General features: G+C 40.6%; 3 protein-coding genes across 4 annotated transcripts; all 3 read left to right on the forward strand.

Annotated features, from left to right (window-relative positions):
* Positions 1 to 4,253: 4,253 nt before the first annotated feature.
* kcnk3a (potassium channel, subfamily K, member 3a) lies at positions 4,254 to 64,636 on the forward strand. The gene is made up of 2 exons (XM_033647986.2): positions 4,254 to 4,622; positions 60,346 to 64,636. Exons 1-2 carry the CDS (start codon positions 4,340 to 4,342, stop codon positions 61,263 to 61,265), a joined length of 1,203 nt encoding a protein of 400 aa, XP_033503877.2. The 5' UTR covers positions 4,254 to 4,339; the 3' UTR covers positions 61,266 to 64,636.
* A 39,401-nt stretch (positions 64,637 to 104,037) lies between these two features.
* slc35f6 (solute carrier family 35 member F6) lies at positions 104,038 to 114,632 on the forward strand. The gene is made up of 6 exons (XM_033648034.2): positions 104,038 to 104,274; positions 107,726 to 107,798; positions 110,268 to 110,439; positions 110,756 to 110,971; positions 111,076 to 111,186; positions 113,144 to 114,632. The coding sequence occupies exons 1-6, from the start codon at positions 104,198 to 104,200 to the stop codon at positions 113,629 to 113,631; spliced, it is 1,137 nt and encodes a 378-aa protein (XP_033503925.1). The 5' UTR covers positions 104,038 to 104,197; the 3' UTR covers positions 113,632 to 114,632.
* A 14,412-nt stretch (positions 114,633 to 129,044) lies between these two features.
* Positions 129,045 to 132,920, forward strand: hlx1 (H2.0-like homeo box 1 (Drosophila)). 2 transcript variants are annotated; one of them, XM_033648164.2, is made up of 4 exons: positions 129,048 to 129,656; positions 130,019 to 130,204; positions 130,350 to 130,534; positions 132,006 to 132,920. In XM_033648164.2, exons 1-4 carry the CDS (start codon positions 129,200 to 129,202, stop codon positions 132,342 to 132,344), a joined length of 1,167 nt encoding a protein of 388 aa, XP_033504055.1. In that variant the 5' UTR covers positions 129,048 to 129,199; the 3' UTR covers positions 132,345 to 132,920. The 2 variants fall into 2 exon arrangements, with proteins under 2 accessions (XP_033504056.1, XP_033504055.1); XM_033648165.2 differs by lacking the exon at positions 130,019 to 130,204 and having other exon boundaries at positions 129,045 to 129,656.
* Positions 132,921 to 144,179: the final 11,259 nt, after the last annotated feature.

A 144,179-nucleotide genomic window follows, 5' to 3' on the forward strand; every position in this document is an offset into this window, starting at 1 on the left:
TGCTCATGGTAAAGAACGGCTGTTTTCATCGGTGTCTGATGTGGGAAGTCACTGCCCAAGCCACGGCGACTTTCGACGACTTCAGAGTGAGACCGGGTAGAGTAAACAGGTTAAAAAATGCACAAATGCTGGTGTGACCCTTTATATAGAATTTTGAATGCAGGACTCAATCAGTGGTGTAATAAACCATTAAGATGAGTACAATTAAAAAGTTATATTTTTTTCCATTTTGTGCAGCTTTAAACTTTTACTCCACTACATTACAGAGAGAAACATTTTTTTTAACTTCACATTTATCTGACCACTCTTGTTGATTAAGATTTTATACAAAAAATATGAAATATGATGCACCGATACATATTAAACTGCTAAATGTAAGATAAGGTACTTAAAATGATCTCCATCCTGATTCGCTTCACATTAAAACTCTTCTGAAAACAAGTATACATCAGTTATAATGATCCAGCTCAGCAATAAGTAATGATATAGTCCTAAGAGGTGGAGTTGTGCTGTATAATGAGTACAAGTGCATTTGCTTCTCTGTACTCCTCTTTGTTATGACAGTAGGATTGAAAGGTACTTTTACATAATAAAGTATTTTACTGTACTGCAAGCTTTACTTAAGTAGCAGCTCTGAATATTCCCTCTGCTGCTGCAGCTGTTGAATGTTTAGTAAAAAATTCAAATGTGACCGCTGCAGCTGCAGTATGACACATGATGACACCAAGAGGTGGAGAAAGATTTGTAGCAATACTACAGTGTAGAAATACTCTGTTAGGAGTAAAAGTGCTGCATTCAAACTCTTCACACTCTGACCTACATAAAGGTACATACGTATTGGCATCAAAATATACTTAAAGCACCAAAAGGGCTCCTTATGTATTTTTGCAGAGTGGCCCATTTCAGACTCACATATAATAATTGATTAATACATTCATGTGCAGCACATAGTTTTAATAATGCAGCTGGTAGAGGTGGGCAGCCCAGTCGCCAGAGGAAAATGCTGGCTTTGGACATTTCTGATGATTATGTCACATCTGCATGTTTCATACGCATCATATCAACGTCTCAAAAGTGATGTGTATGAGCTGATTTTGTCATGCAGAGGTGGAGGGGATGGTGGATGGCGTGTCACCTAAGCAAGACCCTTAATAAGCTGCAGACCACTGTTCGAGCCCGACGAGCAACAAAACCAGATGTGATTTAACGAGTCATTGCTGTTCTCCAGTGGCTTTTTTCGGTACAAGAAACGACTGGGGGCATGAGAAGCGATTGTATTTGAAACTTTTGCATTTTTCATAATATCATGTCAACTTATCTAAAGTGACGTACAGTCAGGTCCATAATTATTTGGACAATGATACAGCTGTCATCATTTTGGCTCTGTACACCACCACAATGGGTTTTAAATGAAACAATGAATACCTGCTTAAAGTGCAGACTCTCAGCTTTCATTTAAGGCTTTTTTCAAAAATGTAGTATGAACCGTGTAGGAATTACAACCATTTCTTCACACAGTCCCCCGACTTTAAGGGCTCATAAGTATTTGGACAAACTAACATAATCATCAATTAAACAGTCAGTTTTAATACTTGGTTGCAAATCCTTTACAGTCAATGACTGCCTGAAGTGTTGGACACATAGGCATCATCAGATGCTGGGTTTCTTCCCTGGTGATGCTCTGCCAGCCCTTTACTGCAGCCGTCTGCACTTCCTGCTTGTGTTTTGGGTGTTTTGCCCTCAGTTTTGGCTTCAGCAAGAGAAACGCATACTCAATTGGATTCAGGTCAGATGATATGACTTGGCCATGCAGAACATTCCACTTCTTTGCCTTAAAAATGTCTTTGGTTGCTTTTCCAGTATGCTTCAGGTCAATGTCCAACGGCACTGTGAAGCATCGTCCAATGTTTTGAAGCATTTGGTTGAATCTGAGCAGATAATGTAGCCCCAAACACTTCAGCTTTCATCCTGCTGCTCTTGTCAGCAGTCACATCATCAATAAATACAAGAGAACCAGTTCCACTGGCAGCCATACATGGCCATGACATAACAGTACCTCCACCATGCTTCACTGATGAGGTGGTGTGCTTTGGATCATGAGCAGTTCCTTCTCTTCTTCCTTCTCTTGTCTTCCCATCATTCTGGTAGTTGATCTTTGTTTTATCTGTCCATAGTATGCTGTTCCACAACTGTACAGGCTTTTTAGATGGTTTTTGACAAACTCTAATCTGGCCTTCCATTTTTAAGGCTAACCAATGGTTTGCATCTTGTGATAAACCCTCTGTATTTATTCTAGTGAAGTCTTGTCTTGCTTACAAGAGCAGCAGGATGAAAGCTGAAGTGTTTGGGGCACCATTATCTGCTCAGATTCAACCAAATGCTTCAAAACTCATTGGGCGATGCTTCACAGTGCCGTTGGACATTGACCTGAAGCATATTGCAAAAGCAACCAAAGACATTTTTAAGGCAAAGAAGTGGAATGTTCTGTGATGGCCAAGTCATATCATCTGACCTGAATCCAACTGAGCATGCGTTTCTCTTGCTGAAGCCAAAACTGAGGGCAAAACACCCAAAACACAAGCAGGAAGTGCAGACGGCTGCAGTAAAGGGCTGGCAGAGCATCACCAGGGAAGAAACCCAGCATCTGATGATACCTATGTGTCCAACACTTCAGGCAGTCATTGACTGCAAAGGATTTGCAACCAAGTATTAAAACTGACTGTTTAATTGATGATTATGTTAATTTGTCCAAATACTTAAGAGCCCTTAAAGTCGGGGGACTGTGTGAAGAAATGGTTGTCATTCCTACACGGTTCATACTACATTTTTGAAAAAAGCCTTAAATGAAAGCTGAGAGTCTGCACTTTAAGCAGGTATTCATTGTTTCATTTAAAACCCATTGTGGTGGTGTACAGAGCCAAAATGACAACAACTGTATCATTGTCCAAATAATTATGGACCTGACTGTATATGACCTGACTTTGTCATGTGGATGTGGAGGGGATGTTGGATGTCATGTCATCTAGGCAACAAGCTGTGGACCACTGTTCAAACCCAAAAAGCAACAAAAACGGTTGTGATTTTTCCTGCCTGGATAGTAACACAAAAGCAGTTGTTTTTTACTGAGACCTCGCTGCTTTTCCTGCAAAGATAATGGCATGAAAAGCAATTGCTTTTTTACAGATACATTGCTGCTTTTCCTTAAAAGATAGCAGCATGAAGACACACTGTTTCTTTTTTTGCCTGGATAGAAGCATGAAAAGAGATTGTTTTTAGTGAGACATTGCTGCTTTTTCTTTATTTGTGCCTAAACCTAACTATGTGTTAACCACAGTGTTAGTGAAACATAAAATTTCAGTGTATCTGCTGCATAACAAATAACATAACATGCTGCATTTCCTGCAAGGATAGTGGCATGAAAAGCAGTTGTATTAACAGCGACATCATTGCTTTTCTTGCAAAGACAGTGGTATGAAAAGTGACAGTTTTTTACCGAGACATCACAGCTCTTCCTGCATGAAACGGTTGTTTTCTACAGACCCATCGCTGCTATTCCTGCAAGAATAGACGCATGAAAAGCAGTTGTCTTTTACAGAGATGTCCCTGTTTTTCCTGCAGGGATCATGGCACAAAATGTGATTATTTTTATATGGAGACATTGCTGCTTTTCCTTTTTTGTGACTAAACCTAACTACATTTTAACCACAGCTTTACTGAAACAAAAAATTTCAATGTATCTGCTGCATAATAACATGCAAATGTATCATATGCATCATTTGCAGAAATGCACAATGCCCACAATTTTTCTGGCGACTGGGTTGAGGTGGGGCTAACTTTAATTACTGTTATATACAGTTTAATATTAATAATATAAATAATCTAAATCTGCATAGCAGCTTTAGTTTTTAAATAAATGTAGCTGGTGGAGTATTTGCCCCCAAAATCTAGAAGTAGCCTAGTCTTACAAAGTAGCATCAAATGTAAACAATACTTGAGTAAATGTACTTAGTTACATCATTATCATCATCATCGTCATCATCATCACTGATCCACACAGTGTGTCTTGTGATGAGGGTTTAACTGGGATTCACTCATATTGTGGAGAGGTGGGGGGAGACAGGGGTGGGTGGATGGATGGGTGTAGGGGGAGGATTCCTGCAGTGGGAGGGAGGTGAGGGATGGAGGCGTGGTGCTGAATGAACAGCTCCTCTGCTCATAAAGTAATCAGAGAGCTCCTCTGCTCCGTCAGAGCAGCGCACAGCCATGAGCCAGCCGAGCTCCCCGTCCTCCAGACCCGCGCTCGCACTCCGCCCGTCCCCCTGACGCGCACCACAGCACCATGAAGAGGCAAAACGTGAGGACCCTCGCCCTCATCATCTGCACCTTCACCTACCTGATCGTCGGCGCCGCGATCTTCGACGCGCTGGAGTCCCAGAAGGAGACGACCCAGAGGAAGGAGCTGGACCTGAGGAAAGCGGAGCTGCTCAGGAACTTCAACCTGTCCGCGGAGGACTTTGGCGAGCTGGAGAAGGTGGTGCTGGAGCTCAAGCCGCACAAAGCCGGGGTGCAGTGGAAATTCGCCGGCTCCTTTTACTTCGCCATCACTGTGATCACCACCATAGGTAAGAGACTGACCATGTCTGAACTTTGGCTTTTATTTTACTGCGACATAAAAGTTCATATATTGGTTATACTTCGGTTTCTGTTTAATTTGAGGCAAAATCCATGCCTTTAAACCTCAGTGGAATAATCTGTGGGCTGCATGAGCCAAGCATGTTGTTTTAAAGGACATGAACATCACAGCAAATCCTAAAGGGAATATTGTAGCAGATTCACAGACATTTAAATACTCACAGGAACACTGTGTAATAATTTGAGCAATACCACAGACTGAATATACTCATAACCTCAATATTAAGTACAACAGGTGGCCTACCAAAAATCCCCTACAGCTATAACAACAAATGACCAGATATTCACTAAGGTAAATATTAATACTGCAGTATAAAATACTCCATTACCAGTATAGGCCCTACACTGAGTGAGCATCAGTGGAAAAATATTGGAAAAGAAGTGTTAAAACAACGACTCAAAATGCAGAAAAATGGCAGCATTATATTACTCTGACCTGGGGAACCCACTGGTTGTTACTGGTTGTGAATGTTATACTGTGGTTACTGTACTTAGTGTTACTGTAATTTGAAGCATTCTCCGGCACAAGAATTCCCCTCTGGATAAATAGAGTTTAATTGAACTGAATATTGTTTCATGCTACTGCCCACTTGCAGTGTAATATACTGAGTGGTTTAATCTATACCAGTGCATCTTGTTTTATAAGATCATTATATGTTTTGTGTGTCAAATCTGAATCTGCAGAGAAACCAGCACCTGTAGCTGTCAGATGAGTAGAGCTAAAGCAGGATAAAATGGAAATACTCAAATTAAGTACTTAAAGGTCCAGTGTGTAGGTTTTAGGGAGATAATACAATGCATGTGTTTTCTTTAGTGTATAATCACCCAAGAATAAGAATCATTGTGTTTTAGTTACCTCAGAATGAGCTGTTGAGAGAGCAGGTCCTCATCTATTGAGTCTGCTATGTTGCATCACTGTGTTTCTATAGTAGCCCAGGATGGATAAACAAAGCACTGGCTCTAGATAGGGTGATTCACGTTTCTGGGTTGGCCACTGTACTTAGCAGCCCCTCTGTGACGAGAGAGTGTCGGAAAACACTGATTTTTTTCTAACATCAAACTAATTTATTTAGTGTTTTTACTGCTTAACATGACTGGGTCTGTTTGTTTTGGAGAGGAAGAGACCTCTGTGGATAATTTGGCTTCTGGTAAAAACCTCCTGAATGTCAGGATCTTACAGTAAGTTATCAGAAAAAAATGATGTGGTACTGGGCAAGTGTTCCATCTCCGACATGCCAAACAGCATAGGAAAAACACTGATTTCTAACATGAACTGCTTTATTCAGTGTTTTTACTGGTTGCAAAAGAGGAGGAGACTTCTGCGGATAATTCGGCTCCCAGTAATAGGGTTGCAGTGGCATACTGGTTTAAATGTGCATCATGATTTGAAAGCTGACAGTGTACATTTGCATATAAGATAAGATGAACTTAATTGTCCCAAGCGGGAAATTTGTTTTGGGCACATATAGTGCAACATAGCTGCATAGCAGATACAACCATTATATACAATCAATTATCAATTATCTAGAATACGAAAAAAGAAATGCAACTGGACGGTGAATCAACTTTCTTTTGATTTTTTTTGAAAAGGGAGACTTTTTTTACACAAACTTCCATTTTTAAAAAATGGTTTCAAGTAGGGTTTCAGTGGTCAACCTCAACTTAATTTTTCTTTTTTCACATACATCCATTAAGAAAATGGTTTCAAGTTTTCTTATAGTGATAAAACATTTGTTCAGCCAAAAAAAAAAAAAAATCTTTTTTTAATACCTTAACGGTCACTTTGACTTATAATACTGATAATTAAGTAATACCTTGATACCTTAAATCTCATACTGTTGCAACCCTACCCCGTAAAAACCTGCTGAACATCTGGATCAGAAATGAGGTGAGCACACATTTGCATGTGCTTGGTAAGCAGGCTGTAGGAAGTGTAGGAAAAACACAGATTTTTTTTAACGTGAAACTGCTTTATTCAGTGTTTTTACCATTTTCAATCACCTGGTCTGTTTGTTTTTGAGAGGATGAGACCTCTGTGAATAATTCAGCTCCTGGTTAAAACCTCCTGAGCAATGAACACTGAGGGAATCCTAAACAGGACAGGGTTCAGCTGGTTGCAATTTGCAGTTCTCACCACTAGATGCCACTAAATCCCCCTCAATTTTACCCACTGGACCTTTAAGTACAGCGGCTGAAGACACAGGAAACCTGCTCATGAATACATAACAGCATGATGATGATAATTATAACACAGCTGGAGGAAACATCATCAAATATCATTTATAAACTTAGTGGTAAGTGCAACAGGTGCACCACAAACCCCTGCAGCTGTGTTTTCATAATATAACCCTTATACCATGAAAGATTGCACCAATAATTCTTGAAACATATGTTTGTTATAGTGACAGCGATGAAGGTTAAATTACCATTTGTTAGATGATCTTACATGATGTGAATATAGATCATCACTGACACAAGTTTTTCACATCAGTATGAGGTGCTGGTGGCAGCTTGAAGCCCCATTACCGCAGTGTTAACACTGTGTGTATTGCTCCACACAGACTGAGCCCAGACAAACAGGTTGTCATCAGAGCCTTTTATACTCTAGCCTTTTACTGAAACGCAGCATTGAAAAGGGGGTCGCATCCGCAGCCGCCAAGTGAAGGACTATTAAGGACAAGCTTATCGTCAAATCTGAAATTGTGCTGCTCATAACTAAAGGTTGTTTTTTTCTCTAGAGAAGATGCTGCAGGAAACTTAAGTTATGAGACATTAATTTGCCTCTTCTCTTGTACTCATTATTCCTGCTCCAGAAAGCCCTGCAACAACACAAGGCTCCCAGCTCTTTACTCACTTTATCACACAGCCTTCAACATGAGCCGGTTTGTTTATTTCATTTTGACTTCACTCAGCTCTTTGCGTAACACTCTGCTTGTAGCTACAACCCCAAGCTTCACTTTGTCAGACATTTTAAATATTGGAAAATGAAACAAAAAAAGGATGCATGTTTACCTTTGTGCTATGATTTGTCACTTTGAGTGTAGTGTTTAGGGGATACATTGGCAGGAATGAAATATAGTATTATAAGCATGTTTTATTTAGTGTATAATCACCTGAATATAAGAACTGTTGGGTTTTCGTTACCTGAGAATGAGCTGTTTGTATTTAGATAGGAAGCAGGTCCTCGACCACAGTGATCGTATTGTGCCGCCATGTTCCTACTGTAGCTCAGAATGTATAAACCAAACACTGATTCTAGACAGGGCCATTTGTGTACTTTCATTTTGCATTGGCCACAGTAGTTCACAGCCCCACTGTGACGAGAGTGTGGTAAAAAAGTTTGCATGAAACTGCTTTATTCAGTGTTAAAATCACTGGGTTTGTTTGTTCTCCCAGTGCTCCCAGTAAAAACCTCCTCAGCAATAAACATTGAGGGAATTCTAACTGGGAGAATTACAGCTGGTGGCAATCTGCGATCCTAACCGACAGAAGCCACTATGTCTCCCTACATACCACAAACTGTTCCTTTAAAGCAGCTCTATGCAATTTCTGCCTAACACCAACCACCAAATTTATGGATTTTTCCACCTGGACCCTATTTTCCCATGTGTCTATGTCTACGTGACTAAGGGCAACAACAGTTTTTGAATTTAGTCCAATATTGAGAGAAGGTGCTGCAGAGTAATAGAACATCTTCCTTTACCTTTCATTTGATCCAGTCTGTTTGTTATTGACTCAACTCGCCAGACTTCAGAACAAGACTTCCCCATGAGTGAGATTTGGTTGGACACAAGTAGACCAGATGAAGCAACAGTTAATAAGGTGTTTTATTTCTCGGTAGGGGTCCTTTCCATAATGTTGTCAGACACTTAAAATAACAATCTGAGCTTGTCAGTGGCAAAAGAGGCACTTTAAGTGGATGCACATTGATGCTGAGCAATTGACCCAAACAACTATTTTGCATGTAGTGACCAGACTTCCTGGTTTGCCTGGGATTGTCCCCGATTTCAAGATGGGTGTGCCAGGTCCGTCAGATTCCAATACAAACTGATTTATTTGTTAGTTTCAATCAATTGATGGGTCGTTGCCAACTTAGTAGCTATGACGCTGGCAGCTCTTTCTCACAGAACTTGTCAGTACTCTAACAGTTAGCTGTCACACTGAAGAAAAAGGTTTTTTTTTTCTTAACAGCTCTTCATAAAGTACCTGGCAACAAAAAAATTGTACAGACTGCAAGACACATTTTTGGTCATGCTAGGTGGAAATGCTAGCATAAAAGATGATATCAATACAGGCAAACATAAGTGGTGGCTACGAGCAGGAAGTAGCACCGCTGTGACCGACTTCAGTGTGGCACACACAGGTGACAGCCATCTGAAACGGGCAGCTCAGGAGGGACCTTTGCCTACCATCGGGTGAAACATAAGCTGAACTTTCAATCCAGGGACTATATAGTTGGTCCTGTGCGTTATAGTGTTATTGATATTGACATTTGATATTTATTTCGAACACGTAAAAAAAAGACAGAAAGTAGTTTTTACAAATAATGAAAAGCAATCGTCAATGTATGGTTACTTTGATTTACACATTCGAAAAGGAGTGGGAGGAAGTATAAACTTAATAAATCCCACCCCTCCTCGTGGTTGTGCACCACCATACCGTCAGTGTCCCAATTTATGGTCACCCTAACATCGCAGCCCATTTCGCAGCTGCCGGCTGCAGCTCTCTCTCAATACTGGACCAATTTCAAAAATAGTTGTTCATATTAGACACAATAACATGTTAAAAAGGTTGAAAATATGTTAAGTTTCCCTGTAATGTCTCTTTAATCAGTTGCTTTGAAGACATCATGTTCATCTGTGATATTCTTAAACAGAGCTCAACAGGAATACAAGTACAAAATGGTCATAAAATGAGCATCTTTCTAAAGTTTGCTAGCGTTAGCTAACATTAGTTTCCATCTACTGGTCATACCAGACCAAGTAAAGCTGTAGTGGCAAACACTTGAGAGTTGAGAAATGGTTCATTTTATTGCTTATAAATTCAACTTTTTATTTGGGAGAGGGATATTGTGTTTTTATTCTTATAAATCAGACACACAATCTCACTTCATCATGTTCCTTTCATCTCTCAAGATCGCCGTGTCCTATCTCAGCCTGTGTTTAGTGACCGGGGCAGTTGTCAGTGGTGACCTGTGACTCTGTAACCCTATCAGATGCAGGCGACTAATTGCACACTAACCCAACCCCAGGTGTCTGTAACCGCATTCTGTAATTGCGAGCCCCGAGGCTGCTACAAACACAGTGATTGGCGTTGCAGCCTGCCATTAAGTATTAATGACAACACCAGACCCTCGATGTTCCGCTGGCCTCTTGGCACACAACATTAACACAGTAGATACTGTACTGTACACTGAATATCCTACAGCCATGACTTACAGTAAGGTCTGAATGCTGAGCCACAGGACGAAGGTGAAACATTGAATTCGTTAAGCCTTTATTTGAAGCTAAATCTGAGCTTAAGCTGTGATTTATTTCAAATTTCGATCAGAAAGGAGAGGCTACAGCTATTTACTGAAGAATAATAGACATGAACGTTTTATTTCCTGTCATATTCTTTGAAATTAGTCATCAAAGTCATTTTAGAAACGAGGCTCAGGACACTCTGATCCAACACAGGACACACCGAGGACCAGAGTGTGAAAACATGACATGATGCTCTCTGTATGAAAAATGAAGGAGAGGTCAGTCTGTTTTGAAATTAATATTGTATATAACTCATAGGTGGTTGATTCTATGAGAAAACATACATTTCCTGGATAAAAAAATCATATTTCTAAACTGCACATCGGCCAGTGGAAAAGATCTAGCACATGTCAAGATCTGGTCCCAGCATGCTCTACTAATAATTTAACATAAGTGAGGAAGGGAGGAGAAGCCGCAGTCAGTAATCAGTCAGCACTTTCCACAGAGGAAAGGGGAGGCGGAGGGCAGGGTGTCCATTTACTCACCAAGTGTGGGGGGAGAAGATTGAGGCGATGTGAGAAACACCACGAGGGGAAAATAAATGAGCTTTGAGTGAGAAAGCGCTCTCAAGATGGCGGGAGTGGATAAAAGTCTGGAGCTCAGGGGGATCTCTGCCACAGTCACCCTCCTCCAGGGGTACACATGTTGTCACGGCCACGTCAGCGAGCGTGTGACTGCTGCAGTTCAAGGTCATTTGGACCACGTAGAGGACAAACACACAACATGAAAACACTGTCGCACAAATAAGACATGGCTCATATCCTCTGTGTGTTATCTGATGTGCCGTGTGACATCTGATAACTGCAGGAACATGTCGTTCTTTTTGGGAAGCTGGCTTGTGTTTTTGTTTTTAATCATATGTTGACGTACATTAGTCTTTGTCTTTATGATATCACAGTGCATTTACATAAGCTGAATTAAATCAAATGACACACACACACACACAACATATTTTCTCACGTACTTCCAGTAGTATTGAGTCATGCAGAAAGTTTTGATTTTATTTGGCCAAGGTTCATCTATCCAACGCCAACATTCAGTGCTCATGCAGTAGTTTGGCCTTTTTGTAGCAAGGCTTTGGTCACATGGACGTGCACATGGTTCTATTCATAGTACAACTAAGGGGCCACATCAGCCCTCAGTAGTAAACTGGAGGCCTGCGAGGTGAGTTTATCATCCTCCTACTGCCAACATTGGGTGAAACAGAAACTCAGAAGTTGCTGCTGGGTCTGGAGTGATAATGTATAGGATGTTAAACTTAAAGTAATTTAACTGTGGTTTGCTTGACTGCAGTGTTTTGGACCGGCCTGAAGTGTGGAACCAGAGATTGGAGTATGCGCAGTTAACGTGCTTATGTGTGCAGTCTGCATGGTTACACAAAATGGACTGCACATGGACACCCACATAGTGGTTCATGCAGATTATTGCGGACACAGGTGGATTACGTCACATAGACCCTCGCACACAAGCAGACTTAAAGAAACTTATTCCCTAAAATAAACCTGCCATTAACTAGACCTTTTCATTAACCCTAACCATGATAATGGTGTATTTCCTGGAGCTTCCTGTTGTTGTGCTGTCGGTCATAGTAGGTGTTTCAGACCAGAGGTTTGAGGCCATGTTTTTCGCAGTGGAAAGAGTTCTTGTCATCTTTTCTCTTGACAAAATCAAATGACAAAAGTAATGGGAGTATTTCCAGCTCTTAAAGGTAAGCGTTTCCATCCCCCAAACTAGCTTACTGCTTTGTGATGTGCCTGCGCAGCACGACCATCACGAAAATGAATCCGCAATGTGATTGTTGCATTTCAAGTATTACTGAAATTGTATTAGTAATTAGTTACACTACTCATTACTGGAAAAAAAAAATTGATATTAATACTGTAATACCAGTAATGTGTTACTGCCCTACACTGCTTAATTGTACATTTTACTTACCAGGACACAATCTTTGCCTTAAGTATACTGTAGTTGTGCAGGTTTTGCCCAAAACAAATCTTCGGGTGTGTTTTTGTGGTGTGATTTTTTTAATTCATGTCGACAATAATCAAGTCTGATAATCACTTTAGTTGTTCTTTTATCTCAGACATGTATTAAGATGTTACATATGTTTTTTTGGCTTCTTGACATGTTTCGGTGGAAACTTCCACCTTCCTAAAAAGTGTGACTCAGTGGTGGTTGTGCCGTGTCTTTATCAGCTGATCTGTCAATCAGCTGATGTTAGGGAGGCGTGACCATCCTGTCAGTTTTGACAGATCAGCTGATAAAGACGCTAAAGAAACTGCAGACATAATGAACACCATTGAACTAATAATTGAGTCTATTACAGTACTCTACAACAGCAAATTGTAAGGGTTGGTTCACCCAATAAAAAAGCATTACCCAACCAGATAGTTTAATTGTCCATATTTAAAGATGTCTGTCTGTGGAATTTCTGCCTTTACCCCGTCTCAGTGGAAGTGAATGGAATTTTGTCTGTGGCACAGTTTTCATACTCTCTATTGAAAAAATAGTCCTTTACAAAATGTGAGTTCTGTGATTATTATGATTAATGAGGGCACTGTTTGTAGGAAGGCATGTTGATGTTGAAATAATACTTGTCATATTTCATGGAAACAGTATTAGGTTGAGGAGGAAATCTCAGAGTGACGTCACGAAAACTGGGCAAATAAAACCGAGACGATCAGATATCAGCAGGCGTGAGTTTTTTCTGTCATAATGTGGGTGAACTGGACCTTTATCTACTTACTGATCGAGTTCTTTGAAGTCGTGGAGAATTAACTTTGCAAAAGAATACATTTTGACTCTGACCTTTTGTCTAATATCTAATCTCTGAAGTCATTAACCGTCCTCTTAGGCTCATAAACAAATTTTTTTAAAGGATCGTTTAAAGTCACCATATGGTTGTAGTTAGAAAAACATTCCTTCCTGGATTTTTATTATTGTGAATCACTCTTGTTAAATAGTTTTTGTTCAAAGATCATTTGGCTGTTTGCCTGTTGCTGATTCAGTAGACATGAGCTCAGTGTTTCGATGGAGCGGCTCGTCATTTGTATTCTGCGACTCCATAACTGTAGAGAGAGGAAGAAAAGACAAATGCGTTCAAGGCATGCAATCTGTACCAGTCGCTATAATCCTAACAGATAGCATCCAGTCAGTGTCAAAGCACTTTAACTGTGTGAGGGAAAATCTGCCGGTTGGTTTGCAGTCAGACCCTCCATCACATTAAAAGTGTCTTGGATCAGAGAGCTGAAGCCCTTCCAGCTCTGGTTTAGTTGCTCCGTCACCAGCAGTGCATCAGTTGTTGATGAATTGGGAAGCTACCAACTGTGGAAGCACATTAGTGTGTGAATGTGAAGCAGGCTGTCGCTGAGAAAAAAAAAAAAAGAGCAGCAAATCCTCTCTGGGTCAGTGCATCTAATGTTTCTATATGTGGACTCACTATGAATAAAATATGTGATAATTTTTCTATTTTCATCACTGACATGTATTTCGATTCGGCACAAGGCGTGACTCCATTTTCAGGCCGTTGCATAATTAGAGGTCAGATCCTGAATTATTAATGGTAATTACTTACATTAGTATCATCATTATTATTCAGTCCGCTTAAAAGGTGAGCGCAGTAAGTGGTTGGGTGCACAAAGAATATAACTCTTACCAGCTGTTCCACATGGGCTCCTATCGTCGTCACACAGACAGAGGGAGATGGATCCTTCAGCGCTTCAGCTGGTGGAGCGACTGCAGGGCGACAATACAAATAAAGATACAGCTGTGTTGCACTCAGTGACCTGGTGATATTGGCAGTGAGGCGATAGAGGTGCCTTTCTGCTTTTGTTTCATCAGAATCTTTTAGTTTAAGACATACTGTAGGTACAAGTTTAATCACATCAAAAAGAATGAAGAGCTGTCTTAGACGTTTCTTATTTGTCTGTAACCTGGATGGAGTTTTGTTCAGATATTCATGGTTCCCAGATGATGAATCCTCATGACTCCTCTGACTTTCCCTCTAGCACCACCATGAGGTTCACATTTCTAGTTACTAACTGTAATGTCTCGACAACAACGGATTTACATGAGATTTGATTCAGTTTTTCTGAACAGCACGGTGCTACAGTGGTTAGCACTAGCTCTTTTTACATAGGAATTGTGCAAATTTGCAGGAAATCCCAATCAGTCTTCAAAAGTCAGCAAAATGCTGCCTGCCTACTTTTGTTTATACAGAATGTGCCTTTTTCGGGGGAATGGGGGGCGTGAGCAAGTAACAAAACATGTAGCTCAGCGTGTGACGTAAACAGTGACATGCTCCGAGGGAAGCCGCGGCTGGTCAGTCCTTCAGCGATTCTCTCATAAGTTGGTCCGTCCTTCACCTTCCCCGTCATTTGACGGTTAGTGGCCTCTTTATTTGCGAGGACAAGGAGGGCGTGCAATTTGTTGTCTCCCCAGTTGCTCATCTTTACAGTTCTGTCAGGTTTGCGTTTCCCTCTTACTACTAGCTGCTCATTCCTGCTATCAGCTGTTTCCTGTTAATCCACCGCCAGTGGCTCACACGTGCAGCGCCATCAACAGCTCCTCCCACAAGTCATCAACAGCCCCTCCCATGACGGAAGGGCGCCTCGTTCTTTTTAAACCAAAAAGGTCCCACCAATATGTCTACCCTACGAGACGGAAAATTGGGCACCTCAGATCGACTTGCCAATCCGGCTCTGTGTGTATAAACGCTCGCAGCTTGCCAGCAAAACGGCCCAACATTTGCTGAAAATCTGGCAGTGTAAAAGGGGCTATTGTCACCTTACGGCAAGAGGGTTCCTGGTTCGAACCTAGCTAGGATGGGGGGTTCGAACCCTGGGGTTGGGGAGCCCTTCTGTGTGGAGTTTGCATGTTCTCCCCATGTCAGTGTGGGTTTTCTCCAGGTGCTCCAGCTTCCTCCCACAGTCCAAAGACATGCAGGTTAATTGGTGACTCTAAATTGTCTGTAGGTGTGAATGTGAGTGTGAATGGTTGTCTGTCTCTGTGTGACAGTCCTGTGATAGTCTGGTGACCTGAATTCATGAATGAATGAATGTCTTTCTCAGTATAAATAGCAATAATTTTGGTGATCCTTGCATGTTTCTTCGAGCACCATCTGTCACGGCATGACCTGCTCTCTGGTGTAGAGGTCTTCACAGGTCTTCTTTCTGAGATTTGATTGGACCTTTCAAGAATATAGACAGACTGTAGCTTCATCCACCCACTTCTTTTTTTTTGCATAGCAAGAAGTCCTGTTTAAAGGTCATCGGTCTGTAGCCTGCAGTCATTACTCTTTGTTCTTTGTTTGAGCAGCTTCCCTAAACTTTGTCTCATCCAGAGAAAGTCCCAAACAGGATTCTGTGTCTTTAGGAAGGTCTGATGGGGATAGCAATTACATCATGCACAGCAGACTAAAGGGCAGGTAGATTTTTTGTTGACTTATTATAACTTTATATTCAATGAATTACAACTTTATTCTTCTTAGAATATCAATACTTTATTCCCGACTTCTCAGAGCACTAAGATATGTGGAAGATGCTTGAGCAGAAATCTTGCTGAAATAGATACGAGCTATTAAAGCCCAGGGGTTTGTGAATTAATTGACCCTTTGTTCAGCCCTGCCCCTTTGTGATGGTCCATCAAACATGGAGCCCACGCCACAACGAACTGTACTCCCTGAAGAAATATTATCACATTTTTGGAAAAATGTGTTTTGGAAGGATTTCAGAGAGAAGCCGACAGACGGGTCTACAATATGTGTTCAAAGATATATCCAGGACGTCAAACTGACTCAGCAGCAACAACATGTTAGACAGTAAAGACAGAAGCTAAAGCCTAACGCACAGATCACAGTGTAAAAGTGAACCACCACATCACCTAGTAATTGAGACAGAAGGCAATGAAAATAAAGGGAAACTTGCCGATATTCAACCAACTGTGTGGTATCACAGTGTGTGCAGATGAATAGTGTTTGGCTTCGCCCCCGTGCTGCAAGCAGGAAATCCAAAGTGTGGGATCATTTTGAGAAGGTGAAGGACGAACCCAAGGTGACATGTAAACTCATCTTCATTGGTCGACTACAAACATGACGTATCATCTGAAACATAGAAAGTAGCTACATGCCCATTAGCCACTTAGCCCAATCATTACTGCTTTGCCAACAGTGTCAATAACAGTAGCACAGTGTTAACAATGTTACTGATACTATTCTTTCTCACACCTTCAACTCAAACCATTGTGTTGCCCAAAATATAATCTAATAATCAAACTAATATTGTAAACATGCCTAGTCGACTAATGGCCCTAAATGACATCTACTGGTCACCTCAGAAAATTCTTAGTCAAGAGCAGCTCTAGTGGGTACTTGTTAGTCCCCTATGAAGGTGGAAAGAATCTGAAAAGAGCCCCAAGACAGGTTTCTGGGTGGAAGCATTACACTTTAGAAGGGTTCTGTGTAGAGCCTGTCACAGGGGGCTCTGGGTGGAACCTTTCACACGTGGTTCTGGGTGAAACCCTGCATGTTGGGTTTTAAGTAAAACCCTCTGAAAGGGTTCCAGGTGGAACGTTTATAGGAGGGTCTTCCAGGAACCAAATGGTAATGGTAAATGGACTATACTTGTATAGTGCTTTTCTAGTCTTGCAACCACTCAAAGCGCTTTTACACTACGTCACATTCACCCATTCACACACTGGTGGCCAAGGTTACCATACATGGTACCACCTGTTCCTCAGTAACCATTCACACGCCTTCATACACCGATGGATTGGGAGCAACTTGGGGTTGAGTATCTTGCCCAAGCACTTCGACATGTGGACTGGAGGAGCTGGGGATCGAACCACAGATCTCCCAGTGAGGGTTCTCTTAAGGGGACAAACTGAAGAACCCTATAGGGTTCTACTTAGCACCTTTATTTGTAAGAGATATGGCCACAGAACTGCTAATACAACTCTTTTCTTGTTTTTTTAAGTTCACTGTGCAGTTAGTTTGTCGTGGTGCTCTGTGATGAAGACCAGAGATCAGCCGCTCATTGACTTTGTTTTGTTCATTTAAACGAGCCAAGATATACTGTGGATTGTTTTGTCTCTCATGAAACTTCTCAGCCGCGCTCTCACAGTGACACCTCTCAAAACTCAGCATTTAAAATTGCTCCAAACACAGTAAAGAAAAAAAACCAGAATGCTTCTTGCAGCCTATATGTAATGGATCAATTGAGAATTAATGGTTTATAATCAACCAGGGCCGTTTCAGTTTACACTTTAATTGAATTGGGGAGAATTGATCCCAGCCCTGCTGCGGAGCTGCTGCTGTGTTTTAAGTGATTTGGGAGATAAGGTAACTGTAACTCTCCCTGGTGCTTGAATAAAGGGCCCTAAAAGTACCTTGTATAACCCTGTGTGTCTCGCTCCACAGTGAGCCGCTGCCCTCCTCGCTCATCATGCAGACACACTGAGATGTAATGTGACATGGAGCTGCTTGCAAAAAATAATGTTTCACAAAAGAAAAGAAAGACAGCTCTGTTGTAATCTGAAATTACACAACAGAGTCTGAACAGGTTTTAGGGTCCCAGAGGTCACAGGACAAACTCTGCATGGCATACATGTCCATGTTAGCTGTACATTAATTAAGACAGAGCACAGGACCGTCTTTGAGTCAGCGTTGCCTCAGGGCTGTCACTGAAAACCTAAAGAGATGAAAGGATGACTAATGTTTGATTGACTCTTTGTTTGATTTTCCCCCTTGGTGTCTGTGTCACTGAGGTTACAAGAAGATCACACACTTCAAAACAAAGACAGCTGTAAGTGTGCAGCAGAGTGAGACACACTGGTAGGAGGAGGTCAGGGAGGGAGGCATCCATCCTCTTCGGCTCTGAGCACGCTGACTGCTGGCAGGCCTGAATAATCCCAACTATGAAATGTACGGTAACGACAGTAAATGTCACTGCACACAACCTGCACATATGGAGGGGATCATAGAGGTAAGAGGTTCAGTTGGGACGATAAGTCAGCCTCTCTCATCCAGTGTTGTCCCCAACCTTTTTGGCCTCTGACCCTTTAAAATGATACAAAGTCAACTCATGACCCCTCCTTAAAGGTTACATGCTGTGTTTCTGTGAGATGTGACCACCTCAAGCAAAAAAAAGTGGATTCTTATGTTTAGTTTGAATAAGTTTCTATTTCAAACAGGCAGATAAGGTTGAGCTCCATCAGTCACCTTATTGGTTGGTCACTCAGTTGGTGGGTTGGTTGACCTCAACAAAATTACACACCCTTTTGCAGCGACAGTTTTTGCCCTAGGAGGCTAGAATTTGGCACAGAGGTTGTGTGTGTGTGTGTGTGTGTGTGTGTGTGTGTGTGTGTTTGTGTAAATGCCATCTGGCTAAAGAGGGGGAGGGGAGTGGGAGTGCTCTAGGAGAAAAAAGGCATGCAACTAAATGGATTCACGTACCATGCAACACAGTCACCAGCAAAAATGTTCACGTTGGACATTTTTGCCAACGTTACATTTGACCATGATTGCACCACATTGTTATCATTAGGAAGAGATCATGTTTTTGATTAAAACACCTGCATTTAGTGGCACAAAATCCACTAGGAAAGCAGACACAGGTCAGTGAAAATCATCCAGGTTCGATGGCTTAAATGGGATGTGCCGCTAAAAACACCCAGGTTTGGTGGCAAAACACAGCTGGAAAATGCCACTGGGAAACGCTGCAATATGCTGCTATTTCCCAAATCCAGTTTCGGTACCACAAACGATTTGATCCTGAGAGCTAGATTCAATGCCTGGCGTCTCGTCATATATTGGTCAAGGTTAGGGCTGGGCGGTATGACAAGATTTTCATATCACGTTTTTAAAAAAAATTATACCGATTTCACAGTATTTGACAGTATTTTACTCGGGTTCGGCCCACTTGACATGCTGGAATTTGTTTGTTATTTAGGCTACGTGACAACGCCTGAATGCAACACAGGCTCCGCTCCATTAGTGCCGCGTTCCGTTATAATTGTCTCAGACTTGGGTCGGCTTCGGTCAGGAAAATGCAGCACCTGCTGTGCTCTAGTGTGCTCACCTGTGCGTGTGTTTGTCTGTGTGTGTGCGCGTGCACATCGGGGCGAAACTCCACCGTGCACGATACAGAGCGGTGCGCCGCTGCTAGTTGCATATAGGGGAAACACTGCTCTTTTTGGTATGAGTTCTTCTAGGTCATCGTGTTCTTTAAACTTTTCTCTATACTCTCACTCTCGCCGGCTCTAGCACGCCTGTGGCGTGCAGCGGTGAAATGGGTCCCTGCTGAAACACTGAAACACTGAAACACTTTCCTGCTGCGCAAACGACTTTGTTTGGGCTATTCACCAGTATTGCGGTATATGAAAAATTAATATCATAATGCAAATAAATACTGTTTTTTGGTACGAAACGGTATACCGCCCAGCCCTAGTCAAGGTTACCAAGAACTGGCCAAAATCACAGAAACTGTGTGTAGTTCTTATTGTTTACACCCCAAACCAGACACATGTTGGACAAAAAACTTTTCAAATCCCCATCTGTATAGACTGATATTTGTATAACTCCTTACTGCTCTGGTTTGATGTTCCCTTTATTTGACTGGTCCTCGAAATTCTTGCTGCTCTTGTTTCATGACATTATAATTTTTGTGTACCTGTGAGGCACATCCTGACTCAGAAATTATGTACTTACACAAGGAGGCAAACAATGAGGTCTCAATTAGAGGATAAGCTCTTATCTGGTGTCACATTATGTTGTAGAGATTGTAATTTCAATGGGAAAATCTTGGCTAATACAGCTTTTAAAAAGCTAATTCTGTGAGGCTCCTCTGTTCATGTGATGGTAACTTTGTTGATTTGTTTGTTTTAAGTTCACTCAAGATTCCAAGTTTACTAAGTAGACCTGAATGAGCAACAAACTTTAATGAAGACGTCGGCAGCGCTCCAATAAAGTGGATTTAATGGGATCTTTGTTTCGTAATCCTAATTATTACAGTGAAGTTATTGAATGGGGTAAATATTACAGAGCCACAAGGGAAAGTAAAACACACTGACACCTCCATGCATCAACAGTTGTGTAAATAATTAGACACAAAGCAAACAAATCCCTGTGTGTCAAAGTGTTTAATGGATTTTGCATGCTATTTCCAGCACTTGCAGCATTTCAGTCTCTTTAATTAAAAGCACGTTAACAATAATGCTTACATTCTGAAGCATCAAAGGTCCTGATTTCACTGAACTGTGGGTACAAAGTGAGTGTACAGAGAGAAACATCCACAGCTATTATTGGCTGAGAGAGCTTGTTGCTGTTCTGGATCTGAAGGAGTAACGTCTGAGAAAGTTGACAGAAGTGACTCCCATTGCTGCTGCTGCTCCGTTCACATGACCAGCGAATGTTTACCTATTATTGTACGTCTGCTTTATGCTTCGCTGCCTCAATGGAAAGTTGAGTGCATGCCTGACTCACTAAACATAACATGACTTTGTATTTATTAGACTTCATAATCCAGTGGGGGCTGGCTGGAGTTAAACCAAATAAAATAGTAGACAGTAGTGAGATCTGAATCTCTCTCACTTAAAGTTTCCTACTGATTCTCTTCCAGTGTATAAATATACACTGCATGACGTGTTGAGTCTCTGCTGTACTGTAGCAAACTGACTCATGAGAGCTTTATTAGATAAAAACTATTTTCTCTGTTTTGTCTCTGAATAAAAGAATGCCTATAATCTCATGTCCTGGAATATTAGATTATGATGCTCTCTACAACCCAGAGCTTTTAGTGAGGGCATGGACACAGCTGTTCGCTTAATGTGCTAATTCTTCCAGTTAGAAATCTGAGATTAACTCAGATGTGTCTCGGCGCTCCAGACACTAAATATGTGTAAGGAAAATATATTGCTTCAGTTTCAGTGTTGGCATTACTATAATTACATTTTCACATAATCGAATTCATAATCACATGCTCCTGAATTCACTTATCACATTACAGTTCAGGCTGTTCTCATGCACTGTTCATACACATACCTACGAAAAGTAATGCACCATAATTTATATATAACCCACATAATCAGGGAAGGTGCGATCACGTGGCTGATGCGGTGATGGGAGTATAAAGAGCGAAAGTTTGTATAAGGAGGCAGGTTTGGGAGGTGGATGGTTTAAAGAAACAGGACTGTCCCCCAGGAGAATGGTGTTTGTGTCCTGTGTGAAAACAACCTAGCTGGACACTAACATTTTTATTTGGTTGAATTATGGTTGTGACATCAGGCAACCAAAGTGCCTAGGCTGACGATGAATAGTGATGTTGTGTTAAGTAACCAAAATCCAACGTCTTCCAAACATCTCTTATCAGTGTCATCTTGACGTAGATTTTTATTCCAACCAAAACTTAACATTTGTCTAACACGAGAGTCCAATGTCTAGGGAAGTCAACTTTGTTAAGTTGTTTTCCTAAACTAACCTATGTAACTTTACTTTCTTAAACTAACCTGTTTTGGTTTAACGACATTTGCAGGACACTAATTGATTAGATATCACATAAACCATTGCATGTTCTCCCCGTGTAAGCGTGGGTTTTCTCTGGGTACTCCGGCTTCCTCCCACAGTCCAAAGACATGCAGGTTAATTGGTGATGTGATAGTCTGGTGACCTGTCCAGGGTGTACCCTGCCTCTCGCCCAATGTCAGCTGGGATAGGCTCCAGCCCCCCCACGACACCCAACAGGATAAGCGGTTACAGAAAATGAATGAATTAATGAGGTTAGGGTGTACAGTTGCTTATCAATAGATTATGTCGTTACTTGCATTAAATAACTTCTTTAAATATCTGCATAATGAGTGGATAGAAAAAAATCATCAAACATGCCACCAACAGCGACACCATCTAGTGCGCCCGTCGAGACGCTCTTCAGCCATCTTGTCACCCTTCTTGTGCTGACTCAGAGGAGTAACAGGTTGTCTGACAAATAATTTGAGAGACCTCTCCTCATGAGATATAGCAGCTTTAGTGATTAAAACTACAAATAAGCTGGAATATTATGCTATGAAGCCATGGTTTGGTGAGCGGGCCTGTTCAGTGTCATTCATATACCATTTCAGTATGTTTTTTCCTTTTAAATCTGTCATCATCTCATTGTGTTAGGAAGGTCAGTCTCCTATTTTATATAGACCTATTAATATATTCTTTTGAGGCACTTAATATTTGTACTAGGCGGTGTTAGGAAGGCAAGCCTCTTATAGTGTTTTATACTGTATATTGACATAGTTTTATTTTAAAGCAGTTAGCCAACTGCAGTGCCGTCTTGACTCTTTTATTGAGCCTTGTTCTTGCCACAACATTTTTTTGTGAAGTGCTCTTTGGACTCGTTTTCACCAACTTTGCTTTTGGCTTTGTGGTATCAGTAATTAAAGAGAGCATATATAAAAAGATCTTGTGTATTATCTTGTAATCTTTTGTATTATTAGGATAGGGTTTCTTTTTTATTTGGGCATATGTAAGGTTTAACATTATATCATGAACTGGCAATGGTAATATTGTGGAGTAATGCAAAAAGATGTAGTGTAACAAATTACTTTTGACCCCAACAATGTTCAGTTCACATGTAGAATTAGACCTTTTAAATTGTTTTCTATATTTTTCTTGTCGTCAACAGACCCCCCTGAAAAGAGCAAAACCAACAAAGTGTTATTAAATGTTATAGTATATTTCTCAATTCTTTCTGTCTTCCTTATCTGTGGTATAACTACAAGCACATTTGGTCCCTCCTGAAGATGCAAATCTTTAAAAATAACTCGTAGGTTAGTTATTTAAAAATTGGATCAAATGTGTAACACAGCTTAGCACTGTAGTTTTAAGCAAACATTACGAAAACTCCAGTAAATAGCACTTTTGTTTGGGGACTATATTCAGCAGCAGATCAACACACATTTGATGCTTTAGTGCATATTTACAGCAGCAGGATTGAGTACAAGTGATTAACTCTAAATAAAGTACAACACCCTTGTTTGTAGGAATGTGCTTTTATTATCATTTAGACAACAAGGGTGCTCTATGGCACAAACACACAACACAGGAGGATCAAGTTATTGTTGGGTTTGGTCTTTGGTCACCAGGCTGTCACCAGACTGATCCTTTAATATTGAATGATACTGCATGATTGAATGTCGTTGAGTATTTCCATGGTCTACATTCTTGTGCGTGATATGTCATTTGAAAAACAGTGTGCTCAATCTTTTCTCTGATCAGTCATGAAGATCATCGGTGCACACTGACTGACTGAGACCCGAAGAAAAATGAGATATGTAATGCACACCTCAGCGCAGAGCAGACTGACTGGCTGTGAAAGTGTCGTGGGGCTGTCTCTTGAGTACGGCTCTGTCACTGTGTTTCTCCTCTCTTGACCTGAAAAGGAAAGGTATTGGAAATTTGTTCAGTGAGCGGACAGTTCAGTCGGGATGTGATTCCAGGAACAATGCTGCTAACAAGGCTGTGGCTATTGTGGCTCTCTGCTCTTACAGTGGAGTACACCGTAGAGAGACAGGCTTTCCAAGGACAGTTAAGGATTTATAAAAGCCTTCTCTACAGCCAGTGATGTCAGACTGAAAGGTTTCCCACCAAAATGGGATACTCTTTATTTCATATGGCAGCTTGTGATAATTTTAAAAGAAGCCACTTTTTCGGGCCTTATGGGCAGTTTTTGCCAATGAACGTTAGTTTAATGACAGTCTATTGACTGGCCTGTCTTCTCCTATGATCAAGCCCCTTTAAAACGCTCTGTCATACCTAAACAGCAGAATAGGTCGATATTCACTGACTTCAACAACAACTTATATGGCTGGTCAAAAAATGCCATAAATAACTGTCCTGCAGTTTTAAACACACTCTAAAGTGTGATTTATACTCGATGCAGACCTTACGCCGTAGCCTATGACAAGCCCTAAGCAGTTGTGAGCGTTTATACTTATGTGGTTATCGGTCTATGTCACTCTGCAGTTACACTTCCAAAACACTAGTTGGCAACAGAGTTTCTGTGAAGTGCTGTAAAGTCCGAAAACACACATTAACCACACATTAAACATGGCTTAATAGAGACAATTTCAAACACAAGTACACAAATCAGCTTCATTATAACTCGCAGCATTCACAGACAAAGCGTTTGTCTTTATCTGGACACATTTTCCCCACAAATACAACATGCTAACATTATTAGCACAAGCCTATGGCATTTTACATTGTATAAATTAGCCTAGCAGCTAGCAGACTTTTCCTTTACTCATATGAAGCCAGGGACAACAGCAACATTTAACAAAGATAACGGTACAAAATTCGGCTCCATTACAACTCACAGCACTCACCGACAAAACAACTGTATTATATTAAACACGTTTTCCAAACAAATACAACATGCTAACATTATTAGCACAAACCTATGGAATTTGACATTGTATACATTAGCCTAGCGATTAGTGGAAATTTCCTCTGCTCATATGAAGCCAGGATAAATCACACACAAGACTTAGAATGCTTGGAGGCTTTACTGTCTTAACAATTTATTGTTTATTCTCTGTAAAATTAAAGTAAATAAAAGCTTTGTTTCCACGGAGGGAAATGGTTTCAGCTTACAAAAATAGACAGGAGGTCAAGAAATGGTCGCAGTTCTGCCCCAAAATTACTTGGTTATGTTTCATGGTTTGGCATTAAAGAAGTACTTTTGTTACTAACATTGTATGACAAACATCATGTGACATATGTCAAATACAACATGTCACATAGGTCACTAGCATAGTATGCTACGCATTCTAGCATACTAGGCTATGCTGTTACTAAAATAAATCAACGCTGACTTCAGGAGGTAATCATCGATCTCCTGTGTAGAAGTCCTGTGTTTGTTTGACCCATCCATTACCACTCCCACCAACTCTATCAGGGCTTCTTCGATATTTGTACAACACTACACTGACTTTGTTCCTTTTATGCTACGTCAAGTTACTTCCTCCTCCACTCCCATAATGATTACTTGGGCAACTAAATTGTGCTGCCTTACAAAACATGTAAGTATGTGTCATAATAGGCTGCTTGCACAGTCCACCCATGTGGTTGTGTTTTTGGTGAGAGCAGGCTGCCGTCTTTGGACATCTGATGCCACATGTTGGCTTCTTGTCTAAATAAGCATCCTGCTTACTTTTATGTAACAGTCATGACAGCAATCTTACTGTGTTGGACCTACTGAAGACTTTTTTGCTTAATGAAACTTGGAGAAAATTTTGCATTATTGTAACCACGGTTTAGAGTGTTTCATAAATGCACACATATAGAACAAAAGACCATAGGCACATCTCAGGGCTGAACTCTTTCTTTTTTATTCTTACTTTATTTTATTTTTTTAAATTACATTCTGTGACAGAATTCAACAGGGAGACTCTGAGGGCCTGAATTCCCTTCCAGCACAATAATGGCCAAAACTGAAAAGTATTTCTCACGCATGTAACTGAGGTTGACATGCAGGCATATTTGTGTCCAAGCTGCATGTGTTATTTCAACAAAATATCATCATACCTGACTGCAGACTTGGAAATAAAAACCAAAATAGGCCACTGGTATGATAGTTTGGCAGTGCTGAGGCTCTGATTAGGCAATTTTGTGTCAGTCAAATCTGGCAACACTGCCTCCAGGTCACTAATCAAACTCACACTCACACTCACACTCACACTTACATTCAGCAACGTGTCTCCCCAGAGATTTAGTCATTCAGAAATTAAATGCATTTGTTGTCCACACTGCTGCGTAGCCTATGAAAGCATTCATCTCAAAAATCCATGCAAGCCATTTCACATGAAGTGACATGCATTATGCAGAAATGTGTGAGACGGCACAGACAAAAGCATCGAGACGTTTTTCCTCAATGATACTTAAGAGACACGGCGTTATAGCCACACTGAAAATTGTCTGCGTTTATTTCTTGGAGAAATGTCTGAATGCTGATGGGAAATCTGCGCAGAGAAGCTCATTATGTGCACATTGGTATGCATGTGGTGTGTGTATCTGTGTGTCCTTGTATGTTTCACTGCGTTTGAACTCTTTTTACCCCCTCCAATAAGAATTGTACAGAGTCACAGTGGGGAAGTAGAATATATAATCCACCAGCACAACACACAGTGCACCAAGGCCAAGCTTCTGAGAACCAATAACTGAAAAATGATCACCTGACAAATGAAGCACAAATTATAGTCAGCTGCTTCAAATGACAAATTAAATCACAACATCAGTTGAAGCTGCATCGCAGGGGAACAAAAAATAAAATCACAACTGCTATAAAAAGCCAGTGCACAGCCAGTCACACGACCACGCCAGAGAAACTCTCCCCGAGGAACTCACAATGCCATGAAACTCACACACATTTCTTACAAACAGGAGAGGGGGGTTTATACCAGCCGGCTGAGTGTTGATTATGTGCCCAAAGCACCGAGCTGTCTCCCCGCCGCCCAGAGATGTTGGAGGAGCCTCAGTAGCCTTTTCTGCCTCAATACATACATGTGCCAGAAAAAAAATCTTTCCACATCAAGCATTGTAGGCTCCACAGCAGTGTGGACAGCGTCTAAACACTGAGGTGAGAGGTGAGAAGCTAATCCTGTGTGTTTATGGTTCACGGACAAAACGGAGCGCTTTCATCGCCGTCCTTATCATAACAACCTGAAGTGATTTTCTCACAACTCACTGGCTCCTGACGGCTCCAACCTTCTCCCTGCGCTGAATGCTTTGGTAACCCGGGTGTTGTATTAGCTTCACGCTACTCCAACTGGCTCAGAGCAGTGGAATGATTCGGTCAGACAGCGCCAAGCGACTGTAGCTCGCCTGGCATATATACTGTCTCCCAGGGGAATTTGTCTCCCAATTTGTTTCCAGCATCTGCTTAATCTCTCAACAAGCCAACCTGGATGAAGTGGACTGTCACACACTGACGCCTAATGATAATAACAATAGTAGTGATAGGTGAGTTGTGTTTACCCCCGAGGGCTGCAATCGGAGCGCGAGCTTATGAGTACACATTTAATATCCATACACAAAAGCACACAAGCACCCTGTGACAACCTTAGGCTAAAACAACAGACTGCTAACCTATTTTCTGTGGAATAATCCCAATATCGCAGCTGTCAGCAGTGAAGTGTCTGCTCCTCGTTCACATACCGGCTGTGCGGTGGAAAATAGTGCTGGGGTATTTATTGTTCATGGCAATTTGCACCAGTGGGAACTGAAGCAATCTGATGGGTCAAAGATACGACTCAACCAACTGTGTTGACCAGGAATGAAACTGGTTGCCTTGTTGACTTCTGCAGTCACCACATAGTGAGCTGGTTGCTTTCTCCTGTTACTTCCTGTCATTTTGTTGATACTGGGCAATTATGAAATTACATTTATATATGAGTACTTTGAAACAGCAAATACATTTTGAGGGAGACGTAATGCCAAGCAAATTATGTTTTCTATTAACATAATCACAAAATGTTGCTAATTAACTTTTAAAGCATACACTGATTATAAAATAAATGCAACATTGCTTAGAAAATGATATTTAGTTGGGGCAAGGTGACAGGAAGTTGTCATTACAACTTATTTAAATAGTAATTTGTAGACCTACACAAAAGTATGATGGGTATAAATCACAAGTTTAATTAAATATATTGATTTTTTGGAACAGCAATTTGCCTACAATGCAAATATTGCCATCAAGGTTGCATCAGTAATTTATATGTATTCTAAGTATGTTTTAAACTAACACATTTCTACCCTATTCACATAACAGTAATAGACACTGGTGAATGTAGGAGGCTAAAAAAGAAAATTGTTAGGTCTTTGCAGCACCCACACTCCATGTAGAAAAAAGACCATCTCACTCCTGCGTGCAGTGTCGACTTCTCTAGAAATGAACAGCAGCGTCAGCCAGCATCCTGCCAAGACCCCTGAGGTGCGCAGAGGTGCGAGGGCCCGTTCATCACTGCCTAAAACTTAAATTTCATATTTGTATTCTAACAATGCAGTGTCCACTTGTAGTGAGTACATCATTCATTATTAATAACCTTTTTTTATTAGCGTCGAAATCACAACATTTCCTCACCTTGACTAAAGTGTTTTTGTTGCCTAAACTTAAGACTCTCTGATATTGGTCTGGACACGAACCTGATGTTCTGCATTTTGCACCCAACCACCTCCTTCCAAAGCCTAAGTAGCACATGACTGTTATATTTCGTTACCTGAAAGAAGCACTGTCTCTGAACACAATCCTTTCAGCGATTATGCTGCCACAACAATGTAATAAAGAAAGCAGTCTAGTAACATATGATTGGAATTTCTATGAGACATGGTTGCTCAGTTTATGTTAAATGCCAGCATTTGGTGCCAGTGAAAGAAGTAGTGTGCCTTTGCTATGTGACAATAATGAGTGCATGCAGCCTTGCATTAAAAAAAAATCACAAGGCTGCATTGGTGATTTGATCCAGGAAGTCCTGTTTGAGAAGCAGATCCAAGAGTTTAAAGGCATATCACAGAGGTTTATACTGTTATTAGAAGGAATTTTGCAACACATTAAATGGTGGCAGCTATTTTATCTTTTGTTCTGATGACTGACGAAGTAAACAGCAGAAATACAGTGTTTTTGTTACAGTAGTGAGAGTAAATCTACCAGGAATCAAAACAAGCCTTATCATCTAATGCAGGTCACATTTTGGCCTTTCTCATGGCTGAAAAACTGACATCTATGAAACTTTTGGTCTCATGGTGAACCAAAGCATCTGCAGATTACTCACTCAAGTTAGGCATGATACAAGATGAATAGGTCTCCATTTTCAGCTGTGTTTCAGTCATTGAAAAGGGGCACGTCGTGTATTAATGATACTCGTTACCTGGAGAGGTTGGAAAAAGATATACCTTTCTTCCCTGTTCCAAAACCAAAATCAAACCCTGGAAAGTGTAGGGTTAGCTAGCTAGCTACTGAAGATATAGCCTACTGAATGTATACACATGCTGCTTTTGCTTTTTAATGATTATAACAGTGAAAAAAAGACCGACCCTGCTGTACAGGAACCAGTGAAGGGAAGCAGGGAAACTTTGCTGATATTCAACCAGCTCTGTGTCATCACAGTGTGTGCAGATGAACGTTGTTTGACTTCCCCTGGAGATCCCTGCCCATTGAGCGGTGGAGGTCAGCAGCACGGGGGCAAAGCCAAACACCGTTCATCTGCACACACTGCGATGCCACACAGCTGGTTCAGTATCAGCAAAGTTTCCCTTTATATTCATTGGCGATCAGCAGTGATGTGGTGGTTCACTTTTACACTGTGATCTGTAGCCTATAGTTCGGCTTTAGCTTCTAACTGTCTTTGTCTTTTTAACCTGTTGTTGCTGCTGAGTCAGTTTGACATCCTGGATATATCCTTCAAACACAGACTGTAGACCCCTCTGTCTGCTTCTCTCTTGAATCACTGTTTTGTTCTTCCAAATATTTGATAATATGTCTTCAGGGATTGCAGTTAGTGACAGTGTGGGCTCCATGCTTACTCTGACAGCTTGACGAACTATCACAAAGGGGTGGGGCTAAGCGAGGGGTCACTTGTCAAATGGCTGCAATCAGCTCTGGCTTGGCCTGGCTGACATCTGCACTCTAATGACTGCACTTTTCTGGTTGTTGAATGTAATCTAGGATCTTACAGAATTCTTCAGTATCCATGGTCTTGTCTTGTGATTGAGTCACAATGAAACACCACTGATGGACCACTCTTATATTATGCGTAATCGTTGGTTTACTGATACATTTCCTTCCCATAACTATAGTGAAATGTTTTCCTGGGTACAGAAAGTCGTCTTATCTCTGCCCATGCGTTGGTTCACTGTGCCTGTTCCTGTAAACTGCAGATGACTTAATGGATGCATACCAAGAATAGGGCTTTTTACTGTGAAAAACTGTTATAGCGTCAGAGGATATTTTTTTCCTCTGTCCAATTTTGGTCAAATTCGATTGATAAAGCCTCTGAGTAATCCCACTATTTGTTTTTACTACATTACACTAATGAGGCAGCACCTCCCACTTTGGAATGATCCAAATACAAAGCAGGGAGCTTTTGAGCTCCTTCTTTGGTGCTCAAACAAAAAAGTCTTCTACACTGGCTTGCCAGTAAACCTAGCGGCTATCATTGCAGCATTAAAAAGTAATGGCTAATGACATTTATGGTCTTTGGTTACAGTGCTGTGTCACTCATCAGGGGGAAAAAACTATTCAGACTTACACTAGTAAGTCACTCACTTTAGAGTGAAATGATTCCAGTGCATGAAGTGTAATCCACCCTGCATGCACACAAGCTCTTGTTTTTGCCTCACAGAAACAGAAAACTGCAGATAATGACGTCTGTGTGCTACGAGACGAGTTCCAACACTGTCTTTTGTTGAATTCATATTAGACACGTTGTTACTGTGTCCTGATCTAATGAATCAGTGGGACGCTACGTGTCTTTGGGCTCCTAATGAAACATAAACTCGAGTGAAGTGACATTTCCGTGTCCTTATTATAGTAGTTTTATTCTCCAGACTGTCTGAGTTTGCCACATGAGAAATATCACCAAATAACACAGAGTTAAGACATTCCTTTGAAACAAAAGAAGCCAATTATTCATATTTTCCTGAGAACTACTGTATGTACAAGACTCATGTTCATAAATTGGACTTTTTGTATTAAATTACCTGCTTGGTATGTAAGTGAAATATATCAAAGTCACAAGAGCACTGATGTGATAAATGTCATCCATCCACTTCTCCAAGTAGGTTAAAACAAATGCTACGGATGGATTTGCAGATACCGTGTGACCCAGGTCTGGTGAGGTGAACGTGCAGATTGAGTGGAGGTGGAGCTGATGCTCGCTGTCTGTCTGCTCCTGCCATATGGGCGGCCTGAGGCAGTGCTTACCTCACCAAGGTGACAAGGAGACCCGACACACACTTAAAACTGGATGGTCATTCCGCAGTAGTTTGGACAAAGTTATAACACAAAGCGTGGTTTCATGAGGAAGTCGTCCACATGTATGATGCATGTTAGGATGTGATATTATGGGCTGAAGAGGCTGAAGAAACAGCAGACAGAGCTTCAAGGACACTTTAATGGGGATGAACACTGCCAGTGCCAGAACGTCCATATATTTTTGGTGAACTGAATGCATCAGTTTACGCCTTATGAAACTGAACATGAGTGTTGTTCACTCTTGTAACAGGTAACAACACTTGTTTTACAGCACCCAGCATGCTGACACCACAGTGGCAGAGGTGTGGACATGTGTCACATGACTTGGGCTTGAGTCAGGCTTGAGTCACAAATTTAATGACTTTAGACTTGACAAAGTCAAGAAAAACTTGCAATCGACTTGGACTTTGGTACCAGTGACTTGTGACTTCAATTGGACTTGAGCCTTTTGACTTGAAAATACTTGATGCATTCCACTAAGCCCAAAGATTTAAAAGTGTGTTATTTAAAAAGTGTTCATTTCCTGAATAAACTAATATTAACGCTGTTCATTCCCAGATAGCAGATTCACTTTGGTTGAATTCCCGGGAAAGCAAGTAGTTTCAGGAGAGAACCATGAAGAAGTTAAATTACACTACTGATCGCCAGCTCCAGCTAAGCTTTGCTTAGAAAAACAATGTGGTGGATGCAGTATGCAAAATGCGTGATTTGAAAATTACAGAGATACAACAACTTCCATCAAACTAGCTTTAACAAATAAGTAAAAAAAATTAAATTTTGTTAATTTATCAAATTTGTTAAAATAGAATTACATTTGGTGAGTGCATTATAGCTTTTTCAAGACTCAAAACTTAAATTTTAAGACTTGGGACTTGAGTGCAAAGACTTGACACTTACTTGTGACTTGCAAAACAATAACTTTGTCACAGCTCTAGCCGATGGCACTTCAGATAGTGCAGCTAGCAGTACTGCTGAAACCAGTTCATATGGATATTTAAAGGAAAGTTATGAACAAATCATTAAATTACAGATTCAAGCAAAAACAAATATCACATTTATACAACGCATTTGCTCGCCAGGTCTAAAAAAAATAATAATCTGAACATCAGCCAATCACAACCGTTTATTACTTTGGGGCGGGTTATTTGAAATCACTTCATCAGAATAGGAGGGACAAGAAGTGGAGTGAATGCATTTTGAAAACAACCAACATGGCTACTGATTTTGAAACTGCAATGGTAAATGTGTTGAACGAACTAGAATGTACATTTTCTTTAAAAGCAGAACAAACGGCTGCACTGAAAGCTTTTTGCCATTTGCCGTCCTTCCTACAGGGTTTGGTAAAAGTTTAATTTACCAACTGGCTCAGTTGATCGGGAAAAAGATGGGACTCAAGTGGCTATCAAACCCAGTAGCTATTGTTTCTCCACTAGTTGCTCTCATGGAGGAGCAGGTCAGGGGAGCGACCAAGCTGGGAATCACAGCCATGCAACTCGGAGTCCACAGTGAGGAGGAAATCCGCAAAGACGGCAACACTCTTTCCCAGACATCATCACAGCTCATCTCCGCTGGAGCTTGCTGGTCTGTTTACAGTGGCATTGTGCTATTCTACGTCACTCATTTCATTTACTCTGAATGGTTTTCCGTCTTTCCAATTACACTACATTGACACAGGCTGTTCTCATAAACTCTCTGAACGTGTTCCTGGGAAAGGTAATGTCCCCAAATTCATACATATCCCACGTACTTTGAAAGGCTGTGATGTCATGACCAATGTGCTGATGGGAGTAAACAAGGAAGCAGTCCTGAGCATTCGAGTAAGGTGGAAGGTTGGGGTGGTGGATGGGTCACCAAAATGTGGACTTTCCTCTGAGACTTTCTCTTTAGACACGTGTTCGGAACCGTATGAACTTTGAGTCATTTTGTTACGTGCCTCTGTCACATTATATAAGTCTAGGAACTGTATGTTAAGGATATAACCTTATTCGTGGGGGGCTAATTTGTAGGATATCAGTAAGTAAGTAAGTAAATTTTATTTATATAGCACTTCTCACTGAGAGGACTCACAAAGTGCTTCACAAGATAAAATACAAAAAATACAATAACAGAAACAATGCAAAATACACAAAAACAAATAAAAAGTAAAGTGCAGCGAAATACAGAGGTGATACAATGGACAATTAATGAAACGCAAGCCTAAACAGATGTGTTTTTAACTGCTTTTTAAAAATGTCCACGGAAGAGGCCGCTCTCAGTTCATGAGGTAGTGCATTCCACCATTTCGGTGCAACAGCCTTAAAGGCTCTATCACCTTTCGTCTTTAATCTTGTGTGAGGGACAGTAAGTAGGTGGCCTTCAGCGGACTGCAGTGACCTGACAGGACAGTGAAAGGACACCAGATCCGTCAAGTATGCAGGTGCTTGACCATGGAGGGCTCTGTAAGTGATGGTTAGAATCTTGTGCTGGATCCTGTAATTAACAGGGAGCCAGTGCAGGGATGCCAGGACTGGAGTGATGTGAGTGAACTTATGAGATCTGGACAGAAGCCTGGCGGCAGCGTTCTGGACCAGCTGGAGGCGGTCTAATGAAGTTTTATTTAGACAGGTGAAAAGAGAATTACAGTAATCCAGACGTGAGGAAATAAAAGCATGGATGATCATTTCTAGCTCGGAATAAGTTAACATGGATCTGAGTTTGGAAATGTTTTTGAGGTGGAAAAAGCAGGAGCGAGTGACAGTTTTGATGTGGTCATCGAAGAGCATGGCCTGATCAAATGTGACCTCAAGGTTTCTCAACTTGGGGCGCACATTTGCACTGAGGGACCCTAAGCAGCTGGCCACTTTAGATGCTGAGGCATCAGGTGCAATAATTAAAATCTCAGTTTTAGCTGCGTTCAACTGAAGGGAGTTAGAAGACATCCAGTCCTTAATTACATTCATACAATCGTACAGTGAGTCAATTCCATCGGTCCTATCAGGGTTAAAAGAAAAATATAACTGGAGGTCATCTGCATACATATGGTATGAGATACCTTCAAAATTGCTGATGACATCTCTGAGAGGGAGCATGTATAGCGTAAAGAGGATAGGCCCAAGCACTGAACCTTGGGGCACCCCACAAGAAAGGGGGGCAAACTCTGATTTATGAGGGCCAACAGCCACAGAAAAGGATCGATCAGACAGATAGGATTTAAACCAATGAAGAGCGGTCCCTGAGATTCCTACCCTGTCCCTCAGCCTGTCTAAAAGGATGTGGTGATCAACAGTGTCAAAGGCTGCACTGAGATCAAGCAGAACCAGGATAGTGGATTTACCGGCATTGGAGGCCATCATGAAATTTATCTAAGATATTGTAACTGTTCAACGCTGTCACTAACTGGTTTGCAACTGCTTTTTCTAGAATCTTAGATACAAAGGGCAGCTTGGAAATGGGCCGGTAGTTACTAAGAATATCGGGGTCCAGATTGGGCTTTTTGAGAAGCGGCTGAACAACCGCTTGCTTGAAATGGGACGGGACACGACCAGAAATCAGTGAGCTATTGATTATGGAGAGCAGAGATGGACCAATAGTGCTGAAAACATTTTTCAGCAAAGTTGTGGGCAGGATATCCAGCGGACTAGAAGAGATCTTCATAGTGCACACAAGATCTGCTAAGTCTTGTAAGGAGACAGGTGAGAAATTGTCAATAATTGACTGTTGTTTGGGAGGATCAGGAAGGGAGGAGGAGGAGGGTGTTATACTGGCCTTGACACTGGCAACCTTATTTACAAAATACATTAAAAAATTGCTACAGTCCTCATCAGAGGACACAGGTAGAGCAGGCGGTTGCGCACCAGTAATGCTACTTATAGTGTCAAAAATGACCCTGGGATTTCTCTTGTTGGAGATGATGAGATTTTTAAAATAAGATGCTGGCTACCCTAACAACAGAATTGAATTCAGCTAACAGTTGCTTGATTTCCACAAGCGCTCAGCTCTCCAACATTTATGACGAAGGCAGCGGATGTCGTCGTTCAGCCAGGGAGTGGGATTAGCTGCGGGGATGGTTCGAGGCTTTAAAGGAGCAATCTTATCAAAAATAGCAGAGCAGTGTGAGTTAAAAGTTAAAACTTGGGAGTCAACGTCAACATTAATACTAACAGGCTGCACCACACTGTTAAAAGCGAATGAGAATTTCTCAGTAGAGAGGTTATTTAACATATGGGTGAGTTTTGTATGCTTGCTGGTTGAACAATCAGAAATAACAGACAAATTAAACAGGATGCAGTTGTGATCAGTGACGGGCAGCTCCTCAGAGACGATACAATCAATGTCCAAACCAAATGTAAAAAAAAGGTCCAGCGTGTTTCCCTTAATGTGTGTCAGGCCATTGACATGTTGCACAAAATGAAAAGATTCGGTGAGATTTATAAAATTATTAGCAAAGGAGTTTGTGGTGTCATTTACAGGCACATTAAAATCCCCAAGCACTAAGATTCTTTGAAATTTAGTGATGGGAGCCAAAAAGTCACTGAATTCAGCCAGAAAGGCGCCATTAATACCAGGAGGGCGATAAATTAAAATACAATAAAACGGGTTAGAGCGGCCAACTTTAGAAATAAGCAGTTCAAATGAGGTAAAAGTTCCACAATTCACTCTCCTCGAGGAGAAACTGTCTTTGTACAACAAAGCAAGGCCACCACCGCGGCCAGTGGTCCTTGGGGCACATATGAATGCGCAATCAGGCAGGCATAGCTCCTTCATGGACACATAATCTTCATCCCTTTGCCAGGTCTCGGTGAAAAACATGAAATCTAAATCTCTAGCGATGAAAAAATCATTCAGCGTGAATGATTTGTTGTTGAATGCCAGCTTAAGAGACTTGGGACCAGCTTTGCAGACAGATTGTGATTGTGACATTGGTTGCAGATTCCGGAAATTGTGGGTTGTGTGGTTTTGACGTTTGTGATGTCTGTTGTTCATTACTACAGGTATGAAGGTGGGAGACTGTGGGACAGTAGAGACTAGCCCAGTAGTTGGGGCAATAGGAAAGCAGGAGGGATTGTCTGTAGAGGTTAGTGGCAGCTGGAGCCTGTAGGGGGAGCTACAGGAGGCAATGTCTATAGAATGCTCCGTAGAAGAAGAGGCAGGCACTAAGAAGGGGGTGTGGCACACAGGAACCATTCTATGAGGATACATTGATACGAATTTTAAAAGACACATTGAGTTGAAGCATCAAACCAGTCTTGGGAAATATCTGGAGTGAATGATGATCACAATATATATATATTTTTTTAAGAAACTGGAAGACTTAAACGTAAACTATTTTATTTTTAAGGACTTTTAACTTAGTTCAAAATTGAAATTGTAAACTATGAATGTAAACTAGCTCTTTATTATTTGTACGAAGTGTCAAAGTGACAGTGTGTGTACCTCTTACCTTTATATCACTTTACTCAAAGAGCGCGTGCAAGTTTAACGAAATGAAGCACAAGCGCAGAAAATCTAATAATGTTGCACCTCAGAAAAATCAAGTTATTGAGTCCATGCTGTTTCTTATGAAACTGCATTAAGTCAAACAGCTTTCATTGTTTTCTATTTGTCAGTTGTGCAGCAGAACAATTAAATAATCAGAGGATGGCCAGACAACATTTTGTTCAGTACAGAGGAGGATCAGGCGCGACAGGCACTGCAGTTAGAGGGTTCATATAACACCTTAATAAGATCCATTACTTGATTTAATTGCATTTAGTCATTAAGCCAGGTGCCAGCATTAGCCTCATGCATCACATGACATGACATATGATAGCTTTACAATGTGGCAACGCGCCCAGACGGACAGCTCAGCCAGGACGTTGATGGGCACTCATGTCTGCTGTAGAGAGCCATTGTCAAGGACCACACACACTCTTTGTGTGTGTGTGTGTCTGAGTGTTGACATACATGCTGTGTGCTTCTGTGTGTGTGTGTGTGTGTGTGTGTGTGTGTGTGTGTGTGTGTGTGTGTGTGTGTGTGTGTGTGTGTATCTTTGATTAGAGTTCAATATTTGCCTCTTTTTCTCTAACTAACAATTTATGTAAAAGCATTTGACTCGGCTAATTTCAACTTCAAGTTAAAACAAAAGCTAAACCAAGTCTTTCAGTTGACGCAGGACTCATACGTGTGGAGTGAAGGGTTGAAGCTTTTCCTACGAGTCCGTTACCCACATGAGGTTGGCGTCAATAAAAAATACTTTTCTTTTAAATATTTCATGGGTACAGTCTCTCAAATTCAGCAGATCAGCTGCTGATATTTTGGAACACAATGCATTTTGTGAAAATAAACCTATTCACACTATAATCTCAATTAATACTCAACAGTTTTCATTATAACATGAGACCTTTGTCAGGCCGGGACTCCAGGCAGGACTCAGATGACTTGATTTAAATTGACTTTATTTTCAAAACCAACGTTCTCTAAACCGAGTGACAAAATAAACAGTGACTATGAAATTTACCTAGGTTTTTTTTAAAAAGGAAGGTAACAAAAAAAAAAACGCTCCAAATGGAGGAAATACCAGCAGCTAAGAAAAATAACAAATTAAAAGTCACTCCCAGAGGAGGCAAACAAAAGGCTATGAAGATTTTAACAAAATAACGCTCTGACAGGAGGAAAACCAGACGAGACTCAATATAAGCTCACTCCTAAAAAACGGAGGATCTAAGGTAAACTATGGACATTAACAACAAAATCAATATCGCTCCAAAGGAGGAAAATCAGATTAAACTCAAAATAAACTTTCTCCTAAAAAGGAAGACCTAAGTTAAGCTATGAACAACAAAATCAAAGTCGCTCCAAAGGAGGAAAACAAACAACTATGAAAAATAATCCTGAGCTAAGGCAAGAAGCTAAGCTATAAAAGTTACAAACAAGAATCACTCGTTTAGAGGAACAACAGCTTACGTGAGGCAACACTGTGGCTGTGGAACAAGGCTTGGAGATGAGCTCGGGTGATCAGACGAAGACACTCTGGCACAAGACAAGGGAGACACAGACTATTTAAACACACGGAGGTAATGGGGAACAGGTGGAGACAATTGGTAATCAGGGTAAACACACAGATGACACATGAGGAAGGGCAAGTGCTCTGAAAAGAGAGGAGAGTAAGGCCTTCAAAATAAAACAGGAAATGACAAGACCAAAATCCCAAGACAAGACAAACCTCACCGCGGTGTGACAACCTTGCTCATAACTTAGCTCGTCTAACAGCACAATTAGAAAGCCGTGACAATAAAGGGTCTGAAATATAGCAGGACATATTCTGGCTAGGCATTTATCTCTTTTTCGCTGACAGTTAAATCACAATATTGATATGACTCTTATATAACTGTCTATTATCGGGCCCGAAAACCTTGAAAATAGCATTTTCCAGGCGTGGAAAAGTTTTTGAAGAATAAATAAACCCAGAAAGTTTCAAGGAGCATAGACTCTTCACCGTAAGGCTGCGTGATAACACTATGTTCTCGCTTCTGCTTAGAGTTGGTGAAATTACAGCTCACAGATACTTAATACCACACAGTCTTTGGCTTTTGTTTGAAATCTAGTGTCGGGAAGAAACGTTGTTGCATATTTCCGAATCATCATAATCATTGTTTAAAACTTTAAGAATCGTCAAACATTCATATTAAACAGCCAAATCTGATTCAACTGACATAATTCTGAGTCAGGGTACAGCCCTACCCTTTACCTTGTGTTCTCCTTATTTGGCTAGTCGATATACATGTTACCACCTACCAATGTATTGCTTTCCTTAGAGTGCTGACAATGACAGAAGTAAACATGACACCCGCTGCCAGCTGCAGTGCTTCTCTCTCGTTATCAAACAAGGGACCAATTTGGGTTCTGTGCAGCTGCAGAGGTACTATGGACACAAAAGTTTGCTGAAACGTTATTCCAAGTCACATCAAGACACAAGCCAGCTTTTTTGGATTGTGGTTTTCATCATGGCCGTATAGTACCCAGAACGAATGTACTCATACAGTAGGCCTACATCTACCTTTGGACTGACTCCTTATCTTAAAGACACTGCTGTACATTTTTAAATGGATTTTTATTCTTATTTATTTAATGTAACATTATATGAAGAAGTTTCAGAGATTGTATGGTCGGGAAAAATCTCAGAAGTCAAGGAAAAGTTATGGAAATATTGGCGTAAAAATGTGTATGGACCCTGTATTGTAGGCCTACATGAATCTGCCGCCAATAGAGTTTTTCTGTAGGACAAACATAACAAAATCCACCACTAGCACCTCGAACAAGATGTCAAATGTTGTTTTTTCATCCAGAAAAACTGAAGTGGTAAAATAACAAGTTGTGGTTTGCCTTGGGGTTTCCAGTTTCCTGTCTTTATACTAAGCTGAGTTAACTATCTCCCGGCTCCAGCTTCATATTTACCATACATAAGACATGAGAATGGTACAGATCTTTTCATCTCACTCTCAGCAAGAAATTCCCCAAAATGTCTCACTATTCCTTTGAAGCAGCTGCTCATACCAATACTGCATTTTTAAGACCAATACTGATATCAATATAGCTAAAATCTCAATATCTACTACAATTTTATTTCAAACACCTCAGAAAAATTAATATTTTCTTGATATGGATCCCCTAAATTGGGTAATTAAAGAATGGTGACCAAGATATGCACTAAGTGTGACATTATGTGGATAAATACTGATTCTAAATTTCCTCAAACATATTTGGCATAGAGTTTCTAGTTAAATAATCAAACATAAGGATTACGTGCATATTCAGTACCTTGCAGCATGTACAGGATGTAATTTCTGGTCATATTTTTCCAATTAAATTCTTTGTGTAACCAGGCACTGCTGATGTTTATCGTGGTGCCTACGTGTGTTCCTCTGTTCTCCCATTTAATCCGGGTTTTTTCCATATTGTCTTCCATTTTGCTGTGTAAACCGATCTGTGTGTGTGTGTTATGTGGTGCCTCCCCTTTCGCCAGCACATGTCAGTTTAGGACAGCATCTGCTCCCTGAGAGCAGCTGAACGAGCTGAACCGGGGCCAGAGCGTGTATGCATATATCAGAGGAATCAGGTGACGGGGGCAGGTGACTGTGCTGCGCAGGCTGCAGAGAAAGAGCAAATACATCTCTTTCAGTCAGATGGGACTGAGTATGAATATATATAGAGAGGATGGTGGGAAGTTAGAACTGGAAGGAAAATAAATGTGGGTGAGGGAAAAGAAATAGTCAGAGATAGCAAGACAAGCAGCTATTTTTAAAAAGAGCATCCAACTGAATAAAACATTACCCTGCTGCAGTCCAAATTACCAGAAATCAGAAGGCAGGCGCGAAATAGCCATGTCAAATTATAGCAGGCTTGTCACATATGTTTTGTTTTTTTAATGACACTGAGCTGAACTATTTTCACATGCAATTTCTCATGTGCTGGACTGCAGAGACCCCCTCCAGTGTGTCAGGATTAACAACCATGAAATGTTTATGCTGTACAGTATCAGCTGTCTCCCCCGCTGTCACGTGTGTGCCGAAACAAAATGCTTGTTTGGAGTGCAAATGGATCAAAGGCACTTAATAGTGTGTGAATTTTAGCAATCGTCTCCTGATTCACACTTGGCCCAGTTCCTAGCCTAGATGTAAGTGTGTCTCTGCTCTTTTTATATTCCATCGAAAATTATCCCCGTCATCCTCACCACCGTCATCAGCAGTGACATCTGTGACTAATTATGCACAGTGTAGTCTCGGCAAGTACTTCCCAACCATTTATGTCTGACGCACCCCCACAACCCTGACAAGAGAACTCCTTCGTTGAAACTCGTGTTCCCAATTTGTTGTTTTGGATTGATTTTAAGATGGATGATATTTAACCTCCCAACAATTAATTCATTTAAGTGGATTTTGTTACATTTTTTCAAACGATTAAAATCACAATATTTACTCCAGTTTGGTCAAGTTTGTATAGAGTGCCTCAGGAATGAGTCCTAAAACCCGGAAATGAGTTAACATTTTACAACTCACGATTCCTTGTCTCAAAGTCAGTGGTTTTTTTGAATAGGTTTTTGGATCGGATCGTGTTTTTCTACAACATAAAAAATGTCAGTGTTTTTCTTTTCTTTTATAAGACAAAATAAGGTTTGTTTTTACCTAAAAAATGTCAAATACCGCACTTGTGAACTTTGAAGTTTCAATGTGTCTTAAAAAAGGCGGTTGCTAACAAGTGGCTAAACAACACTACAGAACATTATCACGCCAAACATGGCTTTATGTTATGGTGGTGACGTTAGGTCATGTGACCTTAGTCTAATTCGTTAATAGCCTTACGTTAGCTTTCGGCCTACAGAAGAACGTCATTCCTGGAGCTATTTATTGGTATTATCACTTGGAGTGGCAACCTAATGTTCCATTACTTTTTAAAACTTCTGTTTATCCATCAGTCCATATTTTTTGTTTCACCTGTTTGTTCACTACTTTCAGTTATTTCCCCATTTATCCATTAGTTTTAGCTATTTTAAACTATTTATCCATTAGTTATGCAAGTTCTTTATTGATTACCGTTAGCTAACAGTTTCAACTGTTTTAAACTTCTTTAAGCTATTTAAACCATTTGCCTACTTTAAACTGGTAATTAAAACGGTTAGGCTAAATACTTTCAACTGCCACTTCCAAACATTTACTTTAAGTAAGTGTTTGTAAAAGGTATTAGCCATTTGGAACCAATAATCAATGAGTCAGCCTATCAGTTACTTTTAGCTAGCTGTTTTAAGTGGGGGGTTTTCAGAGCTCTCAGCTACCCCAGCCATTTATCTGTTGTTTTACTTTTAGCTTACTGTTTAAACAGTTTATCCATTTTCTTCTACTTTTAACCATTTAGCTATCCATTGTTTTTGGCTATATTTTATCATTTCCATTACATTTAGATAGCTTATTGAGGTGTCACTTAGCTGGCTATAGCCATTCAAACATAATTTATAGCTAACTTCACTATTCTAATGGTGCGTTCCAGGCAACCCGTAACTTGTGTTTTCACAACCTGTAACCCGTGAAAGTGCACTGGAACGGCAGTCAAACCCGTAACTTCCCACCCGTGAACTCGTACCAGATCGATGTACTCCCAGTTACGCTTTCTGACGTCACACAGCCCTCTAAACCAATTACCTTACTCCTCTAAATAACAATGGCAGCCCTATGGATGTGGTGTTGATGCAGGTGATACATGGTGAGAAATAGACATAAAATAACCCTAATGTTAATGCATTATTGGCAGCAGCTCTAACAGCTGGTTTCCAGTGCAAGAATAATCAATACAAAATATGTTTCCAAACACACAGATAACGTAAAATAAAAAGTATAATAGCATCTGTGACCTTGTGCGCTGTTTTCCTCCTCCGTTTCGCTCAAATGAGCAAGGAGCAGGCACCTTTGGCGATAGAAATATTGGGGAAGCACAAACATACGGTTCGCCATGTTCAACGTTAAACAGGAAGTAACTGGCAGTTTGCCGTAACTTTCCTGGAACGCTACAAAGTCATAACTCGTGACTTGAAGTCGTGACTTACGAGTTCAATTCCACTCGACTACCAACTGCAGTCATTTTTATTACTTTTATCTAGCTAACCATGTATACATTATATTGTATACCTAACCCTAACCCTAACTATTCCAATGGTTCGTCCATTACTTTTACTATGAGTTATGTATCCATTAGTTTTTGCTGTCTTCATCAACCTTTTATCGACTAGCCTACTTTTAGCGTACTTTAACTTAAGCTTATCTTAACAATTATATTATGTAAAGATGGGCAACACATCTCCACTTTCTTCCACTGTACAAAAATGAAGTTGAAATATCCCAGATATGGCTGCTGCCATCTTGCTTTGGTGACATAGCTGAAGCCAGAGTTTGCGCAGTAGAATTTTCTGCAGTATCAAGTTTCCGCCCAAACGCCCATCCAACATGGACCCTAGGAAGAGTAGCTGTTGCCTTGGTAACAACTAATGGTCATCCAAAAAAACAATTAACAGCCGACACTGATCGCAAGCACAGTGATTAATTATGATGTCAGACCTTCTTTTAATAGAATCAAATAACTCATAAAACCAAATTTATCTGAAAGAACACTTATTTGCCGTTTCCAATTTGGCCCATGTTCCATCCGTCAACATAAAGGGGGCGGGGTTTATGACTTATACCTTGGCTTCATTTTGGGGAGCTGCCATGTTGTCCACCTTTATACAAACTGCTCTCTTACTAGTCTTCACATTGTCTTATGCAACACATGGTTTCTGGGTGTTACAGCTCAATATGTGGATTTTTTTTTTTCATCATTGTATTTTTCTATCTTGTTTTCAAGTAGACTTGTTGAGCTACTCCACAATCTCTCCACGTACCCCCTGGGGTACTAGTATCTCTGGTTGGGAATCACCGGTCTGGGCTAATTATGGCAATAGCGTTCAGATAATAGGGCACATTGGCTCAGCAGTCATGTCATTATTATGTGTATTTCGGCTTGTTTTGACTTAATTTGTTATCATTCTTGGCAGTGAAAGGAAAGTATGTTTTGCCGTCCTGCCAGCTGTTTATCGTAGGGTTTTAACATGTATTCCCTGAAGAAACTATTTCAGATTCCACTATCATATTACACAACATTGCCTTCTCTTCACTCTCTCCCTCTCTTCGTGCCCACACAGGCATACTTTTAAAGCAGATAGCCCAAATGGAGCACTTGAAACAGATACGTCTGTTATTTGAGTTGACCTCCTAAGAGCCTGGAAAGAAATCCTGCATTAGCAATGACTACAAATTAAAGACTTCCTACCATCTAAATTAAGTTTTAAAGCTTCAACTGTGCCTTCTTGAATGGATCTGTTTATAAATTCACCACAGTGTACAGCATGATTTATGTATCCGAAATCTGTTTCCCTTCAGCTTTATTTCTTATCCTTTCATCTTGCTTTATTTCTCTAATATTTCATTCCCCATGTCCTCTTCTACCCTTTCCTTCTCCCCCCTCCTCACCCCCGCTGTGTACAGTATCTGTGTATGTGAACCCCATTTTAGTCCAGCTGTGTTGTGAGTTTTAAAACAAGTCCATATCAACTGTGTATCAGGTACATAAATCACGTGATTTATTTAATTAGCTAACCCTCCCAGAGATCTCACACTCTGCTTGGAATGCCTTGCTTACTGACCTCATGGAAAACTGCGGCCTGCCAAGGTTTCCTCTCATATCCCCTAAAAAGGAACCTAAGGAGTACTTTTGGAAATAGACCCTGATAGGGATTTTTTTTTTCACAGTGAAAGCAAACATAAGGCTAGGATGGTCGGACACACACAGACACAGATCGGTGCTTTTGATGGAAGTGCTTCTACAGATAACGTGTGAATGTCATATTGCATAATGATGAGAGGGTTGGGTACATTTGGGGGAGCAGAGTCACAGCTCTCTGATCTAACTGCTGGTCGCTTTGGTCTTCAGGCTTGTGATGCTTTAATGTTTGGGCCTCAGCTGTGAGCTGGATGAGAACACATGCTCCCAGGCCCGATTTGGAGCCCACACGGGGGTAACCGAGTTAAAGTGAACCCAGACAGACGCTTTGCCAATGCGCTGTCTCCTTTGGCGTTGCATCAGATTGCTTGTGATGAATACATCCCGTATCCCTCACTTTCTCCCTCTCTCTCTCTCGTGTTTCGCTGTCGGGGCTGATAATGAAAGTTTGATTAGAGAGATTATTCTTACTATTTTACAGTCTGCTGACAGCAGCAGCAGTGGAGTAATGTTGACACAGCTGACATCATTACAAGTATTGAATATAACAAAGTGCAAATATTCTGATACAAGTTGAAAAGCCAATATACATATTGAGCGCCAAAATGACTGATGTCTAACGTCATGGTGAAATTTAAGTACAGTAATGTGGACTAACCATCAGAGCTAACAGGTTTTGTGTCTACCTCAAGGACACTGTCATGTCAAATATCAGATATCCGTAATACTTGATTGATCCAGGGGGGGTAATTAGGATATGTTACAGTTGCTCTTATATACAAGGAATCATACGAAGTATTTAAAAACATGAAAATATGTGTGATATGCTATAATATAACAGCACAATATGTATAAACAGAAAAATGAGAATAAGAAATATGTACAGATATGCGCATGTGCATATGTGTTTATAGGGGGAGCCAGGGCTTGAAACCCCACCTCTGCAATAAGTGGACGACCTGTTCTGCTGAATAGGGCTTTATAAACTGTTTTTAATAACTGATATTATATATATTTTATGATACAATGTCAACTTTAATTGTGCCACATTGTGTGGTCTTTTTTTGGTGACATTAAACCTGCAAACCTGCATCCTTTAGAAGTTTGCCACTTGTTACATGTTATCATCCAACTAACAAGTCCTCAAAATTGAATGACAAAATATGTAACTGCCCTTCACAACAAGACATGTAATAAATTTGTTGTATATTTCACACAACAGTACAACAGTAAGAAAGTGTAAACTATGAAAGTGTTTTGGCACTACAAAGTTTAAGCTATGATTAGGTTTAATCTCAAAAATGTCCTAGTAAGGACTAGGCAACGGTAATAGCTTGGGACAAAATAATTGGTGAATGACTGATACTCTTGTCTGTCTTGGCAGGGCAGTGCTCCCGTGATAAAAATATAAAAATGCCTTGTTTAGAAATGATCTACAGTTGGTTAGAAAGCATCTGCCAAAAAAAAAAAAAAAAAAAAAAAAAACTGCAGTGTTTATTTGTTCAAATATGATCTCATCCCTACTCGTCATATTTTGACACTTGGGAAGCAGCCCAAGGTTAGGTTAAGGCAACGAAAGGCAACAAAACCACTTGGCTAGTATTAGGGTAAGATTGTGGTTGGCGTCAGGCGATAATTGACTAGCGACTGACATGACAAAATAACTCAACTTTAACTTTTAATTTCACATGAGACATGAATACTGTTCTTCTGGATCAAAGTCTTGTGCTTATTGACAGTCTAATGATGAGGACAGGTTGACATTGGAGTTAGCTGAAAGCCCAGTGCACCTGAGATGCTAAAGGGTGTCCATATCTAATGCCAAGGGCCATTGAGGAAGTTTTTGACACCATGTGGCTTAGACGTGGCTGGTTCAAACACATAATACTATATTCATGTTTTCGCCACAAACATGGTCATGTGAATAATGACTGATATCTATCAGTGGCAAACGCAGAAGTAACATGATGCTGTTTTAGTTCAGTTTGTCTTCACTGTTTCTAGTAAGCATGACAGCATCAGACTTTGACTCTCTTGGCTTGTGCTTTTGTTGTTTTGAAAACTTTTGCCTTGACTTTCGGACTGACCCCTGTGTACTAACCCCTGGTATCTTCAAGTCAAGACATGCTTTTGAGTCCCTCCATCGTTGATAACTAGTGCTTCCTGATAATAGGAAGTACAGTCACCAGTGCATCAGTGTTTTTCTTTTGAATATAGTAAAACTTATTCAGGTCCTTTTACCCTTCCCTTTTTTGTGAGTGTGCTGGTGGTCAGCCCCATATGTCACCTGCTATCCCACAGTGGTTTGAGAAGCAAATCGCCCATGTCACAAAGGAAGCTAGAGGATGTTCAGTGGGTCTTCAACAACTGGGTTTACATGCACAAAATAGTTCAGTTTTTGCCCTTATTCCAGAAAATACATTATTTCTACTGAACTGTTTACATGTCTAATGAAAACAAATATTCCACTAACACTCCTGTTTACAGGGCGCTATGCATACTCCAATTATTGTGCTCTAACATGTTGTTCATCAAGTCAAATATGTAAATGTGTGACAGCTGGAGCCGCTGCTTCTTTGCATCACCATAAGATTTCCTACTGGTGGCTGACTTGATCAACTGTGCGAACTGTTCTTCAGTCACATTCTTGAAAAGGTCTGCGTTGCAGTATTTATTCATATTGAAAAACCTGTTGATATTCACATCTGTCATAATATCTAGAAGTAGGTGTGGTTCTCCTTCTAACCAGAAATGTGGGCTTTTCTTTTGGGCATTTATCACCACGCCAGCCTTGAAAACTGTTGGAGATTTGGTTCATGTACAACATATCCATGACAACGCACAACTGACCTTAAATCAGAGGCATATTCCAAATGCGCTGTATACATGTCCAAAGAATGCTGTTAATATCGCCATATCCCATTTAATCAGAAAATGCGACATTTGGGAAAAAAAATCAGAAAACTGTCATATTCTGAATTTTAGTGGAATATTAGGGCGCATTCACACCAGGATAGTCCGCGGGACTGGGTTCAATTGGGTGGGGAATCCTGAAAATTTTACACCTTCATGGTTCGGTTCACTTTCACACTGCACTTTTTAAAGTGGACCAAACTGCCTGGACAACATCACGCAGTTACAACAGCTGCTTGTTTGGGGGCAGTATTGCCTGAAACGACCACCGACCAGGAAGAAAAAAGCATTAGGAAGAAGAAAACCCAGCTCATCGATTGGCCAGGACCGAAAACGGAAATCCATTGTGGGTAGCAACTGCGATATACGAATCAATAAGCACCTGTGCCTCCTCACTACTCCACGTCTGCCCACAAGACAACTTGTGGCTTTGTTTTTCTCTACCCCAAATGCACTGCACTCTACGTCACTTCCTCTCTTTGGTTCCCTTCCTCTCTTAGTCCGTTTGCGTTTCCCACTGTAAGCGAACTGCACCAGGGTTCACTTGCAAGTGAACCGAGACCCACAGTTTTCAAGCAGACCTCATTTGGTCTGCACGAGAGTCAAATGAGCGTTCACACCACTCCAAACGAACCGAACTATCTGTGGAAGCGGACCAGGGTTTGTTTAAAGTGGACCAAATAGCGCCAGTTGGGGTAGATTGTAAAATAATCAAGAGGTGGGGGACCACTGTATTCATTGGTTGCTTTTAACTATGACCACGATCTTTCCCTAACCTTAGCTAAAGTGTGTTTGAGTTGCATACACTTAACCATACCTTATCTACTTAATGGTTTTTGAAGGCACTGAAAAACAAACTGTTGTTAGATTTGACAGTCTGATGCATTAAGGCCAAATGGCAAAATTTAAATTTCCTTTATATGTTAAACAAAGGGTTGTTTTTGAGTTGTATTCATTAGACAAATTAACATATGGCACATACTGTACATGCACCATATGTTTCTATTCAGCTTTGCACCCCTGCTGCCCTGCTGAGTAACACTGCACTGAAATTATATCAGGTCACTGAAACAGTAGGAAAAGCTTTCTTTCTAATCCATACCTCGTTGAAAATAAATGAGGCAACTACAGTTTGCCTTTTTTTTCTAGATTCTTGATTGAACTCATTGACTTTAAATATTGATTTATTTTCTTTCCTGTGAAACATATTCCTAGAAATCCTTTGCTTTCACACACAGGGACATTACACAGCAGCTGTCAGCAGGGCCTTGTGGGTCAAAAGCCGGACGGAGTAATGGAAGGAGGCGGGAAGACCAGAGCTTGTGTTTGAGTGCCTGAATAAACAATCACGAGGTCGTCTGGAGTTTGAGGTGTCTGTGACTGAGAATTGATAGGGGTCTGCAGGTCCACGTCTCAGATACAGACCGGACATCATTTGTGGGAAATTCAGGATCGCAGTTGACTTTTTTGACGTAACATCTTTGGGTGTTATCTGTGGAAATGTGTGATGCTTACAAGTGGGCAAGAGTTACAGTTTGTCAGGTTGTGTAATGATAACATGCAGCTGGAGATGAAAGTGAGCTGTGGAGAAGGCATGCTGGGAAGCAGAGTGGGCCGCTGCTCACAGACAGCCTGTATCAAAGCAGACGGCATGGTCCATGTTTATTTAGACGTTTGTTCAGAATGTTCCCCAGATCTGCGCGGCATTTTAGGGATGGCGTAAGCACAGATAAGAGTGACGTCACGCCTGAATGGCTGCTGCGGCCACCTGTACGGAGAAAAGCTGGGTTAGCCATATATGGCCAAATATTGTGATTGTGCGCAACACCTCTGAGCACACTTCAGCATTGCAGAAGGAATTTGTTTACTGAACACTATAGTGATACACACCGACAGTAATGTCCTCTTAGTAGAGCTGTAAATTATCACAGTTACTCTGCTTCAGCAGAGTTTTTAACAGCCCAGTCGCTCTGGACCTACATCACGAGCGCTCAACAACATTATTTACAACACTGAGTCTGAATAGAAACTGATTTGGGGATCTCAGAAGACCAATTTATAATACATGGCATAGGAGTATGCAGTGTTGAACATTTTGATTTATGAGAGCTGCAAGGCTGATGTGTTCATTCATAAGATCAGCATTTTTTGTAAATAATGTTATGAGTAGACTGTAAAAGGAGCCTGAGGTTACGAGGTTTTTCCTGTGTTTTTCTTGCATCCTTGCTCTTTCGTTTGTGAGGTATGTGGCATATGGTGCACAGGGTGTTGTCAATTATTGACAAGCACAGCCACAGCTGATTATTTCCCCTACACCTGTGAAATGGGTGGAGCGGTTTCTGATTAAGCTCAATGTTGTAAATAATGGTGTGGAACACTCTTGACGAAGGTCCAGGGGGACCGAAACGTTTGTGTTACTCATAAATCATGAAGCTGAGTAAGAGCAGTGTGCAGGAGTTTCTGTTCAAAGACTCAAGACAGTTGGATGTGTGAATATCTCTCCTCAAACAAACAGCCCAGTCGCCACAGTAAAACTTTGACATTGTACATTTCTGAAAACCACAGATATGCATTGGTAGGTTTTATACATATCAACCATGGGTGCAGATCTGATGACAAGTTTGGGGGGGACACAATCAGTTGTGATTTTTTTTTAATTGCACACGTGCAAATCATGCCCACAGAGCGCTTGAGATTGCCAGCATATTTCACGATTTCATAGAGGCTCATCACCAAGTCATTCAAAAAAAACTACAAAGAGAATCATATGCTTACCTTTACTGTTTATTTCTCTTAAACAGCCAGTAGTACATGGAACCAGCCATCACCCTCCTTTTCACTGCTTCGCTGTTAGTTAATGCTGCTTCTAGTTTCAGGGTCTCAGGCATGTTATGTCCACTCACGTTCTCATCTCTCGCCTCTCACGGATTCCCATTTCTCCTCATCATCTTCCCTTTGTCCCAGTATATAGGACTACTGTATACATTTGTTCAATTTCAATCATTTAAGCTATTTAGAATTGGGGGGGACAATTTGTGTTTTTCAGAATAGTATATAAGCTGACTTTGTTATTCAGAGGTGGGGAGGATGGTGGATGGTGTGTCACCTAGGTGAGACGCCTGCCAAGCTACAGACCACTGTTGGACGCCAAAATAATAACAAAAACGGTTGTGATTTAGCGAGTCATTGTTGTTGTTTTTCTAGCGACTTTTTAGGCCCCAAAAGAGTTGGAGGCACCATTGCTTTTCCTCTAAGCAATGGATGAGATCACTCAGACAGTAGATGATTGTTATTGTCATGCAGGTGCAGTTGCACTGGGGGCCGTGGGGTGGGGCCCTTGCAAATGATTCAGATTGCAACTACACTTGTGTTTGAAAAAAAGACATTAAATCTCCGTTATGATTTTCTTATCTTGTCTTGTCTTGTCTCTTTTTTTGGTAAAATAGTCAGTAGCAATCTATAACAGATTATATGAATGCTTTTTCTACAGAAACAGTAAAAATTATTTTTTAAAAATCTGTTCAATTAAGTCAGTAATTTCTTATTTTCTTTAATATTTTTGTCAGGTATAGGTATAGGTATGCAATGCTGATGTTGGTAGCATGTATGTTAATACTGTCTAATATGAAGTCTCTATTTGATTGTGTGACAAGATCATAGGATACAGTAGCTAGTTTAGGCGTCAAATCTGTCAAGACTGACAAGCTGGGCACATCTTTAAGTCCAGCGAGCAGTCATGCCTTTTAAATCGAAAAGTGTCAGTAAGAAAGGACGAGAGAGAAACAAACGGGAGAAACAAAGCTCCTTAAATGAGATGCCTTTGGCTTTTTCATAAACATTTGCCCGTGGTGGGCGTGTGTGTGCTTTATAACTAGTAACTAGCGTACACTAGGACCCGTGGTATCTACCTTTCACCACTGTTGTCATGTTATACCTTTGTTATTGTGTATAAAGCGCTGGTGATGCATATGTTATATGTCACACTAGAGGCAGGCACTCTTTAGTCACGCTTCTTTTACTTCTGCGATGCCGGCATGCTGTCTAAAACCACACTTTGACTTTGTAGAGGCCCTATAGTGTGATCTCTGTGTAAAAGTGGCTCTTGCAGCAGCCAGGGTTCTATTTTAACCCTTTAGCCCTTTGCTGTGTGTCATTCCCCCTCTCCTGTTATTCTCCGGCTGTGCTATAATAAAGGCAAAAAGCCCTAAAGAATAATCTTAAAAAAATGTCTGAGTCACCTTCAGTTATCACCACACACTCACAGCAATAAGCTCTACAAACAGCAGCAGGTGCTTTGCAATAACCAAAAGCACAGCAAACAATTTAATCACAATTTGTTACACGCTGGATTATTTATGTTCAGCATGTTACAGGTTTAATGTTGCATTTGTTTGTTGCCATTATGGATGGCAACAAACAAATGGATTTGTAATTTGTTGTTTAATAAATGGATTTCCTTTATTCTCAATTAAGGATTTAGCACCAACATAGTCAATTTGTGACACAGTTAGCAAAGCAAGTTAATTTATATAGCATAATTTATATACTTGGGAAGTTTCAAAGTGCTTTACAGTGCTTTAATTTAACTTTAGAATAAATTAAACACACAGTTCCTCCTCATGTTGGATATGAGAAATCCACACTGTCTGACTGCGTCATATACAAGCTGGTTCCAGCGCTTCATTGAAGCTTTGTGGTGTTAATAAGTGACATCAAACTCAATGTTTTCAATGGCTGAGTCATTCAACCAAATGGAGATTTTCTAGACAAGTGGTTCCCAGCTGGTGGACTGGTCCCATTCTGTATGGACAAGTGACTCTTAAACTTGTCCAGTCTGTAAAAAAAACACACTTTAATTTGAAGTACAGTGAATTTCCAGACCCGAGCTTTTATTTTGAAGTGCCCTTTCTTGCTTTAGAGTGAGTGACTAATGGACAGCTACCTGACAGAGACAGCAAACTAGCTCGATGACATGGCCAAACTCAAGTATGACACTGAATATATTAAACTGTGTGGACTAATGACTAAGAAGAAATCTGGACCCTGTAGCTGGACCAGTTGGGAACCAGAGGTCTAGATGAACTACTCATCTACAAACATCCCCAAAATTCACCCTGATATATTTGGCGTCCTTAGACAGATTTAAAATCCACTGAAGTATTTGAATAGGTTTTAACAATATATAAGTGCACAGCATGAGTTTGTGCCGAGTCAAAAACAGAAAAATAAAAGACAAATTTACACAAGAATGATTGTTTAAAAGATACGTCACTTTACATACAAGAAACTTTTTGTTTTACAGCAGTATCAGTGACATTAGAGCCTTTAAAAGAGACCACAGCTCCTCTCCTTTACAGCAAACACTTAATGAACTACACAAGATGCTATCTGTTTATTATACCTGAGCGATTACGCAGAGACAACAGTTTCCAGCCGGCTACTGTTTTCACCTTTGCCTCTCAGTCTGGAGTGAAACCCTGCACCACACACACACACACACACACACACACACACTGATGAGTGTATTATACAGCATGGCACTGGTTGGTCTCCGGGGTGCAGAGATGTCTGAGGACATTATCAGTCACCACTGAACCCCAGAGAGCAACGCTGCCACCAGCATTTCTGTTACAGAGTCCACATCCTGAAGTCTCCTCTGCAGAGACTCTTTGTGTTGGATGTATGCTTCATAAAATGATTTCAGCCCCACTGGTGTGCATGCATTTGTATTTCATGTTATACATTTTGACATCTGAAAAAACACATATTTCACCGCTGTTTTTTGTGTGCATGTGTTTCGTTTTTTCCATTTATTATTAGCCCCTAATAAATATGCGCCTCTTTGAGAATCCTGCCCCATTAGCCGAGGTGATGTGCTTGATGAATAGGTTGTGCTCCTCATTTGGATGGCGAGAACAAATTGTGCCTGGTAATCAATGAAAATTTAATTGAGTGACAGAGAGCCGGAGCCCTAACAGGCACATTATGCCATTCTTTGATGTATTTTCAAAGCCCGTTTTTTCATCCCTGCCTAATTAATCAGTATAATGAAGACTTTGGATGCAGTGGCCGACGCTGTGTTGTAGAGGCAGATGTCACGAGGAAGGGAACTGCATGTGCTGAGCTGTCATCTTTGGAGGCGAAGTAGCAATTGCAGGACCAAAAGGCGAAACAACAGCCCGCACCAGTGATATTATTTGCATTGCTACAGATGAGCAGTGTTGGAAGATAACATTTAATTAGACAATCGGAGTGAGGGTTAATGTGGCATGGCACTGAATGAAGCTGTGCGCCCATCTGCTAAAATGAATGAGAGGATTCGGAACTGTGAAATGAATTACAGGGTGGGGAAAAAAAGCAACTTGAAATTAAATTTCCAAATTATATTAACAGCGTTTCAGAATGGCAAAGATATCAGAGCGGATTATGTCTCCTCTCTATGAAATGATTTGTTTTGAAGCACTTAAATTAGCCTGTTGCTGGAGGCTTTAACTTAAATGATTGGTTGTAAATTACGCTTCTGTAATGAGAGGCAGCAGCAGTGAGGGAATGATGAGAGTTTAGAGTATGGTGCACCTGTGTTCAGCTGACATTTATAAGCCCGAGCCTCCCCTGCTTGTTAGTTTTGCCTAATAGGTCTTTTAAAAGCTGTTATTGCCTTTCAGTGTTATGCAATTTTCGTATTTTCTTTAGCAGGATAATTACAGAAATCAGGTTATGAGACAATCAGCCCTGAGTTCAAAGAGATTTTCCTTTTATAAGTTACAACAATCCTTCCACAAATTCAGACACTGAGCTAATTTTAGAGGAAATTACAGGAAAAAAAACCTGTAATTTCCCAGATGTCTGCTCTGTGATTTTCCCCGTCTATCTGTGAAATATGTGCAAATAGTTGCAGCCAAATGTGTTTAGTATTAATGCTTCAGCGTCAGACAGCCAGTGCAGAGTCTGGGGTTCTTCACATGTCAATCAGACCTCTTTGGCCAATTGTTTTTTTCACCTTTCAGAGCAGTGAGCCTGCATTTTTTTCCCTGCCAGTGGCAATGACTGTAATCTGTGTAAACAGAGTGAGTGGCCCTGGTGGCTTCCCCCCCCCTGCGTGCCAGGACAAGCCGTGGAGGCGTCCTGTCTCATGATAACTTTGTCACTGCTGTTGGGGGGAGCGGGTGAGGGTGAGGCTCGGGGAGGAGAGGGAAGGATGAGCTTGTCATGCGGGTCTCTCCGATCTCTCTCACGCGGCAGTGGCGGGACTGCTGGCCTTGTCGCCTCCAGCTCCTGCGTCTGCTGTTGACGAGCACCGCTGTCACTCCGGTCGTCCACGTGTCTCGATAAGCTGCTCCCTGCTGCTGACAGCTTGTGACAGGCCTGCAGCTCGGCCTGTGTCCTCACCTGAACACACTGTCCTGCTCTCTCTGTCGTGATGGTCAATAAGTTTACTTACAGGCGTGGATGTAAAATGTAACTCTTAAAGTGACACTAGAGTGACCCTTTAAATAAGATATAACACAATCTCCCTTTTGAAATATAAAAGTTCAATCCGAAAGGAATAAAACTCACTCAAGCTCAATTTAATAAACTCTTATTGCCCTCACAACCTCATCTAGTCTGGTATGACCAGTACCTTATATTGGCAAGGAGAGACAGAAGAATGAGGTAAAGATAATATTTAATACAAAATATGAATGTACAGATTAACAGATGATTTGTGTAGAACCTGGACACTAGAGGGAGATATTTTGTGATCGACCATGGAGTCCAGACACTGGTGGTGGTAGTGGTGGCTGATGACTCTGAGGCTGGTGGCTGCTGAGGATGATGAGGCTGATGAATCTGTGAAGACTGGGTGGTGATGGGGAGGTGGAGGGCGCACACAACGGCAGCAAGAAAGAACTACAGCAGAGAAAGAACCATATTTAAAATGAGGAGCAGTAAGATGATAGGCTGACAGAGAAGGTGTGTGGCTGCGTTATTGGTTGATTCTGAATCAGACCAGCTGATGACTCAATTAACCTACCCAGACAATGACAACTAGAGATAGTGAGTGAGCATACGTGCAAGGAGTGAATGGCAGGGTGAGAAAGAAACTTACAGCCTGAGCATGAAAAGTATTGTCTTCCTGACTGAACTTTCGCTGGAGCTTCATTGTTTAAACGGTGTGCCATGAATCAATTCTTTTTCCTGCATTTTCTGAATCAATTTACGTTAACGCTGTTCATTCCCAACAAGTCGACACTTAATTCCTGGATCCACTTTGGTTGAACCAATCCAACAGCAGCTAGTCGAGTTGCAGGAGAGAACCATAAAGACGCAAATTTATGTTACTGAGTGCCAGTTGGAAAAAAAAATGATACCGCTAAGAAAGCTAAGACAGGAATTGCAGTATGCAAAGTGTGCAGGTTGAAAATTGAGGAAATGCAACAACTTCAACAGACTTGTTTTACAAATTAGTACAAAATTTAAAAAGCATTTGTGATTTTTGTAAATTATGTATATCATTACTTTGCTGTTAAAGTAGCATTTCATTCAGTGAAGAGTGCATCATGACCTGTTTAGGACTCAACAAAAAAAATTGCCTTGTTTAGGACTCAAAACTCAAGGTTTAGGTCCCAAGACTTGCCTGCCTTGACTTGAGATCAGAGTACAAAGACTTAAGACTTCCTTTGACTTGCAAAACACTGACTTGGTCACGCCTCTGCTTAACCATACTCAAATATGCCCTGGCCTTAACCACACAACCCAGTCTCACTCTGAAGCTGTCGAAATCCCGTGCTTAGGCAGTGACTTACCGCATCAGACACTGACGAAAAAAGCCGCCCTTTGACATCGGCATGATACGTGGCTGGTCGCCATTATAGTTTAATGGCGACCAGTGGCGTCAGGGGGAAATGCAACAGGACAAGAATGAAAGTTTAGGCGGAAAAAGTCAGAAAGGGACAGGTGGGAGGGATGGTGGATGTGTCCAACAAACACCCACTTTAAGAGCGGTGTTTGCCACTTGTAAGATTATAAAGCCAAATCCTGTTCTATTTTCCTAAACCCAACCATGCAAGTTAGTGGTTGGAGGAAAAAAAATGTCAAATTGCGTTGTTGTACTGACGCAGTGCGTTTATTTTGAAAGAGACTGTATGTAAAGGTTAAATTTCCTGTGAAAAAGGAGGTCTGTTTTGAAAGAAGACAATGCATGTAACAGACAGAACTTGACACGATGTCCCAGAACGTCAACAACCAACACACCCAGGGTACCTTGCATGTCGTATCTGGACATGGAAAGTCCATGACCAAACGTAGATATGTGAAGAGGTTGGAGTGATAATGTGTTGAACCACAATGTGGCCTCACTAAACCACATTAACTTACACTAACACTAACACCAAACATGTGAACCAAACATAATTGTGTATGGGATATAATATGAAGAGGATTAGTGTTTCGTTATGGCTGACTTTTATGTAGCACTTTGTACAAATCTGGGAACCTTCGTCTGCTTGTTGACACTATTTGAACTTTCTTTGAGATCATATGTTTTGATAAGTTCTCTGATGAGAGGCAAATGGCAGAACAAATCACGACACCGAAAATTTGTTTTCTTATCAAACAGTTTTTTCCACTGGATTCATCCCGGGGTTCAGGCAGGAGTAAATACCTCTGCGAGGCTGAAGTAAATGCAATTTAGGATTATAATATTTTCTGATGCAGACCTTGAGGGGAGAGTTGTACCTTCACATGAAAGTAATAATGCAAATTTTCTTCAAAGATTTATGATTTTTAATATATATTCATGATGGATCAATAGGAGACATTAATATTCACAGACCTGAGCTGAAGTGTGGGGGAGCAGACTGACCATATAGACTTGTGCATTTCTGATTAGTAGTATCTGCTGGGGGAAAAGAAAGCCAGTCATAGTGGCCAAAGGAACCTGATTTATGTTGTTGTTGTTGTACTGGTTTAAGAAGTTGACATATTGTACAGTAGTGAGTCCCACCCAGAGGCAGTGGGACCCTGGGAGGAAGTGCTCCTGTAGTAGCAACACGCGGTACATGAGAAAACTTTGGAGTAGCTCAACTAGTTAAAAAAGAATAGGAATATGAGGATGTGAACACTAGTTAGCAAGTAAGATTATTTTAAAGTAATCACTAAACAAGGTGTCATCAATTGCATTTGTCAAAGGGCCACTGTGGGGGGGCCACACTTTGAAAAAAAATATAAATTGAATTGATTTGGACCTCACTAGCATTGGTAAATAATTTAAGTAATAATTCTTTAGTAATATAGTAACATTTTGAGGAATAAATTCATTATTAGAATAAAACAAATGTTAAATAAGAGGTTTGTTCTTGTTCTTAAATGAAGATATGGTACAGGCCACATCCAGTTTATTAAAGACGGCTTTAATTATCCAATTCACACCGCCCACCCCTCAAAAATATGCATTAATTAACCATGCAAACCCGACACAGCCCACAAATCGCCAACTTTATGCATAACAGTAGCAAGACTGAGGGCAGAGACACAGACAGAGACGAGAACTGTCCGTGTTTGAGAGAGGGTAAGAGGAGGTGGAAGGTGGACTATTACACACAGTGTTTCTGTCAGTTATCAATAACTTACTGGGAACACTTATATTTTCTAGTGAGCTTACCTGGATCCACCCTGTGAGTTATAGGCTGACTTGTGCATCACTACCGCTCTCAAGTAATTAGCCGACAGGTGGATTTTTAACGTCTTTAGTACCTGCAGCGTAGGGATTGGTTAATAATTTCTAATAGAATTATTTCCATCTCAGTTGTTCTTGGAGTTGCTTTAATATAGGAAGACAAAATGCTGAACACTGAAACAATGTTTTTTTCCTCCTCACATTTTCTGAATTCACATTTCCCAGATGGGAAGCCATACATCACCTGTAGGCTACTGGTATACGATCACTGCAATAAACCATTGGAAAAATTAGCAATGTAATGCAAAACAGATAAAGTGCTGACAATGAGCCAGGGGTGTAAAGTCAGGGGGAGCAAACAGGCAATTGTCTGCGGGCCCCCAAAGCATGTTGGGAAAAGAGGCTCCCTGACAGCCACTCATATTGCCACATTTTGCAATGAACCCTCCCATAAAGGCATTACACTGCTGCTGCCCCTTCCAGCTATCCTATGACAGGTGGATACTGTTAGTTCAGCCCTTGATGGACTTTTTTGCGTGGTGCCCCCCAGAGCCGAGGACCGCAACTGCAATTAGCTACTGATAAATGGTTGAAATAGATACTTAATCATAATGGATAAATAGTTTTAATTGATTAACTGTAGACCTAATGGATAAACAGTTGAAACAGCTGTAAGTAAATACTTTTAGCTGTTTCAACTCAATTAAGCAATCGAAAATAAAGCTTAAGCAATTCATAAATTGTTGAAATGTCCAGCTTCTGCCATTCCAAGTTGTCGTAGTATGAATGCAAACTTCAGTCTGTGTTAAATATCATCTAGTTTATCCAATATATTTTCAGTATCATCTCGAACGCACCATCATTAATGTCATCAAATGGCCGGAGAGTCAGTCTCTCTGCTAAAGTGGACTGTAATAAATTGGCCACTAATCAGACTAGAGTACTCATCAGTCATCTCTCTGTCATCAGAAAATGGGATAAACGTCTTTGTGGGGTGAGATTAAAAATAGGCAATGCTGCTAAGAAGCAAACTGTCTCTTTGCTCGGTGAACGGGTCAGGTTTTTCCTTCCACGATGAGATACATCAGTTGTAATGGCTCTCATTTTGGCGGCCCAACTGGGAAAGCTTTAAACAGATTTGGCACCAGACAGACAGATGGCTCAACCGCACGGATCAGTGTGACAATAAAACCAGAGCCCAAAGAATTAAATCAACCTGGGGAGTAATTACATTCAAACTATTGGTCAACCTTTTCCATTTGCTGATCACATTGTTATCAGGGACATCATCTCTCGGCTCCTGTGTGCAACAGGTCCACATGCGGAGAATAAATCTCGGGCGTTAATGATGTTGCATGCGAGGGCGCCGTATCCTGTGGGACAATAGGAGTGAGAGGATGACGTGATGAGGCAAAAGGTTAGTGCTTAACCTGAAATATGCCGGAAGGAAGCTCAAATCCATCCTGAAATTCATGAGCTCTACAGTGTGAGTGCATACAGAATCACTCAGAGTCACAGTGAGTCATATCTGAAATTGGCTGGTGGTGAGCACTCGGTAGTATTCAGTCGCTGACAATATGTCTATATAGTAAATGGTTTATTATCCATTCTCAGTTTTATGGGATATAAATTACTGAAAAGCTCCTTCTTAAAACTTTGACGTGGCATGTTCTGTGCCACAGAGCTGCTTAATTAAGTCTGCATTTTTGTGGGGAGTTTGTATTCTCTTTTCCAGGCTGTGTCACTGTTCAGAGGACTCACTGGAGCGCACACAAACTACGCTGCTGCCTTATTCTGTTGTGCTGTAGGGGTATTGTAATCCCACAATTCAAAAGACTCCAGGACAAAGAGTGTCTTTGTTACATAAACAAAACAAGGACCAATATTTGCAGCGTGCCCTGTACTGTCCTGTTTATTTGTTCTGGAAAAATGTAGAGGACTAATTAGGCACAAATGTACTCATTAGGTGAAGTCACTCTGCGGAGACCAATTGTCAATGAATTATTCAAGCTCTCTCTCCCCATACATGACATCAATACTTTGCCATTCCCGCCACACCGCTGTGCATTCTCATCTTCAGTTGCATTCGGCCGCTGTGAAATGAAGAGTCTTTGAATTTGTAAGAAGTGCTGCTCAAAGAATACAAATCATTTATATCTGTCTGCTCGGGGTTTGACTATCTTTTCCCAGCCTCCAGCCTTCTTTTCTCAGACCCCTGTCCTCTGCACTGTAGATTTAATTAGTTCTGCCCCAGTAACCCTGCCCCTTTCTCCTTCTTTTCCCCCAGGATACGGCCATGCAGCCCCCAGCACAGATGGAGGGAAGGTGTTCTGCATGCTTTATGCCCTCCTGGGCATCCCTCTCACCTTGGTCATGTTCCAGAGCGTGGGCGAGCGGATCAACACCTTCGTCAGGTACCTGCTCCACCGCCTGAAGAAGTGCCTTGGCATGAGGCGCACCGAGGTCTCCATGGTCAACATGGTGACAATCGGCTTCATATCCTGCATGAGCACGCTGTGCGTCGGGGCGCTGGCCTTCTCGCACTTTGAGGGGTGGAGTTTCTTTCACGCTTACTACTACTGCTTCATCACGCTCACCACCATCGGCTTCGGGGACTATGTGGCGCTGCAGAATGAGCAGGCCCTCCAAACCCAGCCGGAGTACGTGGCCTTCAGCTTCATCTACATCCTGACGGGCCTGGCTGTGATCGGAGCCTTCCTCAACTTGGCGGTGCTGCGGTTCATGACCATGAACGCCGAGGATGAGAAGCGGGATGCTGAGCAGAGGGCGCTCCTCGCTCATAACGGTCAGGCGGGCGGACACATCCACTGTTCTGTAGACCCCGCTTCCACCTCCTCCACGCCGTCTGGGTGCGGCGGAGGAAGCGCAGTAGGAGGCAGTGGTGGAGGGGCGGCGAGTCGGGGTCTACGTAACGTTTATGCTGAAGTGCTCCACTTCCAATCCATGTGCTCCTGCCTTTGGTACAAGAGTAGAGAGAAGCTGCAATACTCCATACCCATGATCATCCCACGTGACCTCTCCACCTCGGACACGTACATGGAGCAGGGAGAGGCTTTTACCAACCCCCTGCACTCTAACGGCTGTGTGTGCAGCCTGCAACGCCACTCGGGAATCAGCTCAGTTTCCACGGGTCTGCACAGCGTCAACACCTACAGAAGACTCAATAAACGCAGGAGCTCCATCTAAACTCGAAGAACTCAATACTTTAAGGTCAAGTCCACACAGGAGGAACCTTCTACTGTGGTACGGGATTAGCTGAGGACAGCAGGGGGACACAACTCCAGTCCTAAAGACACGCAGCACTCCTGATGTTGGCTTCTCTCTGGCAGCCTCCAGACTCCATGTATTTAACTTCCATTAGCAAAGCACAAACCATTTAGGACTAACATCGTTACTGATGTCACTGAGAAGTAATGCTAATGGTTGTTTAAGAAGCATTCGTTACACAAACTCTGGAATTGTTGCTGTTAGAAGACAGGGAGAAAGAAACACGTGCAGCTCTCTCTGCACATCTGAATTCTTATATTAAATATCACAATATTGAATTCAGTTATTTTCTTTGTTAATAAGACAGAATTTCATGTTTTAATATGAAAAGGGACAGAGTACACTGTGAGACACGTTTTTAAGAAGGATTGTACATAATGCCCCGCTTAGAAGAAATATTTTATTGCGTAATCTTAAATGCACCTTTACCAAAAAAAGACTCTCCAAAAGGACTCTTTGGTTGTATTATACTCACTGCAGTGAAACTAAAAAGGTGTATATATTTGGACACTTCTCTCGTAGGTGTGTTTGAGGAAAAGCTTATTTTTTCAGTGAAAGATTTAAAACAAAAGTGATTCTCCGTGTCTTATCCTGTGTGTCTGTAACTGAAGTTCAGGTTCAAGCCACTCTCTCTGTTTTCATCTGTTTGTTTGTTTTTCTTCCATGAGAAAACTCATGTCGATGGCATTTAAATGACGATGGAGAATGATCGGGCAGGTTTGGCTTAAACGTCTTTCTGAATGACAGGACACCTGTAGCTGTTGTGGGGATCAAACCCGTGACGGTGCCTCTAACCACTAGGGGTGTACATCACTAGTTTCATCACGATACAATGTTATATTGATTCTTTGGACAACAATACGATATTTGCTGATTTTACAACGTCTTATGATTTCGATTCAGTTAAGTTCAGACAATATCATCTGCCCATTTAACACAATTGGTCACCGAAGAGGCTGCTACTTATTACTTTGCTTTTGGCCATTAAAGATAAAAACAACACCTACATAACTGCAGCTATAGCTATAGCTATCACAATTAAGTGCAGTAAAGTTTACTTGGAAGTGGCTCCACTAACACACATAAAACAGCTCATGGGATAAGTTAACCTTCAGGGCTTTCTGCCAAAAATCGTTTCACTTTGACCCAAACGCTAACCTTTTTCCTAAAACCTCAAGACTATCTGTCTTAAAGCACTGAAGACAAACTTCTCCCAACAGCCATAAAACATTGATTAAAAACAAATTAATTTGAATGTCCAGTGTGTGAGTTTAGTGACAAGGACTAAGGACTTTAGTGACATCTAGTGGTGAGGATTGCAGATTGCAACCAGCTGAAACGTCTCCTGGTTAGGATTCCTTCAGTGTTCATTGTTCAGGGTTTTTTTTTTTACTGGGCACCAAATTACCCACAGAGGTCTCCTCCTCTCCGGAACAAATGGACCAGTTGAATAAAACCAGTAAGAACACTGAATAAATCAGTTTCACAATAGAAATCAGTCTGTCTCCTAGCCGCTAGCCGCTAACCCAGCACCTGCCAATGTGTGCTCACCTTTTTTCTCTGATAGCTTAAGGTCCAGATGTTCAGGAGTTTTTTTTTCAGGAGCTGAATTATCCACAGAGGTCTCTTCCTCTCTAAAACAAACAGACCAGGTGATTTTAACCAGTAAAAACACAGAATAAAGCAGTGTTACGTTAAAAATAAGTGTTTTTCCATTGCTGTTTGGCTCATAGCACAGGGGCTGCTAACTACGATAGCTAATGTGAAAACACAAAAACCAGAAATCTTGAAAAATATGAATGACGCTATCTAAAGCCAGTGTTTGGTTTGTCCATCTTGGGCTTCTGTAGAAACATGGCAGTGCAACATGGTGATCTTCATAGACCCACTCCTTATGTAGCTCATTTTAAGGTAACAAAAACACAATGATTTTTATTTTCCGGTGATTTTACACAAAGGAAAACGTATCAATTTCTGCCAATATATCCCTCTAAATTACACACACTGGACCATTAATAGAATTCACAAAAGTATAAATTTGTTAGTCACCATTATTAGCTTAAGCACTTTCACACCGCAGAAATTAGCCTAGCGACTAGCAGAGTTTTCCTCTGTTCATAGCCTAACTAATTGCATGTATTATTTATACTTTTTCTTACTCACCATTGTGAGTGCCGTGTTCTGTCATCTCCTGACAGAACAGTACGTTTGAATCTCAGCCTGCATGTGTTTTTTCAGATTTACATTGTTAAAACGGAACAGCTAATGTTGCCGTAGCAAGAAGTTAGCAGAGTGATACACTGTCCAGGCAGGTATGACTGATTTATTTCTGAGTAAATAACATTATCCTCATCTTTTCTTCATGGTTGCTTGTCAGTATCAGCCTGGTACTGTTTGACGGTGACACAGAATTTCAAAGTAAAGGCGTATCATAAAGATGACGATATTGGATCGTTGAACACTGAATCGATATATAAAGATCAATGGATGGTTACACCCCTACTAACCACTAGGCCTCCCTGCCGACCCTTTCAGACCTCATCACTATGAATTTCTTTTCATAGTTTCTTCCTGTGCATCAGACTTATCTCTTATCATCTTATCATCATATGTTTTCATATAGCACAACTATATTCTGATAGTTTAACTCAGAGCATGTGAGCTCACTTTGTGCATAGTAGAGAGTCTTATCTTATTCACTGCCGCACCAGAAGGCTGGTGTGTGTGTGTGTGTGTGTGTGTGTGTGTGTGTGTGTGTGTGTGTGCTTCAGGGCGCTGGAATTCAGTGCACTATTTTATTTGATTTTTTTATTTAATGGAATCACATTGTGTTTTGTTATGTAAATGAGACGCCCTGAATAATTCTCTCTTGTGTTATACGTCTGAGATGTTTGACTCTGTGTTATTAATGATTGAGAATAATAGCAGTACACCTCACTAATAAATGGCCTCAGAGTTTGCACCTCATGCACTTAGGGGGTCTTTGCTCCAGCCCCACCTAAACACACTTGATTCAGCCAACTGAGGTCTTTATGCAGTGTTTATTTTTTTTGTTCTTACATAATCCTTATCTTATTTTTTTGTAGTTTTAATTTACAATGTCTCAATATTTTAGTCATATCACTTTTGGTCACAATTTCATCTTTTCTTTTTCTACTGGAACATTCTTATTAACGTCAGTCAGCGTCTGTCATGAACTGAAGGAGGGGCTGCAGTTGGCTCTGTGTGTGGCTATACAATGACAGTATGTTCTTTTCTTCAATCATAATAAAATATGATTTAATTTAAAACAACTGTTTGTTCATTTGAGTGTCAAATGGTCTAATAACCGTATTTCATGTTAGTATTTGTTATTTGATATGATCAGTATTAACTTTTCATCAGGGTTTACTGTAGGTGTATTAAATATGGCTGCTGATCATTCACTTTGCTGAGAAATCTACTGCAATGAGTGTTCAAATACTGTACAGCCAAGGCCTGCTGAAAACCACATTAATAATCAGGAGACATTTTAATATTCATTAATTTTATAGCAATTACCATTCTGCCATTTGTTGGTTGATTTTTCTGAATAAAAACATAATTATTGGTGGCAAAATAGCTCTTAATATTGCTTAAATTTTCTTCTGTATTGTCTCATTTTTTCTACAAACACAAACTTATGACATCAGAGAAATTTGACACTATAATCATATAATAATGGCTATACCGGTGGTGATTCCTGGGTTTACATGCAATCTAGTGTCCTGGTTATGTAGGGTGACCAAATCCCAACACACAAAATGTGGGACAAAGAGTATGTTTGTGTTGGACACGGCTGAGAGGTTGAAAAATAGCACAAAAAGAATATCCAGAGAGTTGCCTTCCACCAGCTTCACCCAGTTATAAGTGCAGCGGTTTCCCAGTCTTTGTTGTAGGCGCCCTTTCTTTGTGGTAGTTTCCATCATATTCCACCTACGTCTGTGACTTTGTGTGGATTTGCTCTTTTCCCTGTTGGGCACAGAGTAGCAAAGACAGTGGCGTTCACCTGCACTTGACCCACATGTGCGCAGTTTGATTGACATCAAACACAGACCCGTGATGACAGCCTTCCCTGCTTTTTCACAGCCACTGAAAAAAGGACAGATTTTAGAGAAGCCTCAGTCCTGCAGGGGTTTGACTTCCGAGAACAAATGTACAACATTGTCAGTGGGATATGTGGGATGTAGGACAAGGGATAAAATTGCTATGTAATCCCTCGTGGTCACCTTATGGTTATGATCGGGTGTTCTGAATGATGATCAGAAACCTGGTGAATCTGAACTAACATTTAAAACAAATCAACACAAACTAAATGTTTGAGGCAGCGGTAGACCAGCAACTCCCATAATCTGCAAGGTAAAATTACTGTTAGTCAATGAGTGCGTTTACATGGACAGTTTTATTCCCTTTTCATTCGGAATCAAAGTTCATTCCTATTAAAAGTGATCTTGTAAATATCTAATTCGGAATGAAAATGGCCAATGCGATTAAAAATTAATTCCGATGTAAGGGGCTGGAATATTCCTGTTGCTAATTCCGAATGAAAGAATTTCTCGCACTTGTACACATTCATTCGTCTTTAAGCTCATTCCGGTCTTTCTGCGCATGCTCGTTTCCTTGCCCTTCTGGCGCGATGACGTATATAGCGTGAGCGCGACAAGATGGCAGCTTCTAAAAACAAGAGATGAAGAAGTCTCCCTTCTTCGACCTTCTACCTCTCTTCTCCTCCTCAACAGACGAAGCATTAGCAGAACAAGGTTGTTGTTGTACTGCTGCTTCAAGAATAGAAGCAAAACAAGCCCGAAAAAGGCACTAAGAACGGCGTCGTCAAGCATCTTGTTATCCGGAACGAGGACTACAGTGTTTTCTTCCGGTAAACGTAAACACGTAACATCCGCCCTGCCCCCTGTCCAATCAGAAACCTTCCCTGCCCCAAACCTTGCGCGGACCCGAATAAAGTCGATTAAAAGCGGATTAAACTGATCTCCCGTCTAATCCCTCATTCGGAATGAATATTTCCCATGTAAACTACCTGGAAAAACTTTAATTCCAAATGATTTCATTCAGATTTATTTCATTCAGAATGAGAAGCCATCATGTAACTGCACCCATTGTCAGTCTACTGTTTTTGGAGTCTGTCTTGAAGAGAGCATAGATTAAGCTTCACAGGGCTGTCTGTTTGTGAAATCCTGAGCTTATGATTGCATAAATGAGACTTGGATTACACTACACGAATTGTGTGAGAGTTTGTAAACAGATGTTTTAGTTTTGCTGTTGGTAAACATGGCTCCCTATGACTTCAATTCATGAAGACGTTTCTCTGGTTTTGGATTCTTCATTCACTGGGCTTAAAGTTTTCTTTACGAATTCAATGCAACACAGGGTGAGTAACAGATATAGGAGGAAACCGGATTGGCGGACTACAGGGTTTGGTTTGCACATGGCTATTTTCTGGTCCTTTAAACATAACTTACACAAAAATGTAATGTTTCAGTTTATCGAAAAAGGATGGAGCTACATTCTGATATAAGACCTGAAAGTCTGTGATGAGTGACTGTAGCTGGCTAACATCATTTAATCACTAACTTGGGCCAACTGTGAGCGGGATTGGTTGGCACGTGTTTCAACCAATTATAACAATAAAGGCCTTTGCACACGGAGTTCATTTTATAAATCCATCATCCAAACGTCACACACAGAAACCTTGCACACTGAGTCTAATGCATTTTATTGTTCTATTCATTGTGAAAATTCGCAATATGAAACAAAATGAAAACACATTTTTGCTCCCTTGCTTCTCTCCACTGGTGGTATCTCTCTGGCTGTCGTCACTCTCTCCCTGTGTCTTGCATTTGACTCAGCAGCTGAAGGAGCTGAGCTGTCCCCCTTTCTGTCTCCACACTGTCACTCTGTCGTCTGTTGGCAGTCCTCATCCTCTATTACATTCTGCACTTCATCATCATCATCATCCACTTTAATATCACTATCTGAGCTGTTGAGAGTGAGCTACCCAAGCTCTGAAATAATACTGTGTGCCCCATTCCTCTCTGTCGTTGTGGATGTATGTGTCCCACAGGTAATGCTACGTTATCTTCACTGCTTCTTGGTCAAACAGCTCTATAAATGAAGTTTCATAACAAGATTCGGGAACAAAGACCACGCCTCAGATGGATTAATTTCCGCAGTACGAGTACTTCAGCACACCTCATCCGTTTCCTCATCCTTTGACTCTGTTTCCACATCCCTTCCCCCCGACCCCCTATTTTCTACTTGTCTGAATACAGGAATCAGGAGGCTCCGTACACCAGGAGCCTGTGAGATACGGTTCCCCCACCCAGAGTCTCAACCCTGCCTGGGTCCACCCAGTCTTGCAGCCTCCAGCTGACTCTGCCAAACCAATCCGTCCATCCACACCTAAACCCCGCATCCTCCCCACCACTTCCTCTCATCCCATACATCCTTCATCCAACAACCCCTCATTCCACATCCCTTTACCCTCATCCTTTCCTTGTATCCATCCATCCATCCCACATCTCTCTACCCTCATTCCTCACCCTACATCCCGCATCCCTTAGCCCTCATCCCACCAACATACAACATTTTTGTACATTAAAACATATTTATGTATAACTGAGACTTCCACCTCCACCCCAATCTCCCCTACAAATGGTCATTTTGGGGGTGAAGTATTCCTTTACAGCCTCATCCCAGTTTTGAGAAACCTGGATATACTACCTGAAGTACTCCAATAGAAACCAGGATACTGCGGTGTAGAAACACCTGATACACAGTGTCTGAGCTGGTGAGAAATGTAGACACACCTGCAAACAGATGATCATGAGCCTGCATGTATGTATACAGGGATATGAATAACCAGGTCTTTCTTGTTCCACATAAAAATCAGTCCTGAGTAAGATCAGAGGCAAAATAAGTAGAAAAATGTACACCATATTAATTACAGTAGTGTATCTAGCTCTCCTCTGGCTTTAGCAACAAAGAGTCTTTCCCTTGTTTGTACACATACATATCCAGTCTTGAAGATCATAGATGAAAAAGCTAGAAATCAACCAACGTTAGACCAGCAAGAGATTACTGTACTGTGCGTCACAACTAATGAAGCAGATACAATTTGTGGTCCAGTGGTTTGGGTAATTGCATAGAGTGTGTCATATGTCATTCTGTATACATCCAATGCTCAGTGCTGCACAGACTGCAGGTAAAATGATCACAGGCCTTTGTACCATCAGAGAATTACTGGATAAATGGAGTTGACTTCAACAGCAATTACAGAGCCGACATTCATTCAGCTGAACATTGGAGCTCTGTGGAGTTTATAACAGAAGAACTTTTCATAAACCCAAGAAAGATTTTTTTTTTTAATTTCTATGCTACAGACTGAATTGCTTTAGAATAAAGGTGCATTTTGATCACAACATTCAGTCTTTCAGAAAACATTGCGGTCCTGTTTACATCAAAGAAGTCATCATTTTAATCATTTTGTGTCTTGTTTTTTCTGCCAGATGTGCTCCTGCTTTGTTTTTACCTCCTGATTTCACCCAATTTTAGTTTTATGCAAACACAGGAAGTTGCTTTCTAATTTATAAAACGTGCCGTATAAATGAAGCTTAAACATTTAAAGGGAAATCCATCTCAGTAAAACACACACCAGCTGCACCATGTTTCCCCGGCCTGTTCGGATACTGTTTTAGAAAATCTCTGGTGACTGTGTCATCACTGCTTTCATCATCGCTCAACTTTTCAGCAAGGCCTCGATTACATAACCAAAGTTAGGACACAGTGACTCTAAGTTTACTCATCCCTGTTATAATATTTATTATATAACTGTCACATTCGCACCTTTATGGCTGCAAACCATGAACTCTTCCGCTCCACTTCCAAGGAGAAACGATCAGCTGAGATCTCAATGTCCTTCATTACCTTTCATCCTTCAGCCTGCGAGACCTGACATAAAGACACAGTATTCCTCTACAGCCCATCTCTGATTTCACATCACCTGTCGCTCTGATTTATACCTCAGCTTCACACATTTACAGTAAGCATGGACGAGTAACAACCTCTAGAGATGTAGGAATTTTTAAAGTACAAGTACAGTTCAGTCGCCAGAAGAAAATGTTTGCACTGTACATTTCTGAAAACCAGGGATATACTACATTTATACATTTCATAGTTATCTTCAGCATTTCTATAATGATGCGCTGACATTGTCCTCCAGAGGTGGAGGGGATGGTGGATGGAGTGTCACATAGGCAAGGCACCTGCCAAACTGCAAACCACTGTTCGAGACTAACAAACCACAACAATGGTTCTGTTTTAGCAGCACGAAGCAGCATTTCCTAGCAGCATTTATGGCACTAAACCTGGGTATTTTTCACCTACGCTTTGTGACATTTTGCACCGACCCGTCCCTGCTTTTCCAGCAACTTTTGTGCCAGATGTGGGTTTATGTTATCCAAAACATGATCTTTACCTCACCATAAACAACTGTTTTTGTGCCTACACCATGTTGACCACAGTGTTGTTGAGAAACAACAGCATATCACAGAATAATGCAAAATGTCACATTTTCATGGTTTGAAGAATCGTTAAATGTGAACTGTTTTTTTCTGCCGACTGGGTTGACAAACAATATAATCCTCTAACTGATGTAAGAACAATATAAATGTTTGCATATTGTAAGAGTGTAACTGACACAAACAGTTTTCAGTCGCCTTAGTTTTGTTCATGTCTTGCAGGAGAAAGGTTGTGTAATTATGTATTGCAGACATTTAATACTGATGATGGAGTTCCTCAGGGAAGCATTTTGGGCCCTATTATATGTTGTTAATACAGTGTATTCCCCATCTTGTACCAACATCTTGCACCACATTTTTAATTATCACTATTATGCAGATGACCAACGATTGTATATCTGAGTTTCTTAGTTCTGCTCTCTTCTGTAGATATTCTGACCCAAAGTGTGAAACACAGCCAACAAAGATACTCCTGGATGCTTTGAACCTGAATCTGAGGCCTGATATAGTTTTTAAGCACAGTCTGTGATCTGGATGTAAACAGCTCCGCTGGTGCTGTAAAACATTTCCTTTCATCGCTGTTTCTGTCTTCTATAATTACATAATAAACCTTAAATTACATACTTAATACTGTCACAACATGGGTAAAACTAGTGCAATGTTTTGTTGTTTGGTCCAGAGGATTTATTTACCTCGAAGCTGTGCGGCTGTACCAGTTATTAAATTTCCAACAATAAAAAAGTTTCAGGCTTGATTTTCTTGACTGATGACTTTTTTAAACTAGTTTTTCTTTTATCTTTTAGGATTTATAGATTAAACATGATGGTTTTTAACACTATTATATTTCTTTTCTGAGGCAACAAAGCAGGATTGTGTCCAGGATTTTGGAAAACCGAGGTTAAAGGTTCAAAGTCCTCCAGTGCAACCCTATCCACCCTTTTTTGATAGCCACCAAATGGTCATATAATCATCATATAATGGCAGTGGAGAAACTAAAACAGCCAATTTTGATAACACTGACTTGGACAAATTGTAAGAAACAGGCTTAAAAGTCTCACAATGAGTAATTTTTGTGTAATTCAATGTAAACAACTCTCTCTTTGCCAAATTCCCTGAAACAGTACAGAGAACATCTGGTCCTTCATGTCCTCTGTCGCTGCAGCCCTGATCAAAAGAATGGTTTTGTCCATTTATTTAATCTCAGATGGATTTTTCCAAGTGTTGCAATACCAAAACATCAATCTCAGTCATGTCTAAAAACTGCTGATAAGGACTTAAAAGAGTCTGAATCTGAGCAAACAAGAAAATGCATGGATCTATGAGTTTAAGGACACAAATGACATCTGACAGGCTGCAGTTCTTCATGCTTGGATGGTCAAGCTTTACAAAATGAACTGAGGAAAAATTCAATCTGAAGTGATGCTTATGTTAAACTAATTTCATTGTGCTTTTAACATTATAAAACACTAGAAAATGACAATAATTGTGCGTGTATACAGCCCAGTTGCTAGAGGGAAGTGTTGGCAGCTTGCATTTCTACAAACCATAAATACATTACCTTTGCACATGTCATACATATCATATCAACGTTCCTAAGTGACAAAATATATGAGCTGACTTTGTCACTGACACTTGGCAAGCTGCAAATTACTGTTCAACACCAACAAACATTGAAACCAGTTATGTTTTAGCTCGTCATTTCTGTGCTTCCAGTAGCTTTTTAGGTTCCAATTGTGGGTGTTTCATAGCAACTTTTTGGATTGTTTCCATCACGTCTTTAGGCTCCAATCATGGGTGTTTTGTAGCAACCTATCTGTGTTTTCCCATTAGGTTTTTGGATTGCCTTTGTGGGCATTTTATAGTGACCCGTCAGTGTGTTTCTAGCAGGTTTCCGGACTCCAACAATTGGCGTTTTGTAGCAGCCTGCCGGTGTGAATCCTTCAGGTCTATAGGCTTCTGTCATGGCTGTTTTGTAGTGACCTGTCTGTGTTTTCCCATTAGGTCTTTAGGTTTTAATCATGGCATTTTGTAGCGACCTGTCAGTGTATTTCTATCAGGTTTTAGGGCTCCAATCGTGGGCTTCCAGTGTGTTTCTATCAGGTCTTTAGGCTCCAATGTGTTTGTAGCGATCTGTCAATGTGTCAAACATGGTTCTTTTGTAGCAACCTGTCACTAGGGATATTGCCATTAAAAGCCATTGTTTTTTATTAAGACATCACTGCTTTTCTTGCCGGGATTGTGCCCTCCAAATGTGGTATTTCGAAGCCAAAAATATAAATGTTTCTAAACAATAACCAGGTGGTTTTTGTGCCTTAAGTTAATCACACTTTTTTTTTGCTTGTAATATAATAGACAATATTCATTAATAAATATATAAATGAATGAACAAAAATTACCTGACACAATACATTAAAACCTAGAAATACCTCAAGGATGCTAAAAGAACTTCTTAGTAGAAACTTTGAATCAGAGATTTTATTTAATCATGAATATGTCAAGAAAAAAATTTAACATTTGTTGGACAAATCAATCAACAAAATGTGGCCATTTAAATGGAAGGTTCAGTAGGAGCAGAGAGAACAAAATTAATTTGCCAATTTATTAAGAATTTATTAACAGTAAATCTTATTTTTGACATTTCTTCTCACACCACCAGCTTTGATTTTAATGCTAACTGAATACAACACACGATTGTCGCACACATAGAGTTGGAGGAGACAGTGACAACATTCTGAGTTTTACAAGCACCTTCTGTGTTCCAAAAGTCTGTGGAGTTCTGCGGGCACAGATTCCATATGGGTCTGTTAATAACAAATGCAGTGTATCTGTGTTTTGCAGAAACGTTTAAGGCATATATTGCATGTCTTGTATAATGCTTTTCTTCACTTTAGATAAAAGTAAAGATTCTTTGAGGTCACAGATGAGTGGAAAAATAAAATGCAAGGCCACGTGTAGACAAATTGTTTCCAGTGTAATTAGACCATAGTTATGGTATATGGAAAATTCTCTGCTAGAGTATGGCTGCTATAAGCATGCTGTCAAGTCAAGGCACTGATTTCTAGCCAAGAAGCCACATAAGTGTTTGTATCTTAACAAGAAGGTTAAAAGGGGGCTGACAGGAGAAAAAACGCTGCTATAAATTGGGGCCATTTGTCAAAACATCTGAAGAATCTGCGCCTGAAAGTGTTTAAATTCTCAGTCGTAATTTTTGTTCAACATTTGGCAACACACAACCACCTCTTCCTGCATTTCCTTCAATATTTCCTGTCACTCTTTTGTCTCCTGAGATAGGCAACTTGTAGAATATGCCGTCATTATTGCACAGAATAATCTCTGGATGAGCCCTTTTCAGAGGTAGCAGAGCATAGTCACAGTGAGAAATGAAAGTGGAGCGGATGCTGGCTGTTGTTTAGTGGGTGATGGATTTCTAATCTTACCAGAGCCTCCACCTCTGAATGTCCTGTATTCAGTTCCCCTCGCACCTCGGTCCCATTGCATTGCATTAAGCCAACTCATATTTCACAAGAAACTGAAAATACTGCCAAGACCTTTATCTCATGAGCGGAGAATGCCATTAATGGCCTGCTCCACTCTCTGCTCTTAATCACATAGAGAGGAAATGTCTTTTTACATGCTGAAAACCATCTCTTCTGAAGAAAGCAACAAATGTTGTGTATTACCGACACGTCAAAATTACAAATTGCACACTTTCACGATCTTTCCAGCCACTTTATTTGCTTTCTTGAGATTGACAGCAAAGAAACACTTAAATGTCACACTAATTGTTGCCACTCATGAAAGAAAAAACTCAACATGTCAGCTGTCAAACAGCAACCTAACACATCAATCCCAAACTGAGAAATGGGAATTATTTTGTCTTTGTCTTTCTGTCTTATTAATTCTTCTCGGCTGAAAAGTTTTTATACTTTGAAAAAATGATATATTCTCTTTACTTTTTTCTTACCATTCTTCTCTGTCTCATATAAACATTTCATTATTTATGAGGTGTTGCGTAAACTAGTTCAAGAGTAGAGAAGAAACTATAAAAGCACTCGATGCCTGTAGAGCTTCATCCCTCTGAAATATCATTGCTGACATGTTTCGGCCACAGGCCTTCCTCTGAGCATGATCCAGGTCTTGGTTTACGTTTATGCTTTTATTTATTTATTTAGCTTGAAGATTCATCCTTGACCTTCGAAACAGCAGCTTGATGAAATTCCACACTTTGGACACATGATAACCAAACCATCACAATGAAAATAGAGATGCTCCGTCGGCTGACGAGGAGCACAAGACATGACAGCAAGTAAGTTGGTACAACAGGTGGCGTTTGAACCCACACAGGACACCAGAGACAGTTTGCAATGACATTTACTGTCACAGCTCAGCAGGTAAAAAGCAGATCAAGTTAATAGTTAAAAACGCCAGTAAAGTCTGTTTGTCTGATGTCTCTCCACAAAGTCCTTGGCAGCCCGGCTGGTTTGGCAGGCCGAACTGGGCCGAGAGTGAGCAGGGGCATCAACCCAAGAACAAACAGTTCCGTTTTATAAAAGGCAATGGTACCGTGAAGGAGCAGGGAGGGGACATAGTCAAGGAGGCAGAAAATCTTGAACCAGGTAAGTACACAGTCCAAGCAGACGAATCACTGGTGTACAGGCAGAAGGCAGGCCAAGGCCAGGCGAAGGGTCAAGAAGCCAGCCAGTTAGTACTCACAGGATGCATGCCAACAGGGTGAATATGTCACCATGTGGTTAGTGTAAAAATTCAGGTGCTCTTCAAGGATGGGGCAAATATCACATAAAGTTAAAAAGCAGGCAGTCCAAAAATGCATCTGAGGGACTCTGACTGGTTAAAAGTTCAACGCATTTCAACTAGAGACTCTTCCACGGGTAAATTGACAGGAACACTCATAATGTAGTGTCATCTTCGGATGGAAACGGCAAGCAGCCACAGGCAAACAGGAACCAAGAATGTAGAAGTGTTTACCGGGAATCAGACGAAGCAGGCAGGTCAGAGATAGTCGGCAATGGGAAGTCAGTCCAGAATAAAGTAAAGAGACTCTTGCATGAGTGGTGGAGAACATTCATGAGCAACAGAGCTTTAAAATCAAAGCAAGACAGCAAATATGCATATTTTTATAACCACAGATGTCCAGTTTATTCTGCATTGTTTAGCCATGAAAGATGGGCTAGCTTTTCTGTTTGGCATTACCATTCTGAGCTGCTGTTGATGTTGGTACTAAAAACCAAATGTAAATGAAGCAAAATCAAAACTGAGACAATGTACATAATCATATTTTGATGTTCCTTGTGTTGTCTTGTGAAATCAGGATGTGAGTTCAGAACAGTAGCTGTTGCTGATGAAACCAAAAGACTCCCTATATATGGTCTCTTTGTTGTTCATCTGTCTGTCTGTGAATTCCAATTCTGTTCAGCTCAGATAGCTTTACTAGAGATGATAACGGATCATGCTGCCATGACGTGATTTCGAAGAATGAAATCAAATAATTGAGTGATAATGTGCCCTGAATAAAGCAGTTAATAGACTTGTAGGTTATCAGCCGCATAGATGATTCTAGAAAGGATGCAGGTGGGGGTTTTTATACTTAGACAAAAATGAGGCAAATCTGCACACCTATTCTCAGTGGGGATAATTTCTGTCCTAGTTGGTGACATTTAAAGACCGAGATTTGAGAAAGATTGACACGTGTTTCATTTTTCTCCCAGTGACACCTGCAGCTCTTCTCTTCCTGTCAGCAGATGAGATGTTGGGATGTTTGTCATAATGGCAGGTACGGCGTCTTCTCTCCTATTTAACTCTGATTTCTTTCTATTTTTATGTTATCTGTGAAATGCGAGCGCAATCACAGGAATACTCCACATGCAGATGCTTTAAATACAGAGATGATAGATTTGATTCAATGGCACAGTTTCAAAAGAACATTTCCATAGAAGTCAGAACACATTGACCCTGTTCTAGCTTCATTTTACACCTGAATCAACTGGACACACTGGTTTGAAGCGGCTGGCTTCCATGTTCCCGTTCAGCTGTAATGAGATTATTTAAACTGATGTAAAGAGAAAATGGCATCCAGCAACAGGGATGCTGGGGAGGGTCTCATCTTATGTGATGGTCTGACATTAGTGGTGTTGCATAACTGTGACCTCCGGCTCTGCAGTCGCAGACTCCTTCCCCCCTCTGCCAACCCCACCTCCCATCTCCTCTGTAATCATTCTCCTCGCATGGCTTCAGACATGAACCCGGTTTTGTGGCCAAACAAGCTGTTGGCACTTGGCGAGCTGCTCCTCTGATCAGTTGATGCCGTCAGCTGACACGAGAACAAGCAGGAACACTTTTGAGAACATGCAGAATCAGACTGGGAGCCATGTTACTGACTTCACTGATAAGCTGGACTGAAACTGTAGAGCTGGGAGGACTACAGTAAGATGTCCGGTCTGTTGCCAACATGAAGCAGCTAATCTCATGAGGAAGATGATTTTGTTATGTACATGTTGATGTTTGCTACAGAAAATGCTTAATGATAGATATATTTTTCACAGTTGCTCATCAAAATGTTGCGAATGCGAATTTATGTTTCTGGACTTTTCCATTTATTGCCCAGTTTAAGACATGATTTTTTTAAAAAGTGATCAGAAGGTACTAATCAAGTGTAATTGTTACTCTTCTTATTCCTTTTTTTATTTTTATTTTTGCACTTGACTTTTATTTTCAAATTCAATCAAATGCAATCATATATATATATATTTACACTCACTGGCCACTTTATCAGGTGCACCTTGCTAGTACCAGGTGGGACACCTTTTGCCTTCAGAACTGCCTTAATTCTTGGTGCCACAGATTCAGCAAGGTGCGAGACTCTGGTCCATATTGACATGATAGCATCACACAGTTGCTGAGGATTTGTCAGCTGCACATCCATGATGTGAATCTCCTGTTCCACCACATCCCAAAGGTGCTCTATTGGACTGAGATCTGGTGACTGTGGAGGCCATTGGAGTACAGTGAACTCATTGTCATGTTCAAGAAACCAGTTTGAGATGATTTGAGCTTTGTGATGTGGTGCGTTATCCTGCTGGAAGTAGCCATCAGAAGAAGTGTACACTGTGGTCATAAAGGGATGGACACGGTCAGCAACAATACTCAGGTAGGCTGTGGTGTTTAAACCATGCTCAGTTGGTACTAAGGGGCCCAAAGTGTGCCAAGAAAATATCCCCCACACCATTACACCACCACCACCAGCCTGAACTGTTGATACAAGGATGGATCCATGCTTTCATGTTGTTGACACCAAATTCTGACCCTACCATCTGAATGTCGCAGCAGAAATCCAGACTCATCAGACCAGGCAACATTTTTCCAATCTTCTATTGTCCAGTTTTGGCGAGCCTGTGTGAACTGTAGCCTTGGTTGTAACCAGTGGTTATTTGAGTCACTGTTGCCTTTCTATCATTTTGAACCAGTCTGACCATTCTCCTCTGACCTCTGGCATCAACAATGCTTTTTTTATCCAGAGAACTGCCGCTCACTGGATATCTTCTCTTTTTCGGACCATCGTCTGTAAACCCTAGAGATGGTTGTGTGTGAAAATCCCAGTAGATCAGTAGTTTCTGAAATACTCAGACCAGCCTGTCTGGCATCGACAACCATGCCACGTTAAAAGTCACTTAAAGGGAAATTTGGCTGCTGCAAGGCTGCGTAGCTCTGGAGATTGGTGGTGTACCTGTGAATGCTGTGCCCCAGTGCTCACAGAAGAGGAATGCTTCTATTGCAAGGAATGGGACCGGTTGCAGCCTTATTTTCAAGGTCTGGATGTGACCGAGGACGAGACACCTCCACCTGGAGTAGTATCCAGCTGGGCTTTATCTAGAGCTCGCGAGATATATTTCGGCCACGCTTTGGAAAGCAGAGCTAGATGGTAAACAAATATGGCAGCACACCGGTAAGGTAAGACAACACGTTTACATGTTGTTTTCTATATGTTCTCTGACATTTATCCTAACAATATGAGGTGGTCTTTGTGAAAAAAAAAGCTTGTTTAGTGGACTAACTTTGCACTTGAAGTATGCCCGTTCACTTACATTTTAACAGGTCTGACGCTACTATGCGCCCGGCTGTATCTAGGCTAACGGCTAACATGCTAACTATTATTTTTATGTCACTAGTCACTTGAAACAAATTTAGGACGATAGGAGACAGGTTGAAATAAACCAAAATTTCCCTTTCTTCCTCATTTTGTTGCTCAGTTTGAACTTCAGCAGGTCGTCTTGACCATGCCTACATGCACTGAGTTGCTGCCACATGATTGGCTGATGAGCTACTTGTCTGACAAGCAGTTGAACAGGTATACCTGATAAAGTGGCCAGTGAGTGTATATATCAGAGAAGAAACAAACATTATCAGTAACACTACATAATACGGCCCGCGACTTAGAGCGTACCTACCGCTCACTTAGAGCGTACCTACCGCTCACTTTGCACCTAATTTAACAGAAGTACTGAGTAACTCTTGCTCACTTTCCCCCGCTACTTTCCCTGTGTTTTACAGCATAACTAGGCTGCGTCTGAGAGCGTAACTTCCGTACAATTACGTCCTACTTTACACCAACTTAGAGTAACTCTTGCTCACTTTCCCCCACTACTTTCCATGTGTTTTACAGTATAACTAGGCTGCGTCTTAGAGCGTAACTCCCGTACAATTATGTCCTACTTTGCCCGGACTTACAGTGTAACTCCTCCTGGTCTTTTTTTCCCCACCAATCATTTTAAGTACCAGGTATATTAAATTAAATAGTCTGCTGTACAATATGAGCACAGCCTTTCGCTCTTTGCAATTGTTACAATCTTGTTTTTTCTAAGTGTCAGCAGGCAAATTTCACCCCTATTCCAGAGATGTACTATTCATTATGGTTTGGAAAAATAATATGTTGGGAAATGGGTATACGGTATGGAAATTGGCTAATAACAGGCTGGCTGGTAGCAAACTTACCTCTCTAAAATGCACATCTATGGAAGTCTCGTACTGTCATCCAAGGGCAAAACACAAACTATACAATAATAAATCCACAATAATGAGTCATTCAGAGTTATAAAATGTTTTTATTATGTGATTACACAGAAAACACATGACAGGCACTATTCCTCTCATCCATACTCCGTAAGTACAGTAATTTTTATTTATTTAATTTATCCTTTATTTAACCAGGTGAGTCCCATTGAGATTGACATCTCTTTTACAAGGGAGCCCTGGCCAAGAAGGCAGCAAACCAAAATTACAACAATAAAACATCATAAAACATAAACAGTACATAGATAGGTACATGAAGTACATACAGTACACATCAAACTGTAATCAGTGTGTAAGTAGATCTTAATTTCCCTGTAACTAGTGTCTAGGTATAGCCTACCTCTCCTGTGAGTACTGCCAAACTACGGAGAACCGGGCTGTATTATGAAGTTTGCACTGTTATCCCCTCCTTAGTGTGTAAGTACACCCTAGCTCTCCTGGAGGTACACGCTAACTACGGGGAACCGGGCTGTATTATGAAGTTTGCACTGTTATCCCCTCCTTAGTGTCTAAGTACAGTCTACTACCACTGTAACTAATGTGTAATTAGAGCCAGTGAGTTAGAACACAGTTACTTCAATGTTTCACAAGATAACATCATCTGAAAACAATCCAAAGACGAAACTAAGTGTCCCTGACAACATAAAATAACACATTTCTGCTGTTTTTTGTTATTTACGTTCAGTTTTGTTCCTTCTGTTATAAACTGTTCAATTTAGTCTTGATCCTTTATTGTGATCCGTTTGGTTTTTCTAAGTCAAAAATAGTCAGTCAAGTCAGTTTCAGTTGACAAATGTACTTTCTAAGACAAACGTCAAGTGGAAAAGATCATTGTGGTACTACTATCATACTGGAGTGTGACACCCAGTGATGGAGATGGAAGAATGTATGAGCTCCGCCGTATAAAAGGTGATCTTGATCCAACTCCTTGGGTCAAGGCAGAGATCAGGTTCATGGGTGGCTAGCCATCTCCCTCGTCAGGTTGAATGTCAAATCCACATGTAATTTTCCACATAATCTCTAAAAAAACATCACCTGTGCAGAAATAGAGGTATTACTATGTTGCATCATCAACTTCAATTTCTTTTTGTGGTCATTATCATTATTATGTAAATACATCACAGTAACACAAAGTGAGCAAACTTTTAACTGTAAAGTTTTTCTCGGCATGGAATACTTTATCTTGTCTTTACATTTCACATCATGAATCATTAGCCTTTTAAACCATAACAAGTGGATTACATTTCCTTTTGAACTACAAAGTTTGTGTTTTTAAATATTCTTAACTGTTTTCCACTTAACTATGGATAACAAAACGTATTTCGAAAATGTAGGCTACATCAGTGCACACACCGTATTACACTTGACTATTCATCGGTCAAATAGCATTCATGACCCATCTGTAATGGTGCAAATGTATACAGTACACTAACACAATAACAAACGGCAAGGGGCCACGAGGCAAAACAAGTGCAGCATTTTAGAGTTACAAGTAGGTCGCGAACAGTAATTGCAATGCCAAGTAAGTGTAGTGTAGAGGGGAAGCACACACACTATAGCTATGTCCCGATTCAGGGTCTGCGTGCTTGAAGGACGCAGCCTTCGCGGCCACGCCCTTAACACTCCCACAGCACAGGTCCTCGGTCCCTCCCTCACGTCTCCTGCGAGGATCTCGAGTGTTATCATTGTGTTTACAGCAACACTTCTCACCGTAGACACTGTGTAATTTCACTTGATTCCCTCCGTCGTCTGATTCCTGTGCCTGCGCAGTACAAGCTTGTACCCTCAGCCTCGCTGAGAGGTGGTACTTCCTGTCTTAACCAATGGGAAATGTGCACCTCCCTGTTTGACCAATGACTGCAGGTCTAAGCAGAGTGGCTGTGATTGACCAATGATTGATCAATGAGACTATGCCAGAGCGATCTAGTAATTGACAGTTAACAACGTAAAACCTAACAAACAAACAAACAAACAAACAAACATTAAAGCAACTTCAAGACAACTGAGGAATCATACGGGAATATTGTAAGAAAATAAACCCAGTACTTTTTCTGTTGACAATGTCAAGCAAACTATGTCCCTCTGATGTTACAGCAAGGGACCTGTGATTAGGTGTTCTGTTCAATTCACTTTTGTGTCACAAACTAATACCATACAACATGTCATCAGACAATTTTTGCATAAAATAAGAAAAAAAGAACTGATGAGATGTCAATCTCAGTGGGACTCACCTGGTTAAAATAAATAAAAATTACTGTACTTACGGAGTATGGATGAGAGGAATAGTGCCTGTCATGTGTTTTCTGTGTAATCACATAATAAAAACATTTTATAACTCTGAATGACTCATTATTGTGGATTTATTACTGTATAGTTTGTGTTTTGCCCTTGGATGACAGTACGAGACTTCCATAGATGTGCATTTTAGAGAGGTAAGTTTGCTACCAGCCAGCCTGTTATTAGCCAATTTCCATACCGTATACCAATTTCCCAACATATTATTTTTCCAAACCATAATGAATAGTACATCTCTGGAATAGGGGTGAAATTTGCCTGCTGACACTTAGAAAAAACAAGATTGTAACAATTGCAAAGAGCGAAAGGCTGTGCTCATATTGTACAGCAGACTATTTAATTTAATATACCTGGTACTTAAAATGATTGGTGGGGAAAAAAAGACCAGGAGGAGTTACACTGTAAGTCCGGGCAAAGTAGGACATAATTGTACGGGAGTTACGCTCTAAGACGCAGCCTAGTTATACTGTAAAACACATGGAAAGTAGCGGGGGAAAGTGAGCAAGAGTTACTCCAAGTTGGTGTAAAGTAGGACGTAATTGTACGGGAGTTACGCTCTCAGACGCAGCCTAGTTATACTGTAAAACACATGGAAAGTAGCGGGGGAAAGTGAACAAGAGTTACTCTAAGTGGTGTAAAGTAGGACGTAATTGTACGGGAGTTACGCTCTAAGACGCAGCCTAGTTATACTGTAAAACACAGGGGAAATAGTGGGGGAAGTGAGCAAGAGTTACTCTGTACTTCTGTGGAAGTTGGTGTAAAGTAGGACATAAGTCAACAGGAGTTACACGCTAAGAAGCAGCCTAGTTATACTGTAAAACATGGGGGGGGGGGGTGAGCGAGAGTTACTCAGTACTTCTGTTAAATTAGGTGCAAAGTGAGTGGTAGGTACGCTCTAAGTAAGCGGTAGGTACGCTCTAAGTTGCGGGCCGTATTATGTAGTGTTACCACATTATCTATCACATAACAAATGTAAGCTTTGCATCAACCACTACTACTTACTACTTATTACATTATTTATAGGGTAGTAATCTATTACATTTCACAAATAACCTTCCCAACACTGCTAGTAGACATATGCTTGTAGTGAAAGGGAGTCGCAAGTAGACATTGCTTCATTTGAAGGGGCCAAAAAGGTTGGGAACCACTGCTCTGACGCATCTCATTAACTTCTATATTTACTCCTTTCTGCTAATGATGCATTAAATGGAGACTGTGCTGGAGGAGATCGAGACCAAAATAGACATTAATTGCATTTTATAGAGCAGCAATAGGATTTTCTTACACATATTCTTCTTTCATGACACAACAACTGGTGACATGCACTGATCTTTGTATTAAAGAGCCTTATCTGAACATGTCAGTGCAGCTCTGTTTTTATGGCTAATTGAAGTCATTCACGACTTTCTGTTTGTAGTCACAGTGTCAGTGAAGCCGTCTTGGGAAGCCTTGCAAAATGAATGCAACTGGATTTAGATTTCTTAAAAGACTAAAAATGTGTACACACCTGGGAACAACCAATTATACTGTTAAAGGAGTGTGTGTGCTTCTGCTCCCTTTTCTCCATGTTTAATATATTATTTATACTGAAAACTGTGCTGGGGTTTTTTGTCTGTAAATGTGCTGCCAAGTAAGACATCCTTTGTCTCAGCAGAACAAAGCTGGTGAAGAAACAAACACAATGTTGGCATTGTACGTTTATGGAAACCTTACGTTACATTTGCATGTTATTATGTAGCCTCACCATCCATCCGTCCATTTTCAACCACTTATCCAAAGCTGCAGGTTGCGGGGGCAGCAGGCCAAGCAAAGCACCCCAGACGTCCCTCTCTCCAGCAACACTTTCCAGCTCCTCCATGGGACCCGAGGCATTCCTAGGCCAGATGGGATATGTAATCCCTCCAGTGTGTTCTGGGTCTGCCCCGGGGCCTCCTACCAGTTGTAAGTGCCCAGAACAACTCTAACAGGAGGCGCCCAGGAGGCATCCTGATCAGATGCTCGAACCACCTCAAGTGAACACTTTCTACATAAAGGAGCAGCGGCTCTACTCCGAGCTGCATGTCCAAGCTCCTTACCTGATTTCTTAAGGCCCGAACATACTCGGGCATACTATAGGCAGAATGGACTCTGCGAGGAATGTCCGCAGTCATTCGGGCTTTCATAGTCGAGCGCACTTCCGCGTTGTAGTTTCCTGTAAAAATGTCCGTGAAAATTCCCCGTGATGTGAAAAATACATGCCGAACAGTCACTGGTGCGCGGAGCGGAGTCCGTGCGGTCGTAAAATCTGAGCTTTGCGCACACAGGGCTTGCAGACGTCCCCTTTGAGTCCGCGCGGACCTCCGCGGAGTCTGTTCCGCGTACGTTCCGCCCGAGTATGTTCGGGCCTTAAGGCTGAGCCCAGCCACCCTTCTGAGGAAACTAATTTCTTTCGCTTGTATCCGCAACCTCATTCTTTCAGTCACTACCCAGAGCTCATGACCATAGGTGAGGGTTGGGACATAAATGGACCAGTAAATCCAAAGCTTTGCCTTCGAGCTCCACTCTCTCTTTCCCACGACGGTCCAGCACAGCACCCGCATCACTGCAGATGTCACACCAATCTGCCGATCCATCTCTTGCTCCATTCTGTCATCACTCGTGAACAAGAACCCAAGAAACTTGGGGCAGTGACTCCTTCCCAACCTGGAGGGGGCAACCAACCATTTTCCGCCAGAGGTGCTGACTGTTATCCCGACCGCTTCACACTCGACTGCAAACCGTCCCAGTGCATGCTGGAGGTCACTGTGTGATGAAGCAAATAGAACTACATCATCTGCAAAATCTGCAATCAGTGCTGTGGTTATTGTGAGGTTAAGTTTGGGGCATAAAAACCATGATAGGAAAAGATCATGTTTGGCTTAGAATACCCTGTCTGGTGGACACAATCCTGGCAGTAAATGCAGCGATGTCTCTGTAAAGAAACAATGGCTTCTCATTAAACTATCCCCGCTGACGGGTCACTACAGAACACCCGTGATTGGAGCCCAAAAAGTTGATGGAAACGCATTGCCAGATTTGTTGTTTGTTGGTCTCGAACAATAGTCTGCAGTGATCTGCAGCTTGGCAGCCATTTTGATTCAGCCGTCTCACCTAAGTCACACACTATCTACCATTGCCTCCACCTGCCTCCTGATGACAAAGTCAGCTCATATGTTATGTCATTTCAGAAACGTTGATATATCTGTTGTTAGCAGAAATATATAATGTCAACATTTTCTGCTGGTGACTGAGCTGCAAGAGAAGCTGTGGAAAGATATACGTACAAGTCTTTACATGAGAGTTTTGCTAATAGGAATATCTGGTGTTGAATCATCAGTGGGTCTGCGTGTAATCAGAAGTAATAAGTGACTGATGGGGAGGTTTGCCAGGTTGATTTGATAGAGCTGCACTGCAGAGGGACAATCAAAAGAGTGCGTCACAGCCGACAGACATCAAAAAACATGTACATCCTGAATTAAAACCTCAGAGTAAAGTTCAGAAGCTTTACAGACAGTCAATCATTCAAGACATCCGTTCAGACTGAGGCTGTTAAGGAAGAATTAGGTGAGTCACTATCTTTTACATCACCAATTATTTTTCATTTCTATCATTTATCTACACCCAGTCTAAATATACTTAATGTTCCTCTTACCTATTCCTGCAGAGGCCTTTCCTGTCTGTGGTGTCACAGTGCATTGAGTTCAAAACTGACAATGTAACACCCTCTTTCACCAGAGCAGACAGAGCTTCAGGAAGGCTCTGTCATATGTCAACCTTGAAGCTTCAACTGTGCTTTTGACAGCACACAAAAAAGGAAAAAATAGGTCATTGTGTTTTTGTTTCATTCTCTTTTTTTCAACATCCTTACCACATCTCGTCTCGTTATTATGTGTGCATGCAAATATAATAAGTTAAGACTAGACTCAGGTGAAGAAACAGACTAAATGTGCATGTTGAGGATGCATTAACACCTTATATTGTAACGTGCATATTGTGAGAGCTTACATTCAACGCCAAGTGGAGCCAAAGGGAAACCATGCGCAGACACAAGCTGCTGTGTATGTGTGTGTGTGTGTGTGTGTGGCAGATTTCAGATCTTGGCAATAAATAACTTGGATGCATATAGTCCAGTTGTATCTTACTCCATACTCGTAGCCTAAGGTGTGTGTAAATGATTGAAATAGGTATCACATCCTAGCCTTCATGGCACAATTTCAATTGTGCCCTTTTATCTAGAAAGAACTGCTGAGAGCCTTGGAAATGTTTCTGACTTCAGCTTGGATTAACATCAAATCTGCAGTGCTGCTCCTGTGTCACTTGTGATTAGGTGTCCTCCAAGAAGATCTGCAGGAAAATTTGCCAGGCCCCTCCGTACCCCCGCACACCCCGGCCATGTCACGAAGCTCCTTGTCGGTTAGATAATCCGCCCAGATATGAGCTGAAGTGATTGTTGTGAAATCCATACACAACAAGGAACGTGACGTTCTGGACGCTGAAATGAGGCATTAACAACTAATAATCAATCTACTCAGAATTATGATTACGCAGCAGTGTTTCTCAAAGAACAATCACTTTATCATCATATAGAGTACTGATATAATAAAGGCTTCATTAAGGAAGCATACTCAGTGATACATGTACATTTAGAGTCTCAATACCTGCAGCAAGGTTTTCAGTCAGTGACAAGATCTCAAAACAGCCCTATTGAAGCTTCCTATAATTAGATGTACCAGTGATTAAAAAGTACACTTGCATTTAGAATAAAGGGGCCTTGACATCATCATGATGTGGCACAAAAGTGTTTCCTCTAATTGGAAAGGAGGAAGAAGGGAAAATGCTAATTGACCCTTCGCGGGTCAGCTCAGACCAGGGTCCGACAACTCCACAGCTGTGCTCCATAGACTCTAATGCAGTCGTTTCAGATTTCCTTCATTTTCAGGCTGGTTTTGTGGATTTGGAGCTAAATGTTGTGCCTGGGGCACGTCGTGTATTAATGATACTCGTTACCTGGAGAGGTTGGAAAAAGATAAACGTTTCTTCCCTGTTCCAAAACCAAAATCAAACCCTGGAAAGTGTAGGGTTAGCTAGCTAGCTACTGAAGATATAGCCTACTGAATGTGTACACATGCTGCTTTTGCTTTTTAATGATTATAACAGTGAAACAAAGACTGACCCTGCTGTACAGGAACCAGTGAAGGGAAGCAGGGAAACTTTGCTGATATTCAACCAGCTGTGTGTCATCGCATTGTGTGCTGATGAATGTTGTTTGTTACAAGCCAACCACCATTCATCTGCACACGCTGTGATGCCACACAGCTGGTTCAGTATCAGCAGAGTTTCCCTTTATATTCATTGTCTTGTGTGGCGATCAGCAGTGATGTGGTGGTTCACTTTTACACTGTGATCTGTAGCCTATAGTTCGGCTTTAGCTTCTAACTATCTTTGTCTTTTTAACCTGTTGTTGCTACTGAGTCAGTTTGACATCCTGGATATATCCTTCAAACACAGACTGTAGACCCCTCTGTCTGCTTCTCTCTGGAATCACTGTTTCATTTCTCCAAAAATATGATCATAATTCTTCAGGGAGTGCAGTTAGTTACAGTGTGGGCTCCATGCTTACTCCGACAGCTTGTCGGACCATCACAAACAGGCTTAGCTAAAGGTCAGTTAATAAACATTTTAAGATGTAAATGTGCTGGAATTAGCTTAACAGCTAATTTGCACTCGTAGTCCCATCACAACTAAAAACAAATACAAAATATTTAACACAGTAAGGTTGCAAAAGACAAATAAATAGTGACTGTGTGACAGTTGTTGATTGTATTACTGATTTTTTTAATGAACATTTTCAGATGTGATCATCAGATGCAGCACCATTCTTGTCTCAAATGGCTTTTTGTGTTGTTATGTATTTGTTGAATTGTGTATTTGTTGTGTGCTGAGAGTGTAGTGTCTGTATTGTTTGTTGTTTGTATGAGCTGTTTTGGTAGCAAATGAATTTCAGAAAAGGAGAACAATTTGTACATCTGTTTCAAAACAGGTACACAGGAGAGGGACGAGCAGGACACAATTTGCAGACAAACTCCTGCACAATGTCTAAAGTGAAAAAGAAATATATTCATCATAACATTTTGATAGAATGAACTAGACCCTTATCAGGTAAACAGTTTTGTGACAAAAAGAAGCCCTCTACAGTAGGGAGTGGCTGTTAGTTTGCAAGGATATGGCAGAGGACATACCTGCACACTAATACAACTGAGCTGGACAGCCACAAAAATGTTCACAGGCTGATAGCAATGCAAAAATAATGTTAATTTATTTAGAACATTTGTGCACAAAAAGAAAAGCGCTCAAAGTGCAAAAAAAAAGTAAAAAGTGATTAAAAACAGCAGCAAACATTTCAGTCTTTGACTATCATCAGTGCTACTGACATGAGAGCTTCACAGAACAGATTCAGACACAGACAGATTCCTGCCAGGTGATGAATCAGCCAGATGGTGCCACCAATTAGATGAGATCAACTATGAGGAGCAGAGGCCTGACTACCGAATCACAATGACCTGTCCAGTGAGTATTGTACAAATCCAAACATCCTCAAACACCAAGGTATGACAGTAGAACATGTACAAATGTACAAAAAAACACAACTTTGCAGAGAAAATAATAGAAAAAAAAATAAATAAATAAATTAAGTTGCAACCAACTACATTCCCTGTGTGCAGTATGAAGGCTCTTTGTCACAAAGCTGTTTGCCTGATGAAGGTCTAACGAAACATCGCAATAAATCTATTTCTTTTGCGAGTTTGATAGACTGAAAGTTTCCCTACTCACTCCCCAAACGATCTGAACCTTAGATATCTCTGCCCATGACTGGAACATAAATAGGTGGAACAGGAAAATAATTTAAATGAAAAACCTGTTTTTAACATTTCACATCTTAACAGAACGTTGATTTTCACTATGTGAAACGCAGACATGTTACACTGAATATTCCAGCCGCTCTTTATGTTTGAAACAAGAGAACTGCTGGTAAGAGAATTCGGTTTTATGGCCAAGATAATATATATTAGCAAGGCTTTAAGCGTCTTGGTTGCAGTTCAGTTAACTGTGGAAGGACCATAAAGTGTGTGAGGTCAGATCGCCCATGGATTGAAAATGCACAGCAGTAGAAGACATAAAAGTTCCCTTTTTTGTGTGTGCGTGTAACGATTTTGAGCTCTTTTTAAAATCAATCTCACAGGGGAAAGATGCATTAAAGTGTAAATGTGAGGAAAGGAAAGATAAAATACCCTCCCACGCTCTCCCAAACCCCTCAGACCCTTACTTCAGCAGAGTGAAAATTACAACACATCATCCTTTTCTGCGCCCCTAGTGCACTGATACCACCCATTTTCTATTCCATTTTGTTTTGTACTTTGACTGTGAATAAGGTTCAGGAATCAAAATAGGGCTTGTTGATCTAAAAAGCAGTCCCTCCAGGACGTTGCAATTGTAATAATTCACACAAATTCAGCCAATCCCTGTGACTTTTGTACAGCCCTGCAATTTTGTCCAATCACCGCAACTTTGACTATTTAAAATTTCATTTTATTTCTGAGCTGCATGCAGTGTATTGATTTGCTCAACACCACCTCACCCCGCTCTCTGTTATTCATAAGTCTACTGCTGCAGGACAGTGAGCTCTGTGCCTGGGAGTCAGACACACAGTGACAGAGCTAACTGTTAGCATCATGCGGCTAACGTTACCCAGGTCCATGTCATTGGTCCGACAGCCCATTGGTCCGACATCCCATTAGTCCGAAGGTCCGCGGTGCTGAATGGCTCCCGGCAGGCGTATTTCTGCCTTGATGGTGCACCGCGACCGGCTCTGGGTCAGCTGGGAAAGGCTTGAGGCGAAGCAGGCTCACAGCTTATGTGTTTGTGTCTTTCATTTTAACCCACACCATGATCTTTTCCTGACCCTAACCAAGTGGTTTTTGTGCCTAAACCTAACCAGACCTTAACCACAGGGCATCATGATGATTTCGGAACAACGGGACTTCGGAACAATGGGTTCAGGTCAGAACAATGGGCTGTCGGACCAATGGGCAGTTCCCCGTTACCCAACGGTTATTGACGGATTTAATGACAGAGTCAAGCTGTTTTGCTGTCGGAGACTCTGAGATTGTTGGGACCATTTAACAGCTTGGTGTCGGATGTTAGCTGCTCCTGCTCTGTCAGCTCATGCTAACCAGGTGGAGATGGTCCTTGGGCGCCGCTTCCTATGGCAACAACTGTTGATCATCGGTGATCAGATGTCAGCCCCCACCATCCATTCTTCCATCAAAAATAGATTCTAATTATGTAGGAAACATTTAATATTCATAATTGCAACAACTGGTGAAGCAGGTGAGAGTGGACTCAAACACACACACACACACACACACACACACAGTTCAGGTAAAATGACACAGTCTTTACAGGTCAAAAGGTCAGTTCAGTACACAGAAGGACAATCAGTGGAGGCAAACAAATCCAGCAGGGATGCGGCAGAGTCAATCTACAGGCTAAATCCAAAAACCAAGAAAAGGCTGGAACACGAGACGCACAAGGAGCTACGACGAACTGGCACTGAGAGAAAACCAGACACACACTAAATACTGTGGTGAGTGGAAGGATAACAAGACACAGGTGAGGCTAATCTCCATTTCAGACACACACTACTTAACGATTCCTCTAAAGCCACATGTCTTTGCAGGCCTCTCAAGGCCACGCGGGGACTTAAGAGAGCACCGGTCCTCGCACGCTGAGCACCGCTGGAGAGCAATTGCATAACCAATGACAGCCCTCAGCGGCTGATGCATAATCACGACAACTGTCCTGGTGTGTTGCTGATACAGTAGATAATAGTCAGAGAAGAAGACGAGTGGACAGGGGAGACAGCGGGTCGCAGGTCATGCGTGTCTGTGTCATATTTTAAAATACACAGCATATCAAAAAGTTGCTGCACTGTATGAGATGAAGGGTCGCAGCCTGCAGTTGAAAAAACTGGCAATTAAGCAAGATTTTAATTTAGCTTCCTGTCACAGAGACTCATTGTAACGCCCTCCCTAAAATTATTTTCATCTGATAGCCGTAGTCGTTTTATTCAACACTGAACACACTGTTCAGAGTTTGATGTTTTTATGAATCAAAGAAGGTGTTATCCATCATAGCCTGTCTATAAAACACCACTAAAATCCAAGCGGCCCTAGGTTTGAGAGGCCGTGCAGATTTATAGTCCAGCACTTACATTTACATCTCACCCTCACACACACAGAATCTGTCCTTGTGTTACTGTGGCCAAATATGGACTCCAGCTCCTGACCTCACTCGTGTTGCTGCGAGGCTTCCTCTGTCAGGGAACAATGGTGAATAATATCTCAATCATTTACATTTCAAATCCTCCTCTTTCTATAGTTTGGCTGCAGCTCCTAATTCGACCTTCATTGCTGAATTAACTCACCTCCTTTTCCGATGTCACCTTTCACTGACATGTAAGAATTTCCAAAATGGAAAGAATGATATTTAAACAATAGCTGTGCCTGGAAGTCTTTGCTTTGTGTCTGCAGAGTTCATGGACACTGTTGTTTATTCTGCTCTGGTTTTAAAAGTTCATGCAATAAATTTGAGGGAAGTAAATCAATATATAAACAGTGCCAGTAATGGTGAGACACTTTTTTTTTTTTTTTTAACGGGAAAGGCCATACTGCAGCCACAGGATGATGGCAAACATCTGAAAGAGCACACACTACTGTATATAACTGACAGGTTCTGATTTTTCAGAAGTTATGATGCAACTAATTCTCAACAGTGATTCACAACCAGGAGCACCAGGGGGTACGTGGAGAACTCAATCCAAACTCACCTTATGAAAAATAAAAATTGTGGTTCGATTATATAAAGTAACTTTCTTATTTGTGTGAAAGAGAAGAAGCCTCGGGAGAATGAAGAAAGTAAATATCTCAGAGATAATATTGCCAATTTTTCATTACTATGATTTGATTGCTTAACAGACAAACATTGCAGCTGTCCCATTAGACAAAATGATCTGGAGATCAACACCTGATTCATGCATTACTTCAACAATATGTCCAGAGAAATGGAAGAACTGAGAGGCAAAAGAGACGAACCACTCGGTGGCTTTGGATAAAGAGGGCTAGCCCATGGATTGCTGCTGCTGGGATGCAATCCGGAACTTGATCAAGCCCGGATGGGTCACCTGGATGAGGGGGTCTAATGTTGAAAGACCCGAAACCCCCATGACCCCAGGAACATCACTGATGATCACTGAAACTCAAAGATATACTATAGAAGTAATCCCTCTCAATCATCACTTGTCGCCCACTAGAAGAATGCAGCGGTGTATTTTTCTGCAAAGGCTCTGCCCTCTGCCTGTATCTTCTTGTTTTCTTCTTATTTTCTTGGTGTGGGACGTTTATGGGCGTGTACCCCCACAGCGCCACAGGTGATGTTGGGGTTTTAAAAAAAAGGTAGCAATGAGGTGCCAGACCATAATCAGCAGGCATCCAAGAGACAAAGCACCCAAAAAACCCCCCGCAAAAATGGCAAGGCAACATGCCAAACGAGAGTTAACCCGGAGTTAGCTATTACTTTTACTTTTGCTGGCGTGTGTGCTTACAAAAAATAACCACAATCCTGTACAGTACACCATTAAGAACAGGGAATTGAATTGGCGCTAATCTGCCATTAGCATTACTGACGTCAGCTGTTATACACGACAGTAAAGTTAGATCAGGGGGTCCCAACTGGTCCAGCAACGGGGTCCAGATTTCTTCTTAGTCATTAGTCACGGTCCACACAGTTTAATATATTCAGGGTCATACTTCCATCTGGCCATGTTGTTGAGCTATACCCTTTTTCCATTGTCACTCTTGGCTGCGCCGAGTAAAGCCATACTGCACCGCCTGTGTTTCCTTTGTCAGTTTAGACCTGCTGTGCCACGCCAAGCTGCACCGGCGATGGACCTTCTCTGGAGTATGTCCAACAGACAGGCCGCCCGCCCTCAAGCGGGTAGCGGTGACGTCTCGTCGACTCCCGATGACCCCAGTTCTTCAGTTTGCTGTCTCTGTCAAGCAACTGTCTGTTAGTCGCTCACTCTAAAGCAGGAATCAGCTCTTCAAAAAAAAAACCTCTGTGCTGGAAATTCACCAATCAAAATAAAGTGTGTTTTTGACAAACTTGACACATTCGCGAGTCACTTGTGGTCAATTCAGAAAGGACCTGCGATCCACTATTGGACCACAACACACCAGTTGGGAACCATTGTGTTCGATAACTTCCCAGCACACAATATATGCAGGCCTACCTCGTGTTGAGACTGCATGGACAAATAAAACCTCACATGCAATAAAACATGAATGTTTTCAGTCCTATTTAGAACACTGGGTTGTGGTGCACTTTAGCCTCTTGTGGTGGAAACAAGTATTACAACAAAAAGCACATTAATTAAAATCCTGATCCTGATCCTGACAAAAAAATATTTCACCTGACAATTTTTTTTAACAGATTTTACAGATGACTTTTTCTTCTCACTTGTCTCTCAGGGCTTCCGTAGAGAACAGCTGGCTTCACAGCATATTTCATTCTTTTACACTCTAAATAATGACGATATAATGCATCATTATGTATTATCTGACATTTCTGTTCAGCCTTTTCACTAACTATAATGTACTTATTGACTGTGCCCACATCCTACAAAACCCGTAGAATATAAGTATTGATTAAGTGATGATTGGGGCTAGAGCTGACCAATAACACATTTTAGTGTCATTGTTATGTAATGTATGTCCTTGTTTCTTATGACATGAAACCGTGTTGCACATACCAGATAATGTTGCACAACCACTGATCCCGCTGATCCTGACAGTTCATTAACTTGTTTGCTCTTAATTAGTATGACTCCAGCTCTCCAGTGACCCCGGTGCCAGAGGGTTGAGATGACAATCACGTTACATAAGAACGTCAGACTCATGTCAAATGATCATACAGGCTTGAATGTAAACCTTCAGGTGCTTTGGTGCCATTGTGGGGTGGTGATGTTCAACAGCAGCACAAATGCAAACACAGCATTTGTGTCTGTGTTTTCTATCAGCAGGGGACGGTCTCTCAGCCAGACATTACAAAAAATTGTCTGCCAATATGAAAATGAACCATAAAGTTATTTTAAACAGGAACAGAGTACTTTCACCAGCCGCTTACTTTCCACATCCAGCAGCAGTCATGTGGCAGTCCCTGCCCCGACTGTACCAGGCTCCTGTCAGTGCTGCAGTGCGGGCTACTTTCCACTATAAATCTCATCAAACTTCACAGACATTTTATGAGGTCATCATCAGCACAAATATGGTCGTATAGTTTTCACCTTATGGAGTTGAATTTTAAGGCTTTTCACAATAAGAGGCACCTTTATAAATCAGTCTTCTGAGGCTTGACAGACAACATAAATAGTCCAGGTGAGATTTGAACAAACAACCCTCAGACTATAAAGCATCTTCTCATTTCAACATACCAAAGTTCCTAGGCCACTATGCTGCAAGGTGTCTCGGCTTTGACTTGTGTTCCTCTACCTTTTCTCAAGATCCACAGTACTCACACAAGGCAGGGAAAAAAGTTGAACGAGGTTTATTGAGAATACAAAAAAGAGGCCGAGTCCTTTCAAATTTCCGTCTCGTACGGTCCACTAACAACTCCATCAGCAATGGTGAGTTTAATCTGAATAATCTTAAGAGCATCTTGACTCCATCTGTTGAAAAGCTTTTTGCACACACTATAATTTTTTCCCCATTTGTCTTATGGCATAACAACCTGGTCACAGGCAGGTGTCACCACACACAAGCCTGTGTTCTGACTCTATAAGAAAATCCTACAAGTATTAGATGAAAAGCGATGGGATCACCATCATTGTAAAAATAAACAGTTTCCCAAATTTTGTTGACTTCTTATTGTACTCTGATGCATGATGTTTAAAATCATTTGTGACCTCTTTTATAGGATGCCTGGCCTGTCCTGGCAGATGCAGTAGGACCAGATCGTCTGCCAGGGGTGACTGGGTACCCTTGTTCAGAAAGGCAGCCTTTTGGTCAATCTGCTTTCTCAGTAAAAGTAGTGACTTCCATACCCACAAACATTACAGACTCAGGAAGCCTTGGAGTGTTTAAAACCAACCTTGAACTCTGCCTAAAGTCAGCACAAAAGTGTCATTACCAGTGATAGCCTTGTATTTATTGTATTCATCCTACTACTGTACTGTGCTGTCTTATTCATTGTATTAGCTGTGTTGTTGTTTGAAGTCTCCCTGCCAGGGACAACAGATGTAAATTAACTGCTAGCTAACTCTGGTGCAATTAGTCTACTTTAAGTGTGTGCGTCCAAGCAAAAAGTGGCAATAAGTAAATAAGAAGGACTCTCACTCCTTGATCCATGCTTCTTCATGGAAGAAGGTTTGGTGCCTCCGTGAGATGAAGGGCTCTCACCCCTTCATTCGTGCTCCCTCCAGATTGTGGGAGCGTTGAAGTCTCCAGGAGATGAAGGTCTCTCATGCCTTTGTTTGGACTTCTTCGAGGAAGAGTACTTATCTCCCGATGGCCGAGGTCTTGAAAATGGATTTCATCCAAAAATGGATCTCAGGTACGTATGATGGATATCTGAGGAGGAGTTTAAGAATGTTTGGTGAACTGCACTACGATGCTGTCTCATTGTCCTGGCATTTGTGTCTTTAATGAATGCGTGTCTTTAACAAACGTCCCGCAAGGCTGTGATTGAAGTCATATGAGTCTTTCTTCAACACATTCTCTCAAGGACTACTGAAAAACTGCAGACATAAACACACAACAATATTTCAAGCAGCACACTGAGCAAATTCTCAGCTGACTTTCTAACTCTACTAAACCTTAATATAGGGCTTAAAAAAATAAATCTTTATCATCCAGAGGGAAATTGTTTTATTTAACTCAAATCAAAATTAAATGAGAGAAATGTTTCTCAACTCATTGTACTGTGCAACAAGAAAGGAAAGGTTCATGTATCATCACTAAAAACACACTAAAAACTACACACTAAAAATGTAATACCATACTGTTTCAAATCAAAATTAAGTATTTAAGACGCACAACCGTAACTGATAAATTACTCATCTAAAATCAGTACTGAAGCAGTTAATACAACAAATAATACTGGACTGCCACTGCTAAAAATGTGGTTACAGTGATATCATAACAATTACAACAATAATAATGATAATATAGGTCATAATATTCAGAAAATACATAAAATGAAATAAAAACAGAACATGAATCTCAGTGGAACAAGTAAATCATTGTTTCTCACAATAAGTCCAAGAAAATCTATTTCTGTAACAGGACCGGAAACCTTTGTGTGACCAGCAAACTGCACACAGGAATAACAAAGGGAGGAGTCATTGTTTGTAAAATACCTATTAAATAATCTTTAATTTTACAGTTTACAAATGTAAATTGTGTTTTGCTCCAAACACAAATGCTGTTCTTCATTTCACATTGATTTCAAGTTGCGACTTTCTATTTCAAGTTGTGAATTTTGGAACTTCCAACATCGGCCAATGAGGAGGAAACAGGGAACACAAGGTAGCGAACTTAGCAGGTGTTTGCACTAAATCTGTCTTTTAAGGCTTCTTAATTGATCATCTGTAGAGTTTCAGTTGAACTTCACACATTTTAATGGATTACAATCACTTAAGATATAAAACCTGACAATATTAACCTTAATAAAAATGGATTCAAGTATATTTTAAGTGTAAAACCCCTTAAAATGTACAAAATAGGGGGTTTTCTAAAACCCCTGAACAAGTTTAGCTTCTTCTGTGTCTTATTTTGAGCTCCTCTTACCTCTCCTCATAAAATTTTATTCATGGGTTGTCTGCATTATAAAGGTTTTTAAAGAGAAACAAACCCTTAAAATGTACCAATCAGTGTTAAGACATCTCACAGCTGTCAACTTAATTTAAAAAAATTATACAGTTTTTAAGAGGTATAAATTTATTGGGCTTATAAGAATAAAAAATATCACATTTATACAATTAAGGCTACAGTATAAAGCTTTCGTAGTCATATAGCACTTCATTTTACAATAAGGAATAAAGGTCCAAATGTTGTTGACTCTAAATCAGTCAGAAGTAATTAAAGGTAATAAGATTACGGCAGAGATTTAAAGCCTGCCAGTGAATTAAAGTGCTGATTTGTCTGCAGGTGATCTTTGATCTGAACAGTCCTGCCTTTGTTCTGCACGGAGCAGATGTACATGTTATGTAACAGCACCGAGTCACGGGGGTCACCGGTGATGTCTATGTAAAGTATGCACAGGTGAGCATTGCTGAGCGGTAATCATGAATAATTCTGCGGTCAGAAAGGTGCACAGTTCTCACATGAAGCTTTTTAACAAGCTGTGACCCGCCTCAGTCTGCTCAGCTGACCCTGTCATGTGACATTTCGGTGGCCTCGGATGAAGCTGCGTGTATATGAAGTGTTACCCATCACCTTTTCCCTCCCGCAGGTCCAACCTCACACCACTGGAGGTTGGCTGTCAATCAAATGTTTCCGGGCCATTCGGCATGAAATGATAATGCTGCTGGGCACTCATATTTTTTTCATGGCTGCCACAGATGTCGTGACTCTTCAAGGGCACATTTAAAGAATTACAGGCTCACTGAGGATGATGTTTAGCGAATATTTTTCAGTCCATGCATTTAGTGAAAGGTTGTTGTAGCATGTAGCTGATCCTTACTTTACTTTAGTCTGCTATGGCACCTGTAGAGGTAGACAATACCACAAAAGTATCCTTGCTGATACTTTATGTATTAAAACTGGCTCATGCCTGTAGGGTAGAGTCATTTAGAGGTGACTGTATCATAGAATACTTTTGATTATACAAGCTCTTGATTGGTCAGAATTTTCATGTGGGGAAAAATCCAGGAAGTAAACCAAACGTTGAAGAAGAGTACACTTGCAAGATAAATGTGACACTTTCTAATGTCACAATGGAGGGACAACTACGCAGGTTGATTTTAGCGCTGCTCATCGTGGACTATATTGCTGTCATTGTTCATTTTAGTCAAACCATACAGTTTGAAAACGAGGCATGGCTCCAACTAGAAAACAATGTTTTGATGCATTGGATGTGCTGAATGTGCATATTAAGGCAGTACAGGAGGAGGTGCACATTAATAATCCTCCAGGACTGTAACATGCTCATGTTTAACCCAAACAATGTGTCATGTGACTGCAGTTGGTTCAGATCGAGGTCGGAACACGTTCTCACCACAAACAAACCGCACCAGAGTTCATTTGTAACCGGACTGAGACCACCTCTTCAAGAAGGTCTCGGTGTGGTTGTTGTGTTGTGCACCTGAGTGTGATTGCTGTGTTCACACCTGCCCAAACGAACCACTCTCAGGGGGCAAATGAACTTGAGTTCAATTGAACTGAACCAAACAGGGCAGGTGTGAAAGCACCTTTATTACTTTGAGCATATATGATGTACAAATGAGCACATAAAGACTACAGTGAGAGCTATTAGCAACAACACTATCTTTAAATAGATTACAGTAAATACAGTATTTGTCTCTTATCTCTTTTTGGTTAGATGCCTAAATAAGGTCTGTGGTTAACACAAGCTTAAGAGACTGTCAGGTTTTGTGGTACAACATAAAATACATCAGTAAATACCCCACTTGTGACCTTCAAAGCTTCTATGTGTCTTAAACAAGTGGCTAAATGAGACTACAGTACGTCAACACACCAAGCAATGCCGAACATGGCTTTACAGTTTTGTTATGGTGGTGACATTAGGTCATGCAACCATATTGTAAACTTGTAGCCTAACATTAGCTTTTTACTTCTGGCAATTTCATTTATGCTTCAAAAAGCATGAAAGTGGTTTCCATTTGTAAAGATTGTCTCGCTGAACAAAACATGCAAGTATCATAAATGTTTGTTTGCCACAGATCTTATTTTCAGCAGTAATCCAAAATTCAATGGAAAAATCCCATAGGCTTTTTGACGAGTGTGATGCTAACTGCCACATTGGCCTACAGAAAAACGTCATCCCTTGGCCACTCTTGTCCATATTCAAATCATTATTCCATTCAGCAAATTCAGTCTTCCACGCTGATACTCCACGCTTACACGACGTGCTTACATGACATGGTTAAAAACTGTGTGCCTCTCGTTTAACACCTGGAGCTTCCCTATATGCACTTCCCAAATGATGCTCCACCTTGTATTCAGTTTCAGAACTGCATGTGTACATTTATATTTACAGTGTGTTCTTCATGAGGATGAAATAAAACAAACAAAAAGCAATAATATGGCTCCAACAATAATGCTGAGGATGAACCATTTTTATTGTAGCATCATGTTGAGTTCTGTTGTGGCACCTTCAGGTCAGAACTTTATGCAAATGATGGTTCATAATCTGATTAAAGCTGCAGTAGGTAGAAAGCCTGAAAACTGATTTTTGAGTCTTATCTGAGTTAGGTTTCGTTCCTCTCCACCCTGGGCCCCTCCTACCAGACGAGCATGCGAGTATTTTATCCTACTTGGTTCTATTTCTCCCTCTCTGGGAGCCTCGGCTCTCCCTCACCGCGCAGCAGCCCTCCCCATCCCTCCCTTGCGGACCCGCACATACTCCCGAGGCTCGGCTCTTGCTCTCCACGGAGAGCCCTCGGCTCCGCTCCTACGGCCAACCTTCGCGCCCTCCAGCCGGGCCCAGCCCCACCTCACCTCTCCCCTCCCTCCGGGGCTGCGGGGAACTGAGTTCTGTCTTTCTTTTTTTGGGTTGTTTAGCCGTGTAGGCAGTTGTAGCCAATGCTGGAATAGCTATTTTACCTGGTGTACTGTTCGCCATTGCCGCTTGCTCTCCCCTTCTGCCGGCGGCATGGGAACGTGCATATGCAGTAGAACAGCCAATAGGAACGCAGTGATCTGAGCTGACCTTTGACTGGTTGATGCACATCGGCACGATACTGATTCTTTAGAGGCTGAACACAGAGCCGTGGTGAGGTGCAGAAACCTATTGTTTGTCTCAGACCACTTGATTTACATTATGCTTAGAGGATATTATAACATTTAGCAAAGAGTCATATAACATTTTTACTTATACCAAAACAATGTTGCCTACTGGAGCTTTAAGTTTGTTGTCCACATTCATGCTCCCAAGAGGATTAACTGTTTACATTTCTCTTTCTGGAGACAGTACTGTAAATGGTCTGTTTGGTTGGTCGGTACACCACTTTGGTCCAGACTAAAATATGCCATCTATTAGATGGATTGCTATATTACTTTCTACAGACATTCATGGTCCCTAGAAGATGTATCTTAATGACTTTGGTGATCCCCTGACTTTCCATCTGGCACAATCAGCAGATCAACAGAATATCCATTATGCAGAAGCCTAAAGACTTTAGTGATCCCCTTATGTAAATATTTTGATATTGTTGTGCACATTAAGACTTAATATACTGCATCCCTTGTTGTGTGGATATAAACTTTTCTTGACTATTATCTGGCTTTTTGTTGCAAATTTAAGTTTTGCCACCGTCCTTCAGAAGTAAAATTAACCAGTCTAATACCCAGAGATCTTCATTATAAGTATGTCCTGATTTTATGAGAAATATATGCAGCAAGTCTGCTATAGTCAGCCCCAGTTTTCTGCATTCATAACAGCACTTGAACAGTAAACGGTAAATGTTAAGTGGTTTTATTTGTGTCTGCAGCGTGCAGAGAGATGAGTCGCTTCACAAAGAGTCACTGAACAGACGACTCCTTGATCTCATCAACTGTCTGGGAAGAAGAATACTATTTAGCACCTGAGGGATGAAACGAGGAGCTCATAATAAGCCTCTTTCTTCAGCAAATTAAAATCTGTGCATGATATACTAATTTCCTCCAGTTTGGTGCCACAGAGGATTTATAGTACTTGCTGTGCAGGACAGGTATCATAAACTTGCAGTTCATTTTGATATCTTTTTGTTAGGTGCTTCTGTGGATTAACCTGCACATCCCTAACTGAGATTATATTGACCCTTCATTTGTGGGTTGGAAAAGCCTAAAATCGTCATCACGAGCGCTGAGGGACAGCATCCTCATGGAAAGTAGAGTGCATGTTCTAATTTTAAGCAACGTGAGGCCACTGAGGGGAAAATTTACTGTGGTCCCACTTTCAAATTGTAGACAGTCTGTGTGGTCTTTGATGCCCCCTGCTGTTCATTCACGATGCATATCATGCTGCCATCTATTCATCTGCAGACATAACTTCTGTTGCGTGCATTGGGTAGGTCATTATCTAACGCACTACTACTGCAGTTCTCACATCAGGTATAAACTTAGATTTTTAGAGACACTGTTGTAGACTTAAGGTGGATTTTATGTGGTTATGGTACAAGAATCTGGTAGAGTCTTAATCCAAGACTATGATACTTGTAAACCAGATTTTTGGCTGCACAATAAATCTGTTTACTGCATATAACTTATGCTAATAATACTTGGTTGAGAAAAACAAACCCATCTGTAACCCTTCAGGAGCTTTTGATCATGACATTGGCCATAGACAGTGTTTTTCATGGACCTGAAGAAGAAGAAGAAGAAGAAGGCACCCTAAGCAGTTGGGGGTTCAGTGCCTTGCTCAAGGGCAGCTCTGCAGTGCCCAGGAGGCGATGGAGAAGGCCATTTTTCTCAGCACTTTATGAATTTACAGTCAATTTTCAGAATCTACAGTCACCCTGACAAATGCGCAAATGTCATCTACTTATGAGGATCATGTGATATGATTAAAAATACTTGTATACTGAACTCACAAATACATGGTATTATTTTTGCTGAACTTGCAATCTTGACAAAGCTGTAATGTTATTAGTTTTATATCACCATCATTAATTTCTTCAGACTAGTTTCACTCTGCAATGCCCAGGGATCAGCACGCCCAGGGCCCCATCCCTGCCTGCCACCCAGCACACAATGCACTTGACCCTGATTCCTGTCCCTGCAGGTGATGGGCCCACAGGGTTACCCTCAAGGCTGGGGTGGCTGGGCTCAGCCTCAGAGTAATATAGCTGCTGCTCCTTTGTGTCAAAAGGGGTCAGTTGAGGTGGCTCGAGCATCTGATCAGAATGTCTCCTGGGCGCCTCCTGTTAGAGGTGTTCTGGGCATGTCCCACTGGTAGGAGGCCCCGGGGCAGACCCAGAACCCACTGGAGGGATTACATATCCCATCTGGCCTGGGAATGCCTTGGGGTCCCCCAGGAGGAGCTGGAAAGTGTTTCTAGGGAGAGGGATGTCTGAAGTGCTTTGCTTAGACTGCTGCCCCCGCAACCTGGTCACAGATAAGCCGATGAAAATGGATGAATGAATAGTTTCACTCTTTTTGATTCAATAGACTGTATTTAAGATTGTACATTTCACAAAACTAACTACAACATTGTCAGAGGGTACAGTGCAGCATGACAGAGGAGCAAATGGAGCACTGAAAGATAAACATTAACACAAGGGCTGTGTAAAAAAAATCTGAGTTTTTCTGTTAATGGAGTGTAAATATACAGTTCTGAGGTTCTTGTACTTCACTTAAGTGCTTACATTTTATGCTACTTAAGTGTTATAATTCACTACAGTTCACAGAAATATATTACACTTTTTCCACCACTACGTTTATTTGATAGCTTTAATTACTTTACAGATTTGGATTATCGATTCAAAACATAAATGAATTTAAGATATAGATATAATCGTGGGTTAAGCTAAGCACCTGTATACAAGTAATTAAATTTAGCTCCTCTTTTACCAGCTGCAGCATTAAAGTGATGCATGCATCAGTAATTACAGAGTGGAGTCAGGTAATGTGGGACAAATAAGTTGTTACATAGTGGACTCTTTTGATATTGGCAGTTAGCATGTTATTGCATTAATACAAACTTTATATAAGACAATCATTTTTATTGGTCTGAGAGAAAAAGTAAGCAAAGAGTCAAAAAAAAAAAATCTCTGGCCCAAGAACTTGCAGGGAAAGTCATGTGGCATGTTGACTCTCTCTTTCTGGCGCTAAGAGTGCAGCCAAAATAATAAGGGTATAACAACATAAATGACTTTAAGATGTTGCATTACATCACATGTTTTACTGATAATCTTTTCAATGAATAGCCACAGGTTACATTAATGATTTAATGACTGAATCTAAACGGACATGACCGTCCCATTTTACTGTACCAGCTGTCTCCTCTTACTTGTACTGTACATGTCATCAGAGTAACACAGGAGTACTTGATGTGTTTGAACATCTGAAGTTTTTAAATTATTTTACTTGGCAACTTGTGATTTTAGAATAGAAATATGGCAGAGAACCATAACTTAAGTGACACTTAAGGTAGTCTCCAGAGGTTTAGGTGGTTTACTTGCTTATGTACCAAAAAGTGTCTCAAATCACCTGACTTCACCCTAATCCAGTAATAATATATGTGTATGTTTATGAAATAGGCCATCCTGCAAAATTAGTAGGCCTACTTTTACTTTTTACTGCTTCAAGCATATTTGAATGCTAATGTGTTTTCATGTCTTTTATTCATAGGACAGTGACTTTTTTTTAAGTAAAGGATCTGAGTACTTCTTCCACCACTGTTTTTTTATTCCACAAAACAGGAAATAAGCCTGGATTTACTGATGTTACAAGTTTGTAAGAATTGATTTTAAATAAGTATGTAAAATTTGATCATTAAAAATAATTATAGAATATTCAATTACTTTGTACTTAAAGTAAAATTATGAATGCATGTATTTTGTTCATAGGACAGTGTTTTGAAACTATGGTTTATTTAAGTAAAAGGTCTGAGTACTTCTTCCACCACTGTTTTACATACGATTACATTTTTACATAATTTCTTTCTTTCTTTATTTATTTTATTTTCTATCTTTGTCTTATTTTTATCTATTTTATTTTCTTTCTTTATTTATTTTTTCAAAAAACAGCAAAGAAGCCGGGATTTTTCTGATTTTACACGTTTGTAAAAATTGATAAAAATAAATAAATAAATGAATAAATAAATAAAAATAATTAAAAATAAATTAAAATAAAGTATGTAAAATTTGGTAATTAAAAGTAGAATAATTATAAGATATTCTGTTACTTTGTACTTAAAATAAAATTATGAATGCATGTTTTTTATTCATAGGACAGTGTTTTTAAACTTTGGTAATGCTACTTTTATTTAAGTCAAAGGTCTGAGTACTTCTTCCACCTTTATATATATATATATATATATATATATATATATATATATATATATATACATACAATTACATTTTACATTATTTATTTTCTATTTTTATTTTATTTGATTTATTTTTATTTATTTATTTATTATTTTTTATGTTTTGTGTTTTATGTTTTAAGAAGCCTGGATTTTCTGATTTTACACGTTTGCAAGAATTGGTAAAAAAAAAAAAAATAAATAAATGAATAAAGATAAAGTAAAATAAGTAAAATTTGGTGATAAAAGATAGATTAAGTATAAAATATGAAATTACTCGTTTAGTCATTAATTTCACTCACTCATCCATTACTTATTCATCTTCTTTGTTGTAAATAAATCCTCAGTCATCACTTTGGTTTTCCCCTCAGTCATCACCCATGACTTCATTTAGCCCGCTTCATTCCGTCATTTCCGACAGGCCGTGAAGGCAGCGTGCAGGTTGCGCAGCGGTCAGCTGACTCTGAGCTGTCATGTGGCGTTTACAGGCAGAGGAGATCCCACGGAGAAGTGGGTGAACAACAACCTGGGTCTCTTCACACTGAAAACACCTCGGTGGTGGTCTGTCCCCGGTTTGTTTGTCCCGTCCCCACGTCCAGCATGGCGTGGACCAAATACCAGCTGTTCCTCGCGGGACTTATGCTAACGACTGGCTCCCTCAACACATTATCGGCAAAGTGAGTGACGTTACATTTAATTTTGTGTTGTCATGTGCTCATCGTTAAACTTCACTGTAGGGGAAGTGGCTGGGAAAACAGAGATGGACCAGTGTTTTAATACAACATATGAATGGCAGTTAGCAGCTGTGGCTAATTCTTTAGCTAATTGATCGAGCTAGCTTGTTTATTACGTGTTTGTTTCATAGTATTAGCATTTTATCTTATAGTGCAGCGGGTAAACAACAAGCTAACCCATTGTTAGCACTTTAGCATTACCAACGGCTAATATAAACATCCTTATCAAGCTGCAGTCTGATGGTGGAGCACCAAGAGGCTAATGTGTGTGTGTGTGTGTGTGTGTGTGTGTGTGTGTGTGTGTGTGTGTGTGAGGAAACATGTCAGTGTTACTGGTAGACGTGATAACTCAGGTATTGATTAGGCTTTTTGTCAGAGGGTAAGTAACAGTCAATAGTTTAGCTTTTCTTGTGGGTCACAGGTAAATACAGTGTTTGGCATGAAATATACCTCATCATATACTAGTCCAAACTAGTCCAAAACCCAGATATATTAGATTTAAAACATAGAAAAGCAGCAGATCCTCACATCTGAGAAGCATGAAGTAGTGAATATACAGCATTTTTCTTTGATAAATGACAGTTAATCATGAAAAGTGCTGACAGTTAGTGTTGACATTTAGTGTTGACAAATCTATTTTCCCCAACAATTATTTAAATCCTGAAATTAGTCCATATATATTTTAGGGGTGCAGCAAAAAACTGTGCAGGGCCGTCCCTAGACTTTCTGGGGCCCCTCTTATTGTAGCATGTTGACGAGGCACTGGACCAGCTTGTGTATTGTAAATTTCAGTATAAGCACTCATAATGTGTGTTTTTAAGTAGAATATATAGTATATTATCACCTAAACTAGGGGTCGGCAACTTTTACTATCATAACAGCCATTTTTGGCCCAAAAAATCTGTCTGGAAAATATATTAGAGCATAATAATATCGGTAGAACAGCCTTTTATGTCAGATTTCACCTATCAATCAGTATGTTTACATGTAGCTTGAGATTGGCTTAGTGCAATTGAAACCGGACTTTTAAATGCGTGTAAACAGCTTAGTCCGACTGAAATTGGAGTATCCGATGTTCGACAAGCACACCTAGATAATTTGATTGAAAATCAAACTATTGCTGCATGTATCCACTTAGTCTGACTGGAATCGGACTTGGCGTTCTGCACATGCACCACTTTTTCTTTCGCGGGCTTTCACCCGGAAGAAGAAGGAGATGACGTAGCAGCAGTGCCGTAACTCCCGGAAAAACAAGAAGCAGAAGACGCACTTCTGGACGGATGAGGAAACTACATCCATGCTCCGACATCTTCATTCATCGTTAGCTTCGTCTTCAGGTCAACCGGAACTAGTTCCATACGCACTTCATTAAAAAGGACTCAGCGCTGCCTATCGAGGCAGAGTCAGACGTACTTAGTCAGAAATTCGATTTTCTTGTCTGCATGTATACGCAGACAAGACAAGAAGTCCGACTTGACTGATTAGCCGAGCTAGCTTAGCTTAGCTTAGCTTAGCTCAACTACTGCGTGCGTGTAAACGTACTGAATGTTACTAATAGAGCTAAATGAGCATTCATTAATATGTTTTAGCACAAGGTGGCTGTTCTGCAGTGGGCTATTTATGATTATTTGGTACCTTAAACTTCACAATTTTCACATTAAATTCTCAGATTTTCCACTGAGACTTTTCCCTTTTTGGATTCACAATCCACAACTCGCCTAGCTAAGAAGAAGTTGAAGAATGTAAGAATCACTTAAGGCCTGCAACAATAAATGAAAATTAAAATGTTTGAAAAAAAAAATGATTGTCATTCCCATATATTTTTCTGTCAAAGCCACAGGGAGCCACTGGAGAGGGGCTAAAGCAGGTTACAGACCCCTGCTCTTAACCTTTCAGTTATTGTTTTTTAACCTCAGAATCCAGGAAGTGTTTGTTTCATAGGGAACATCATACTGTTTACTCAGCTTACGTAAACTGTCCATCTTGTCTGTATCTCAGTTCATTGTTTTGTTAGTATCCGTGGGCATAAAATGGCTCAAAATGTTGTCTGCTTTTGTTTTAGGAAGGTACATTTTTATTTTGTTAATTTTTATTGTTCATTAAAAAAATCTTTGTCTGACTCGGGGGCCCTAAGCAACTGCTTTTATTGTTTAATGGGTTGGCCCAGCCCTGCAGCTATGCTCAGAGTATGTTTTTAATAAATTGATTTATCCTTTGGTGTTTTAAAACATCAAAAAAAGTGAAAACTACTCCTTTAATGTCTTTAAATTACTTGATCAACCAGCTTCCCAATACCCAAAGATTATATGTTTTATTCATGATAGATCCTCTTGATAAATGATTTATCACACTAATAAATTCAAGTCCTCTCTCATTATTATCACAGTAGGAATAGGTTTGCAATTTTAGTGGAACAAGAAATTCAGCTTTTTTTTTTTTTTTTTAAACTTCCCCTATAATCTGTGATGTCAGCTCCTGCCTTTCAGACACACACTGCTCTGTGGGCTTTGTCAGCTAAAACCAAAACTGTTACATGAATCACGGCTTGAGTGCTAATGTGTCAGACAAAGCGAGTTGTGTCATGCTCAGAGAAGAACATCAGCAACTAGCAGGTAGAGTTTCACTACAGTCACCTGACACCGGTCTCGTCATAGCGCTGCCTTGCTGGTTTTAAAGCCCTGCAGCTGAGATCAGTTATAGCACGTAGGCTGATAGTTTTGGCGTTTCCTGTCTTACAAACATCCAACGTATAAAGATATTTAAACACAGTGGCCAATAATGAGTAAGAATAGCTGCAACAGATTTGGGTTCAGCTCTGGTTTCCCTGTTGTATTGATGAGCTCAGAAGTCGTTACGTTGGAAGGAAGTGCTGTGTCATCACCTTCAAGGACCACATTCCCTTGTCTTGCATTTTGAAGCAGACGCTCACATGCTTGTCATGCCTTGTCTGACTATAAAAGTCGGACTTGAGTACTCACTGACCTCACAAGTGACATGCACCTTCATCAAATCCTTTTGTCTGACTGTACAGTATTTTTATGGTGTGGTGTAAAAAATGTACTTGCAGTACAAACTCTTCTTTTCAGATAGTGCAAAATGCACTTTACAATTTCCCTCAGTCTCAATCACCACAACATATTCAGTTTACTATGATCTATACGACAGAGAAAAGCAAGGAATCGTCACATTTGAGAAGCTGTGACCAGCAAAAGTTTAACTAGCTTTTAAAAATAGCTAAAACAATGCATCAGTTATCAAAATAATTGCTGATTAATCAACGAATCATTTCAGGTCTAGCTGTGTGGCGAACCCCTGTCTCATTTTGGTGTCTTCTCTGTATGTTTGGTTGTGTAAAATATCCATAATACAATTGTAACAACTTCCTGTCTGACAGATGGGCTGACACGTTCCAAGCGAAGGGTTGCCATGATGACGGTGATCATCGCTTTAATCATCCATTTGTACAGGTACGGTAACACACTTCAGGTGACAGCTTTCACACTTTACGACGCTGGATAAAGACGGCTGTGGTATTGATTAGGGTTGCAGCAATAGACTGGTTTCAAGGTATACCGTGATATAAAAGTTGACGGTTATCATGTGGTGTACATTTGCTTATCTTACTTTAGAATGATAAAACTGTGTGTGTGCGTGTGTGTGTGTGTGTGTGTCTGTTCCACGTTTTTCTCCTCACTGACATGGTCAATCCATGTATAATTTGGCACAGTGGTAGAGGGTCATGGGAGGATGCCGTATGTCGTAGAGACATGAAACTTTGCACAGAGAGGCCACATTTTGAATTTTATGAAAAACACTTCAAATCGATCTCTTCCTAGGAAGTTTGACCGATCTACATGAAACTCGGTGAACATAATCTAGGGACCAATATCTAAAGTTCCCTCTTGGCAAAAGTTGGAAAACTTACTAAAACTGAGCTTCTATAAGGCAATGAATATTGCGGAGGGCGTGGCTCATCACATAAAGGTGTATAACATCTCAAGGGTTTCACCGATCACCACGCAACTTTGTAGACGTATGACCACACATAATCTGAGGGGACCCCTCCATTATTGACCCAATCAAACAAAATGGGGGAGCTAGAGAGCTAATTTCTTATCTAGGCCTAACTGCCATATCGATTTTTACTAAACTTGGTAGATATGTAGAACAGGACGCCTCAAGGTGACTGGAGAAATTTAACTCTAATTGGCAACTGGGTGGCGCTATAACAACAGAAAAATGCTTAAAAATGACTAAAATGCGACTGATCGCTGTGGCTTTTCCAAATTTTTGGTATGGTATGCTGTACATAATCATGGAAACTGTCAGTGTGTCAGTCAGTCAGTCATTCTGTCTGTCCCACGTTTTTCTACTCTATAGGTAGAAGGTGGCAAAGCTACCAATGGGTATGGACTAGTCTACAGTAATGGAGGAAATGGTTTCAAGTTTGAGTTATAGTAATACAACATTTGTTAAACCAGAAATAACCCTTCCATTTTTATTCCTTTAAAGGTCATTCTGATTAATAATAATATGTGTTTTCTGAGACAGTTGTCACACTGTGACAAACTCATACAGTTGCAACCCTAATATCGATCCTCAACTGTCTCGTGGTACTGACCAAAATGTGTCTGTAGCCCATTTATCAAATACTGAAGTACTGGAAACTGGCAAATTATTTCAGTTTTATTTACATAAAGCCTTAATAAAGCTTGTGTTATTTGGCTGTGGCTCAAGAGGTTCAGCGGGTCATCCACTAATCCCAAGATTGGAGGTTCAGTCCCCGGCTCCTCCAGTCAACATGTGGAAGTACTTTTTGGGAAAGACACTGAACCCCAGATCGGTGAATGTGACGTGTGGTATTTAAGCGCTTCATGTGGATGGAACACTAGAAAGGCGGGGTTGAAAGGTTTCAAGTTTTGAAAATGTTTAAATTATATCCGGCCTTGCACTTTTAAAGGCATACAACGCAGGAGTTTCCTAATACAATATATAGGCTCACACGGAAGTAATCTCTCACAGTCATCACTCATGACCCATTAGCAGTGTGTGATGGTGTCTGTATCTGCAGAGCACCTGCCCTCTGCCTGTATCTTCTTATTTTCCTGATGTCAACCTTTGGGTAGTGGTGTGTAGCCACCAGCTATCAGGACTTTATAAAAATGTAGCAACAACCGCTCCCTCCGTCTCCTTCCTCTGCTCTGTGGATGCAATCTGAAGGTGATTGTGTATCTGTTTGATCGAGGGCAACGTTGATCCACTAATGCACACAGAGCAGAAAAGTCAAGCAGACAGGATGAAGCGTGTGCTTCAGGTGAACTGACACAAATCCAGAGATGCAGAATCGTCTTGCTGGGCTTTTCTCTGATTCACTGCTTTGTTCTCGTTAACGCAGCTTCCTCTCTTCATTCACTCTACATGTAGCTCACTTGACCACCGCTGCCCTTTCAGTCTCGTTGAGCCGAGGAGGGGCCAAGTCTGAATGTTGCGCTCTTTTTCGAACAAGCTTTTTCCGCTTGATGTTTTGCTTCGTTATATTTGCTTCTTTTTCTTTTGTGGTGGTGTATCCATGATTTTTGTAGCTTCCTCTTGGATGCAATCTGCTTACAGTCTGACACATGGTCGCTACCCTTTTATAACATCCTGACTTCACACACTTTCTGTTCCAAGGAACATCCTGACCACAGCAAAAGTCTCTGCAGATAAATACACTGCCACACACTTGTAGTGGTTCATAAGAGACAATAAAAAGGACTTACTGTTGTATGAGTCTATACATTGTTTTACAGCATAGTGAACCTTTAATTAAGAGCAAACTTTCTTTAGGTTCTGCTGATGTAACTGTAACTGTTTCCTCTGCTGCTGTTTAAAAAACTGAACAATAATTTGTGTTCCTACTCTGTGTCTGTGTCTTCCCCCCTACTCTCCCCATCCAGGCAGTGGGGATGTTCCTGGGCGAGCTCAGCTGTATCGCGGTCTTCTACATCCTACTCTGCCATGACAAACGTAGACCCGAACCCCAGATGAACCCGGGCCAGAGCTTCAACCCTCTCCTCTTCTTCCCCCCGGCCATGTGTGACATGCTGGCCACCTCCATCATGTATGTCGGTACGTGACCTTTAGCCGCCTTTATCTGCTACATGTTCAGAAAACTGTTTTTGTTTAAAGTGCGCATATGTTGATTTTTATTCCCAAACTCCTCTGTAATGACGTAAGTCCCATCGGACAGACAGGATAGATTATGTTGTGTTTAAAGGAACCTTTCGTCAGGAAGAGAGATAAAAGAGACAAAGATAATGTTTTTTTCCTCAGCGTCACTTGTTTGTGTTATGTTGCCACTGCCTTTAACCTTTATTGAGCCGTGTGAGTTGTTTGTTTGTCTTTCTAGTTGATAGATTTTAAAAGATGACCTCATGTTTTGCAGCTCTCAACATGACCAGCGCCTCCAGCTTCCAGATGCTGCGTGGAGCCGTCATCATCTTCACCGGTCTGCTTTCAGTGGCGTTCCTGGGGCGACGCCTGGTGCTGAGTCAGTGGCTCGGCATCCTCACCACCATCCTGGGTCTGGTGATAGTGGGCCTCGCCGACTTCTTCAACGGGACCAAAGACGAACAGCACAAGCTCAGTGATGTCATCACAGGTGAGGCGGATGTTGGATTGGAGTAGTGTTGCAAACAAAGTGAAGCTGTTATGTGGTGAAATAAAAAAGCAGTGAATTAAACACTACTCTCCTCTGTCCTGCAGGCGACCTCCTCATCATCATGGCTCAGGTTATAGTTTCAGTGCAGATGGTCCTGGAGGAAAAGTTTGTCTACAGACATGACGTCCATCCTCTTCGGGCTGTTGGTACTGAAGGTACGGCTGTGCTTCACCTGCAGTTACATGTGACTTGTTTTGACCTTAAACTGTGGTATTAATCTGGAACCTCTCGAGGTGGATCTGGGACAGAGACAGAGAAGTACACAAGTAGAACAAACCAACGTTCTGAACATTTAACTGGAACTACCCCCATTTTTGAATGAACATGTTATTCCTATGGTCCAAGACAGTCCAAAAATATTAGGAAACATGAACAGCTCCCTCTGAAATTCCAAAAACTAGAGTGCTCAAACTTAAATCTGTGACATCATGAAGTCTGTAACTGTTCAGACAATGAATTAACATGTTATAGCAACCAGACTTGTCTTGTTTGCACTCTGATTTAGGATTTCCCAAACTTTTCTTCTTGCTGCACCTCGTCTTTTGTAACACAAAGTTTGTCCCCTTCCTGTTACAAAAGCCACATGGCGAGAATCGAAGACATGATCCCTTCGATATTTTCCAGTGTTGCTGTTTTATGTCACTCTTAAAGGGGAACTGATGTTTTTTTTCAACCTGGGCCCTATTTTCTGATCTACTTCTGTCTAAATGAGTGATAGTATGTTCAATATGACATTTCTCCAGTACGAAGCTCAGGCTGACCTGCCTGCAGCCCGTGAGCGTGTGCTATATTAAATAATAGGGCACTGGGACAGCGTCAAACATCGTCAAAATACGTCCACTAAAAGTGCATTTTTTTAACACAGATAGGCTCGGATTGTTAGTATAATTATCTGACAACATAACGGAAAGGAGAAATGAACGTCTGTGTTTACCTTCAGCTGGATTCGGACATGTTCCTTTGCCTGTGTCTGCTTCCTCTCTCTCCTCGTCCACTCTTCAGTTTCAATGAGCTCTGCCTCCGTGTACGTCCGTGTACTCCGTGTTCAAATAAATACAGGCGGTCATCAAATTCAAATGGCTCATCCAGATCCAGTTGGTCAAAATCGGGTAAAAATTCAGACACGTTTGTTGTGGCAAGTCAAAACACTCACTCAGAGAGTGAAAGTCTGGCTCTGAAATCTCACGTCTTGCGAGATTTGAGTTGTTGCAGGAAGTTACCGATGGAGTGACTTAACAAACGTGAGGTGTTACTCTGTTTAGAGTAGTCATGGCTGAATTTTTACCCGATTTTGACCAACTGTAAGGTCACTCTCTGAGTGAGTGTTTTGACTTGCCACAACAAACATGTCCGAAATTTTACCCGATTTTGACCAACTGGATCTGGACAAGCCATTATGAATTTGATGACCGCCCATATTTATTTGAACACGGAGTACACGGACCATTCATGTGCACTAGCTTGTTGCATCGTCTGACATTTATCTGTGTGTGTGTTTCCATTTCTTGTGCAACCAGTGAAATAAGAGTCTGTTGACTGTCACTCTGGTGGCATGGGTGGATTCAGATGAGTTAACAGCTTGACCAGACAGCACTGTTACGACATCAGATACATATGAGCATAGCTGGAGGTCTGCAGAGTATCCAGGCTTCTTTACTTCTCTTCATCGTCCTCTAACGATCATTCATGATTTATTTTAAGTGTTATTTGTCGAAATGTGTTCCTCTTTGTGATGATACGTTTGTTATGATGAGCCTTAATGTAGACTAATTACGGTTAACATAATCAACAGTGTAGAACACCTGTAAGTGATTGATACATGCACAGATAAAAGTCCCTCGTGTTGTCCAATCCCATTTCGTGGTTGTAACTATCTGTTACAATTGGGTATTAAAATGAAAAAGTGAATAGTTCCAAGTTCAATTATGAATTGTGACATATACTCCATAGATAATCTGTTAATATCTGCAGAATAAAGCAAATAAGTAATAAGCTGTTTAAATGTGACAAATATTCTATGAACTATCTGTAGGTGGATTATCTATATTAAGTGTTACCAAAGTTCGTGAACCACTCTTACAAGTCATAGTAAATTCTGCTCTCTATGTCCAGGTTTCTTCGGGTTCGTCGTCCTGTCACTGCTTCTCATCCCGATGTATTTCATCTATGTCGGCGACTTCGGCCAGAACCCTCGGAACGTCCTCGAGGACGCCCTGGATGCCTTCTGTCAGATCGGGCACCAGCCTCTCATCCTGCTGGCTCTGCTGGGCAACACAGTCAGCATCGCCTTCTTCAACTTCGCCGGGATCAGCGTCACCAAAGAGATGAGCGCCACCACCCGCATGGTGCTGGACAGCCTGCGTACGCTCGTCATCTGGGTGGTGAGCCTGGCCCTGGGGTGGGAGAAATTTCAAGGCCTGCAGGTGCTGGGCTTCCTGGTCCTGCTGGTGGGCACAGGGCTCTACAATGGACTGCACCGCCCCCTGCTGTCCAGGATACCGTGCTGCGCTGGGATGGTGATGACAGAGGAGGAGGACAGTGCGGGAGAGAGAGAGAGACTGCTGAATAATGGCAGGGTGCAGGCCGGCGACGACAACTAGAACTTGAATGTCTCAGTGTACTGGACTTTCATGTATGCTGTCAGCGATAGTCTCTTTTTAAATGTTTCTCATTCACTCAGATTTTAACTGACCTCACGATGTTGTAATATGTGGGAGTGTGTAAGCTCTTTGGAAGGAGAAGTTTGGCATTTTGGGAAAAAAATTGGGAAAAATCAATCTTCTAATTTAACTCTGTGCAAGAAAACAAATTAGCTCCCACAGACAGTAGAGAGCTCATCTTGAAGCAGCTTTTATATTAAAATATGGCTTTTTAAAGTTAGAAATGGACGTGTGTCCTGAAACAAAACAAAAATAATGTAAAGACAGTGTCAACATCTCCTCCTCTTACATATTTTTTATTTTTAAACAAAAAAAACTTGAACTGTCATTTTTTTTTTAGTGCTAAATCACTAAAGCACAGGTTCATGAAAATTACTCTCACACACGATGAAAATGTCCTTTTAAAGTTTTATTCAGATTTATTTTAGTATTTCCTTTTGCTGGATCAGTGTCACATTTTTTATGATGATGTTTTAAGAATGGGTTTTAATTTTTGTAAATGTTGCTGACTGTGCTGTATGACGGTGCCAAAGTGTTTCCGCTGGATGCCAACACAAACGGATGTTACAGAAGTTCAACACTTCCTTTGTAATCAGACTGCAGGGTCGTTTTCTTAATCTCAGTTTAGCGAACACAGACTGTAACGTGTGCAGGAAAGCAGTTTTAAAGAAGGCGTTTGTATGTTTGCTCTTTAAGACTTAAATTTGTGTTGATTTATTTGTGCAGAGCTCCTGCACAATTTTGATTTGCACTTATCGTAAATCCTGTTTCACCTCTATTCAAAGGTGTTGGCTGTAAGGTACACTAAGAAAAGGGAACTGTCGTGGAATAACACTTGTTAAATGATGTAACTTTAATGGCATTTTTACTCAGTGTGATGTAATCAGTTACATTACATTAGAGATTTTTTTTTTAAATACACTTCTGAAACAACCCACAAAGTCTTCAAACATGTCTGTGCTGCATCATTACATCCGTACAATATTGTTTTCGTGCATTAATGGATTAGTTGATCGACAGAAAATTAATGTACAACAGTTTTAACAATCGACTAGCTATTTCCAGTTTCTCAAATGTTAAGATGTGCTGCTTTTGGTGCCTCCACAGCCTTTTCTCAGGTTGTCCAACTGTACATTTGTACGCACATCCCATTCTCCTGAGCATGGTATCTCAAGAACACCTTCAGGGGATTTCTTCAGATTTGGCACAAACGTCCACTCAGCCTCAAGACTGAACTGATTAGAGGTTGGTAGTCAAAGGTCAGTGTCACTGGGACCTTACATCTGTCTCATTCTTGTGAATGGAATTTCTGCAGAAGGCTTTAAAGATCCTCAAATTTGGCACAAACGTCCACTTGTACTCAAGGAAGAGCTGGTTAGATTTTGATGGTCAAAAATCAATGTGACCTCACAAAACACATTTTCGGCCATATATCAAGAATTCACGTGCTAATTATGACGAAATTTTCCAGAAATGTCCAATGGGATAAAGTTATGAAGGGATGACACAACATATATTCAAAAGATCAAAGGTCAACTTCACTGTGACTTCACAACGTTCTGTAAATACACTTGTGTGGCTGTTATTCAACGCCATGATTCTGGAACAGAACAATAATAATAATCTTTATTTATAAAGTGCTTTTCAAAACAGAGTTACAAAGTGCTTTACATGAAAATAATTAAAACATATTTGGTACTACTTCCTACTTTGAGACTTCACAGCATGAGAGGGAGGGAGAAGGCTGTCTATAATTCAGGGCTCACATTTACTGTGTTGTACACTGAGTGAAGGAATCACTGAACACTGAGCGTTCTCTTGCAGCGAAAGGATCTGAGACAGTCTCAGGCTCAGTCACCTGGTTGTTCATATTGTAGGTTTTACCAGACAGTATAAACAACACAAGGTGGTGAGATATTTCCAAAAAAGTCAATCATTTTCGATGGGCACTGCGCTACTATCTGTTAAATATACTTAACCTTTAACAGCTGTGTGTGCTCCCTGCTACTGTCCCTTTTCCCTCCATTGCAAATCTGCCCAAGTGTGCTGCATTACCTAACGAGGTGCACCTGGCATGGAGGAGGTGCTTAAGAGCTCCTGTGGCAGCAGCGGAGCAGAGAGGCCTCTGGTGTGGGGACTCCTGGTCCTGCTGCCTCTTAGCCTGAGAGTTTTGTTGTCTTGTTTGCTTGTTTTACTTCTTATTAACTCCCATGGATTTCAGTGTTTTATAGGTGTTTATGTGGTTATTTTGGGTTATTGTTGGAGTTTTGTTCGCCCCATAGGGTCGCCTAAGGGTGTGGCACATGTGGCAAAGCACTGCGCTACTGTCTGTTAGATTTACGTAACCTTTAACTTAAAATAACAGATTTCTTCAATGGGTCCTGAGCAATACACTGATGTGTCGTTCGCAACCTCTTCATTCAAAAGAACTCATCTTTTCTGGATCTAATCACATGTGTCCTCGCTGCTTCACTGGCTCTGGTGAGCTGAAAATCCAAAGTTGTTCTAACAATCAGATGTTCAGCAGCAGAAAACACACACTCAGCTCAGTGAGCAGCCAGTTAGGGTCCAGTGTCACCAGTCCCAACACCAGCAGCTGACACCTGCCTTCACTTCCTGAGTCAAACCAACTTCCTCCCTAAAGGCCGGCCCTGTGCTTTAATGGAGGTCAAGGGTTAAACACAGGGATCCCCTGAGATCTGTGCACACGACCCCGCTCAGCTGCAGGGAGAGGGAAAATGTGTTAATTGACTGAATGCGCATGAACACGCTGATTGAGAGGTTGATGTCATGACATATCAATTATAATCAGTTACAAGTGATCCTATGGTGCCCTGCAAAGTGTTTCACACATTGGTGTTCATCCTGTTTTATTGCATTATAACCTGGAATTTAAATGGAGTTTATTTTGTGATGGACTGACACAAAATAATCAAAACTGGTGAAGAGAAATGAAAAAAAGTTGTTTTAAAAATGTCAACAAAAAAATAATAATACTGAAAGGCGTGTGCATATGTATTCAGCCCGACCTTAAATGAGACCTGTTGTTAACATTTACCTTCAGAAGTCTCATAATTAGTTAAAGAATTAGTGATTGTAATGCAACAAAATAAGAAAAACTGCCAAGGGGGTTGAATACTTTATCAAGGCACTGTAGAAAATTACAAATTATCAGGGGTTTTTTGCCTTTTGAGAGGCAGGTGTGAGGAGTGTCCTCATGACAGACACATCTATACAAGGTTTAAATCATTTTTTCCAAAAAATGCCTTCGTACAATGTGAACTCCAGTCCATCCATGACACAAAATTGTTAATGTAAAGTCTACAACAAACAATAACAAAGAGTTATACTAAACTCCTGTCAGACTAGGGTCATGTGACACACTCAAAACTTTTATGTTACTGTATTGTGCTAAAATAAGAGTTTTGAGTGCAAGCTGTTTCCAGCATAATTTTAAGTTGGGACTTACACAGCGAAATCTCGATGGAGGACTGGCAGACTATCTGCTTGAAAGCTCAAACACAATTAATAAACACTTTTAAATTACTCCAATATAAGTGGATAATGAGAATATATGTATCTCCAACCATGTTAAATAAATTCAATCCGATTACCCCAACATATGTAATCAATGTGAATTAAAGGGCATGCTATTTCTTGCTTATGGGACACTCTACTGCTTCCTACAAGCAAAACACACCATAGCCAGATTCTGGTAATCCACTATGAGACTGTTTACAAGCCTGGCTAACCGGACTGTCACACTCTGTTGCCCTTGGAAAAACTTATCTTTATAATTAAGGGTAAATATTCTACTTTTGATGAAATATGGGGACGTTTCATGACGTTTCTAGAGGGGGAGAAGGCTACAGAAATCTACTTGTCTTAATCTCTTGAGTGAAACATAGTTATGTGCATTGTCTTTCCTTTAAACTGTCAGTACTAGTATAGGTAGCATTTCTGATTATATATTTTGAGCCTAAAGTACTCATCATATTGCCCTGTCGTGGCAGTTGTTATTAAGATGACGCCATACTGTGAGTGTTCTGTTTCAAACCCTACTTTTTTGTGGTTGTTCTTCTTTATATAATATGTGAAGTATATTAAAAATCCAATAAGCACACTTGTTAAAAAAAATACAATTAAGTTGAGTGAGCGAACTGGGGTTTACAGCTCATATATTTAATAGGTTACATGGTTGAATTGGTTGAAGTATTGTATTTTATTCTATTGTTTTTGTTGCTAGGTTACACTGCTTTATGTTTTCAGTACAAAGTCGACACAAACACACACTAAAAATGATTCATGGGGTCATTTGATAATGCTTAAGATAAGTATGTTTTTCAGCAAAAATAAAATTACCTTTGTTTCATGAACAAGTTTTAGTCAGTTGACAACCTGTTTTAAGAAGCTGGTCAAAATCAGAATGATTTTTAACATTTTTTTGGTGGGATGAAATTAAAATAAATAAGTTAAAATACCCTAAATAAAACAATTTGACCACTAACTATTGCAACAACTTTTGGATTGATATTTAGTTGGTTCAACTTAATTAAGTTTTTCAAGTCTAATCAAATCATGTCAGTTGTACCAAACTAATTAAATTTGTCAGATTATAAAAGACACACACTCTCACACGCAGTAAACCTCTACATGACCAGTAGATGGCAGCATTTTGCCACAGACTGACGCGCAGCTCTTCACTGTGTGTGTGGCTGCTCCTGGTTATGGGCTGCTACCTTGTCAATGTACTGAGGCACAGAGACATTACATTATGTTGTCTACAGTAACATTAAGGCCATAAAGCAGAATGACTCCATTATAAATACAGGCTATATGGAGAGAGATATTTAAATGGCTGTAAATGCGTTTCATTGTTAGTGATGCACAACCCTCTGGAAGCTGAATGTCTGCACACTTACATATCTTAAACGACGCAAAGAAATATGCAGAGGCCATGTTTTGGAGGATTTATTATCTGTATAATCCTACAGGAGCAGTGCGAGTCTAAAATATGAGTGTAACAGCACAATATTATATAGACTACCATCTCTTTCTTTTAGAAACAGTACGATTTTATTTTAAATGTCAATCTTGCTGAATAAAGCAGCACAGATGTGAAGCAAATTCCGTTTTAGGGGAATTTCTGGTGCAGCTCCACAGATGGATCATGATCTACAGCCTGTGACACAAAATAGATGGGGATGAGATATTTTTTTTAAAAAATAAAAGACGCTCCTGGGACAGCGTGGAAAATCCAGTAGCAGTATTGTGGACAAATTTGTGTCCCCCCCCCGAGACATAAAGGGCCCAGAGCAGAAAATAGGCCTGTGAGATAGATAGATAGATAGATAGATGCACATTAATAGTGTTACTCTGAATATCATCTCCAGATTGTTACATGACCTCTGTGGTGGTTTCAAACAGATGAAACCTGCAGACCTGCTGCTGCTGTTTAAGTTTCTCTGCCGCTGATGAATCGTATTTTTCCACGGCTGCGGACTGATTTGGCCGAGATGTGAGCCATTAAAGCTGCAGGGTGAGACGCTCTGCTCTGCATCAAACTGCTGGCAATATACAGCCCGGTGACCTGAATGCATCATCTGAACACATTTCTGTTCCTATGCGATGTTATTGCACATTTCTGCAGGTTTTTGCCACTTAAATTTCTAAATTAAAACCAGGAATTAAATGCAAAACAAGTGGAAAGTACTTTTAAGGTGTTTTATATTATCTGTTGTAATTTTCTTTCGTTAAATGGCTGCAGATTTGATGCAAACTTTGAACAATGCATGCACATTTAAAGCTCATCTGATGTGACTGACTTTATGTTTTGGTGTGTTTGTTGCAGAGGTGCCTGCCCCTGGTGGCAGCTCTGCAGCAACAGCAGCAGCAGCAGCAGAAGGCCCTAATGGTTTGTTATGATGACCTTTTGTGTTTCCATTAGTCTCGCTGCAGCATCCAGCCCGCAGCGCTGCTTACAGTCCGTGATTTAACCGTGTGTACATGTGCACACCGGAGCTGCAGAGGGTCCGTGAACCCACCGCACACGAGGCGACTTTAATCTGTCGGTAACGTAAACACGTGGCTTTGCTCAAAGGCACTGAGTCACCGTCGTATTTAAAAGCTTCCATTAAGGCAGCTCCTTTGGGGTGTTTACAGCAGAGGGCAGGGTTAGGGTGAGTGTGATTAGTCTAGCACTCCAGTGTCCAGCTAATGACCACTTAATGTTTTAAACTGTGACTGTGCAGGCGAAAACACGCCGCCACATAAGGAGACACAGGGCAGCTATTCACTGCCATCATCTGAGGGCTCGTTTTAATACGACGACCTGCAGCGCTGGACCTTATTATGGAGAGGAGGGGGAGAAAATGTGGGTTATAGCACAGACCTGCAGTCAGATTTTTACTTGAGTGAAAGTACAAAAATATAAGCATCAAAATTAAAGCACTAAAAGTAAACTCTATTTCAGGATAAAGTTAATGCACAATTTTATATTACTGCATTGATGCATTAATGTCTCCTTCACTTTAATGTTGCAGGTGGTAAAGCTGAAGCTCATTTTAATTACTTTATATAGCTACTGCTGGGCAGCTTGTGAATATTGTGTGTATTATTTATCTGAATCTGCAAAGTAACTAAGGTTATCTGATAAATGCAGTGCAGGAAAACCAATATTTGCCCCTGAATTGTAGAGTTGAAGTGTAAAGCAACATAGGATGGTGATACTCAAGTACAAGCACCTTAAAGTACAGTATTTTAGTGAATGTACTTTCCACCACTGGTTATTACATATACAGAAATACAGAAGTGACCAATGAGAGTTTACAGATCCACACAGAGTCAGTCAGTGTCGCCTTTATTTCAGAGTGTGAGTCAGAATCAGATTTACTGGCCAAGTATTTGTACACATGCAAATAATTTTTTATTTATTTTTATTTTATTTTTTAATTCTTTGTTTTTTTTATTACTATTTATTTTTATTTTTTTGCATTGCTCTCGATGTACTCCTACGCATTAACAGACATAACATCTAAGAACAAGTTAAAGGTAAAGCATAATCAGGACTTCTATGTGCACAATTATGCAAAAGAACGCTGGTGTTTATATAAATATATACATAAAAAAGCACCATTGACCAACAATAAATTCAAACTAAAAAGCAGAGAGGAATGAAACAAGTAAGTAACCACACAACACCAGTCAATCCAGATAATTTCAATAAAAATCGACACCTATTAAAATTTGAACATTTTAGAATTTATTCTTAAAGAAACCCAATGTGATGGACTCCAGGCTGTAAGGACTGAAAGCATATAATTTGGGCCTTTTTTGTCTCCCTGTGGTCACATTTGTGCATTTTGAAGGTCAATATTTGCTGATTATGTTTTTCTCTTTGGTGCAGCTGCTGCAGTCACTCAGCATGGAGGGCAGACAGAAACAAAAGCTTTGAGGCAGTGTGAGTGCAAACACAATTTAAAGGTACTTTACTTGAGAGTTTCCATTTCATGCCACTTTATACTTCTACTCCATCACATTACAGAGGGAACTATTGTATTTTTTTTTCACTATTGTACTATTTTTTGACTTCTTCACATTTATTTGCAGCTTTAGTTACTTTTCACCGATGATTTTTGCACTGAAAACACATATAAGCTTGTAAAATACAACACATTCTTAAAGATTTAACCAGTGGTTTAGTTTTTTTGGCTTGTAACCTCTTGGTTGTCACAGACATTTTGCCTTTAAACTGTTTAGTATAAATAACCGTCTAAGGCCCATGAGGTGAAATCATCCAATATTTAACACTTTAACATAAAAAGAGCAAAGACTGGGAAAAAAAGTCCAAATAATGAATACAAATTTAGCAGATTTGTAGTTTTTGTACTACACAACCCCCCAGTTTTATTTTGGGACTGCTAGAAGGGGTCTGACCCCCAGGATGGGAACCACCGGACTAAACAAGTTCAAACTAGCTCCACCTCGACCAGCTGCTGCAGTTGAATGCTATTTGAATGTAATCTTAATATCAGTACTTATACTTTTGCTACTTTAAGTACCTGATTATACTTCTGTACTTTCAGTAGGATTGTGATTTTATCATCATACAGTCTCATTCAGAAAACAAAAGTCAGCCTGTGTGTTGATCTCTCCACTTAAAGTCAGTGGCAGATAAACTCAAAACTGGCACTGGATCATGACCATTTGCTGATTTGCATTTTTATAGTGGTATGTTTAGCATATGATGTTATTTATTTATTTATTTATCTTTTTGTGTTTCTTATTACTACGTCATCTATGTACTGTGTTGTATGTTGTATTTCTACGGCGGCAGTATGGATGTAGGGCCCGGGACAAATTTCCCACTTGATCTTGACCTTGATTTTGACCTTGATGTACAACATATTATTATCATTTTATTTATTTTTTTTAATTATTCAGTACATATTTTGTTTAGTCGTAGAATTACTAGTAAATTGTTTTGATCAAAATGAAAACTAATAGTAACAATAATAACTTGTACTAGTTGTAGTAGTAATGATAATAATATTAATAATAAGCTGAGAGCATTTAGTCACTGGGGGGAGCTGCTTGTACATTTACTGCCTTCACATCCTTATTAATGTTTTATGTAATATCTGTGGGAACAATCATATTCTGCCCCACGACAGTCTCAACCTGATGACAAGGTAAAAATATGTATTTACTACGAAATATTAAAGCTATAAACGTAAGGGAGAAAAGAGATTTTTGAGTATGTGTACTTTACTTGAGTATTATATAATGATTTATCCCTCTATTTTGATGATTTTACACAAATATGTGCCTAATTCACTTGTATATTCCAGGATATATGTTGTGTATAGCTTTTTAAATGTCACATGCAGGTCTTAGTCTATTTATTTTTTAGCATTTATTTCATCCGAGTAGTTTAAGCCTGTTTCTGTGCTGCTGAAACATAATAATATCCCATTAGGGCAAGTTTTATCTGTTTTTATCTGACACACAAAAACATTATTTCAGCTTAAACCTAAAACATGATGCATTATTACATCTTAAAATAAGAGACTAGACCTATAAAGTGGTTTAAATTAGCTCCACCTTGACCAACTACAATAGTAAACTGCTGCTTAAATATTAATGTGACAGCAATATTGATTAAATACTAAAATATGCAATAATATGAGATACAAAGGGGCCATTTCCTGCATAATGATTACTCGTGTGTCTGATACCTGTTCTACATTTTGCAGTTTGAATGCAGGACTTTTACTTGAAATGAAGTAGTTTACTCTGTGGTATTGTCACTTTTACTTAAGTGGAAGATCTCAGGTCTTCTTCTCTGCTTAATGTAAACAAAGGTTAACATAAAGGAACAAAAGGAACATAAAGGAAAAGCATAAAGGCAGTCATGCTTCATACAAACACACTGTGGAGCAGGACAGATGACATCACACAGCCGCTGTCAGCCTCTGACCTTTGGCCTCAAACATGCAAATTAAAAAATCATTTGAGTTCACCTCCACCTCAGAGAGAGTTCAGTGTTTATTGGATGTATTCAGGATCACATAAACGGTGACGGTCTTGTTTTGACTTTAATACACATCCCTCCGTTCTTTTTTTCCTCCTCCTCTCTGGAGCCGATGGCAGGGTGCCATACAGAAGGCTGTGTACAATGGCCCAGGTCCCATTAAATCTGCGAAAGTTCCTTCCTGAGGCAAACATTGCCAGAAATAGTAATCTTGGCTTGGAGCTGGAGCCTTCCACAGGGGGAGCAATAATTCTCAGTGTAATAATGGAAATCATTTAATTCTGTCCCGCGGCCTGTGATCCAGCAGAGCTACAGTGCGAGGTGCTCATTCAGTCTTCCTCCGCCTGATAAGGCTTCCTGAAAAACACAGAGCGAGCAATCAGGCGACAACAATGGACGCTTTAAACTTAAGGTAGTCGGCGGTGCACAGCAGCACGGCTTTGTTTTCACCCACAGTGGGCGTGTGACTCGGGGAGGCTTTGACTTTTCATTTTCATGCTGTTTGTTTAAGCTGTGTTGCAGTGAGGGCAGTGTGTGGAATCGAGCTGCTGTCTCCTCTTAGCTCATCAGACAAGTAATCTGTCAGCAGTGTGTTTTAGCTGGAAGGGGAATTTTTCATCCACTTAAACCTTTATTTAAGCCTTGAAATCAGTGAGGTTGCCCTCATTTGCAGTGATGTTGAGATACAGACACAACACACAGGGTTAAACAAATCAAAAGAGGACAACACACTGAGTGTAAAGTGCTTTGAGATCATCATTTTGACTTGCCATGGGGTGGTGAGAGTCAATCTGGAGGCTGTGTTGCAGATAATTCCATGTGTTCGATGCACAAAAACTGACGGCAGCTTTTCCAAGTTCAGAATAAACCTGTGGGATCTGAAGCGTAAGAGTTAGCAGAGTGAGTTTAGTAGGCATCAGTCATTTTTATCATGTTTTAAAGGGGCGGTGAAGCTGTTAGTCATAATGGAAAATAATAATCACATGTTTTTCACAACAAATACCTTCACAAATGTACGTCAGCGTTGAATAAGCACTATATTTTTAGAGATTGTAGCAGTGGTTTAAAGGAAAAAGTCAATTTCAGCAATTTAAAAACACTCCTTTACATATTATGACCTATTATCAGCAAAATGTACTTATGTAAAAGAAGTTGTTCTGCAAAAAATGTCCCACAGTTTGTTGTACACGACATTATTGGATTGTTAAAATAGCTTGTTTGGGTGGAGAGACTTTAAAGTGCTTTATATAGACATGTGCATAGTTTAGTCTAGTGATAGAGGAAGGAAGAGGGCAGGACAATATGATATGAGACATGATATCCTCTTGGATTTTGGATATTGTTATATTGTAGGTGTTCAGGTTTTAAAGGCTGCGTTACAGTTAAACGATGTAATCTTCTGAACTTAGACTACTCTAGCTGTTTATTAGTCGCCTCTATATCCACATTACTGATGATTATTTAGCAAAAATATGAATATTTTGTGAAAGCATCAACAGTCAACCCGACAATATCATCATAAATATCATGATATTTTATTTTCTCCAAAGGTAGGAAAGAAGGAAAAACACTGCACTTGTTTCTAATCTTTGCTTTTCTGCAAAATAGTGGATATTTTTACGTCTTCGTTATTTAAATAAGTGCACACCAGACATGTAGTGTGGAAATGTGCCGTGGTTTCATCTCTAACAATCCAACTCATATGTTTGTCATGCTTTTTATGTAAAATCTCAATCGTAGTGTTTTCCTCTGACATGTAGAAGAAGCATCAAATGGAAATACTCACACAAAGTATCATGGAACTGCCATGAAGTACAAAACTTGAGTATCTGTAGGCTTCTTTCCACCACTGGATTATAATGCAGGACTATGAGGTGACAAGGACAATATTCTGTTTCCAAACTACTTCAGAAAGATAGAAAGACAATCACACTTTGTATTTAGTTTTTTGTTTTTAGGGTTTTACAACTGTGAGATTTCTATTGTTGCACACAGATTCAAGTATGGAGCACTCGCAGTCCCTTAACCAGAGACAGGAGTCGCTGGCACTGGCAGTAATCCCACCTGCCGTCATTTATACAGCTCCGCAGAGGACCGGCTTGGAAAAGAGAAATAAAGGTGAATAATGGTATCCAGCAGGGCTCTGGCTGAAAAAGTCATATTTCAGTTTTTACAGGTGATTTGTAGATCAAATGTGTGCTTTTTTTTTCTCCCTCCACATATTCAGTTTTCAGTCCTGACCGTCTACAGTGAGCTATTCTGCACTGATACGAAACTAACGTGCGTTTAAAGCTGCAATTTGTGCTGCAGGTTAATGTTTATGTGCCGGCTCTCTCCAATGAAGAGCATGCATAAAAATGAAGTGGTGAGTGCATTAAACACACGCGTGATTTAAAAACAAGGAGACGGTCGTTACTATTGAGGGGGATTTTAATAACAGTAAAACAATAACTTAGAAGATAATCAGACTGCAGGATTATTCCTTACGTCTGGTGCAAACTCTCTGAAGTCGTACAGATTTGGATGTTTACAGACGAGTCCCTGTTATTGTGCCCTGAAAAAGAAATCTGTGCGAGCTCTGCAGACACTTTAACTTCTGTGTGAGTGTGAGTGTGTGTGGGCAGGCAGACACTGAAGCTAAATGTAAAGATGTTTCTGCACAGTAGAAAAGGTGCAGGGAGTTTTAGGAAATTATGACAGTTATGCGCCTTTGATGCTTGGCAGTAATTAGAATATATATATTTACTTATATCCATTGATGAATTTAAAGGCATAATACAGAAAATGGTGACAGAGACAGGTGCTTGTTGTTCTTGAGAGGCCACTATGTTTGTATTTAATTTTTTTGTATTATATGTTGTATTTGAGGCATTTTAAATGTGTTTTCACTGGCTGCTACCTCGGCCAGGTCTCTCTTGTAAAAGAGATTTTCAATCTCAGTGGGACTCCTGGTTGAATAAAGGTTAAATTAATACAAATAAAATAAATAATATTGAGGGGAGAGCATAATATATTGGAAATAAATATAAAGAAAAAAATTGCTATGCTGCGACAGACAGCCACACACCGCTGTCTGAAATAATCATTAGCAAATGCCATCATTAACATAAATAAACTCAACAAATTGCCATTATTATTACTACCAGTTCTAGTGTTATGGTGCACTGCAGTTGTGCATGTGATTTGTCCAAGTAGTGTTGCCGTACCCCAGCAGGAGCTGTTTCTTGACTGCTGTGGGAAGGTGCAATCAATGTCAAACTCTGCACTGTCTTTATTTTAGTACTTTGAAATGTATTAAAAAGTGTAATACTAGAATGTAATGTCATGTAGGCTACATCACAATCGAGTTTTTGTAAAGTCTTAGTATGTCATATAAAAAAATATTAAAATCTCAGAGCATAGCATGCCATAAATAGTCATTAAAATATCATTTTAAAATGTCAGTGTGTCCCCTTTTCTGTGCAGTCCTCAGCCATATGCTGGTTCCCTAAAGTGGCAGTCATTCTCGAAACTTTGAGACCCATGATCGAAGAATTTTTTTGTTTCAAATTGCTTTAAAATTCTCTGTTTAGCTGTTTAGTTGCTAAAAATGTCTCCCCACCCCAGACCCCACTCCTCTGGGGGGTTGGGTTGCAGAAGGCATGGATTGAAAATGCCCCCCCTCAATGTTCCATATATGATTACGGCCCTGCTCTGATGTCCTTTTTTTTCCTCCTATAATTAAAGTTTTTATTGGTTTGAAAGCCTCCGTACATGCCCTACATATTTTATTTTCCAGCCATACAAGAATACAAGGCACATATTTTTTATATCATGGAGGCGGACTCCAGTACATAAAGAAAAATTAACAAATGAGTCCAGAAAGAAAGAGAAGAAAATAAACTAACAAACAAAAACATGTCGCACACATATGTCCTCATACATCACTCTACATGATCACAGAGCAGGTTCATAATTATGTAGCCCTGTCCTCCATTTTGATATGAGTCCAGGAGACACTCCTTTCTCCTGATCACCATTTATTCTACTGAGCAAACATTCATAAGATGCTGTTTCCACCACTGCATTAACCCACTCCTCTGTAGTGTCTTAGAATATCTTGACAGACAGTTATTAGCCCCACAATAATGACAGAAATGCGCACTTGGATACGTTTGGTCCCCCAGGAAACACAACTTTAAACCAAACAAACAACTTCAAATTTCTAAACTATATTCCCATATACAGGAAAGCTCCTATTTCAGTTTTGCATCTCCAGCAGCTATTGTTATTTAATAACTTCATGCTCTGATGTCATAAAAATCCTAGTAGACGTCAGTGGCACGAGTTTTACGCACGGCTTTCTTACCACAATTTACTGATGATATAAGTCAGGAATTAAATTTCCAAAACAGCAATACAAGCAGCTAATGCTTTCACACTACAGCAGCGACAGAGCCTGTAGTGTAAGAGCCTGATCCGAGGCCTGCGTGTGTGCATGTGTGTGTGTTTTTTAATGCTTCCCACTGAGAAGCTCATCAGCACCTGAAATAACTCGAGGCGTGCTGCGTCTGCTACATCCTCTTCCCTGGATTGTTTTGACTGCATGATGGAGGGCAAACGTTAAAATCCTCTATTTCTAAATTTAACCCGGAAAAGTGTCACTCGAAAACATCATGATAGGAGGCAGTCAGGGTCATCGGCGCTTCCGGCCGCATGAATCAAGACTAAATGAATGCGGGGCTTCAGAAGCCATTGTTTCAACACATGCGGGAGAAACATGCGATCGGGGAGGGAGGGAGGGAGGAGGGGGACACTATCAATGCACGACATTTTAATGTTAATTGACAGGTAGAAAAATATGTGAACTTAAACTTGGGAATTATAAATGTTACTGCAAAAATTAAACGTGTGTTTTGCCATTTAAGCCAAATTAATTAACTCAAAAGCTGCAGGATTTTTTTAATCTGCAACCCTACTATTAAAATTATATTTTTCTCACTGGCCCCGACCCAACGTGTGAATCTTGAGGGGCCTCGCGGATGAGATATCGCCTCTGAAGTTAATTGTGTTTTGCTTTTAGAGGGGAATAGGTTTCCTCTGTTTATTATGAGCATGGGGACGGATTTGCGTCACCGTGCAACTTGCAGGTCGAGATAAAGTTGCACAAATATTGAAAAAGGGAAGTTCTAACAGTCATTATAAAAGTCGCCCCCTCCGCTCCGGAAGAAATAAGGATTTCTGCTGTATCCTAAAATACTAAAGCAGGTTCTATTTCGGGGGCAAATCTAGCAGGAATATCCGCTCATTTAACACGAATCACAGCCCATCAAAAACAGGATGAGTGGAGCTAATAGAGGCTCTCCTGGGCTCGGGGTCATATGATTACACTCCCATTCTCTACTGTTAATTATTAAATATGTGTTAGAACAATTTTATATAAGCATATGGCGTGTTTTTCATTTAATTTTGTCCATGTTTTTGCATTTAACTTTATTTTTTGTGATTAAAACTGACAGATAAAAGACTTTTCTGAGTATATTTGCACTCCACAGAATATTTTCGCCTCTTATTATTTATTTCCATAAAGAAAATGGAAATTTACGCAAGAGTCTTAATGTTTTTTGCGCGCGGTGGCGGGTGTGGGCTCTCTTTAAGTGATCAATCCATCATCTCAGGATCAAAATTGCTCCGAAGTGTCCCAGTCGTGTGTGTGTGTGTGTGTGTGTGTTGGTTACACATCATCCTCATTTGTACGGGCGTGATGTGAGCGAATGCAGCGCGTCCATTGGCTCAGAGAGCGACCAATCAGTGTCAGCTTAGGAACTTCAGAGTGGAACTGAAGGGTTTGGATTTCAGAGTTGGGAGAGCGATTTTGGCACTGGCACAAAGAGGACGGTCATCTATCCCCCCCTTAAACGCCATCCCTGCTTTTTTACATGCCTGTCCGTTTATACCCTCTTCTGAGCAACAATAAGAGGCGTTAGAGGCAGCGGGATGTACACGGCCGGGCTTAACCCGTTTTACGCGTCAAACTTTAGCCTCTGGTCCGCGTACTGCGCGGGGGGCTTCGCTGTGGATACCATGAAGAAACCCTCGTTTTGCATCGCAGACATTTTGCAGGCTGGGGATGCGGAGAACATCCCGGGGTCGTCGGCCCTCGTGGTGCACATGGGACACCACCACCACCACCAGCACCGCGCGCAGCACGGCCACTCCGGCAGCTCGCCGCTGCGCCCTTCTCCCGTCGCGCCAGAGCCGTCGGTGTACGGCGCGAGGGTGAGTCCGACGTCTCCTTACCACAGACACGGACTACAGCTCACATCGGTCTCCAGGAATGCTTTTAACTCCCAGCAAGCTCCACCGCCTTCAAGCAAAGACCTCAAATTCGGAATTGATCGGATATTGTCGACGGACTTTGATCCAAAGGGCAAAGAAAAGTCGTCGTTAAGAGGTGAGACTTTATTACGCAGTGAATTTCCAAGCAGATATGTGGTGTTGAGAGAGAAGCTTCCTGTCATGTCAGCCAAAAAAACAGTAGAGATGTTTTATGTCATTAAAGTTGTCTTTTATTAAGTAGCACAACATATCCAAACTTTAGAAACTGAAAGAAACTTGAAGCAATGACTTGTTCACAAAGAAGTAAGAGCCCTCATTAGGGAGCCCTAAACTCCTCTGCTTTTTGCCCCCTAACCAGAGAGGTCAGAGGTCAGGATCAGCTGGAAGTTTGCTCAAAGACACCTTAGCAGTCACACTTTGAATCTGTTTGATGGTCTCTCTAAATACTGAAGCCCATCATCTCTCGCTCTGCAACAGATCTCACATCCATCGTTAGCTCGAACCATCAGTCAGGGATCCACGTCCCCATTCAGCCTCCGGCCAGCCAGTACTTCTCCTCCATAGACCCCGGGATGAGCGACGCGTCCTCCATGATGAGTTCACTAGGCAGCAGCAGCAGCAACAGGCATTCAGGCCAGCATCAGTTTCAGGACACCTTCCCAGGTAGTCACCACATGTAGGACTGTGTAACAGACAGGAAACTGGCCCCGTCCAGCTCTCTGTTTTGGAGGTGTGAGACACCTGCACTGCATGCTCCTCTGGTTTCTGTTCTCTTTTAAAACCCTCATGTCCTGCTCATGTCTTTTAGGCCCGTATGCCGTCCTCACGAAAGACACCATGCCACAGACGTACAAGAGGAAAAGGTCGTGGTCGAGGGCAGTGTTTTCGAACCTGCAGAGGAAAGGGCTGGAGAAGAGATTTGAGATACAGAAGTATGTCACCAAGCCAGACAGAAAGCAGCTGGCTGCCATGCTCGGGCTCACAGACGCTCAGGTGAGAAGCAGTGTTAAAGTTGCACAGGCAAAGAATTATGTGTACAAGGTGTGTTATTTTTGTCTCCACATTCAAACAACAGGGTTTATTCTGCAGGCCTGCAAAAGCAAACATGCAAGATAGGATAGCTTCCCTTTATTTTCTTATCTTATTTCATTTTACCTTCCAACCAATTTAAATTGTCGTATTTTAATTTTTTGTATGGTTTTGTTGTAGTTTTATTGTCATATGTCGTGTTATTTACTGTATGATAGTGCAGTTTGTTGATTATTTACTTTGAATACAGGCCTCAGGAAGTAGTTGTTGCCCTGTGAGAATCCACATGAACAATAGAACAATAAAACCGCAGGGCCGCGGCCAAGATTTTAGAAATACTGAGCTCATGAGCCCCCCTAACCCCCCCTTAGAGTAACTGACCAGGCATAAAAAATAATCACATTTATTTTTTTATTGTTTGGACTTTATATTTAATAATTCTGTTGGGTTTTTTTTAGTATAAATTATATTTTCTTTCGTCTAAATGCTGCCGTCTTCACTCCTCAAGCACCTAAAAATATTTGACACCATATTAAATACCCATGGTGTGTGTAATCGGCCGCAGGATGCTAAATCTGCAAATTCCCAGAGATGCTGAACACTGACTCCAGTGTCCTCACGTAGCTCTGGCCCTGACAAACCAATGAAAAAATATGAAAATAAAACCTCCATATTTGAAGGAGGGTTGCATTCACATCATTTAGATCTATTAAAATATCATTTATAAGCTTCAAGGATTCAAAAACATTCTTACAGTCATTTTCCTATACAGGAAATTCACATGTTTGCGACCTGCATTCACCCACAAGAGCTTTTTGGTTAAAATAAATTCATAATATTTAACAAAAGTGTCTCAGAGCTCCAGATTCAGATGTTTAATTTGAGTTGGCAAAGCTGCATCACAGCCGGTGCGGCCTGATTGGCTGAGAGACGTCCCAGTGAGATCTCACCATATCTCGAGCTGTTGTTTACATTTCATCACACTGCACAAACGTCAGAGCCACTTAATCTCACCCAGCAGCATGTCAGCTGTAATGACACCGGACACAGATTATCTCATATTGTCTCTATTTTACGTACATTTGAAAATAGATTTTGCTCACAGTAGCAACATATTCCATATTTTTATCCCTATATTTTGACTTTGTTTTTGCAGCTGTCCTGGCCTGGCCCCCTGAAATATGCGTATTTTTCTTTATTATAAGAGCGAGGAAAGAGTGAGCAGAGTATCCAAATATATTTAAAATGGTGTGCTTATACTTCCTGTTTTATATTCCTTATAATAAGGCCTATCCTGTGCGCAAATGTGTCGTTGAACTTCAAGGAAAATGTGGGACTTTAAATATAGGCATGCGTAAAAAATGCTGCAGTTGTGTGTCACTGAATTACGCACAGGGCCACTGTGATAAAAGAGTGTCTATGTGTGTGTTTCCAGGTGAAGGTGTGGTTTCAGAACAGACGCATGAAGTGGAGACACTCCAAAGAGGCCCAGGCTCAGAAGGACAAGGAGAAAGAGCAGCCGGACAAGTGCGCGTCAGAGTCCGGCAGCAGGGAGCCCAAAGAGCCGGCGGAGGAGTCCGAGTGTGAGAGCGACGCGCGGAGCGAGTGCGAATCCGACGACGAGGCTCCGGAGGAGGAAAACTCTGACGGACATTTGGACATTAGCGAGCAAACGAACAAAACCAGCGTGATCATGAGCGGCAGCGGGCCGGCGAGCGGCGCGGAGGCGGCGGCCGCGGTCACAGACACGGAGGCCACACAGATACTGATATGAAAGCAGCGTTATGAACTATAAAGTTAATTATTATTTTTTTGGGCAGAAGAACGACAGTGATGTTAAAACGCATCTGGAGTGTTAATGCAATAACAAGACATCTGCAACAAGTCAGGCCTGTATCTATCTAATTCCTGGGAACAAGTGGAGCATCAGCACAGTATTATTTGTTCAGTATTACACTTTATTTTAAGCCCAGACACAAAAGTAACAAGTTAATTTTATTTTATTTTATCTATTTTTTCCATCTCTGTTTAAGACTCCTATAATAAAACCACAGGCTATTTTTAAATGTTAAAAATCCGACTTCCGGCCACCTCCAGTGTCTCCTTACTGTCGTTTTCCTCTCAAGAGCTTTGGTGTGCATCATGTTTTCCTCATCTGGAGGAAATAAGCGGTTGTGAATTTTTATTTTGTAGGTTATGAACCACTCGTTTTCACGTGATAAATGAAATCTCAGAACATCACAGCAGTGTTCATGTATTATGTGTTTTTGTTTTGTCTGGATATATAGATGTGCTATTTTGTTAATAATAATTTGCACTGAAAATATTGTAAATAAAATGTTTCTTACTTTGAAAATCGGATTACGTTGCATTATTATCATCATTATTATTGCTATAATATTATAGGAATTCTCAAGCTCACTCATCAGGAGTCAATTATTTGTTGTAAATTGGCTTATTTTATTTTTGGTTTTAAAAATACTCTTTTTTAAATTTATTTTATTGCTTTGTTTTTATTTGCTTTTACATTTTGTAAAAAAAAATAAGAGTCAACAATAATTTAAAATAAACAGGAAATCAGCAAGAAGTTGCATGCACGTAAATATTGAACAAATAAATTAATAAATAATAATAAAAATATATATAATAGTAATAACAATATAAACTGCAGCTCCTGTGCAAGATGTGGTGGTTTAATAAATAAATAAATAATTAAAAACAAAATAGTGGAAACTGCAGCTTCTGTGCAAGATGTGGTGGTTTAATAAATAAATAAATAAATAAATAGATAAATAATTAAAAACAAAATAGTGGAAACTGCAGCTTCTGTGCAAGATGTGGTGGTTTAATAAATAAATAAATAAATATTTTTTTAAAAAATAGTGGAAACTGCAGCTTCCCTGCGAGATGTGATGGTTTAATAATTTTTATTTTATTTATTTTATTTTATTTTTAAAGTGGAAACTGCAGCTTCTTTGCAAGATGTGGTGGTTTCATAAATAAATAAATAAATGTATAATTTAAAAAAAGTGGAAACTGCAGCTTCTTTGCAAGATGTGGTGGTTTCATAAATAAATAAATAAATAAATGTATAATTTAAAAAGTGGAAACTGCAGCTTCTGTGCAAGATGTGGTGGTTCAATCCACACAAATAAATACTAAAAGTAACTTGCAAATATTATTTATAAATATGCAGATAGTCTAAATAAGTAATATGATTGTGGTGTGATTTTTACTTTTATTTAAAATCATTAGAACAAAAAAGAAGAATTTAGAATAAACGTAATTTATTAGTAAAACCAGTGGGGAAAAATACGTTTTTATTATTTGGGTCAATAGAAATGGAAAAATAGTGTAAAAAGTTGGAGTGGCCCAAATAATACCTCCATGATGAATGTATACATCTTGTCCTTTAAGCACATTAATGTAACTCAGATTCCTGCGTGAGGATGTTGCGGCCCTGACAGCGCTGAAAGCGAGAGAAGAGGAAAAATAAGAAGCAGAAGAGTGTAATTTATAGTTTGTATACATTGACTGGCTCCAGATAGCAGCGACGACCCGGATGAGTATATTTTATGTATCCAGACGCAGATACAATCAACATCTCGTCCTTTTATAGCGCTGCTCATAACCTCCCTCTGCAGCCCATGCACAGTCCTCCTCAGATCTCTTCTTAATGTGACTGAGAGAGGACCGTGCGGTGTTGAAATGTCATTTCCCAATCAGCCTTATGCTGAAGGTCAATGGTGACAGCTCAAGATTTATACGACAGGAGAAATCTACATTATTGCTGCAACTGACGTCCAAAGCGCGCACATGCGCAGCACAATTAAACCCCTTTAAGGATGTTTAATGACATGATGTCATGACTCGCTCCCTCCCTGTACATGTCTATTAACTTTATCTGTGTCTGTCAGAGTAATTATATTTTATAAGTGCACGTAAATCTGATCATTGTCAGTCCTCTAACTGAGCTGCAGCTCTATTGTCTTCACACAGATCAATATTCACATGCAGTCATCATAATTGTCAGATAGGTTGCCCAATGTAAAAGCATTTCTTGTGCAAAACCGTGATGATTTATCCTGAGTAAGTGTTTTCCAAACCCAGCTGCAGGAAAGTGTCACAGAGATTGTGTAAGATAAGAGGTTAGTGTGTGTGTGTGTGTGTGTGTGTGTGTGTGTGTGTGTGTGTGTGTGTGTGAATTTATTCAAGAGCTCCAGTGGCTCCCAAAGAATATTATCGTTCTGGGGGTTAATCTGCAACAATCTGCCTCAGCTATCAGGAGGTTTTATGATGGAAAAAATAACCCTGATGGAGTTTGGTGCAGCTTTCACTCAAGTTGAATTGGGTTTATATAAAATAAACAACTATTACAATGTCTCCTAAACACCAGTGCTGGAAGAAGTATGCAGATAAACTTCAGTAAATAGCCCTGCAGTCAAATCTTTACTTTAATGAATAAAAGTATTGGCATTAGGTGGTGCTTAGAGAATAAAAAGTAAAAGCAGGCTGCTCATATTGCGGAGCTGCTTCTGTCAGCAGGGCCGTAACCAGGCTTTTAGAAATACTGAGGTCATGAGTCCCCAAATGCACCCAACACATTACTTATAGTGTGCATTTATGTCACTTTCATCTGCAGTTTCTTTCTATGTGTTTTTTGTCTACAATATATCATATGACCTGTGTCACATGACCTCTACACCAGTTCTTAAATTGCACACCTGATTCCATTGCATTTTACACCCTGATGGAGACTCTCTAGTCGAAATGTGTCGGTTTATTCATGTATTAATAAAAGATTTTTAATGGTATACTATGGACTTTTACATTGAATGAGCTGGCCTGTTGTTTTTATCTTTAAGGTGTAGATTATTTTGGCTAAACAAATAGTAGGTTTTTATATCTAATTTTTCATTTTTAATTTGAGTTAGTTGTGTAGCCGTAGTTGTAGTTTTTGAGCTGAACAAGTATATTTACTCAACATTTTAAATCAAATTTTTGTTTCAAATCTTTCTCTATATTGCTTGGAATAAATTCTGGCCAGTCTTTTATTTATTGGCCCAAAATTCAATTTTAAGTCAGATAGTACTATAATCATAATACTTATCATGTGTAAGTTTTTAATTGTATAATTTATGCTCCACACACATCGCCAAAACACCCACATTTCTAGAAAAATAGGGGAGACCGGGGTCAGTTGGGACATTTTTTGTATCATCATGAGATAATCTTCCCTCGCTCACAGACTGCTTCAGGGGCGTAACTAAAGACAGTGCAGTCAGTGCGGTTGCACTGGGGCCCGTGGGGTGGAGGGGCCCATAGAGAGCGTGGTCCCTTGCAAGTGATTCAGATTGCCACCTTGAATTTATTCCTGTGTTCAAAGAGGAATAATGAAAGAAAGACTGTGCCTGATTTAAAAATGGTGCCACTATTTATGTCCTCAAAAAGGCAAACCCATGTACGTCATGGTTTACTCTTTTATTTATTTTTAAAACAAAATAATATGCTTTTTCTACATATGCTTCAAAGTCTATAAATAAACTATATAAACAGTTCAATTAAATGTATGTTGATGTTGTCCAATCAAGTCTCTATTTGTGTCAAGACAATACATGCGATAACGTGCTGTAGGGCCCATCAAAGTAGTGTGCACGGGGGCCCGTCATAACGTGCTTATGCCACTGGACTGTTAAACACTACTGAAAATGTATCGATCCCTAAGCAGATACAGATGTTTGCTAACAATTCTTTAGAGTTTTTTAGAGGCCAACTCAAACCTGAAAGGCACAATTTTGTTAAATGCATAAGAGTGTATTTTCTCAAAATCTTGCCAGCACGTGTTGGTTGGGACGCCTCGTTCTCAGCTGAAAAAATATTATTTAAATTTTAAAAAGAAAATGTAGACCATGGATTTGCAATGCCACTTGTTCACACATTTATTTATTTTTTTAAAAAAGAAAACATTTGTCTTTTTTTTTTAATAAATTACTGAGATATGTAATTTGGCTTTCTCCCGAGTCTTCATTTCAGTGGCAGCTACTAGCTCAGTGATGCCATAGGTTTGTGTAGGTTTTTGAGTTTGTTTCATTTTTGAAAACAAAAGAGTATTTTTACACTGTGGTGTTGCTACTTTTACTTAAGTCAAAATTTCTGAGTACTTCTTCCACCACGGGTGCAGCTGTTCCTCAGGTTTAGTCAGCGCCACATAAAATAAACAACCTTTCCACAGCTTCACAGGAGGATGCAGATCATTTACTTATGTAAGAGTAACACCACCACACTATGACAATAATCTATTACAAGTAAAAGTAAACATACTATGCAGAAAGTTAAATATTATTGCTGGTCAAGATGGAGATAATGTGTATATATTTGGTATTTTAATCTATAACCATTATATTGTGTAAATATATGTAGTGTTTTTTATATGCAGTTTGTAGAGATATAGGTGGCTGAGTAAAAAGTATAAAGTAGCATAAAATGGAAAAACTCAAGTACCTCAAAACTGCACTGGATGTACTTTCCTCCACTGTCAAATAATCATGACGTCATTTCTTCTGTTTACAACCTCTGCTGAACAATGTGAAAGAACAAAAACCCTGACATGCAGCATAATGTGATGGCTCTGTACTTTTCATAGCATTATATCTCCGTCAGGAAGCCCAAAGCCCTCTGGTATTTGTTGTCATGTTAGCAGCAACATCATAGTGAGTGACCCAAAAACCCGGACCACCACACACTCCCTCCACTATGGGGTCCACTTTCCTCTCCTCCGGAAAGAGGACTGACCCCCCGAGAGCTGCAGTTTTTCCGTTTTAGCTTAGCATCTTGAATTTCACTTTTCATTTTCCCCTTCTCCTCCTGGCTTTACAGTAATACCTGCTGCTGCTGCTGCTTTTTGGAGTTATTTTACCCCCAAACTCACAGCACAGCTTCTCGTAAACCAACTCCACGGTTATGAAGTGGATGGCACTTGTCTTAATCTTCACTTTTAATTCACGCTGGATGAAAAGTTGTCAGAGTTATGATAGCCAGTTTCCATGGAAGGCAGTAAAAAGCCCCGGGCACTTTATCAACCCAATATTAACTGTTAAACGCTCACATATTAAATGTCTGGGTGGGTTGAGTCTCGAATTATGCTCGAAAAGCTATAAATTACATTAGTATTTGCAAATGTAAAATAACAATAACAATCCAAACGCTTAACATAATACTGAGAGGCCTTGATTTGTGAACTGTCCTAAGAACTTTTATGAGCAGGATAGGAGAAAGTCCATCTGGCCTGTATTTAATGTCAGCCTTTCCCCCTCCATTAAAAGCTGTCCTATACGTCCCTCTTGGCAACTCAGGACAGGGCAACCCATAAAACAAACCAGCCTCGCAGATTTCGCCAATATTTAACGCTTTGAAAAAGTAACTGTGTAAAACAAATTACCTCTGCGAGAGCAGAGGAGGGGGTTTCTGTCTGCGGGGGTTGAGGGATTAACGTGACTAAAAGCTGTGACGTCTCCGGCGCTTTGAGGCATTATCTGTGAAGTTGTTTGATAGGCTGATGGAGATTTCTCCACCGTTGGCGTAATGCATCAGAAGAGGCCTTCGAGGCTGCAGCCCTGCTGGAGGGAGAGGGGGGCGACAAAGCTTCGACATAATTCAACAAGTGCTTGAGAAAGTGCAGCAGATAAATGCAGCGTGCAAGAACTTGGAGGCTTAGTTTGGTAATTCTGCTCCTTTGGGAGATGATGACGGTGATAATGATGATGTGAACATCCCGAGAATATTATTGTGAATTCACTTTAATGCAGCAGAGGAAGGAGTGCTCAGATTCTCATGTTAAAGTTGCGATACCACAGTGTAAAATACTCCACTGTGAATACAAGTCCTGCATTCAAACCCTTACGTAACGTACAAGTGTTATTATAGTCAAATGTGCCTAATGTGCCTTAAACTATGGGTGGATTATGACACAATGGGCCCCTGGGCACAGATATGGAAAAGGCCCCACCACCTCTCCTCCAGAGACACACACAGAGTTTGTGGTGGTTTGCATCTATTCGTGGTCATTTTGTGTCTCCTCGAGGCAATTTTGTATCTTTATTTGTGTCTTTTCGTATCCATTTTATATCTCTTGATTATTGTTTTCCACTTTTCATGCCATTGTTCAGTTACTTTACATCTCTTTGTGGTCTTTTTGTGTCTCTTCCTGGTTGGTATGTGTTAGTTTGAATGATATTTTGCAGGTGTGGGGCCAGGAGGGCCCTGACACTGGGCCTTAGCCTTTTCAGTAATCCATTTATATACATTTGAATGATGTCTTTCAAATATACTATCGTCTCTCACGTCACTGAATTATTATGTACCAACATGTATGAAGCATTTTAATGTTGTAGCTCTAGAACTTTAACCGCTGTTTCTTCAACTAATGATGTGCTTGTGCTTGTAAACAAACAAACATTTATCTGTTTAACCTGCAGGTGTTATTGTGGTGGACAACATTCTTGCACTGTTGTTGGAATTTTCAAATTTTCCCTCATCACTGCACGAACATACGCTGGACACCAATCTCCTCCAGCTTGCTTGCAATGTCACCAAATGCACGATCTTCTTACTCCTAACTGAGCAGTGCTTGTGTTTCATCAGTAGACCAAGCACTCGCCATTCTCTTTGATTTTCTTGAGACATAATTGAAACTGATGACGTATCTGCTGTGTGTATCCGCTGATTAATGATGATGAAGCCAATCTGACGTCACGGCAACCCCCTTGTAGGTTGTCGGGCAGGCTTTGGCTGAACTCCAGAGATGATTCATTTTGTGTGTAACTTGGCACATTTAAAGGTCCAGTCTGTTGGATTTAAGGAGGATTAACAGGCAGAAATGGAATATAATATTAATAACAATGTTTTCATTAGTTTATAATCACCTAAAAATAAGAACCATTGTGTTTTTGTTAGCTTTGAATGAGCCGCACAAGCCCAACGAATCATTGCGCAGAAGAAAGCACGCATCTACTCCTTGATGAGAGGCTCATACTCATGGCAGTGTGAGATGTAAACATTAATGGCGTCCTCCTCGGCTGAGCTGTAACATTAGCTAGCGCTAGCTAGCAGTAGATGCACACTTCCTTCTGCTTGGTGATACAGTTAGTTCCTACATGAAACTGCTCACAATAAGGTCTGTGGATTATCCTGAGTAACTGGATCATGATTTCTGGAAAGAGACATTGCTGATGACGTAGAATAATGACGACAGAAGTTGATATTTTGTTGGCTTTCAGTTGAGTTGTGAAGTAACCAAAATCCAACATCTTCCAAACGTACCATGCCCATGTCATCTTGACGTTATATATGGACATTTCGACATGAGGTATGGAGACCGAAATCCAGCGCCTACCCAACATCATAATGTTAACATCCAAACAATGTAAGAGTCCAGTGTCTTTCTGGCGTCATATTGACATCTGGTGCTAGCTAGCTCAGTGTTGCTAGCTGAACTAGCAGTAGGTGCATGTTTCCTGGGAAACTGCTAAGGAGGTCAGGATTTCAGGAAAGAGACATTGCTGTTAAGTTTTTCAAATGTATTTTTTTGGTGCTTTGTTCACCACAAGCTGAGTGCCATTTAGTCCCATTATATTGGAGAGAAGACAGACATCTCTATGGTCAATATCTCCAACACCAAAACAAGCTGGATTGATAAATAACACTAGAGGTAACACTGATTTTGGGGTGGACTGTTCCTTTAACACTGGGTCAAAATAACCTTAGTTTGGGTAAATAATCCAACATATAAATAATGACATTAATACTTAGACTTACTAAATGTACTTTGTTGCATTCCACAGTTTTAATAAATTTCTAAATTATACCCTGAGTTTATTCGCCAACAATATTTTAATCCCTCCGACATAAATTAATGTTTTATGGCATTGACTCTAAGCAAAGGTGTTAATATTTGACTAATGTGTGTCACATTACAAACCCAGAAAATGTGTTCATCATCAGCGGAGCATTTTATTCGGTCACTGTTACTCCATGAGTGAGCGTCAACGCTGCGGAGGTGGCTCCGTTTCCTTCAGAGGTATGTTTGTTCCATCAAACGCTGATTTATGAGATCGGCTGGATGCTCTTTTCCTAAATGAGCTCTGAATCATCGGCTTGAGAGATGACTTCCTCCTGAGACTAGCAAAATATTATTACATGGTACGAAGCCTTAATTTGATAGCAGGCCAAAATGTTTCCAGCCGGCCCCGTCATTTTAATCCAATTCACTGGAATAACCAGTATCAAGTCCTTTATTTATGACCTCTTATTCAAAACACAGAGAAAGAGCGTGTGTTTGGAGTCAGAGAAACAGTCACACTGAGCAGCTCAGCGCCAACAGAGTTTATGTTTGATGTACTGGAGCAAAACAATCTGCAGAATATATAAGTGATATAGTTCCTCTCGCTTCATATGACCCTTCAGTAAATATACTGTCAGCGTGTAAATCATGTTTTTGCTGAACGTTTGCACTGAGGGCTGTTCTGCAGCTGCACACGTACCAAACATGTTCACCAACGCTGAAAGCTGAGCCCCTCATACAGAAGCTGTCGCCACATTTCCAAAAAGCCACATTATTGAGTGCTTTTTTAACATGGTCGCAGTTTCCAAGCATCTTGGCCTTGCTTTCAAAACCAGGCCCTTGCCAGCAGTTGGGAGTGGAGGAAGAGAGAGAGAGAGAAGAAAAAAAAAGACATCTCAAGTTAAATTTAAAGATGTGTTTCTCTTGGAAGCTGGGCTGCGCTGCCATAAACCAAGGGAGACATTTTCATGCTCCACATTTTTCATGGTTTCTCTCTGAGTTTCCTCCCTTCCTTTCTCACTCCACCTTGGCTCCAGAGTTACCTACTGCTGCACTGGCTGCGGACCACAGCCAGCGGGGCACTGTGGGGTGGCCAGTTCCTCCCTCTCGGGCCTGAACAGAAGCCCTCCCCCTCCTCCCCCACCTTCACCTCCACCAAAAAAGCTCTCCCGGTTGTCTTTGGATGGCTCTCACAGTGGAGCATCCCTCAGAGAATCCGCCACCTGGACAGCACTACTTAAGCTCTCTTTCACCACCCTTCTCAAATAATACACTGCTTACACACTCGGAGCTGATGGCCAACAGTAATCAGTTATAAGCTAAAAGTCCTCTGACCTACCGCCCTGTTTTTTAATGTGGCCATGAAGGAACCGTTTTATTGCAGACTGCAGACTGTTGTCTTGAGCCAACCCTGTGTGGAGTACGCTGTAATTTGTGAAGGGTGCAGAGGTTTGGTATTAATTAGGGCTGTGAAATGGCAGCGGTCCGACCGCCTGCCCGTTTCCATAGAGGCTGAATTCACTGAGTGATGCACACACTGGGAGGGGGATTATGGCCGAGCTCTGGCTGCCCGCTGAGATGCAAACACAAAAGAGAGGATGTAAAAAGCACTTTCATTTCACATGACCTGTCATCAGCAGCAAATTTTCACTCTGCTCTCTGAAGCCGGGGCGAACTGCTTGCGGCTTTCAAACTAACCGTATGTTAGAGTCCAGGCATCAGATAGAGTTGACGTTATGTGCGTGCAAATGAGAGAGTTGCTCGCATATTCAACCTCAGCGTTGGCTCCCAGGAGCATGAAATTATTATTTCTCTCGGTGATGAGAATATCATGTTATGAGGTTAGATTTTAGGGTTTATGTACAAATTTCAAAGTGGGGACACCGTAAACAAAAAAAGAAAGAAAGAAAAGCTGATTCAACTTGAAACTCTAAGTTCCACTGCTGCATTAAAAATGTTAATTAAATGCACTAAAGTAAGTACTTCAGTATAGACTTCTCATTGGTTTTTGTTTTTCAGTAAAGTATAGTAGACGTGTATATGTTTATTTTTGATAATCTGTATGGAGCACAACCACCTCAAGGCCACAATACATCAGCTACACTGCCTGTTTCTCCTCTGTTTTTTTGTTTGTTTGTTTGTTTGTTTGTTTGTTTGTTTTTTTCCTCCTTCTTCTCCGCATGCACTGTTGCTATATAACTCAGGACTTAAGCACCTGCCCCTCAATCCCCCCTGCTTGTCCCTTAGTTTTTCCAATAAAGGCTGATAGGCTAGTCTCCAGGGAGGGTGGGTGACGGTCACAACCACGCACAAGTATGGGTATAAAATACTTGACTGCAAGATTAACAGTGCATCAATCTTCATAAGAAGCTTACATCCTTTCGTGGCGCTAAGCTACGAAGACCAATGCAGACAGGTAGAAAAAAAAAAGAAAAATAAAATGCACTAAAGTAGAACAATTAGTTTCAAGTTGTCTTATTAGATTTGTTTGCATTTTTATCATGAGAACAAACAATCATAAGTTAAAGGGGACCCTTTAAGCTTTTCCTTACTTCCTGTCATTTATACAGTGTTACAATGATGTTTGGGTTGTTCATATGAAACATTGCCAAAGTTTCAAATAATGAGGTAAACATATGTAGAAGTAATTCCTGTGAGCAAAAACCTCAGGCCTCAGACTGCTCTGAAGTCTCTGTTTACAATTTTTTTCAACTTTCAAGACAAGTCAGACTGTAAAGGATTTCTTTATATGGTCATCTCCTCCAGGAACGCTACTGCAGCCTCCACTACTTCATGTAGCTACATGCTAACGTCAGGGGAAACATGTGGCTGATGTTGTAAAATTCTCACTAGCTATGTTTCCATCCAAAAGTGATTCGAATCATTGGGAAATGAGCGTTAAAAGAAATACGAATCCTGTGTGTTTCCATTAAATGTACGGACTTTGGTGAAAACTACGCACTCGCACGAGTTTTCCGCAGAACTGGAAACAAAACAAATCTCGCATTCTTCTTCTTCTACGTTTTCTGGCGGTTGGCAACCAGCTTGTAAATGCATTACCGCCTTCCCAACCCGGAGTGTGGATATCACCATGGAGAGAGGTGCGCTACGTCAGACGTAATTCGAACATAACTGTTTCCATCCCCCATTTTGCGAATCAACATTTTTCGAATCAACCAAAACCCGGCTAAAGCGAACGTATTTTAGTCGAATCAGGGGATTTTAATTTGAATTTTGGTGTTTCCATCATAATTTTCCAATGCAATACTTCTAGATGCGCATCTAAACAGGCTGATGGAAACATGGCTACTGATTTCAGACAATATTCCTACTTGAACATGTCCAGTCGTGCTGAAAAGCTTTTATTGGTGAATGTTCACGGGAAGAAGTGCCTTCACAGTCATTCCCCATCTGCGAGTACACTGCTAACGTATTCCGTTAGCATAACCATATTGCTGCTGTAACATGTCCTGTTATTTTTAGCTTTAATCTGTGATTTTTCATATTAAAAAGTGCCTCTATTCTTTGTTTCGGTCATTCCCCATCTGCGAGTACACTCCTAACCTACGTAGCTACATGCTTAAGTCAGGGAAACACTTAAATGGTCGATGTTGTAAAATTCTCCCTGATTTTGAGACATTATTCCTGCTGGAACATGTCCGGATGTGTTTATAAGCTTTTATTGGGGATGTATTCGCATTCAAATTGCCGATATTCTTTGTTACAGTCATTCCCCATCCGCAAGTACACTGCTAACGTACATGTAGCTAC

Source organism: Epinephelus lanceolatus, chromosome 13 (assembly GCF_041903045.1).
Source record: "Epinephelus lanceolatus isolate andai-2023 chromosome 13, ASM4190304v1, whole genome shotgun sequence".
Taxonomy (NCBI): Eukaryota; Metazoa; Chordata; class Actinopteri; order Perciformes; family Serranidae; genus Epinephelus; species Epinephelus lanceolatus.

What these genes read in the sequence shown, in the direction of transcription:
- kcnk3a (XM_033647986.2), top strand. Translation starts at nt 4,340, where the DNA reads ATGAAGAGGCAAAACGTGAGGACCCTCGCCCTCATCATCTGCACCTTC. An exon ending in CACTGTGATCACCACCATAG is followed by an intron (nt 4,623 to 60,345) that starts GTAAGAGACTGA and finishes CTTTTCCCCCAG; the next exon opens with GATACGGCCATGCAGCCCCC.
- slc35f6 (XM_033648034.2), top strand. Translation starts at nt 104,198, where the DNA reads ATGGCGTGGACCAAATACCAGCTGTTCCTCGCGGGACTTATGCTAACG. An exon ending in TTAATCATCCATTTGTACAG is followed by an intron (nt 107,799 to 110,267) that starts GTACGGTAACAC and finishes CTCCCCATCCAG; the next exon opens with GCAGTGGGGATGTTCCTGGG. An exon ending in CACCTCCATCATGTATGTCG is followed by an intron (nt 110,440 to 110,755) that starts GTACGTGACCTT and finishes CATGTTTTGCAG; the next exon opens with CTCTCAACATGACCAGCGCC.
- hlx1 (XM_033648164.2), top strand. Translation starts at nt 129,200, where the DNA reads ATGTACACGGCCGGGCTTAACCCGTTTTACGCGTCAAACTTTAGCCTC. An exon ending in AGAAAAGTCGTCGTTAAGAG is followed by an intron (nt 129,657 to 130,018) that starts GTGAGACTTTAT and finishes GCTCTGCAACAG; the next exon opens with ATCTCACATCCATCGTTAGC. An exon ending in GTTTCAGGACACCTTCCCAG is followed by an intron (nt 130,205 to 130,349) that starts GTAGTCACCACA and finishes CATGTCTTTTAG; the next exon opens with GCCCGTATGCCGTCCTCACG.